General features: G+C 42.1%; 2 protein-coding genes across 5 annotated transcripts; both read right to left on the bottom strand.

Annotated features, from left to right (window-relative positions):
* Window positions 1–8655: 8655 nt before the first annotated feature.
* DCUN1D1 (defective in cullin neddylation 1 domain containing 1) lies at window positions 8656–45674 on the bottom strand. 2 transcript variants are annotated; one of them, XM_064279572.1, is made up of 7 exons: window positions 45582–45674; window positions 28506–28722; window positions 27087–27255; window positions 23227–23357; window positions 13040–13122; window positions 12711–12807; window positions 8656–11015 (listed from the first exon to the last, which is right to left on the bottom strand). In XM_064279572.1, exons 1-7 carry the CDS (start codon window positions 45582–45584, stop codon window positions 10936–10938), a joined length of 780 nt encoding a protein of 259 aa, XP_064135642.1. In that variant the 5' UTR covers window positions 45585–45674; the 3' UTR covers window positions 8656–10935. The 2 variants fall into 2 exon arrangements, with proteins under 2 accessions (XP_064135642.1, XP_064135649.1); XM_064279579.1 differs by lacking the exon at window positions 45582–45674 and adding an exon at window positions 31113–31134.
* Window positions 45675–82139: 36465 nt separating this feature from the next.
* MCCC1 (methylcrotonyl-CoA carboxylase subunit 1) lies at window positions 82140–143156 on the bottom strand. Of its 3 annotated transcripts, XM_003412877.4 has the most exons (19): window positions 142996–143155; window positions 137456–137502; window positions 135606–135742; window positions 131452–131547; window positions 124506–124627; window positions 123919–124066; window positions 123708–123829; window positions 115312–115423; window positions 110789–110870; window positions 108659–108786; window positions 101629–101812; window positions 98737–98846; window positions 96944–97160; window positions 95090–95176; window positions 89825–89874; window positions 87573–87710; window positions 85790–85897; window positions 83904–83975; window positions 82140–82505 (listed from the first exon to the last, which is right to left on the bottom strand). In XM_003412877.4, the coding sequence occupies exons 1-19, from the start codon at window positions 143082–143084 to the stop codon at window positions 82377–82379; spliced, it is 2178 nt and encodes a 725-aa protein (XP_003412925.1). In that variant the 5' UTR covers window positions 143085–143155; the 3' UTR covers window positions 82140–82376. The 3 variants fall into 3 exon arrangements, with proteins under 3 accessions (XP_003412925.1, XP_010591105.1, XP_064135616.1); XM_010592803.3 differs by lacking the exons at window positions 124506–124627; window positions 137456–137502; window positions 142996–143155 and having other exon boundaries at window positions 135606–135719; XM_064279546.1 differs by lacking the exons at window positions 82140–82505; window positions 83904–83975; window positions 85790–85897; window positions 87573–87710; window positions 89825–89874 and adding an exon at window positions 89882–92705 and having other exon boundaries at window positions 142996–143156.
* Between the last annotated feature and the right edge of the window lie 1023 nt (window positions 143157–144179).

The following is a 144179-nucleotide window of genomic DNA, read 5'->3' as shown; positions in this document are numbered from 1 at the left end:
AAGGAAACCCGCACCCATTAGCAGTCACTCCTCATTTCCCCTTCCCCATCCCCCAGCCTGTAGCACCACTAATCTACTTTCTGTCTCTATGGTCTTGCCTATTCTGGACATTTCTTAAAAATGGCATCATACATTATGTGGCCTTTGGTGACCGGCTTCTTTCACTTAGGCTTTCATGATTCAGTCCTGTTGCTGTAGCAGATAAAAAAAAAAAAAAAATAGCACTTTATTCCCTTTTTACTGCTGAATGATACTCCATCGTTTGGATACACATTTTATCTACTCATCAGGTGATGGGCATGTTGGTTGTTTACATTTTTGACCGTTATGGATAATGGGGCTATGAACATTTTTGTAAGGTTTTAGTGTGAATTCTCTTAGATCCATACTGAGGAGTTGAATTTCTAGGTCATATGGTAACTTTGTTAAACTTTTTGAGGAAGTATCAAACTACACTGAAACCTGTGGGAGCCAGAACTCAACAGCCCTGCCTTGGTTTTCTGGATCTTGCAAGTTTTCCGCCTTTAACAGAGTGCAGTCTTACTACTTCTCTCTATTAGTGGAAAATATTTGAGTTTTTCCTTTTCTGACAGGTTTCCATCTTATACAGGCTCTGGCTTTCATACGTTTTACTGTACCAGCAGGGTCACCCATGGAGGACAGGTTTCAGCACAGTTTCTAGACTAAGACGGACTAGGAAGAAATGCCTGGCAATCTACTTCTGAAAGCCAGCCAATGAAAACTTCCTGAATAACCACAGAACACTGTCTGATACTGTGCTGGAAGATAAGCCCCTCAGATCAAAAGGCACTCAAAATACAACTGGGAAAGAGCTGCCTCCTCAAAGTAGAGTTGACTTTAATAACTTTATTCTTCAAAGTAGAGTCAGGTGGAGTAAAGCCTTTGAGACCTTCATTTGCTGATGTGGCACAACTCAAAATGAGATGTAACAGCTACGAACAAACACTAGTAATCAGACTGTGGAATATGTGGGATGTAAATCAAGGAAAATTGGAAGTCATCAAAAATGAAATGGGGTGGTATTGGCCATTTTGAATACAACAATCATACGGTCTACCATGCTGGGAACAAATTGAAGAGGTTGCATTCATCATTAAAAAGAACATTTTGAGATCTATCATGAAGTACAATGTGGTTCCAAACATGGTGATAGGTTAATAACCATACACCTACAAGGAAGACCATTTAATACAACTATTATTTAAATTTACGTACCAACCACAAATGCCAAAGATAAAGAAATTGAAGATTTTTACAACCTGCTGCAGTTTGAAACTGATCAAATGTGTAATCAAGATGCATTGATAATCACTGGTGATTAAAATGCAAACATTAGAAACAAAGGGGAATCAGTAGTAGGAAAATACGACCCTGGTGATAGAAATGACACTGGAGATCGCATAATCGAATTCTACAAGACCAGCAACGTATTCATTGGAAATACATTTTTTTCAACAATATGTGGACCTCATCAGATGGATTACACAGGAATCAAATTGATTACACCTGTAGAAAGAGATGATGGAGAAACTCATTATCGTCAATGAAAAGTCAGGGGCACACTGCCGAAAGACCATCAATTGCTCATGTGCAAGTTCAAGTTAAAGCTGAGCCAAATCAAAGCAAGTCTACGAGAGCCAAACTAAGGCCTTGAATACATCCCACCTAGATTTAAAGGCCATTTCAAGAGCAGATTTGACGCACTGAACACTAATGACCAAAGACAAGAAGAGCTGGGGAAGACGTGAAAGACATCATACATAAAGTGAAAGGTCATTAAAGAGACAAGAAGGAAGAGACCAAAATGGATGTCAGAAGAAACTCTGAAACTTGCTCTTAAGCCAGAGTAGGTAAAGCAAATGAAAGAAAAAGAAATGATAAAGTAAAAGAACAGAAGATTTCTAAGGGTGTCTCAAGAAGACACGGTAAAGTATTATGAAAAAACGTGGAAAGACTTGGAGTTAAAAACCAAAAGGGAAGAACATGATCACCATTTTTTAAAATAATTTTTATTGTGCTTTAAGTGAAAGTTTACAAATCAAGTCAGTCTCTCACACAAAAACCCATATACACCTTCCTACATTTTTTTTTTTACATACTCCCAATTACTCTCCCCCTAATGAGACAGCCCGCTCTCTCCCTCCACTCTCTCTTTTCGTGTCCATTTTGCCAGCTTGTAAGCCCCTCCGATCACCATTTCTTACACTGAAAGAACTGAAGGGAAATTTGAAACCACGAGTTGCATTACTCAAGAATTTTATGGGCAAAAAATTGAATGACACAGAAGCATCAAAAGAAGATGGAAAGAATACACAGTCACTGTACCAAAAGAATTGATCGATGTTCAACCATTTCAGGAGGTAGCATATGACCATATGACCAAGAACCGATAGTACTGAAGAGGAAGAAGTCCAAGTTGCACAGAAGGCACTGGTGAAAAACAAGTCTCCAGGAGTTGATGGCATACCAACCGAGATGTTTCAACAGACGCAACGCTGGAAGCACGTACTCAGCTATCTCAAGAAATTTGGAAGACAGCTACCTGGCCAACAGACTGGAAAAGACCCATATCCATGCTCATTCCAAAAAAGGTGATCAAACCAAATGTGGAAATTATCGAATAAAAGGTTGGCAGCTTGGATCCACCAGGTGCTCTTTGGAAAACCTTTGGGGCAGTTCCACTCTGTTCTATAGAGTTGCTATGAGTCGGAAGGAATTGACTCAACAGCAACAGGTTTATCATTAATATCACTTGATGGCAAATTTTGCTGAAAATAATTTTAAAAGTACTACAGCGGTACATCAACAGTATTGCCAGAAGTTCAAGCCCAATTCAGAAGAGGACGTGGAATGAGGAATATCATTGCTGTTGTCAGATGGATCTCGGCTGAAACTAGAGAATACCAGAAAGATGTTTACCTGTGTTTTATCGATTATGTGAAGTCATCAGACTGTGTGGATCATAAGAAATTATGGATTACATTATGAAGCCTGGGAACTCCAAAAAACTCAGTTGTGCTCGTGAAGAACCTGTTCGCAGACCAGGAAACAATAATTCAAACATAACAAGGGGATACTGCATGAGTCAGACAGACAAAGGTGTGTGGCAGGGCCATATCCTTTCACTTACTCTGTATGATGAACAAATAATCTGAAAAGCTGGACTATATGAAGGCCGCAGCATCAGGATTGGAGGAAGACACATTAACAACCTGCAATATGCAAATGACACAACCTTGCTTGCCAAAAATGAAGACAAACTCGAGCACTTACTTTTGAAGGACAAAGGCTGCAGCCTTCAGTACCAATTACACCTGAATGTGAAGAAAACGAAAATCCTGACAACTGGACCAAAAACATCATCATGATAAATGAAGAAATTGTTGTCAATTATTTCATTCTACTTGTATCAACAATCAACCTTCATGGAAGCAGCAAAGAAATCAAACACACTGGGAAAATCGGCTGCAAAAGACCTCTTTAAAGTCTTAGAAACCAAAGATGTCACTTTGATGACTAAGATGTGACTGACCCAAGCCATGTTCTTTTCAATTGCCTCATATGCATTCAAAAGCTGGACAATGAAACAGGTACACAGAATTGCACATTCCAATTGTGGTGCTGGCAAAGAATTTTGAATATACCGTAGACTGCCAGAAGAACCAGTCAGTCTTAGAAGACATACAACCAGAATGCTCCTCAGAAGTGACAATGGTGAGACTTCGGCTCACTTACATCATCGGGAAAGGCCAATCACGAGAGAAGGACTCCATGTTTGCTAAAGTAGAGGGTCAGCAACAATGAGGGAAACCCTCAGTGAGATGGACTGACACAACAGCTGCAACAATGGACTCAAACATACCAGTGAACATGAAGATGGTACAGGACTGGGTAACATTTCGTTCTTTTATACGTTAATGGCGTCACTAGTCAGAGATGACTGAGGGGCAGCTAATGACAGTGAAAATGTGGAGCATCTTCCTGTGTGCTTCTTACCATTTGTACATCTTCTTTGGAAATGTCTATTCAAGTTCTTTACTCATTTCTTCGTCGGGTTGTTTTTTTCTTAAGTTTTAAGAGTTCTTTATTCTGGATACAAGTCCCACTGTATTTTTAAATTAAAGGTAAGTCAGTTGATGTAATTATTATAGGTTTTTATTATCTCGCTTCATTAACTTTCAAAGGATTTTCAAGTTTTTACTAATTACATCAAAATCTCACTTTAAATCTAAAATTATGGAGAAGTAAAGCATTTTAAAGCAATCACTGCTTTTTCAAAAAAATTCCAAGCCAGGAGTGAGGCACGTGGGGATGCATAAATTAAGGAAGACTTAAGGAGACAGATGCAATGTATGGGGTCTATTTGAATCCTGGATTAAACAAACTGTTAAAAAAAAATTGAGACAATTTTCAAAGACAGTCACTGACAAAGCGTCAACATTTTTAAGTGTGATAATAGGACTGCGGTAAGATTTAAGAGTTCTTATCTTTTGGAAACCCTATAGGGCAGTTCTACTCTGTCTTATAGGGTTGCTGTGAGTTGACTGCACTGGGTTTGGTTGGTATCAATTATGATATACACGTAACAGGATCAAAGCTCCAGCCTTCACCTTCTCACAAGAAATCACTGAGGGAATGGAGTCCCCATTGGAAGGACAGAATACCACCCCCCGCCCCCTGCCACTGGCTACAGAAAATACTTCCAGGTAAGTACACGTCTACAGGAACTAATTTTATGGCGATCCTTCAGGCCACCCTATACTCAAATTTCATGCCCAACAGACACACACATAATGATTTAGGATAGCTAAGTATAACTTGTACATGTAAAATGCATCCCCAGTGGAATGGCTACACTCAAAAAAGCAAATTACGGCAAGGATGTGGAAGAAACTGGCACAATCGTGCACTGTGGTGGGAATATCTTTAAATGGTACAACCACTTTGGAAAAGTTTGGCAGTTTCTTAAAAAGCTAAATTTACCATACAACCCAACAATTCTACCCCCAGAATCTACCCAAGAGAAATGAAAACATATATCCACACAAAGACATGCATGTCAATGTTCACAAAAGCATTACTTATAATTACCAAAAAATGTAGACAATCTACATGCCCATAAACTGGTGAATGAATAAACAAAATGTGCTATATCCGTATGATGGAATGCCATCCAGCAATGACAGGAATTCTCTACAGGGGCATGCTACAACACAGATGAACCTCAGGGACACGCCAAGTGCAAGAAACAGATGCAAGGAAAAAAATTATACGCCATCTCTAGAAGTGAGAATTTTATAGACAGGGAACACATCAGTGGTTGCCTAAGCCTGGGAGTAGATGCGGGAACTAGTCACAAATGGGGATGAGGGAACTTTTGGGGTTGACTGAAATGTTCTAGAACTGGATTGTAGTGATGGTTTCTATAAATCATTGAATTAAAACAGGTGAATTTTATGGTATGTAAATTATACCTCAATAGCTTTTTTAAAAAAAAATACTACAACAGAATGACTATTTTGAAGCTCTGGGTGACAACCTCTTCATTTAATTCTAATTCGATTAGAACTAAAAATACTAGCAGTTGCTTGAAAACACAGTACTCTCAAAGAGTTCCAAGGACACACATCTCTAAACCTTACTGATCAAATATTATTCTTTTAGCCATCTGCCATGTAATCACACTGCAAAACCTACTACCGCTTATGTTAGCACCGGCCCCCAGCCATTTTATTAACTTGTTTCCCCCTAACCTTCAAAAAACCAAACTCACTGCCATCGAGTCCACTCCAACTCATAGCGACCCTATAGGAGAGAGTAGAACTGCCCCGCAGGGTTTCCAAGGAGCAGCTGGTGGATTCAAACTGGCAGCCTTTTGGTTAGCAGCAGAGCTCTTAACCACTGTGCCACCAGGGCTCCCCCCCTAACTTTAGGCCCTATGTACACTGTTTTTGTAAAAATCTCGTCTGGTATCGTCCACGTTTTCCATTAGATAGGTTTCTCATAATACTTCATAACTGAAAATAAAACTATAAATATTTATATTGAACATGCATTTATACATACATAAATACAATCTGAATATAATGTTCTGCTTTCTTCTTCTGTTTGGTCACTCACATGTGGCTCTGATAACTTCTGAACTTTTCATTGTTTCAAAGCAAGCTTTGCTTTCACTGTTTTGGTTCAAATTTTTCTCTGGTTTGAACTTATTTGATGAATTCTTCTTTTCAAAGCAGGGCTGTCTTCTATGCTCAGGCAGGCTTTAATCCTGGTGACATTCCATCCCTGTCCAGTCCACTGAAAGACTTGCCAATAGGTAATGCCCCCTCTAAACAGCCATTACAGAAGTTTTAATAGAGAATTTTCCCCAGAGCAAAACTTATACACTACACCAGTAGCCCACACCAGGTAAACACACCACGTAAACGTAGAAGTCTACAGGTGAAGTGGAAGAGGCGCCTGCCAACCGGGGCCTACCCTCATGAAATAGAGCAGCTCCCAAGTCATAGCTTGAAAACCAATCCTCTAAGCTATAATTTGCTTTGTGATTTCTGCATAGCACACAAAAAAAAATTACACTGAAAATATTTAATCAAGCAACACTCATAAGGAGGAGAAACTGGGAAATACTTAATTTTAGAAAAACATTTAAAAAAATTGTTTGATTTAAAAAATGAATAATTACAAAACAATCCATTAAATAACTCCTCTTTAAAACATAACTCCATAAATAAAGATCTTACCTTTAAGGAATGCCATCTACTACAAAGGCTGTGCACCTATTAGCCAAATTTCCTTACTTATAACATTAAAAAAAAAAAAAAAAATCAACCAAGAAGTCAAAACCACATTACAGCAAAGGAGAGAGCCTGGTGGAAAGTTTTCAAATAAATGCACTGGCTAGCGGGAAATGCCACTTACCCCCCAGGCATAAAGAAAATAAGCCAGCAAGAAGCCTCTGGTGAAACCATCCATGTAACTGTATTAGGAGTTAAAAATAAGTAAAGCAGCACTATCTGCCTCAGGAATCAGGTATAAATCAAGTAAATATTCAGCCAAAATGACACGAAATAGTAAGGATAAACCTGGCAAAGAGAATCTGTAGTAGTAGGAAATTTCAAATTTATCTTAACTACAAAATATACTACACCGTTTCCCACCAGAAATCAAAGGTAAGAGTGTCAGGGTGTGTAAGGTCACATTTCTATGAAACAGAAGTCAGTGCTGTCAGAGTGTAAAAATGGAGGCCATAAAGACTTTAGAAACAAACTCAAGTTTATAGTCAACTAAATGATGAACCATAATTTCAACCCTAGTCATCACATTAGGTAAAAATCATAATTCAGGTATTGTGCCCTGAGTTATGAAGATATAAGTTATATAAGTTCACATTTTAGAAACAATTCATCGTTACATTATCAAATTTGATAAAATTTTATCAAAACATCTAAGTCTTCAATATAAATCACACTGTTAAAAGTGTAAGATAACATTTAAAGAAACCTGCTGAGGTGCCAGGGAAGTGTTTTCTGTTAAATACACACAATGTAACATTTAACTACATAACTTAATTCTCACCAAATTGGATCCATTGCTATACAGGCACACTTTGAGGGGCAGAATAAAATCTCCCACCACTTCTCTTAGTCCCAAATGCTCTCATTATTAGGTTGAACTTTCTTCCATCATCCGCACGTGAAGGTTACAAAAGTTTTACAATACGTAGTCTAACAGTAATGTGTTTGAAACTCTAAGCAAAGTGCATATTACATTACTCAAACTTCTTGATTATGATCAAATAAAAAATAAATGAACACTTCATTTGCTTAATCTGAGGGGGGAAAAAAATAGTACACCTTGCTTTTAAATAAGGATTCTCTAGTAGGATAATATATAAAAGATTTTTCCATGTTATTTTATTAAGTTTACTTTCTCTCATTAAAACTTTTTAAAAGTCTAATGATGGGCACGTAAGTACAATGTCATATTACACAACTACAATATTGTTAATTAAATAGAGCAGCCCGGTAAGTTGTAAACATTTTAAATGCAGTAAACAAGGCTTGGCATGTCTTTTCTCCCCCAAAACCTGCCATTACAATGCTCTTTCTATGAATAATTTTTCTCCCTGGAAAATCTTCCAGGTATATTTTAGTCTTTTAAAAACAGTACGCTGAAATGATAGGTGAAAAGATTTAGTCATGGCAATTTCACTGAAGCTTTTATTGCCTCTGTTGGTAATAGGACAGGGGTTGTAAGAAACACAATTGAACTTACAGAAAGAATTCAGATGATATTCAGTAGGCTTGATCTCAAGTATTTTTATATGTGGGGACTTCTAATTTTATACATTTTACTATTAAAAAAGCACTACATTTTAAAATGTGTACCTGTTTTGACATTTGGCAAAAAGGAAACGGTACCTGTGGTTCAGTTTAAACAAAGGGTCAGCACAGGGGGGTTACCAATGAAGGCTGAGCACTTACCAATTAAAGCAATTCAAGTCGTGTGTCTCTTTCACACCCTCTGATGAGCACGTGCGCACGCACACACGCACACACACATGTGCACACACACACACGGCCATGTGTGTAAGCATTTTTAGTACAAAATATTCCCTGTAAGCAGGCATTTCCTTTATGCTCAGAATAATCACATCATGTTAAATCAGTCTCCTCTCTTCAGCCCTGGTAATCGTTTTGTGTAATTCTAAGATGCCATCAGAGTGAACAACCTCAACTTTTATGCTACATAATTATATTCAAAAGCTTTATGAATTTCTGTTTATAATTACACAGTAATTATAAATGTTTAGTACCAAACTGATGACAAACACTATTTTGTTGAAAAGGTCTTCCACTTAAAAAGAAAAATCTTTCAAAACTCCAAGGCACTGGGCCATGAATCAATATCAAACTTTTATGAAAAACAATTTATAGTGGGGGAAAAAAAAAAGCTAATGGGATGTCATTCAAAAACATAGCATACTTGAATTAATCAAAAAAAAAAAAAATACTATAACTCAAAATCTTCAAGACAGGAAATAATACAGTCCATACATATATATACCTTTTAAAATTTTTCATAATTGAAGTTCCTCTTTTTGTGTACACAAATGAACTCAGGAAATACTGAAAGCAGCAGGATTCTCCTTTTTCCTTCCTTTTTTTTTTAAAGAAAGAAACAAAAACCAATTCCAGTAACCTGAAAAGAAATTTTCAAATTTTCCTTTTGGTAGAATTGTATTATTGAATTAAAGGTATGATTGGGATATTAATATAGTATCTCTGGGGAAAGCTTTCTAGTCCGTTTCAAAATCAGTTTCAGTATGTCACTGTTTCTTAAAACTGCTTCCACATTTGCATAAAATCTACTGTTATTCTCAAGCGTACTCCTTTGCTAATTTAAACACAAGACCTCCGAGAGGGCCTGGATATACCAAGCAAAATCTATTCCTATTACAGACCACCATCATCCAGCGCTTGAATTTTAACATTTTTAACTTGCTTTACGGAAATGCTTAAGAAAGCCGTAACATTTCTTCACACGTCAGTCAGTGGGCAGAGAAAAGAACGTTTTCAGCATGAAAGCAGCTGATGGGTCTTGTAGTAAAAAAAAAAATACAACATTCTGCTTTGATGTGAAAGACTGAGCTAATTCGAGTAAAACAAAAACAATTCTGAGAGGTTGAATAATTTACGAAAATAGAAGCCAGATTGGTGTTTTTGTATCAAGCATGTGCCTGCTTGAAGATCTTTGCTCCTGAAGTACATATTTGGCAACCACAGTGATTAGCAGTTAAAGCAATTTCAACAAAATAAGAAGTCATCAAAAATGGACTATCTGTCTGAAACAGCAGTACCTGTATTATAAAGATTGAACCTCATGGCTCATCGCGACCATTTTCAAAATCTAATTCCTACTGTATTCTCATAAATTAAGGGAATCTCATTTGTGTTCCATAGTGCGATGACCACAAACAAAAAGCGAAACAAAAAACAAACCCTCACACCTAAATTTTAGAATATTGTATGTGTAGCAATCTAAAATGTTCCAAACAAATTAAATAGTTTAACTTATTTGACAGGCGTATAAGCATTTTGCAACCATAATGAAATCCAATCCTGTCATGCCTAACGTAGAGACGGGTGGCATCTGACGTCACGCGGACATTTTCTAAATAAACGCTCTCCGTGGAACAGCTACGTCTCAACAGGGTGAGGGCAGACTGCTCTCTGGAACCTCTGTGGGTCTGTAGCACAATCAACTTTTCAGGTGGGCACCAAATTATCCTAAAAAATTTTCACGTCGGTTATTTTTGACATTTTTTCCATCGGATACTCTATTCACTTCAATTATACATGTGATTTGCAAAAAAAAAAAAAAAAACTCCCCCAAACCAAAACACCATTTCAGATCCCGTACACTTAAATATATCACTCTCAACTGGAAGTGCTATCAGCGTAGTCTTTGCAACTAGCCCAAAGCATGTATTTCAGAAGTTTTTATAAATCGTTTGTGATGTTCATATGTTTAATTCTTATGCCAGACTGTTTTCTGATGAAGACAGCATTGTGCTTTATGCGAGAATGGAAACCTCAAAAGAATCACCATAAAGCTTCTAAGACTTATGGGAGAATAAACTAGGATGGTCCACAGATATAAGATGAACTCCGCAATGTTGGAATTATAAATGTTTAGAGTGGCCCAGACTAGAAGACAAGCCCAAACCACCATTAGAAGAATGAAATACGGTATGGTCCAAGATGTATCCTTAAAGTTTTGTCTCAACCCTCAGGCTGCCTTGTGAGGATTGGTCTTCAGTTCAGTCCAGCCAGCAGAAATTGACTGTGCAATTTTCCGTTGTATTTATTGTACAGACTATGTACATTCTAGAAGGTTCCTTTAGTGCTACACTGTTGTACTTTTTGTCCCAGCAATTTGAGGGCGTGCAAATTCCACAAAGTCATCAATAAGAACTGGCCATGCTCCTAGAAAAAAGAAAAAATACGGGAGAAAAGGAAGAAAGAAAAAGCAGAAATGAAGCTAACATTTTAATAGAATGCTTAGTTTTTTAATATTTTCCCCAAAACAGAGTATCATTCCTACTGAAAGAGTTCCAAAATTCTAGCTTTTCAGTTTCTACCCAAAATATCCCTTGTATCCTTTCTACTATACGAAGCCAACATCAGGTCTTTTCTTGAGTGATTAAAAACTTTTTTGGCAATCAACCGACAATCATTAAGCTTTTCTAACAGGCCACTGAAGGAACTTCAACAAAAGGTCAAAATCGTGGCCTAAGGAATGGCCGTGATATGATGGCAATGCTGTCAGGCTGAAAGCATACTGGGCGGAAACAGGTTTTCAGGCATTTTGTGGCAATTTTACAAAGAAAACCAACAGCGAGTATCAAAGTTCATCCATCTTCACAATAAATTACTAAAAGATTTTAAAGTACATATACCTACTCCTCACTCATCGACTACCTCATTATCGGATATTTCACATTTATGACAAAAGTAAAAAATCTACTACCCGAGTATTATGCACATTAACGACGTACGTCTGGCAGTAACACAAGCCGAGGTGCAAGGCGAGAGTAGCGCTGGCTGTGATGCTTAAGGTTTTGTGTCAACCTGGCTGCACAACGATTCTCAGTGGTTTGGCAGTTACGTAATGATGTAATTTGGCCGTTATGTAATTATGTAGTCATCCTCCATTTTGTGACCTGATGTAGACATCCTCCGTTTTCACACAACTTTGGTCTTTGGAACCTAACCACGCTGATAAGTGAGGAGTGGGTGTATATGCATGCCCCCACACATCCACACGCCAACCTCCAAGTCAGGACAGTTTCCCAGTTTTTTGAAAAGCCTATGAGGAGGCACCGCTGTCAGTCATATACAAGAGTAAACATCTCTAATTTTTTAGTGTAGGCTATAAATGACAATGAAAAAAGGGAGGAGAAACAACATCACTCTTGGTTAACTTACAGGACTCCAGGATACTTTCTGGGAGGCCAAGGTCACCAGGGATTTTTCAAAGAATACCTCTCTCTATTCAACAATTTCAAAAATCCATCCTGCTGGTACTCAAGGGGAACCAGGGAAGTGTGTGTGAATATACTGATGTAAATCATTGTCACTTTTGGAAACACAAAAGTGCATGTCCTGATAGTGGGCAATGGCATCATCTTCATACATACATGAAGGCATAGCAGAAAAGTATTCAATCAGTGAATAATTAGTGAATGCCTACAGTGCTACGCTAGACAGCTATATATATTACACACTCCAAATTTCACAAGGTCACTGAACTCAAGGAGTTTGTAATCAAGCTTATACACAAGAAAAACAAGTCACACAAAATACACACAAACAAGAACAAAAGTGCATCAAGAAGAGAGCAGGTTCCTAAAGTGAACGGAAAATCTAGAATACGGCTGAACATTACTCAGGCCTTTCTGGTAGACATGAATACGGAGCTGGAATTTAAATAAAGAAACAGAAAATATAGATTGACACAGAGGATGAATGGCATTTCATACATTCAGAACAGCACAACTAAAAGCTCAGAAGAGGAAAATCCAACTCCAAGGAAAACAGAAGTTGACAAGAAGTTCATGAATGTGTGATAATAGGAGATAAGGAAAGGGAAAAAGCTGGTAGGGCAAACATTTCCATTACCTTCTTCGTCATAATTAGACATGTCATCTGCAATCATTGAACTGAAGTCTAAGAGGAGATTCCAGGTATCTTTGGGTATTGATCGTTTATGATGTTCCTATTAAAAACACACGTTCACATCACTAAAAATAGTAGGGAAAAAAACAGTCTAGATAATGCCAAATAAAAGAATGCAAAACAACTTATGTAATAAAATTCTAGTAACAATTTTTCACTCTATGTTCATTACATGTTCTGAAATAACTCACTCATGCTTTACAATGTGTTCACTGATTTTCAGACAAAGCCAAAAGAGAAAACACACAGAACTGCAGAAAACATGAACTTACCAACAAAAATTTATTCCATAAGTCTAAGAATTTAAATCTTCCATTAAGCACTAAATTCCAGTAGGCAATGGCCATTTCTAGATCTGTAATATTAAAAACAAATTATGTATTTCCACGCCATAAATATTTGCCCCTACCAATGATCTTACAAAAAACAGGTGAGACAAAAAAGCCTAAAAGTTTATACCCTGACTCTTACGTATTAAAAACTTCCTAGAGAAAGAAGCCCAAGGTTTGTATCCTGCCCTGTCGTAAGAAGACAGCACTTAACCTCGCATGGGTGTTGTGAAGTTTAACTTGGAGGATGTAAATAAACTTGTCTGACTAGCTCATAAGCATTCACGTATTAATGTACACCAGGATTTCTCAACCTTGGCCTTTTTTACATTTTGGGCCAGGTAATTAATTCTTTGTTATGGGTGCTGTCCCGTACACTACAGGACATTCAGCAGCATCCCTGGTCTTCATCTAATAGATGCCAGTATCATACCACTCCCCCCCATGCTGACAAACAAAAATGTCCCCAGATATTTGTGGAAGGTCCCCTGGGAGGTAAAATCACCCCAGTTGGGCATCACTGATGTACACTTATAGGTTGGGATGGAAAGGACTGCTACTCACAATCCTACAGAGCCCTACACTTCAAGTTGCTGGCTGACTGGTCCTGATCTCAAGAGGTAACCATTAAGAATATTAATTACAAATTAGAACTAATAATAAACTAAGATTTGCTCTTTTTAAAAGCTTACTGAAGACAATACAAATGGCTTTTAATAGGGTTTGGAGCAGAGTAAGGAAACAAAATTGCCACATGACAAAGACAAAGAACTACACCTACCGTATGACAGAGAGAAAGAACTGATTTTTTTTCAAGGCACTAAGGTAATTAAGAAAGTACCTAGCCTTTGTTAGTGAATTTACATCTCCAGAACAGGAAAAATCACATCCCAAGTAACTTAAAAGTCCTTTTAGATGTGACCTCCAAGTCACTCTTGATCATCTGTGAAATCATGAGATATAGGGAGACTCCAAAGGGTAGGAGGCGGGCCAAGTACTGTCCTGATTTTTAGAAACACTAAGAAAGGGTGATTTTGATGGTGATCCACTGATAAAAGCAGGTGATCTGTAGGAAATCCACTGGAAGCCACAACTGTGAGAAATTGCAGGGTTCACTAAGTCACAAAGAATCCCTGCTCCTGTTCTTTTTTAGAGAATTCTTAGAGTGGTAGAAGAGGGAGGTATTAAACCCTTACAATGACATAGGCACGGCTCTCTCATATTGAGATAACTTGAAACTAGGATAATGAATCGTCATCTGAATAAACAACCATTTCCCCAGCGTTATTAATAAAGTCAATCCATAGGACGGTCCCTCACCTCTGGAACAATTCTGTTGATAATCCTGGTCTAGTCAACGATTTCATCAATAACCACAGCAAAGACATGGTAGGCAAGTGTCGGGTAAAGAATTTAACTTTACCCAAAGAAACCGGTCTTTGTCCTTAGTTCCTGAGAGAGAGCCTCTCCCCAGTGACTGAATTTTTTTGATGAGGCTCCAGGCCACACCTTAGGGTTTATGCTAATGAGGTACATGAGGTACATGTTGGGGTTGGGGGTGGGGAGAAAGGTACCGGGCCAGGCAAAAAAGGACCCGCTACCTGATACCAGCTCAATCTCAGAGGATTGGGGGGGCCGGCTGATTCAATCAATCTTGCCTAGTACTGAGATCCCAATAAAGATTCTGGACACTGAAGCTCCATGGAATTCCTGGGTGGTGAAAGCCATGGATGCAGGTAGGATGGCAATGCGTCCCTTCTGGGACGTGGACGTTCTGCATTGGAACCCTCCCAGGCCTCGCGCTATGCATCTATTCATCTGGTGCCATAATAAAAGTTATAATCATCAGCACAGCACTTTTTACGGGTTCTGCAAGTTGTTCTAGAAAATCATTAAACCTGAGGGAGCCGTGGGCACCAGCTGGTCAAAATGTAGGGAAGCCCTGGGGAGCCCTGAGCTTGTGGCCGGGTTCCTGAAGGGGTAGTGGGAAAACCCCAAATCTGTAGCCAGCAGGTCAGAACTGAGGGTGCAGTGGGGACTCCCAAGCTTGCAGCTGGCGTCTGAGGTCTTGGGCAGACTTGGTGGTCTGGTGGACTGTGTCCTTGAACCTATGACCTCTGACCTGGCTCTGGGTGGTTAGGGACAGAGGAAGCAGTACTGCAGGTACAGGTGGTGTCACAACAGAAGTGATAATAAATTGATTTGGATTGATCAATACAGCATGTTACCATATCTACAGAGAAAAGGAAGAGGGACGGCCAGCACAACAGATTACTAATACCAATAATGCAGTCTCATTGTCTCCGCTGTCTCCCTCCTGAGCGGTGCTGTCTTCACAGAAACCCAATCAGGAAGGGACTGAAACAATTTTTTATCAAAATTCCGCTTGGAATTTAACCAGTTAGCCCCATCTCTACCTGTCCTATAGGGATGCTGAGTCGTAATCAACTTGACAGCACACGACGATAACCCCATCTGTTATCCCTAACTACTGCCAAAAATGGAAAAGCCCTGATTATCTCTTTGCTACTCTCATCCCAATCTCCAAAACTGTGCCTTCCTTCCTGACCCTTTCCACTGTGCCCTCTGGAATGCCCACTACAACACAACCAGCCTCTCCCAGACCTTCAACATTTTCAGAGAGTGGTCCCTCAACCTTCTTGTCCTACCTGAAAGCTTGGGTGGAACCAAGAGACACGGGTCTCTGGCACTGCTCTCAAGTGGTAATTGATGATTATCCCTCCCACAAGAGCACAGGCATCACTTAGATCACCACTGCCACCGCCAGTGAATAACCCACCTTCATGGAAACCACCCATCCTGCTCCACAAACATGTCCTGCTTCATCTCTATCATCTACCAGGCTCCTGCTATAACCCTCACATTCTGAGGTCTTTGGCATTGGTTCACAGTCCTTGATCCCAAGCTCTGCCATCATCCTGAAGTTCTTCAGTGTCCATGTGAGAAGTCATACCAATACTGTAGCCTATTAGAATTGTACTCACCTCTGTTGTTTGCTGTTAGGTACTGTCAAGTTAGTTCTGACTCATAGCAACCCCATGTACAACAGAACGAAACACTGCCCGATACTAAGCCATCCTCACAATCGTTGCTATGTTTGAGCCCATTGTTGCAGCCACTGCGTCAATTCATCTCATTGAGGGTCTTCCTCTTTTTTGCTGACCCTCTACCTTACCAAGCATGACGTCCTTCTCCAAGGACTGAGCCCTCCTGATTAACACAACCAAAGTACGTGAGATGAAGTCTCGCCAACCTTGTTTCTAAGGAACACTCTGGCTGTGCTTCCTCCAAGACAGATTTGTTCGTTCTTCTGCCAGTCCATGGTATAGTCAATATTCTTCACCAATACCATAATTCACTCTAAAACTCACTCCCCAAGACCATATCCTGAGCCTTAACATTTTTATCACTCCGAACTGTTCTGATACAATTTTAAACTCCAACATCTCAGATATATCCTTTATCAGTGCAGCTGTCTCTCTTTCTCCTCTTCACACTCTATCTGTTTTTCACTCCCACCAAGGTCTGGGTTCCCTCCATTCCCATTCCAGGATGTGTTACTTCAACCACACCCTTGCTACATTGCCATTACCTCCTTTGCCTCCTTTCTCATACAACTGTTTTTGCAAAGTTCTAATCATAGCAAGTATATGTAACCTTCAGTCCGTATCAACATTAATACCCCAAATTAGTAACCTTGAAATTTTGCAATTGCTCTCCACTACTTTACCTGTTAAAAATAGCCACCTCTCCAGTCTCTCCCAACTTCTTCAATTTTCTCAACTCCCTACCCTGCTCTCTAAGCAGATAACCTCACCTCCTACCTCAAAGAAAAATATACAGGCCATAAGGCAGAAAACCTAAGCCATATTTATTGGACTTAAACCTCTTCAAGGATAGAGACTACATATCCCCAAACCATAGGAGGCACTCAAACTGCTGAATGAATTTCTATGGCTCCACAAAAACATTCAAACTCACCGTAATCGTCTTCCCTCATATTCAACAGAAAAGGTGCCTCTTCTTTCTCCTATCCAAGAATAAGCCCCTTCTACCTCTATTCTGGATCTGATACTGTCCTGCCTCTTCAAAGAAAGACCGTGTCTATTGATTAGCTTTCTTCTTCCTTTCTTCTATACTGTCTTCTGGTTTTTCCCCTCCACAAAGAAACATCTCAGGTTATCACCTATCTTTTCAAAGTCTTTCTGAGATCTCTCATTCCCTTATTAGCGCCCCTCTTTCTCCTGTCCTTCACAAATCATCTTGAAGCAAAACATAGAATCCTCTACTTTTAGACATAATTTGCTACTGAAAACATGATTTAAGAGAACTAAAAAAACTTGACACAACACCTAATCACACTTCTTTTTAGACACAATCTTTAAATCTGTTATAGCCAATATTCCTTCCAGGTTCTTTAATTTTGTTCTTTTTTTTAGCAATTAAACATACGATGGCTTGGCTTAAGTGCAGTAAATGTTCAGTTGAGACTAAAGATCTGCTGTTATCAGCATGCCCAACTGTTTCCTTCTTCACTTCAAATGCATTAAATTTATGAGAACTAAGCTTATTACTAGTGTTACCATTATTTCCTTTTCAACTAATTTTTTACAAAATAAGGATAAGAAGCAAATGAAATACTCAAATAACTACATACCAAGAGACACCTACGAATGCACTTTGTCAGCTGATACACGAAAGTAAGAACTGACAAGAGCAGAAGTAAACCTGTACAGTGTTTCAAAGCTCAGGCTGTACATGTTTGTGCCGTCCAGACACATTCAGTGCCTGTTCCCTCACCTCCCACTCGATCCTCAATCCACCATAAATTAGTGCACACCATCATCACTCATCCCACTCAAATTAATCTCCGGAGGGCTGCCACTGACACGGTGGCCAAACAAACACTCTTCTCCCTTTATTTTACTTGGCTCTCTGCCGATATTTGAAGAACTGAGCTCACCTCCTGGATGGAATGGTCTCTTCTCTCAGTTTGAGCCACAGCACTCTTGGTTTTCCTGTCCTCTCTGTCCTTCTCATTCTCCTTTCCTGGCTCTTCTTCTTCCACACACCCACTAAATCTTGGTGTTCTTCAACACTGTGTATCAACGAAAACCACCTCTCCTACTTCCCTCAGAACATTTTCCAAACCCTTATCTTTTTTCACATTACACTCTCAACACCTCTAACAACTCTAAATGTGAAACCTATCTCTTACGACAGGATCCTGTTCTGATGTAAGCCAAATACCGCTTTTTTTTTTTTTTTTTAAAGGTTTTCATTATTATTGCCTTTTATTATCAGTATCTTTATAAAACTGATCTTTGTCTTTGGGGGTTGGAAACATTACATATAAAGTTACAGCTTCTACATCGGCACTTCCTGCTTCTCCAGTTACACACAGGTTATATAGGCCAAAAAAAAAAAACGGATAGCTCTTCCTAACTCAATTACTTTGTCAGAGACTACCTGGATTCTAGGCTCATATTCCTAACCACCTAAAGACTCTTTGACTCGTAGGGTCACTATGAGTTGGAATAGACTTGAGGGCAACGGTTTTTTTTTTAAGGACTCTTCAACTGGATAGCCACAAACAACTCAAACTCAACAGGGCTCCAAGTAAACTCCTTATCTTACCTCCATGGATCTGCTATTCTGTGACAATCGTAGGGGAAGACTGCCTCTCTCCCTCATCACACACATCCAGTCGAAGCTCTCATTCTGCCTTCTAAATACCTTTGAAATCTATACCTTCCCTATCTCCCATGGCAGGGGGTCTATGTTAAGGACCTCTTCATTTCTAGCTAAATCACTGTAACAGCACTTCATAAACAATCCTGCTTTCTCTAGTCCTGCCTCCATTCTTTTTAAAGGGTCATTTTGCTTTCTGGCATATACGTCTGGTATCGCTCCCACGTTAAAACTCACTGTGATTTATTACTGCCTTCAGATGAAATCTACGCTTCTAGTCAAGACAAATCAGCTGCTATTCCTCAGAGGTGTGACGTATGTTCTCTCACCTCTGAGCAACTGAACATGTTAATCCCTCCACCTGTAACAGCTTCTTTTTCTTCTGGCCTTGAAAACTTGTATTCACTCTCCAAGGCTCAGACATTACAACCTTTGTGAAAGCTTCACAACCCCCCACCCCCCGGCCTCATGCTATCAGAGTATATAGTAAAATAAGCAGTCAACAAATGTTTTTGAAAGAAAAATGAAGGCCTAAAAAGATTAAGTTATGATCAAGAGTTGAAAAAAGATTAAATTCTAAGACGATAAAATGTAAGGTATCCGAGGTACAGGAAAAGTTGCCCTTAAGACTGAAATGTCTGAGTGACAGAACAAGTTGGCTAGAGAGAGGTGGTTTAACAGTAGTTTAGAGAATGAGTTTTAGGACCCTAAACCCCAGCTCTACCACTTACTAGCTATGTGACCTTGTGATTCACTTTAAAATGAAAATAACAACAGTGTCAACCCTCCAAGGCTGCTGTGAGGATTAAACGAGTTAATACACACACAGCACTTAGAACAGTGCCTGGTAAGTAATAATATAGGAGTACTTACTATTATTTACTTTCAACAGTTGAAAAAATTATCATTACAGATTCTGAAGCAGTATTAGAAAAGAGTGGAAATTCAGTGATAAAAAGAAGCAACAACATCAGAATAAATAAAACGAAAATGCAAAGAAAAAGAGCTAAGGTTCATGCCATGGACAGCAAGTGCTAACAACAGTACGGCCTGGGATGGAAATGCCTGCAGAATGAACCCTTAAGCTCTTATAGTAAAGAAGAAACGCAAACAGAGATGCTCCGATGCCGTTCTTCTGAGCAGAATCAAGGAGGGCAATGTGGGAGTCATGAACGAGGAATAGTTAAGTGGAGGATGAACACGGACATGCGATAAGACTAGACCCAAACACAGCTCCTAAGGAGACAAACGCAGCCAGCTCACCAGGGAGAACGGAGTGGTGATTCAATTCCATTCCCAATGCCTTAATTTACTTAGAAATATCTTAACTTACTTAGAAATAAGGTACTTAGTATAACACACTATATTAAAAATACAGAACGTGGCGTCAAGAGACCTGAGGGCTAGTCCCGGTTTCACAACTCTAAGTATGTGTGTGATCTTAAGTGGGCCTTGCTGACTCTGAGTTTTCTCATCTCTGCAATGGGAGGATAAGCTGTTTTTCACTGAACTCAAAGGGTTAAGAGAACCAAATGGGGTTATATCAGTGAAAGTACCCTTTAAAAGATTTAATACTCTATATATTAATGTTAAAATCTTCTAAACCAGCGGCACAGCTTGACTGGACAGCCAGATGAACTACAGTTCACATGAAAATGACCTGCAAACCTTAGTCTAATAAAAGTTTAAGATGGTCCTAAAAATGCCATGGCTGCTAAAGGACAGACGCAGTCCCTCCAAAAACAGCAGACTCATTGTGTTCAGCATTAAGGACTCTATTTTCAGAGATACAGAGAAACTGGAAATGTGTTTAGGGAGGACAGTAACAGGGACCACAAAGGTCTCCTCAAGTGAAGACAGTAACAGGGACCAAAAAGGTCTCCTCAAGTGAAGACTAGGGAAAAGAACTGGAATGCTGGCCTGGAAAAGAGAGGACAAGGGGTAAGCGATCGTGCTCTGCAAGTGGCTGAACGATGACATCCTCTGTGTTGTACTAGAGGACAAAACTGAGAATGGTGGTGAGAGCTATTGACAGAGATATCAGTTCATTAAGGAAGAACTCCGTAATAACAAGCAAAACTATTCTGTGAGAGGACTGGGCCACTTTCTGAAGCAATGGTTGCCCAGTCCCTGGTGTCCACAAGTAGAAGCTGTCCACAAGTGCATCAGGCAAGGACAATACTTTGGGTATATTTGGGTTCCATTTAATAGAAGACTCATGAAATCCTTTCCAAAGTTGAGATTTAGAAGACTACCGGAAACGGCAGATGACTTCAAAGCAGACGGGACAGAGAAAACACCCTATCCTGTGCCACAAGAAAGATTATGAAAACTGAAACGAGTATGGAGAACACCAGCTCTCCCCACGGCTAGCACAGCAGAAAACTGCTGTGCCGTCTCCGTCAGTGCTGGCCAACTTGTCTTGGGCCTCTACGCCCTCTGATCTTCTAGCTCCTCTCTGCCAAATCTCGTAATTCAGCCCTGTGGACCCCTTTCTAAAACCGTTTTCTTTTTAATTAAGCTCTTCAACTAAGCAAGCCGATACATTTTCTGACACTCTATACCAATACAAAGCCAAAAGACATAGAAAGTGTCATTTGTCTTAATACATTTTTCATAACGCTCAATACACATAATTTTTCCTATAATCTAAAATGCCAATTTACTGTCCTATCAATACATCCAAAAGCAACAGAAACTTAATAAAATAAATTCTTTTAATGCATAAATGTAAATTCAAAGACTTCAAGTGCTTTTCATCTGTGGGAAGGAGACAGAAAACTAAAACAAAGAGGCCAGCTGACTGGTGGCCACAGACAGAGAAGACACAGAAACCGATCCTTCGCATCCCAGCCTATGCGTTGTGAAATGAGCATCTTTCCCATAGGAATAAAATCCAACCTAGCTGCAGAATCAGCTGGAAAAGAGGCTTCATTACTTGGAGTTTGGCGTTACAGATATATTGCAAATCTTTAACCAATTCAGCCATGCCTGGTCACTCTTCAGGCCAATTATTCATTACAAATGTTTTATGTTCATCCCTTTCTCTCTAGTTTTCAATTACATCCTTGGTCTAATCTCTGTTCACATAACCCTTTCCTTGATATTTTTCTCTGTAATCTAACGTATAAAGAAGGGTTAACACGTGACTTCCCTATCAGCCTCTCCAACCACAGCATCTTCAACACAATAACAAACACAACACCTCACTGCCATCATCCAGAAAGTTATTTACCCGTCCTGTTCCTCAATCTTCTCATCTGCAAACTAAGCACAATAGCAACTAAAACGCTTACCATACACATGGCACGCGGCAGGTGCTGAAGCATCCAGTCGAGGAGTGCCTAAGTCACACAGCTGTAACACGTTAAACAAGGCAGCGTATGTGCAGAGCATGTGGCTAGGCACGCGGAAAGCTCACGTTAAATGGGAGCTACCGCCATCGTCAAAGTCTTCCACGGGTCCCCATTTCCCACAAATTCCAACTTAAACCTTTCTGCCCTGTTTTCAAAAGAAACCTGTGGTCATCTGCCTTATTTCATCTCTCCGATTTAATCTCCAAACAGGTGTTCCCACTAAAAATAAACCGTCTTCGCTCTTCCACTAAGAAATCTAGCTTATTTCTGAGGTTTCAGGGCTTCATTCTTGACAATCCCCTCACTGACCAGCTTTTATCTTCCCTTGTCCAGCCAAGAACCAAATCCTTCCTCAGTTCCTATCCCATACCTCACCCTCCAATAGCCCGCTGACAACTTCTGCTTTTAACCATTTCTCCTTTTCTGCAAAGCCCTCACACATATTATTTTGTTACCATATTATCTGCTACCATCTCATCTCTCTGGGTAAACTGTAAGTTCTTAAGGATAATGCTGATACCGTATCTTTTACTTCTATATCCCTTTGCCACCGTCCCCCCAAAAGTATGGACATTATATACAGTAAATTGACCTAAACTGTGCAGAGTGGTTATCTCTGGATGGTAAGATTATGAATGATAACCATGTCCTTCTTCTTTTCTTAGTTTCTGGCTCGATCATAACAACAACAAAATTACCTGGCACCTTATGAATCAGAAGTTTTAAAATGATATTTCTATACATCTGTAGTGAAATGACTTCTGACCCTAAGATCCTAAAATATCTTCTGGATCATAAACAAATAAATAATGGTTAATGGAGTTTTAACAACTATTTTCTGTACTGTAATTACAAAAAATCAATGGTCACACACATGGTACCCAGGGTAACTCTATTATCTGACATGTATTTTCTGATGAAATGTTCACTGCTTCTCAGTGCTGTCCGGTCATCAGTATTTTCAAGATGACTTTACTCAAAACAAATAGCTTTCTATTCAAAAGAAAAGTGACACCGTCAATGTATTCGAAACACCAAATATAATTTTTAAAAAATGCTTACCTAATCCTTTTTGTCCTGGATTCTTTGCAAAATTAAAAGTAAACTGGTAAAAATCCTTAAATCGTCCTGGTTCTTTCAATTCTTGCTCCATCTTGGGTATCTGGGCCTTTAGTTTTTCTATGCTGTCACATCTACATTGTAAAATTAAGTTTATGAAAGATGAACTTCTCACTATAAATGAAGAACTTAACGTATTTTTTCCTAGACGGGCTTATCTTTATTTCATAGAATTTCTTTTAAAAAAAATCAGATAGTTGGAGAATTTCATCTCTTCACATGACATAAATACATACAAAAAAAAAAAAAAACACACATACAGGCATGGGTTAAATGGGGAGGAAAAGGTCTGGAGTGGTTAATGTTTGAAATAATTACTATTGTTAAAAGAGATGAGCTATCACGTTTCATTACGTAAGTCACTGGATTATCAACTCCTCGACCTGCAGAAGTTGGCTGCAGTGTATAGACAAAAATGTGTTGTAATCAGCAAATCACCAGTTTATAGTGTATTACCAGTTGCCATCCAGTCATCTCCAACTCATGGCAACTCCATGTGTGTCAGAGTAGAACTGTGCTCCATAGGGTTTTCGGTGGCTGATTTTTCAGAAGCAGATCACCAGGCCTTTCATCCAAGGAACCTCTGGGTGGACTCGAACCTCTAGCCTTTCAATTAGCAGCCAAGCACAACAGTTTGCACTGCCCAGGGACTCTACACAATCCTTGTTGTTGTTGTGTGCCGTCAAGGCTATTCCGGCTCACAGCAACCCTATAGGATAGAACTGCCCCCAGAGGACCTCTAGGCTGCGATCATTATGGGAGCAGACTACCAGGTCTTTTCTCCTGAAGAGCAGAGGGTAACCTTTCGGTTGGCAGCTGAGCACTTAACCACTGCACCACAGGGCTCCCAGACAGTACTTACAAAGTCACAGATCGCATGTCTAGCTTTCAAACTGTGAAAACCCAGACTCCTGCTTAGGCAAGGAAGCTTTCCCTTTGAAAACTCACTTCTTGTTACATACAGAGTACTATAACAATGGTCAGCTCAGGCCTCCTAACACCTCCAATTCAACATTAACAAACTCTTTCTCCACCTGTAAAGTATCCAACTTCCAAGGAGTTGAAAGGGTCCAAGTCCAAGCCTTACTTTCCTCCTAACAGCCTTCAGAAGATGAGGTAAAAATACACCACTGTAATTCTTCCAGATTCCACAAACCAAATTCCACTTGTTTTCCTCTAAAGAATTTTGCTTTCATTTTCCTTCTATATTCTTAATAACATCTTTCAGAACTTCAGTCTGTAAATTAAAATTCTGATTTCAAAGATCACTACATTTTATTTGAATTGTTTCAAATTTTTTAAAAAAGTAAAACACCGTTTCCTTTGAGTTGTAATGAAACCTGTCCTAAAAAAAAAAAAAAAAAAAATTCCAGCAAGCTCAGGATTGGGCTGGCACTGGCTGTACAGCAGAGTGTGAGCCAGTTACTGACTTAGTGTATCTCAGCTTTAACAGTTGCTAACTTACTGTATCTCAGCTTTAAACTGTTACTAACTCACTGCACCTCAGCTTTAAAAGGTCACTAACCTACTGTATCTCAGCTGTAACAGTTATTAACTTACTGTATCTCAGCCATAAGTTACTAACTTACAGTGTTTCAGCTTTAAACAGTTACTTTATCTCTGCTTTAAACTGTTACTAACTTACTGTACCTCAGCTTTAAAAGCTAACTTACTGTATCTCAGCTGTAACAGCTACTAACTTACTGTACCTCTGCTTTAAACAGTTACTAACTTCCTGTATCTCAGCTTTAAGTTACTAACTTACTGTGTGTATCTCAGCTATAACAGTTACTAACTTACTGTATCCCAGCTGTAACAGTTGTTAATTTACTGTATTCATCTCAGCTGTAACAGTTACTAACTTACTGTACCGCAGCTTTAAATGGTTACTAACTTACTGTATTTCAGCTTTAAATCATTACTTACTGTATTTAAGCTTTAAATGGTTACTTACTGTATCTCAGCTTTAAGTTACTTTCTGTATGTATCTCTGCTTTAAACAGTTACTAACTTACTGTATCTCAGCTTTAAACAGTTACTAACTTACTGAATCTCAGCTGTAAACGGTTACTAACTTACTGTATCGCAGCTTTAAATGGTTACTAACTTACTGTATTTCAGCTTTAAATGGTTACTAACTTACTGTATTTCAGCTATAACAGTTACTTAGTGTACCTCAGCTGTAACAGTTACTAACTTAGTGTATGTATCCCAGCTGTAACAGTTACTAACTTACTGTATCTCTGCTTTAAACGGTTACTAACTTACTGTATCTCAGCTGTAACAGTTACTAACATACTGTATCTCAGCTTTTAACCCACTCTCCTTTGCCCTACTCTGGCTAATAGACTACAAACTACGAGACTACATCTTTCTTACCAGCTAAGGCTGAGGGGAAAAAGGAGCTTTCCCTATCCTGGCCTGTTTTCTGCACTGGGGCGAGGGTTTTCATGTGCTGGGAGGTGCCTGCAGTGTTCACCACAGCGGCAGCAGCTCTCCCAGCTCCTCCGCAAGCGGCGGTGAGCAAGCTTCCTCTGCACCAGAGTGGCAGTAGGCATCGGGGCATGTGTTCCCCCGGCAGTCACGCCCTTTCCTCCCAGGTCTGAATCTCAGTCTCGTGGGGACCTCAGAAGTTTCTAAGTTCCTTCCTTGTTCACTTCCCTCAGCCCAGGGTGGTAGCTGCTTCCTGCAGTTGCTACTTGTTGGACACTAGTTTTATTTTACCCCTTTTAGTGGTTAACCAAGGAGCCCTGGTGGCGCAATAGTTAAGCATTTGACAGACAGCCAAAAGGTTGGCAGTTCACACCCACCCAGTGGCTCTGCAGAAGAAAGACCTGGCCATCTGCTTTGTAAAGACTACAGCCTAGAAAACCCTATGGGCAGTGCTGCTGTGTCACATGGGATCACTATGAGTCAAAATCAACCCCAAAGCACCCAACAACAACAGTAGTTAACTACTTTTTACTTAGTAAACAATTTTTTATATTAAAATTTCCCTTTTCAAATTACTGGTGCAGTTTTTTGTCTTATAACTGAACCCTGGCTGATTACAACGTCCCTCAGGCTCAAGAATCAGAACACCTGGGTTCAAAACTTAGCTCTAATACTTCCTAATTCTATCATTCTCCACATCTCTAAAATGGGGATATAAACACTACTTCCCTCACAGAGTTGTTCTGAAGAAGTAGGTGAAGTATTTAGTACTGTTTTTGAAATAATGTAAATGCTCAATAAATATTAACTATTATTATTCAAAACGGCCTGCTGAAAACAGAAAGAGCAGCCTGTCACCTACACACAGGCTGAATGCTTCTGCAGTCTCGTTAAAGAGAAATCATAGGTCATTAGTAAAACCTACTCACTCGTAACTTTTTCGGTCTACTTATCCAAAGACATTTAGCTAATCAGTTGTCAAGGCAGAGGTGGGGGAAAGTGATTAGTACCTTAAGGTACCTTCCAGTTTAAAATTAGAGGATTTTATATAAGTTCAAATTTCACGGCCTCCCACTAGGAAATAACTTACAAACTTGTTCATTTCACTTATCCACGTGGAATAGTACAGCGTAGTAATTTTAACGTTAATGAATAAAGTATAACACGAATGGCACAGGCCTTGCCACACAGTGCCTGGCAATGCCCGTGACCGTGCACTGCGGGAACCTGGCAGGCTGGCCCATCTCTACCTCTACCGATGTCTGTGGGCCAGTGATCACTCTACTTACATTCTGCAGTTCAAGACAATGCAGTTCTACAGTGACCCTGACTGTAAGGTGCCCAGTCTCCTGGGGCCACCCCGGACTCACCCTAACTCCGTCATGCCGTCCATGAACTCCTGTCTGGAGAACTCACACTGGGTGGCTGCTCTGAACTTCCATGCGATGATCAAGACACTAATGCTGGCCGGGTCCAGGGCCAGGTCATCACAGAACTGCTGGATACCATCTATTCCAATTTTATTTTCATCTTGAGGATCTTAAAAATAGCAGCACAATATGAAATTAGTGCCACAATGTACTGTGCTACCTCCCCCAAAACTGAAAAAGGTAACACTTTATGTCCCATTGAAAAATGATCTCAGATGCCAAAACCATGAAGCAATAGTACTGCCAGAAATTTTTCCCATTTAACATGTAAGGCCACTCTGCACCCTAAACAGCATCTTAAGATGGTCAGCAGGGTGAATGTGCAGATGGACACTTAACAATAATATAAAAAGTCTCATATGTCCATGTGAAAAATGTCCCACAGTCAAAAATACCCAACATTTCTATATAGGGATAAGGGATTCTAACTGAAAATACCCAGATTTTCTTTAAGGGGGCATTCTAAGGAAACAGTATCACATTAAAAGAAAGTACACCTTAACCACAGTTCACTTCTTGAGAGAATATCAGGGAGACTATCTAATTCAATCCCCACCTCAACAATGTAAACTATTGTTTAATAAGGAGAACTACCAATATTTACTAATAAAAAAAAAAAATTTTTTTTTTTATTTACTAATAAGACAGGCAAAAATTAAAAACACCGACAAATACTAGGAGCACGAGGCACGCACATACACTGCCGCTGTGACCCCCCAAGCACCTTTCCACAAGTCATCTGGCAATATCTCTAAGCAAAAAAAAAAAAAATTCAAATAATCTTTGACTTGTAAGCATGAGCTATATATACAATATACATCCATTTTTTGCAGAATCTGTGAGGAAACACTGTATGCGTATTTCTACATAAACGTAACAGAAAAGGATGGAAGGATCCAACCCAGCTATTAAATACTGGCTAACCTGGGTGGATAAATAAGGGCAAGATGGAGAAATGACTATGCTTTTCTTTATTCATTATGTATTATGAAAGTATGCATTACTTTAATCAATTCTTTTTAAAAAACTAGTGAAATTGTCCAGCTTTTCTTAAAATCTGGTTCAGCTACATTTTATAAAAATGAGAAAAAAACACATCCCTCCCTCCGCCTTCTCAAACTAGATACCTAATGGGAGAAAAACAAAAAGAAAAGAAAGAATCTAAGAAGAAATTCTAGTGAAAAGGGGAAAATAATTTCTCCTCTCAGACCTCTTGAACTAGTTCCAAGATCTACAGAGTTCTTGGGATACACCAAACCAATCTGTTTACGTTCTGTGTATTCTTTGCGTTCTTAGAACAAGCACATTAACGCTGGACAACCAGATTCAAAATATTGAAGGCCATGAGCAAACACTTACCTTTGTATCTATTGTACAGTTGTTCTAACTTCTTCCTATCCAGTGATCCTTTCACACTCTCTCGTATATAAAGTTCAGGATTTTGGAAAAAATTGTCTGTTGCAACATCTAACTTCCAGTCATTTTGAGACAGACAACTTACTGCTGTTTTTTCGCTAGATTGTGTGAAGATCATAAACTGACGAACTTTATCCTTCTGCGATGATTTCAACTTGTTCTATTGAAACCAGAAAATAAACTGAGACTGTGCGTGAAATTATAAGACTAATCACTCTTAGCAACGCTTTTTCTTCATAAAACACTAACATCTTTAAATTTGACTTATTTTTTATCTACTATTAATGAGAAAGAAAGATTAAAAAAAAAAAAAACCTGAAACATAAAATTCGTTAATAGTTTTGAAAAAGAAACCAGGACAGAGGCAAAAAAAGGCTCAACCACCCTGCATTTTCCTAAAGGTGGAGCCCGAGAGCGTGCATGAAGGCTCTGGAAGAGAAGTGCAGATGCTCACAAAACCCTGACCAAGCACAAAGCTCCAAAAGAGATGTATAAAAGGGGTGGAGAGAAGGTGACCTTATCTCACCAGCCAGGAGAGCCAAATGGCCCTGGGGAACCATGAAATTAACAGGTGTGGAAACCCTGGTGGCGAAGCGGTTAAGTGCTACAGCTGCTAACCAAAGGGTAGGCAGTTTCAATCTGCCAGGCACTCCTTGGAAACCCTATGGGGCAGTTCTAGTCTATCCTATAGGCTGGCTATAAGTCGGAATCGACTCGACGGCACTAGGTTTGGTTTAAACTGAAACCAAACTTGTGATAACCTCTTCTCGTGGCCCCACATCCATGGACATTCATTTCTTAATCTGGCCTGAACCCAAAGCGAAATGAGGCAGGGCAAACAGGCCCTCCCCTCTTCCAGTATCAAGGGCCATGTTCTTCCTTTTCCCTCCCAGTATCAAGGGCCACGTTCTCCCCCCACTCTCTCAGTATCAAGAGCCATGTTCTCCCCTCTCCCCCAGTATCAAGGGCAACATTATCCCCCCACTCTCCAAGTATCAAGGACCACGTTCTCCCCCACTCTCCCAGTATCAAGGGCCACGTTCTCCCCCCACTCTCCCGCTATCAAGGACCATGTTCTCCCCCCACTCTCCCGCTATCAAGGGCCACGTTCTCCCCCCACTCTCCCAGTATCAAGGGCCACGTTCTCCCCCCACTCTCCTGGTATCAAGGGCCACGTTCTCCCCCCACTCTCCCAGTATCAAGGGCCACGTTCTCCCCCTACTCTCCCGGTATCAGGGGCCACGGTCTCCCCTTCCAGCCCAGCCCTCCCCCATGCTGGCCTCCCATGCAATCTCAACCTCCCACTGTGACTCTCCCCCTCCCAAAACCCAACACCTCTCTCAGCAAAACACGTGGATTCCTCCTGAGCTGCCATACAGGAGCAGGGCACACAGCAGAGCCCTGGTGGCACAGTGTTTAAGAGCTCAGCTGCTAACCAAAAGGTTGGCAGTTCAAATCCACCAGCTGTTCCTTGTAAACCCTATGGGGCAGTTCTACCCTGTCCTATAGGGTTGCTATGAATCAGAATCAATTCAACAGCAACGGGTTTTTTTTGGCTTTAGGGCATACATTAATAGATATACTGTGATCTAAGCAACACATCTGAGAACCCCAGAATCTTTGATCTGGGTCCAAAGCAACAGATCACAAACCCCAATCCCCCCGCTGTTCAGATGAAGGAACAGACCCAGAAGGTTGAGAAGTCTGTCTAAAAACCACCCAGGTTGTTATTAGTAGAAATGGAGCAAGAACAGAGAGTCCTCATGAATCCAAGTCTTAGTGATCATTCCATAAATCACACTGCTGCTTGTAGCTCTTTATAAAGCTTTTCAACTTTTCAGGAAAAAACCCCATCTCAGAGTACAAACGAGCCTATGCAAAATCAAGTATGAAAACTAACCCTATTCTCCTGCAATATGAAAAACACGTTTATGCCCCAGAGTCTGATCTGTCAGCCACATGTCTCTCTCTGTGTTACTGCTTAGGGTCACAGATTAAAATGTCAACCTCTCTGCCCCAGTAAAGCCAGGACACTACCGATTCACTAACCTCCTGCGGCTTCACTGATAACTCTGCCACCTGGACACCAGGGAACCCATTCCCAGGAGACCACACAACCTCTCAAATCTCCAGAGTTCTTCCCCCTTTGAAAAAACACCTCCTTCTCAAGATTTACTATTTAATTACAACTAACCTATACTGAAACTGAATGCCAAAGATGACAAAACCAAAAACCAAACCCACTGCTGTCGAGTCAATTCCAACTCATAGCGACCCTATAGGAGAGAGGAGAACTGCCCTGTAGAGTTTCCAAGGAGCGCCTGGCGGACTCGAACTGCCAACCTCTTGGTTAGCAACCGTAGCACTTAACCACTACGCAACCAGGGTTTCCTCCAAAGAAGATAACTACCCTAATTTAACTTTCTCTTTAACTGAAAATTAACAAGAAAGCCATTTTGATTTCAACTTTTGTTATGAAAAACTGGTTTCATGCTTGCTAGTGTTATCTTTCTCCCCAAATAAATACAGTATACAGATGTAGATACTCACATAGCTACATGAAGAACAGGGAAGTACCGGATGGCCACTGTGATCATCGGTGACCACTGTACAGTGCTGCAGATTAACCTGGAAGTGGACCCACCCCAGGCCCACCCTGATAATTACATTTTAATTAAATGTGATATAACTTCTTTGCCTGACTTTTTCCCCATTCTCCTAAAAGCTAAATGCAGAAAAATCATCAAAATTATACGGTATCAAATCCACCATTCTGCTCCTTGAAACTTCCACCACCTCTGTTGAAGAGAGGAAGGAAAACACAACTTTGGTCGCCTCTGCAAGCCAAAAAGAGCAGCTCACCCTTTCAGTGATCTCCTGCCTCTGAGCAAGATGTTAGAGACTTAGGGGAGCAAAGAGATGAAAAATTATCTTACCCACACGAACTAATAACAAAACCATACGAGTGATTTAATTCCATGTCACAGTACCTGGGGAAAAAAAATGTATGCAACGGTAAACTAACTGGTTTAAGTAAGAATTTGTTAGGTGGGGCCATGTCAGTATATTTTAAGAAAAATGAGCGACACCTGGCAGGGAACTCATAGCCTGGGCTCCCGCCAAACCCAACACAAGGCCAGGTCCTAATTCCCTTCCTGCAGGGTCTGATGAGTGCCCGCCCCTTCTTGCACTTACAATGCACTCTCACCATTTCTCCATGGGCTCCCGGCATCCAGAATAAATGTTAACACTCGTTCTCCTAAACCTGCTGCCATCGAGCTAATTCCCACTCATGGCGACCCTACAGAACAGAGTAAAACTGCCATCTGGGGTTTTCAAGGCTGTAATCTTTATGGAAGCAGACTACTACATCTTTCTCTCTGAGAGTAGCTGGTGGGTTCAAACTGCGGGCTTTTTGATTAGCACCTGAGCACCTAAGCCCTGCGCCACAGGGCTCCTCCTCGTTACCTACTAGGAGTGTAGTAGTTCCATATTCTCAAGGGCCATCCAGGAGTAGAGTCGGGGGAGCACAGCTAGAAGACTCCCAACCCTGTTCCCAGCCATGTGGGAGCACCAGGCAAAGTGCTCTGATTTGGAATATGGCCTCAAAGGTTTAAATTTCTAAGATGACTCACCAGAGAAGAGTATTAAAATGTAACATATAAATGTATAATATATAAAGTATAATACATAAAATAGTACATAAATAGGGGATGAGGGTGGAGAGAAAACGGGTACAGGAAGAAACAGACGGATTTTCTTTCTTTCTACTACAAACCCAGTGGGGATCTTCTTAAAAGCAAAAACACATGATAGCTATAATGATTCAGCACGCAAAGGCAGTACATGCCACTTACTTTAAGACTTATTTAAAAGGAGCAAACCAGAGCGGCCAGTAAGATTAGGCAATACAGTCTTGAGTGGCAAACGTTAAAACCATCCAAAAAACCAAACCAAACCCACTGCCATCGAGTTGATTCCAACTCACAGCGATCCTACAGAACAGAGTAGAACTGCCCCACAGAGTTTCCAAGGAGCGACTGGTGGATTTGAACTGCTGAACTCTTGGTTAGCAGCCATAGTACTTAACCACTACGCCACCACGGTTTCCTAAAACCATCCAGATATTATTAAATTTTCAAGAATATTCAGTACTGTTCAGTATAAAAATGTATAAAACAAAGGATGTGCTCTGATTATTTTTAATACTAGCAGAAAGAAAGAAGAGGGGAGGGAGAAAAAGAGAAATCCTGCCTCTCGTAATAGAAAGCTAATTACAACTGTCTCAAAGATTACCCACGTTAGAAATACGATCGTATTCTAAACAGTAAGAACCACTTGCTCATCTTTCCAAAATAAAAAAAGGGCAGGTTGTTAAACCATATTGTTTAAAGCTTAAATCTAGCCCATGTTCAGATTGTTTTTCAATCAAGGAATTTAAGATTTACATTTAAAATAGCAGCTTATCTAAAAAATACACAATTGTGGCAAAACCTTTGGCCGCAGCCAAGTGTCAAACAGTGGAGGACCTTTATCCACTGAACCTATCAAATCCACTGCCAACAGAAGGGGCTCAGAAAGGCTCTATAGTAAAAAATAACAAGAATGATAATAAAGTTAAATTCTTCCTGTATTTCCTCCATGAAAAACAATGAACATGGAAAATGACTTTCCAATCAGCTAAATCTTAACAATTTCAGAGTAGAAATAATTTTTATGGATAAGCAATATTTTTAAAAGCAAAAAAAATTAAGACGTATTTTCTTTTATTTTTGTCTTCCACTTCTATTTATTTTTTATTGTGCTTTAAGTGAAAGTTTACAATTCATGTCAGTTTCTCATACAAAAGCTTACACACACAGTTGTGACCTGAGTTGCTCTCCCTACAATGTGACAGCACACTCCTTCTCTCCACCCTGTATTCCCCGTGTCCATTCAACCAGCTCCTGTCCCCGCCTGCCTTCTCATCTCGCTTCCAGACAGGCGCTGGCCGCATAGTCTCAAGCGTCTACTTAAGCTCAGAAGCATGCTTCTCATCTGTATCATTTTATGTCTTATAGTCCAGTCTAATCTTTGTCTGAAGAGTTGGCTTCAGGAATGGTTTTAGTTTTGGGCTAACAGAGAGTCCAGGGGCCATGACCTCTGGGGTTCCTCCAGTCTCACTCAGACCATTGTTTTTTTTTTTCTTAACTAGAGTTTGAGGTCTGCATCCCACTTTTCTCCTGCTCCATCAAGGATTCTGTATTTTCTTTACTAATTCTATAATTCTGAGTTTTTCATCGTTTTGCTCTTAAGTTACTACTTCAGTCTGAATTCCAGAATGAAACAGACATCTAGGCTTTTATATTTTTTAAAGAACTAATTTTCTAACTCAATTCTAGTTATCTCCAGATTCAATGAATCCAGCTTACAAAAGGCAAAATATTTCAATAATCACTCATAAACCCTTTGCTCTTGAGTCAATTCAGAGTCATAGTGACCTTACAGGACCGAGCAGAAATGCCCCTTAGGGTTTCCAAGGAGTGCCTGGTGGATCTGAACTGGTGACCTTCTGGTTAGCAGCTGTAGCTCTTAACCGCTATATCACCAGGGCTCCAATCACTCATAATTCTCACTAAAAACTCTGTATGTTGATTCTCATGTGATTGGTACTGTTGTATGCTGTCAAGTCAATTCCAACTCATGACCCTAAAGGACAGGGTAGAACTGTCCCATAGGGTTTCCTATGCTATAATCTTTACAGGAGTAGATCCCCAGCTCTTTTCTCCCAGAGATGCTGGTGGGTTCCAACCACCAGCCTTCTGATAAGCAGCTGAGGGCTTTAACCATTGCTCCACCAGGGCTCTTTCTCATGTGATTACCATATGGTTTACAGTTTAACTTCATCTGAAATGTAGAAGAGCTAGTTTTAGTCTGGAGTCCCTGGTTGGCACAAACAATTAATACACTCCCTACTACCAGAAACGCTGGAGGCTTGAACCCACCTGGAGGCTCCCTGGAAGAAAGGTCTGGGATCTACTTCCAAAAAATAGCCACTGAAAACCCTATGGGGCACAGAAGCACTTTGACATGTACGGGGTTGCCACGAGTGGGAGTTCACCTGACAGCAACTGGTAGTCTTAGCCCAGGTAACCATACTTTCTATATATGAAACACAGTATTCTGCACATGTAGGCAAATGTTACCAATATCCTACACCACTCTCTAAAAAGTCTTCATAGATTCTAGTCTGAAATCTAAAGTGCAGGAAAAATCAGTTCCACAGAGCAGACGAGTTCCCAGGAATTTCACCTAGGGGCAAAGTTCTACTACAGGAAAGTCAGGCTAAGAATCTCAGCAGGACTGGCTGGCAACTCTCTTCTGCCTGCACAGAGAACAGTATAATATGACCATTAGTTAAGAGAGCCAACTCCTGAGCCAGATCGGCAGGATTTTAATCCTCACTGTACCGCTTAATTGCTGTGAAACTTTGGGAAAATTATTTAATACTGCTTCAATTTCTTCATCTGTAAAAAGGGTGTGAAGGTTTACAAAAATTAATTCAGATTAAACTCCAAGAACTATAAGTAGCACCCAGCAGGGGCCCCTTCCATGTCTATGAAGGAAAGAAGAATGCTCCAGAGAAAAAAGCAAAAGAAAATGTATGTTCATAAACCACCACAACCACAACACCGGCAGCTAGCATTCCTCGGATCCTACTGTGTGCCAGGCACCGTGTTAGGTATTTAATTTTTAACAATCCAGCGAGGTGGTTATAGATGGGAAAACCAAGCCTCCAAGCGTTACTCATCTAGAGACAGACTTCAGAAAAAGCAGCAGGGCCACGAAGGAAAACCCTGGTACCCAGCTTCAGGTTGTCTTTCCATTTATTCTACATTGTCCCCAAGTGAAAGAGAAAGCAAACAGGATAAAGTGCAACCACTCAGGGTGCTGGGGAAGGGGAGAGGAACTGAAAACATTTCTTCACCTATTTTATGGAAAAGTCAAATAAGTAATTGACCTTTCTCCTTTCAAATGTAAACAACTTGCATTCTGATTAAACGTTCCCTATTAAGCATTCCTTCCACCCAATTAAAAAGCTAGTACAGGGAAGAAACTTCTCTTCAGCGTTTTTTTTTGGGTGGTGGGGAGGTCGAGAGAGGGTAATAGGGTATTTTTAAGACAAGTAATACAACTTTTTTTTAATACAACAGGGAGAAAAATATGTTAGTCCTGCCACAGTCTATTCTAGCTGACAAAACCAAGCGGCTCCAATCTATAGCTCTGAATGCAGAGGTAGAAAAACAGGACACTGGAAGTAAAGGTTTCCTTACCGAGGAGAAAGCATGAAACCCTGAGGGGGAAGGACGCTACACACACAGGTTATGGTCAGAAAACATAAGGAAATGCGTACAATTTCAAATATTAAGCAAACAACCTTCAAATAGCAATCTTTGAAATTATAATCTGCAGTTTAGAATAATGACATATGTTTAAGTCCGTGCCTAAAAGAACAGCGGAACATTGTCTGATATAATGCTGGAAGATGAGCCCACCAGGTTGGAAGGCACTCAAAAGACAACTGGAGAAGAGCTGCCTCCTCAAAGTAGGGTCAACCTTAATGACATGGATGGAGTCAAGCTTTCAGGACCTTCATTTGCTGATGTGGCACAACTCAAAATGAGAACAAACAGCTGCAAACATCCATTAATAATCAGAACCTGAAATGTACAAAGAATGAATCTAGGAAAACTGGAAGTTGTCAAAAATGAAATGGAACACTTCCTAGGCATTAGTGAGCTGAAACGGACTGGCATTGGCCATTCTGAATCGGACAATCAGATGGTCTACTATGACAACTTGAAGAGGAATGGCATCACATTCACTGTCAAAAAGAACATTTCAAGATCTATCCTGAAGTACAATGCTGTCAGTGATAGCATAATATCCATACGCTTACAAGGAAGACCAGTTAATACAGCTGTTGCTCAAATTTACCTATCAAATACTAATGCCAAGGATAAAGCAATTGAAGATTTTTACCAACTTCTGCAGTCTGAAATTGATCAAACATGCAATCAAGAAGCATTGATAATTACTGGTGACTGGAATTCAAAAGCTGGAAACAAAGAAAGATCTGTAGCTGGGAAATATGGGCTTGGTAATAGAAACGATGGCAGAGATCACATGATAGAATTCTGCAAGACCAATGACTTCTTCATTGCAAATACCTTTTTTCACGACAAACGGTGACTATACACATGGACCTCACCAGGTGGAATACACAGGAATCAACTACACCTGCAGAAAGAGATGATAGAAAACCTCCACATCATCAGAACAAGGCCAGGGGCCAACTATGGAACAGACCATCAATTGCTCATACGCAAACTCAAGTTGAAGCTGAAGAAAATTAAAACAAGCCCATGAGAGCCAAAGTACAACCTTGAGTATATCCCACCTGAATTTACGGATCACAAGAATAGATTTGACTCACTGAACACTAACAATCAAAGGCCAGACTAGTTGTGGGATGACATCAAGGACATCACACATGAAGAAAGAGGTCATTAAAAAGACAGGAAAGAAAGAAAAGACCAAAATGGATGTCAGAAGAGACCCTAAAAGTTGCTCTTGAAAGTAGAGTAGCTAAAGCGAAAGGAAGAAATGATGATGTAAAAGAGCTGAACAGCAGATTTTAAAGGCCGGTTCAAGAAGACAAAGCATTATAATGAAATGTGCAAAGGCCTGGAGTTAGAAAACCAAAAGGGAAGAACATGGTTGGCCTTTCTCAAACTGAAAGAACTGAAGAAAAAATTCAAACCCCAAGTTGCAATACTGAAGGATTCTACAGGGAAAATACTGGGTGGCACAGGAAGCATCAAAAGAAAACGGAAGGAATAGAGTCACTGTACCAAAAAGATATGGTCATCATGATATTGAAGAAGTGCAAGCTTCACTGAAGGCACTGGCAAAAAACCAGGCTCCAGGAATTGAGATGTTTCAACAAGGGGCTGCAATGCTGGAAGCACGCACTCATCTATGCCAAGAAATCTGAAAGACAGCTACCGGGCTGACTGACTGAAAGACATCCATACTTGTGACCATTCCAAAAAAAGGAATGCAGAAATTATTGACCAATATTATTGTCATGGGTGGAACTGTGTACCCCCAAAATGTCTGTCAACTTGGCTAGGTCATAATTCCCAGTATTTTGTGATTGTCTACCATTTTGTCAGCTGATGTGATTTCCCCAAGTGTTGTCAATCCTAACACTATGATGTAATGAGATGGATTAGTGGCAGTTATATTGATGAGATCTACGAGATTAGATATTGTCTTAAGCCAATCTCTTTTTTTTTTTATTAACTTTTATTGAGCTTCAAGTGAATGTTTAAAATCAAGTCAGTCTGTCACATATAAGTTAATATACATCTTACTCCTTACTCCCACTTGCTTTCCCCCTAATGAGTCAGCCCTTCCAGTCTCTCCTTTCGTGAAAACTTTAAGCCAATCTCTTTTGAGATATAAAAGAGAGAAGCAAGCGGAAAGACATGGGGGACCTCATACCACCAAGAAAGCAGTGCCAGGACAGTGTGTGTCCTTTGTACCCGAGGTTCCTGTGCAGAGAACATCCTAGGCCAAGGAAGAGCGATGAAACAGCCCTTCCTCCAGAGCCAACAGAGAAAGCCTTCCCCTGGAGCTAACACCCTGAATTTGGACTTGTAGCCTACTAGACTATGAGAGAATAAATCTCTCTTTGTTAAAGCCATCTGCTTGTGGTATTTCTGTTATAGCAGCACTAGATGACTAACATAATCATTAACATCACACAAAAGTAAATTTTGCTGAAGATCTCTGAAAAACAGTTGCAGCAACGAATGGACAAAGAACTGTCAGAAATCCAAGCCAGATTCAGAACATGACATGGAATGAGGGATATCACTGCTGATGGCAGATAGATCTTGGCTGAAAGCAAAGAACACCAGAAAGACATTACCTGTGTTTTACTGACTATGCAAAGGCATTTGATTGTGTAGATCATAACAAATTATGGACAACATTGCGAAGAATAGGAATTCCAGAACACTTCACTGTGCTCACATAGATCAAGAGGCAGTCATTTAAACAGAACAAGGGGATGCTGCATGGTTTAAAATCGGGAAAGGTGTGCATCAGGGTTTCATCCTTTCATCATACCTATTCAATCTGTATGCTGAGCAAATAATCCGAGAAGCTGGACTATAACAAGAAGAATGTGGCATCAAGATTGGAAGAAGACTCACTGACATCCTGCAACATGCCAATGACACAACCTTGCTGCTGAAAGTGAGGAGGACTTGAAGCACTTACTGATGAAGATGAAAGACCACAGCCTTCAGTATGGATTACACCTCAACATAAAGAAAACAAAAACCCTCACAACTGGGCCAGTAAGCAACATCACAATAAACAGAGAAAAGACTGAAGTTGTCAAGGATTTCATTTTACTTGGATACACAATCAACAGCCATGGAAGCAGCAGCAGGCATTACATTAGGCAAATCTGTTGCAAAAGACCTTTTTAAAGTGTTATTAAAAAGCAAAAATGTCACTTTGAGGACTAAGGTGCCTACCCAAGCCATGGTACTTTCAATTACATCATATGCATGCAAAAGCAAGACAATGAATAAGGAAGACCAAAGAAGAATTGATGCCTTTGAATTACAGTGTTGGCAAAGAGTACTGAATATATCATGGACTACCAGAAGAATGAACAAATCTGTCTTGGAAGTACAGCCAGAATGCTTCTTAGAAGAAAGAATGGTGAGACTTCGTCCCAAGTCTTTTGGACATGTTATCAGGAGGTACCAGTCCCTGCAAAATGACATCATGCTTGGTAAAGTAGAGGGTGAGCGAAAAAGAGGAAGACCCTCAATGAGATGGATTGACACGGTGCCTGCAACAATGGGCTCAAGCATAACGATTGTGAGGATGGCACAGGGCTGGGCAGTGTTTCATTCTGTTGTACATGGGGGGTCGCTATGAGTCGGAACCAGCTTGATGGCACCTAACAACAACAAGGTCTGTGCCTGTTTCTCTAACACTGATTCATAAATTTCCTGCACTTTGACTGAATGACAGTTAAAATTAATCTTTAAGAAGTACTGCACTACTAATAAATGTGGAGTAACAGATTATACAAAGTAATTATTATACACAATGGTATAGCGCACAGTGGTCAGCCTCCTGAAAAAAAAAAATATCCCGCTAAGGTATCTCTAAAAGATTCAAACTGGTTCTGTAGGTGTTTGTAGACTTTTCCTCAGTTTTTTTTTTTTTAATTCCATTAATGGAAATACAAAGGATTTTCTCCTCCCCAACCCCATAATTATTAGATTATTCAAATGATGACTACTTCTGTAAATGGAATAAATGTTTTGATTCTGGTTTGGAGAAAACTGCACTGACTATTAAAAATAATTTTTTCTGGCTAATTCATGATTACCTATGATAATGGGATAGAAATAACCCATTCAAATACTGTGTTACCAAAAACAAACCCAAATCCACTGCCATCAAGTCAATTCTGACTCATAGTGGCCCCACAGGACACAGCAGAACTGCCCCATAGGGTTTCCAAGGAGTGCCTGGTGGATTCGAACTGCCGACCTTTTGGTTAGCAGATGAGCTCTTAACCACTGCACCACCAGGGCTCCTAAATACTGTTAGCCATTCACATTTCACATGATTCTCCCAAACTTATTTCCTGAACATCTAACAAGCAGTCAAGGCAACTGATTTAAATTGGCTTTCTCCTGACCATAGACTACATATTTAAAGAAATTTCAAATAAATGATCTTTGAAAAATGACATATCCTGATGCTAAGATTTGCTATCTACTCAGTTCCCAAATTCAGAAATGCTGGAATCCTATGGATAGTAAGCACTTTAGATGTCCGCTGAAATGACGTAAACATACCCTGTATATGAAGGGGAATGGGCCATGGATTTCAACAACTTACCTCTGCACTCAGTACTGCGAGGTTCGAAAGTAAAATGCAACAGAATTCTTTAGAAAATAACTCCTTAAAAGTATATCTCTCAGGAGGGTAGAGAGGGTTAGAAACTGGCAAAATTGTCACGATAGGAGAGACTGGAAGGGCTGACTCATTAGGTGGAGAGTAAGTGGGAGTATGGAGTGAGGTGTATATAAGTTTATATGTGACAGACTGACTTGATTTGTAAACGTTCACTTAAGCGCAATAAAAATTATTAAAAAAAAAGTGTATCTCAAAATTCTATGACACTGACAACAAAACAGCCTAGTTACATTCAGTGATCAGATACTAATTATACAACGGGAATTCAACAAAGTGACAAAAGTGTTTTGATAGCTTTTTTTCCCTTTGTTTTTGCCTTTTCTTGAGTGGGGGATATCCACCTAAAGTGGCCAGGTAAACTGGATAGCCAGCTGCTTATTCAAGAGCTTGTTTGTGTCCACAAAGCAACTAGATCCTGCGTGGAACTATCTCGCATCACCCAATGTCACGGCTGATACTATCGCAAGCTGAACACCGCACACTGGTGTTTCAAAGGGAACCTTCTCCCAGATTTGCATTATGCTTAGCCCAATATGTGAGACGCAGTCAAAACAGCCACTTGACTCAAGTGAGATCTGCTCAATTAAAATGGAAAAAAAAAAAAAGACTATCACCACACTGAGTTAATTTTACTTTCCTTTTTTTCTTTTTTACCACATGCACCAAAATAGTTTTTTCAATCGCTTGAATGTTTACATCAGATCATTTGATTTCATGTGGAAACATAACTAGGCCTCAATTTGGTTTGGCCAGAAAATATAAGAAAATGTTTACAATTTCAAATATTAAGGCAAAAAAGGAGGGGGGGGTACTAGGTTATTTTTAAGGCAAGTAATGAAACAGGAAGAAAACTATGATAGTCTTACCACAGTCTTTCGTAAAAAGATCGCTGACAAAACCAAGTGGCTCCAATCAATAGCTCTAAATGCAGAGAGGCAGAAAAACGGAGCACTGGAAGTAAAGGTTTCCTTACCCACAAGAAAGCATGAAACCCTGGGGAAGAGGGGGGAGTAGGCCGTGATGACACACATTAGCTCTCTACCTTGGTGAAACCATTCAGAAGGGCTAAACTTGCATTTCCACATATGTTAAACCAAACCCACTGCCGTCCACATATGTTAAACCAAACCCACTGCCCTCGACTCATAGCGACCCTATAGGTCAGAGTAGAACTGCCCCATGGAGTTTCCATGGAGCGCCTGGTGGATTAGAACTGCCGACCTTTTGGTTAGCAGCCGTAACTCTTAACCACTAGGCCACCAGGGTTTCCCCACATGTTAAAAGGAGGTAGTAACACCTACCTCCCAAGTTGGAGTGGAGACTAAAGATAACGGTTGTCCCTTGTTAGACTAGCTGACAGTATGCTCTCAATAAATGCTAATTTCCTTTCTTTCTCCCTAAAGGCTCAATTTTCCGCATACAGCCATTAAACTACAGGCAAACTACCAGAATCATTCAAAAGCAACCTATGAAAGAGGTTTTGCTGGCTGGTTTTTATTACCCTTATCGTGGCTAGGTAAACTGGATGGTCCGTTAGTTACTTTTTGGTTGTTTTTTTGGCAACAAGTTTTTATTGAACACTGAACAGTTATCAGGAGCCCTGGTGGTACAGTGGTTAAGCACTCAGCTGCTTACTGAAAGGTCTGTGGTTCAAACTCAGCAGCAGCTCCACGGGAGAAAGATGTGGCAGTCTGCTCCAGGAAAGATTTCAGTCTTGGAAACCCTGTGGGACAGCTCTACCTGTCCTATAGGATGACTATGAGTTGGCATCAACTCGACGGCAACAAGTTTAGGTTTGGTTTTGGACGGTCACCTTAAACAGAATCTATGCAACGAAGCTGCTTGCTGGAGAGTAAAGAAGACTGCACCAAAGCTTTTTCTTATCTTAAAAAACGATGTATAATGTAATAGGGCACTATGGGATAACAGAAACAGCGGATCTATCAGACCACTCGGAATATGTCACTGGCTTCCCATTTCTCTCAGGATAAAAACCAAAACCCATACATTGCTCACGGTGCCCTCCTCACCTGTCAGGTCTCACCTACCCCCAGCACTCACACCCAGGGCTGCTCACTCTTCCTCAAACTCTCTCTTCACTATCCTGATGAGCTTACTCCTTGGTCTCCTAGTCTGCCCAAAGTTCACCTCTTCATAGTAAGGCTTACCGTTCTACAGCCTCACCCCCCACCCCCAGCACTCCCAATCTCCTTCCCGGTAACACTTTCACCTTCTAATACACTAAGACAGAAAATGATACACTATGGCTATTATGTGTCCACCTAGAAAAACACACCCCTTACCAGAGCAGGATTTCTGTCTGCTCAGGGACACGCCTAACCCCCCAGTGCCTAGGAACAGTGCCTGGCACACAGCAGGTGCTCAAAGTTGTAAAGTGAGTTCAGACTCCCCTGGAGGGTATGCAAAAGAACAATCCGAAGTGACAGCCTGTCCAGGCTCACAATCACTTGGACTTCTAAGCCCTGGTAGTTTTGAGAATGAAATCTTAAATTTCAAAGTCCAAATATTTTTTTAAAAAGCCATAAAAAACAGCAATTAGCATCATTGATTATCCATTACTTTGAGTTTTACTATTTATTCATTAATAACATTTGGTTTTTCCTCTGTCTAAATGAGTACTATAAATTTCAAATCCGATTTTCAACCATTTCTCTAGATTTGACGTGAGTTAAGAGATTTGCATGACTACAAACACTGGGGGAAATGACAGACCCAGGAATATCATTTCAGTTCTGCCATAATCTCACAATCTCGAATCTCAAAACCTCGGTTTCTACTTTTGTAAAGAAGGGAAGGGGGGTTAGATAATCTGAGACCACGTCAGCTCTCAAAATTCTATGCTGCCGTAAGTCTATAAAAACCAGTCTACAGGCTTCTCTCAACATTTAATAAAAATCATCAGAATCAGAACATTTTTAAATTGGATGGAATTGTAGAAATCATCAAATCCAATTCTGTCATCTTACAAATAAAAAAACAACCAGAGACTTTGAACATTTAAAAAAAAAATTTCCAAAGTAACTTAACATTGCCTAGTTTTGGAGTATTTTGTTGTTCTTTCTGTGGGGGGGGGGGGGTGGTGACAGGCAGAGTGAGAGAGGTTAATTGAACACTTTTCCTTATACAAAGTATTTCCCATCATTTAAGTCTCTCCTAGAATTGACAATAACATGCGCTCAAGAAATAGGCTGTGTGGACACACCAAAAAACTAACACAAGCCCAAAAGTTTTATCAAGAAACAGTTATCTCTCTATTGGAGATACTTAAATGCACAGTTTCTAAACTAACAAGAGCCTACCAAGACAATTCTAGCCACATGAACTGTGACCAACCACAGAAAGAGTTTTAATTAGTGCTATCTTGTCACCATATGTTATGGCTAAGTTCCAAAACTACCAAATTTAACCAAAAAGACAGAAGGTTCCAAGCCTCCACCAAACCTGACGTCTCACATGAACCACATAAGGTCTGGATTCCGGAACAGCTGATGGGCATTACCAAGGCCCCAGATGCCAGGGGATGGATGCTGCTCATCTGGAGACTACCGCTCACAGCACACACCCGCTCACAGCACACACCCGCTCACAGCACACACCCGACGCTCTCACTACTCCTCTACAGCCAAGGTTCCAGAAACTTTAGGAGTAAGGTCTATTACTGCTAATTATTTAAGACATCAGAAACTTTACAGACTCCCTGGTGTATATTTTAACACCATAATATCAATTCAAACATTAACCTGTACTCCACAGCAAAGTTTTCTTACAAATCAGGCTTAGGCCCAGTTTGAACCCCTGCTGAGAATTTGTACTTCTAACAAGTTCCCAGGAAGTGACACATGAGAATCACCTTGAGATCTTGTTAAAATGTAGATTCTGATTCAGTATATCTGGGGTGGAAATGCAAATTCTCAGCAGGCCCGCTAAGTGTCATTCGGCAGAGATAGGCCCAACGAAAAACAAAGACAAAGACGCTGGGGCACCCCTTCCACACATACACAGGGACACCCTCCTCAGGGACCCCCTCATGTTCCCCACCAGCAGGAAGGGAAGAATCATTTTCAGTGTCCACTCCGCACTGTAACCTGCATGGAGTCAAGCTCAGCCTGTGCAACCCCAAACGCCTCTTATGAAAAACACAAGGAGTCCAGTACAGAGCCAGACACACAATTACAGATGGAAACAGCAATCTTGCCAACAAGGGTCTCCAAGCTCGTAAAATGATTTCTTTCAGACAAAAGAGGGGAGAAGTAACTTGACAAACTGTTTGGAAAAAAAAAAATCACAAATGGCCTTTAACTGCTATTATGAAGCACTTACTCCTCAGACTCCCAGCAAATATGTGGCCTTTTGGTCCTAAGTACATTTTCCCCTGCTTTTGGGAACAAGAACAGGTTGCACTTCCCTAGTCCCGCCGAGCCCCCTGCCCCCCTTCCCCAAGCTCCGCAGCTCCCCAGTTCTCGGCAGAGGGTGGATGTAACCCCAGCGACCGGCCGCTCAAACTCCCACTTCCCACAGGCGAGGGGCGCACGGCGAGGTGATGGAGAGGGAAGGAAGAGGCGACAGCCGCCCCCAGCACAACTGCCGGCACACTGGAAGAGCGTCGGGCCGGGGCGAGGGGCGAGGGGCGAGGGGCGAGGGCACCGGCCAAGTCCGAGCTCCCGGGCCGGCCAAGTCCGACCTCCCCGGGCCCCGGGCCCGGGCCGTCCCGGCGGACACAATGGGCCGCCAGGGCCGCTGCCCCCTCCCCGCCCGGCGCCCCCCACCGGCCCGGCGGTGCCGACTAGGCCCGGCCGCTCCGCCTCCCCGGCCCTCGCGTAGCGGCGCGCCGGGCGGGGGGCGCAGTGCGGCGGCGACGGCGGCAGGCGGCGGCGGCAGGCGGGCGGAGGCCGCGGGCCGAAGCGGCGGCGGCGGCGGCGGCGGCTCGGCCCTCACCATGTTGGTGTCCTCCAGGCCGCTCCCCTCCTCCTCCGGCTCCGCAGCGAATGGACGGCGGCGGCGGCGGCGGCGGCTCCTCGCACGGGCTCGCCGGGCTCCCGCTCATGCGCAGTGCGGCCGCCGGGGCCCGAGCAGGCAGCCCGGCCGCGGGGAGGCGCAGGCCCGGCGGCCCACGCGGGCTCCGGACGCGGGGTCCCCGGCGGCCGCCCGCCACCTGCCCCGGCGCGGGCCGCGTGCGGGCCGGACGCCCCTCCGCGCGGCTTCTTCCGCGGGGCCCCCGGTGTCTACGGCTGGTGTCAACGCAGACTCGGCGCGGCGGCCGGAACCGGCCGGCCGGCGGCCACAGAGTGGCTGAGGCGCCGATTCCGGACTCGCTCCCCAAAACAAACCCACTGCCGTCCAGTCCATTCTGACTCCTAGGACCCTATGGGACAGAGTAGAACCGCCCCATAGAGTTTCCAAGGCTGCAGCCTTTACGGAAGCTGACAGCACCTTTCCCAGAGAGCACGGTGGGTTCCAACCACTGACCTCTCAGTTAGCAGCTCAGAGCTTAACCACTGCACCACCAGGGCTCCCTAGAATAAAACCAAACCAACTGGGGTCTAGTCCAGTCCAACTCATAGCGACCCGGTAGGACAGAGTAGAACGGCCCCATAGGGTTTCCAAGGCTGTAAAGCAGACTACCACATCTTTCTCCTGGGAGTGTCTGGTGGGTTCCAACCACTTACCTTTTGGTTAGCAGCCGAGTGCTTAACCATTGCACCACCAGGGCTCTTTAAAATAATAAAACCAAACCCATTGCCATAGAGTCAATTCTGACTCATAGCAACCTTATAAAACAGAGTAGAACCCCCACCCTGTAGGGTTTCCAAGGCTGTAAATGATTACAGAAGCAAACTGCCAAGCCTTTTCTCCTGCAGAGCAGCTGGTGGATTTGAACTGCTGACCTTTTAATTAGCAGCTAAGCTCTTAACCACTGTGCTATCAGGGCTCCTCTGTACTAGTCTTAGACAAACAAAATCTCTACCATTCAGCTTATGAAGAAATGATATGCTTTTAGCATTGGCTAACCAAATCCAAACCCACTGCAGTGGGGTTGATTCTGACTCACACCGACCCTATAGAACAGAGTAGAACTGCCCCATTGAGTTTCCAAGGCTGTAATCTTTACAGGAGCAGATCACCTGTTCTTTTCTCCTGCAGAGCCATTTGGTGGGTTCTGCTGAACTTTGGGTTACCAAACCCACTGCCACCCAGGCTCTTCTCCATCGGTACAAAAAAAAAAAAAGAAGAAAATAGTGATAACACTTCCAACCCCACATTTTCTCTTTTCCCGCCTTTTTTGCAATATCTGGACTACATCATTTTCCCCACCCAGATAGGCGTTGGTCTAGCTATGTTGGAGCCATAATGCCCTTTAGTTTAATAATGCCCATAATGTCTGGTTTCCAGACTTAATTGTCCCCAGGATGGATGACCAGTAGATAGGTCCTAGACTAGGGTTCCCAGGGAAGAGGACTGAAGGCTACATGGACACATACCATAGGAATCAGATGTCACAGAATCAGCATCAGCTATGCTTGTTGTTGTTGTTAGGTGCCGTCGAGTCAGTTCCAACTCATAGCGACCCTGTGTACCACAGAACAAAACACTGCCCAGTCCTGCGCCGTGCTCACAATCATTATGCTTGAGCCCACTGCTTCAGCCACTGTGTCAATCCACCTCATTGAGGGTCTTCCTCTTTTCTGCTGACCCTCTACTCTGCCAGGCATGATGTCCTTCTTCAGGGACTGATCCCTCCTGACAACATGTCCAAAGTATGTAGGACGCAGTCTCGCCAACCTTGCTTCTAAGGAGCATTCTGGTTGTACTTCTTCCAAGACAGATTTGTTCGTTCTTTTGGCCGTCCATGGTATATTCAATATTCTTTGCCAACACCACAATTCAGAGGTGTCAATTCTTCTCTCTTCCTTATTCATCCTCCAGCTTTCACATGCATATGATGTGATTGAAAATACCATCGCTTGGGTCAGGTGCACCTTAGTCTTCAAGGTGACATCTTTGCTTTTCAACACTTTAAAGAGGTCTTTTGCAGCAGGTTTGCCCAATACTTAATGCCCTTTAATTCATTCTTCAAAGTGTAAGTTTGGGAAAGTAACTATAGAACATTTTAGCTAGGATTAACATCATGTAGGGGGCATAGTCCAGGCTTGGCCTACCTACCCTTGGCTCTGTCTGGTGAGGCTGAGAAGTACCAGGATTCTGAGCTTGGGATCAAGCGGACAAGTATGTGCTACAAAGCTTAGGAAAGACTTATTTGGTGTTTTCCCTGCCCTTAATAAATTTACTATCTGATTGTAGAGGAAGAAAGGAAGGAAAGAAATAAGAAATCAGGTAATAATGCAAACCTAAGTCAGAAAATCACGTCTAAGGCTGAGCCAACAGTTTATATGGTTTCACAACAGAACTGACCTGAGTAGACCTGCTATCGTCACCAAGGCCCTCCTCTTTCCAACACAGGCAGTAATCTTCCAGATCAACCTAAAGCACGCCACAGCTTTGAAGTTCTCATAGAAGCAACAGAAGTTCTCTGGCAACTCCTGAGGGCCTCCTGACACTTCCTGAAGGCAGGCATATAATGGAGCTCTGACACTTCCTGAAGGTAGGCATATAATGGAGCTCTGACACTTCCTGAAAGCAGGCATATAATGGAGCTCTGACACTTCCTGAAGGTAGGCATATAATGGAGCTCTGACACTTCCTGAAGGTAGGCATATAATGGAGCTCTAGGGTCCTACCAAGGCAACTTCCTGGCCACCAAGGACCATTGCTTCATTCTTTCCACCAAAATTGAGTGTGTGCGTACACACAAGGGCCAAGCTTCTTGCTAGGCTTTTGGGGAAACGGATCTATAAGGACAGACTAGCTCTGTCTCACGAAGCAAGAATAAAGCTAGACCACATCCCTTTGACCTGAAATATTGACTAACATTTAGGTACTTAATGAAGATTATTCACTGTACGTCTCACTCTACTGTCTTATACTTCATTGAAGTAATGGCTCATGGCTTTTCTTAAGCTCTTTTTCCTAATTGCCAACTCCCAGGGACAGTTCTTAGTTCTCACTCTCCTTGACCTCTCCTGCATTTGAACTTTTCCTCTTTGAATTTCTTCTCCATCATTGTCCATGACACCACTTTCTTCTACATCTCCCCCTTCCTCTGAGACCAGTCTCTTTTGCTGACTTGGCTCTTTGGCTTTCAAATGTTGGGCTCTCCAGGAGAACCATCCTTGAATGTCTTTCCTGTGTACCACCTGTGTCATGATCTTATTCACATTCCCACGGTGCCAACTACTATCTCTATCCCAAGGAGTTCTGAATCTTCATTTCCAGCTCCCAAGTGGCAGACCTAAATACAAATTCTGGGCATTTCCCGGACCCATCAAGATCAACAAATTCAAAACATTGTCCTAAAACCCGTTTCTTCACTAGATCATCCAAACTAGAAATCCACAACTCCTTCTACCTCATCCTCTTTAACCTAAGCTACAAGTCTCATCAATTTTACCTCTTAAGTATCTTTTTTCATAAGGTTTTCACTGGCTAATGCTTTTCAGAAGTAGACTGCCGGGTCCTTCTTCCTAGTCTGTCTTAGTCTGGAAGCTCAGCTGAAACCTGTCCTCCATGGGTGACCCTGCTGGTATCTGAATACTGGTGGCATAGCTTCCAGCATCACAGCAACACACAAGCCCCCACAGTACAACAAACTGACAGACACTTGGGGGACTATATGAAGAAGAACGGGGCATCAGGATTGCAGGAAGACTCATTAACAACCTGAGTTATGCAGATGATACAACCTTGCTTGCTGAAAGTGAAGAGGACTTAAAGCACTTACCAATGAAGATCAAAGACCACAGCCTTCAGTATGGACTGCACCTCAATATAAAGAAAACAAAAATCCTCACAACTGGACCAATGAGCAACATCATGATAAACGGCGAAAAGATTGAAGTTGTCAAGGATTTCATTTTCCTTGGATCCACAATCAACAGCCATGGAAGCAGCAGTCAAGAAATCAAAAGATGCATTGCATTGGGCAAATCTGCTGCAAAGGACCTCTTCAAAGTGTTGAAGAACAAAGATGTCACCCTGAAGACTAAGGGGCTCCTGACCCAAGCCATGGTATTTTCAATCGCATAATACGCATGTGAAAGCTGGACAATGAATAAGGAAGACGGAAGAAGAGTTGACGCCTTTGAATTGTGGTGCTGGCGAAGAATATTGAACATACCATGGACTGCCAAAAGAACGAACAGATCTGTCTTGGAAGAAGTGAGGCCAGAATGCTCCTCAGAGGCAAGAGTGGCGAGACTGCGTCTTACATACTTTGGACATGTTGTCAGGAAGGATCAGTCCCCGGAGAAGGACATCATGCTTGGCACAGTACAGGGTCAGCGGAAAAGAGCAAGACCCTCAATGAGGTAGATTGACACAGTGGCTGCAAGAATGAGCTCAAGCATAACAACGATTGTAAGGATGGCGCAGGACCGGGCACTGTTTCGTTCTGTTGTGCATAGGGTCGCTATGAGTCAGAACCAACTCGATGGAACCTAACAACAAGTATCTTTTGAATCTGCATTCTACCCTTCCTCCCTCAGCCAAGACTTTATCATATCTACTGGCCTTTCCCTGATGCTCCAGAGCTACCTTTCTAAAATCTAAATCTGAATGTGTTCCTTAAAATTATCCCAGGGCACCATAAACATGAGCCTCTTTGGTGTGGTGAACCTTGTAAGGTTCTCTCCCCATAACCTGTCTACTCACCTTCCGTTTCCCACCACCCTCCACACAAAGGCACCTCATGTTTCAGTTTTAACAAGGCAACCCCGCTGTTCTCGTTCATGTCTCCTTGCTTTTTCTCATTCTGCTGTCCCTGGCATACTAATTAACACTGACTGAAGGCTTTTCAGGAGCCAGGGTGGTGCTGTGGCTAAAGCACTCTGCTGCTAACCAAAGGGCCGATGGTTCAAACCCACCAGCAGCTCCATAGAAGAAAGATGTGGCAGTCTGCTTCCGTAAAGATTACAACCTTAGAATCCCCATGGGGCAGTTCTACTGTGCCCAATGGGTATGTTTTGTTTTGGTTTTTTTGGGGGGGGATTTGAGGGCTTTCCATTACCAGGCACTGTTCTAAGCTCATGGCACATACAACTCACATAATCCTCACTTCAACCCTATGAACCATGTCTGTTGATTATGCCCGTTCTACAGACGAGGAAACTGAAGCACAGAGGTTAAAAAGCATGCCCAAGCTTTCACAGCTGGTAAGAGGCAGAGCTGGGATTTAAACCCAGTCTGGCTACAGAGTCTGTTCTCTTGACCACCATGTTGTATTTCCTACCCAAACCTCAGGATTCAACTCAAAGACCATCTTCTCTGGGACTATCTCCTGATGGCCTCCCTGGATTCTAGCAGTTGGGTATGGTTATTCTTCTGTCCTCCTATGATACTTTGTATATACTTTGATTACTTGTGACATCCTATGGCTATGATTTGCCTGTGTGACCACCTCCCCTGCCAGCGCCTGTGTTCCTCCAGGCCAGACATCCAGATGCACGCCTTTGAGTGTTCAGTGTCAAAGCAAGGGCCTGACATACGTCAGCTATACAGAAAAAGTTAATTGAATAAATACATTAAAAGAAAGAAGATACCTAACTGATGGCTGTTTGTCCATCTTAAGACCGCACCTGTATTGTTTGTGATTGTAGTGGAATGCCTGCCCTCCTTGGGAGATGCACGTTATACCAAATGGTCAGATGAAAACGTGGTAGTAACCGGACCTGTTACTGTTCTTCCAACTACAGTACTGAAGGCGAAGTGGAGAGTTATAACTCAGTTGTCATTATTGAGAGAGAGAAATGTATTTGTTAAAATTGTCCAGATTATTGTTAAAATGGAAGCGAATCCTGAGATATAGTATAAGTTACAATATTTGATTACAAAAAAAAAATCCACTATCAGTCATGTTACTTGGTTGTCATGAGGTTTCAAGTATTTAAGTTACATCTTTGAGTTTTTTTTCTAAGTACACAGTTTCTAAAGATTATTTTCTATTGTGACAATCAGTACAATAATAATAAGATGGAAACATCTAGCTGAAGTCCACTATTTATACCCATGCATATATTCACTGCACTCCTACAGCTACATAGACAAATTAATATGGAATGTTTGTAGATGGTGCAATTTTTCAAGGTATATAACCCAATTATTTGAAAATAATTACTACCACCAATACTTAAAAATTCATGCTACGATAAATACCATTCACTGGTAAAACAGCCGTCGTTTTGTTTAAAGAAACATATAAAACTAAGGAATGTGTACTTTAAAATCTGTCTTTTAGCAAAGAGCAAAATTAATCTGAAAAGACAGATCACTAGCCTTTTTCTGGTAAGTCATCTAGCTAAAATTAAACTTGCAGGGTAACAAAGTACACGTAGTGACAGTTCAAAGGCACTAGTCGGGAACATACAGGCACCACCACCCTCCCACACCTAACTTGCCCTGGACTTGATTACGCTGAGCATTTACATAAATGTGTCTAGTGGGTTTGAGCTTGCCTATTCATAAATATGTAAGATTAAATGGGACTGACCGATAACAACATATTTAGGTTTGACTAAAACATGGCAGTTAGGTCTTATCAATTCGGAATTGTAATTTTTTAAAGGGTGTTCCTGAGTTCACGCCACACTCCCGGGTGGGAGTGAGGGAAGAAGCTGAAGACCTCTTCCCCCGCTGTTGAGGGTTATTGGTGAAGCAGATGGAATGACTAACTGCCTGGGACTCTTTCCCCCACATACCAAACTGTTCCAGGAGGAACTGTTACTCAGGGACGAAGGCATAAACTTCAGAGAACGTCTCTAGGAAATTGGCCCCCGTTGTCCCCTTCATACAGAAGAGCCAGTAAAAGTGAAGTGGGCCACCTTCTAAATAGGAAAATGGGGATATTCACCAGAGCCAGTCTGTCGCCTCAAGGTACATGTGGGTCTGTCGATTTTAGCTGCTCCACACTCATGGTAGAGGAACGGGTTCACAGTGAGAACTGGGGCTGGAGGGCTGGCAGTGGGAAATCATCTCAGATCATCACTGATGATGTCACAATGATCCACTGTGCCTGGCCCACTGTGTCTGTCCTGGACCCCTCTGCCCAGCCCAGCCTGGTCTCTTACATGAGACTGTGAGACCACAGCTGTGCCCAGGGTGTCCATTCTGGATGGCTCCGGTCAGTTGCAAAGAGTGAATTTACTGAAACCATAATGGCTGAATACACAGGTAGCAGGTTAGATGATCCTGTAGAATCCTGGGTGTTTATATCTAGATGCATCTGGTAACCTCACCAAGGGTTTTACCACTGATGATAACAGGAAATACTGGCACTGATTCACCACCTTGCTTTTCTGTAGTTTATTCACTGGGTAGTACACAAGGCAGGCAAAATTTTCTGAGACTCAGTGTTCTCAACTACAAAATGAGAAAACTGGATAGAACTGTGACAGCTCGCTGCCGTCAAGTTGATTTTGACTTGTAGCGACCCTATAGAACTGCCCCATAGGGCTTCCTAGGCTGTAATCTTTACCAAAGCAGTCTGCCACATCTTTCTCCCTCAGAGTGGCTGGTGGGTTTGAACCGCTGACCTTTTGGTTAGCAGCCAAGTGCTTAACCACTGTACCACTGGGGCTCCTTTTGAATTGTGATAAGTTTCCATCAAACACTGAATGTGTTTGATTGCTTCCTGTAGCTGTCCTCATTCCTCACTCATTCTTCCGTTTCTTCCTAAGTGTATGAAATGCTAGCACTGTCTAACAAATATAATGCGAGCCACAAATGTGAGCCACCTGAGCAATTTTAAATTTTCTAGAAGCAACATTTAAAAGCATAAGAAACAAGCTTCATCTGTTTTATTTTGAATAATTTTACTTAACCCAAGACATCCAAAATACCAGAATTTCAACATGTACTCAATATAAAAAAATTATTGAAATCATTTACATTCTTTTTTTTTTCATAGTATGTTTTTGAAATCTGATATGCACTTTGTACTTACAGTACCTCTGAACTCAGACTGGCTACATGTCAAGTGCTCAATAACCATGTGTGGCCAGCGGCTACCATATTGGCCAGCAGGGACCTAGGCAGTGGTTGGCCTGGAGTAGATGCTCAACAAATTGGAGTAATAAGTATTATTACTTCCAAGAAATAAAAGAAAGCCAAAGTAAACCTGAAACATTTCTGTATTACCAAATATTTAGCATTTGGGGAGTCAGCATAGTTCAATTAGAGAAAAAATTACGTAAGATGGCAATAAAAATAGTTCTTAAAATATTAAAGTGCCTCTGGGGTGATTTCAGTGTGTCTAGTAAACTAGGAAAAAAACACTGTACAAATTCACAAATGTCGACCAAGTGCCAATAATTTTCCTGACCCTAAACATGTCATCCTAATAAATGTGATTTCTGTACACGGATTTTTCAATTAAAAAAAAAAAAAGACATATGAAACACATTTTACAAGCACTTCAGAATTTGGAGGGTTTTTTTTTCCAGGGCTCTAGAATGAATAAATAAATGCTATTTCCTCCATTTCCTTCAAGATATGTCACCCTCTTCAAAGAAATTATTTGAGGTGGGAAAAAAGAGAAGAGTTAGGAGAAAGAGGTTTCTGTGCAAAGATGAAACTATCAAAGAAGTTAATATCAGGCACAGGTTAGCACATAGAACTGTGAAAGAAAAAAACAACAAAAATAGAGAAGTGGTAACATTGTGAGATAATTTTGAGGATAAATATACAGAAGGAAAACCAAGGAAAGGATCTAAAGATGAAGCCCAAACAGGTTAATCTGTTGTGGGAGACCAGTGAGGACCTGTTAAGGCATTTGGGCAAGGAGATGATTTGGCAAAGTTTTTCGAAAGATAAATTGTGACATGGTAGTCGTTAAGTGACCAAAGGTGAAAGAATGGAAAATATCATGGTCACAGATCACCTTTCTGATACTAAATAATGAATTCCAGAGAATGTGGTTCTGAGGAAGGTGTAGGGGCGGGGAGCTGGGCAGAGGAGAAGGAAGTGCCAAGGTCCATGGTCAAGCTGGACAGACGGCTGAGCTCCAGGGAGGCGTTGGTGTCAGCACAATTGGCAGATCCGGTCTGTCTGGAAAGAACAGCCAGCGGGAGGGGTTCAGGGGAGGAAGAGATTATTGTCATTCCTGATCAATAATCTACAGCTTTTCTACAAGTGACCTCACAGCTGTGAAATGTATAAGACAACACCTCTGTCAGCCTGTGCAGAAAGTAACAGGGCTGCATACCTTGGATGACGTCTGTGGCACAGAGCCACTGACCCAGGTGTTTCATTTGGTTGGCTGATTTTGTGGCTGAAAGGGGTCTAAGATTTTATTCCAATCTTATGTGGTTGTGGTTGCTGCTAGGTACCGTCGATTTGGTTCCTACTCACAGCGACCCTATGCAAAACAGAACGACACACTGCCTGGTCCTGCGCCATCCTCACAGTCATTATTATGCTTGAGCCCATCATTGTAGCCACTGTGTCAATCCATTTTGTTGAGGGTCTTCCTCTTTTTCACTGACCCTCTACCAAGCATGATGTCCTTCTCCAGGGACTCGTGCCTCCTGATAACAATCTTATAAACCCATTACTGTCGAGCTGATTCCAACTCATAGCGACCCTACTGGACAGAGTAGAACTGCCCCACAGTTTCCAAGGAGCATTTGGTGGATTTGAACTGCTGACCTTTTGGTTAGCAGCCGTAGCTCTTAACCACTATGCCACCAGAGTTTCCAATCTTATAGAGGGATGATTTTTCAAAAGAAGTAATTCATAGTGTTTTTTAAACAGTTATGAAGTCAGTGCATGGCCCCTAGTTGGTGCAAACAGTTCGTACACAATTACTAACCTAAGGGCTGGCAGTTCAACTCTCCCCTACCCCCAGCAGCACCATGAAAAAAGTCCTGGCAATCTGCTTCCATAAAGATGACAGCCAAGAAGACCCCATAGAGCAGTTCTACTCTGTAACACGTGGGGTTGCCATGAGTCAGAATCAGCTTGACAGCAATGGGTTTTTTTTGGGGGGGAGGGGGTATGAAGTCACTGTGGTTGAAATTTCTTTCCTATAGTGTTATTTATAAATTATTTGGAAGTCCAATCCCTTGTCCCTTGGGTATTTTTTATTACATTTTTTATTATTTTATATAAATTACAAGCTGAAGAGTGGCATCATGTTTTGAAACTTCTGAAACAGGCCTATGGGTTTATCAAAAGTCATGAACCAAAACAACTGTGCTCTAGTTGTCTATTGCTATACCACTAGGAAGATCATACCTGTTTTCTTTGAGCCTCAATCCCTCTGACTGGCAGTACTAAGAAGAGTTTGGATTAAATAAACTCTTCGTTTCCTTCTAACTCCAAATCCAAGCTTTCCTCATTTTCCAAGAAGTGTAATTGTTCTCATTCAGTCATCTGTATCGACATTCACTGAAAACCTACATGTCAGCCACAGTACAAAGTGCTGAGAATGCAAAGGAAGAACAACACAGTCCCCTCTTTTCCCTGTGCCCAACCACTCACCCAGGAGCTCGGGATCAAGCCAAGTGAAGAGGATAGGAGATAGGAAAGGATCTCTGAGGAGGCTGTACAAGTACTAGATTCTGGGGCACCAAGGAGGGCCGCAGTCTGAGCAGAGGCTGTTTGTAGAAGGACAGCATGGGCTTTGTGCTTGAATGAGACTCTACCGTTTATTAGGAGGGTGATGCTGGCATGTTTCTTAACCTCTCTGAGCCCCAGTTTCTTCATCTGTAAGATGGAGGTGGTAGCACCTACCTCCGAGTATTGTTGCAGAGATGAACAAGACAGCACGTGTACTGCACATGGTAGGACTTGTCAGGTAGTAGCTGTTTATCCTAAAGGACGTGATGTATGAACTGATTTCTGATGAATAAGTAGCAGTGTGTCTCAAGCTAAGGTGACTTGGTTTGTTTTCAGAAGAGGAAAGTAAAGTGAGGTTTGGAGAGTAGCAATTTTTCCTTGTTGAGTTTGGATGTCTCTTTAATCAAAAGGCACCATCAAGTGAAACACTGCCGTTTTCTTTCCATTTCATAGACCAAGAATAACCCAAATCAATCATGGTCATAACAAGGGTCATATGTTAACAGAAACACTGCCAGACCATCAGTTTCCTGCTTTTTGGCAAACACCATGTGGACACACAGATACTTCTGACAGTTGATGTGGCTCTGTATTTGGAAACATTTTGACCAGTAGATCCAGCTTATATCTGCATGTCATGATCACATTTCTTCCCCAAATCTCAAGGGGCTACGATAAGAAGTTAAGATGACTACTCGGGAAAGATTTTTCAACCCCTCTAGCCTGCTGAAGAGAAGCAGAAGGTGGCAACTTCCTCCTCTCCTGTCTGTGGTCAGTGGGACAGCTTGACTTTGAGGCCACTTAGGTCTTGTCACGCCATCCGTCTCTGTTCATGTCTTTAGTAGACAGACAGTGTGAATAGAGGAAAAGTCCCCAGATGAAACACTGATTATATTTTACTGGTCAAACTGGCAGACAAAATCTGGTTTCCACTTTAAAAATGAAAAGGAAACATTTGAACTAAATATATAAATTATAATTCAAAGTCCACCTGTACATGTCTATAAAACCAAGTCAAGCAGATATTGTCCATTCCACATGGCCAGTATTTTCCTGATTCCAAAGCCAGAAAAAGGTATCGAAGAAAATAAAACTACAGACAAATATCCCTCATAAATGTAGATGCAAAACTCCTTAACAAAATATTAGCAAACTGAACCCATTAATGTATAAAAAGGATAATACGCCATGACCAACTGCCTAGGAATTCAAGGTTGGTTTAACAGTCGAATCAATTACTGTAATACATCATGTTACTATAACCAACCATATTAATATAACACACCATATTAATAGAAGACAAAAACCACACAGTTGACTCAAGAGATGCAGAAAAAGCATTTAATCAGGTCCAATATCCATTACAAAAAAATTATGAAAATTTTCAAAAAAAACTAAGACTAGAAGGGAAGTTCCTTACCTGATAAAGGGCACATACAAAAAACCTAGCACTTAAAAAAGGCAAAAATGTCTGTTCTAGTCACTTCTACTCAACATTACACTGAAGTTCTAGCCAGTTCAATGATGTCTTAGTTATTTAGTCCTGCTATAACAGAAATATCACAAGCGGACGGCTTCTCTCTTTTATATCTCGAAAGAGATTGACTTAAGACACAACCTAATCTTGTAGACTGAGTCCTGCCTCATTAACATAATTGCCTGTGATCCTGCCTCATTAACATCATAGAGGTAGGATCCACAACACATAGGAAAATCCCATCAGATGACAAAATGGTGGACAATCACACAATACTGAGAATCATGGCCTAACCAAGTTGACACATGTTTTGGGGGGTTATAATTCAATACATGACAAAGGAGGAAAAAATTTTAAGTCTTTCTTCACAGACGGCTTTATCCTGTATGTAGAAGTTCCTAAAGTGCTTCCCTCACAAAAGACTAGTGGAATAAAAAAAAAAAAAAAAAAAATCCAGTAAGGCCACTGGAAATAAGATCAATATACAAAACTCAATTGTATTTCTCTATACACTGTTGTCGTTGTTAGGTGCCCTCAAGTCGGTTCCAACTCGTAGCCACCCTATGAACGCTATGCCCGGAACGAAACACTGCCTGGTCCTGAACCATCCTTACAATCGTTGTTATGCTTGAGCTCATTCTTGCAGCCACTGTGTCAATCCACCTCGTTGAGGGTCTTGCTCTTTTCTGCTGACCCTGTACTCTGCCAAGCATGATGTCCTTCTCCGGGGACTGATCCCTCCTGACAATGTGTCCAAAGTATGTAAGACGCAGTCTCGCCACCCTTGCCTCTTAGGAGCATTCTGGCCGTACTTCTTCCAAGACAGATTTGTTTGTTCTTTTGGCAGTCCATGGTATGTTCAATATTCTTCGCCAGCACCACAGTTCAAAGGCGTCAACTCTTCTCCGGTCTTCCTTATTCATTGTCCAGCTTTCACATGCACATGATACGATCGAAAATACCATGGCTTGGGTCAGGCGCACCTTAGTCTTCAGGGTGACATCTTTGTTCTTCAACACTTTGAAGAGGTCCTTTGCAGCAGATTTGCCCAATGCAATGCGTCTTTTGATTTCTTGACTGCTGCTTCCATGGCTGTTGATTGTGGATCCAAGGAAAGTGAAATCCTTGACAACTTCAATCTTTTCGCCGTTTATCATGATGTTGCTCATTGGTCCAGTTGTGAGGATTTTTGTTTTCTTTATGTTGAGGTGCAGTCCATACTGAAGGCTGTGGTCTTTGATCTTCATTAGTAAGTGCTTCAAGTCCTCTTCACTTTCAGCAAGCAAGGTTGTATCATCGGCATAACGCAGGTTGTTAATAAGTCTTCATCCAATCCTGATGCCCCGTTCTTCTTCATATAGTCCAGCTTCTCGTATTATTTGTTCAGCATACAGATTAAACAGGTATGGTGAAAGAATACAACCCTGACGCACACCTTTCCTGACTTTAAACCAATCAGTAGCCCCTTGTTCTGTCCAAACAACTGCCTCTTGATCTGTGTAAAAGTTCCTCATGTGCACAATTAAGTGTTCTGGAATTCCCATTCCTTGCAATGTTATCCATAGTTTGTTATGATCCACACAGTCGAATGCCTTTGCATAGTCAATAAAACACAGTAAAACATCCTTCTGGTATTCTCTGCTTTCACGTCCTCTTCTGAAACCGACCTGAATTTCTGGCAGTTCCCTGTCGATATACTGCTGCAGCCGTGTTTGAATGATCTTCAGAAAAATTTTGATTGCATGTGATATTAATGATATTGTTCTATAATTTCCACGTTGAGTTGGATCACCTTTCTTGGGACTAGGCATAAATATGGATCTCTTCCAGTCAGTTGGCCAGGAAGCTGTCTTCCATATTTCTTGGCATAGACGAGTGAGCACCTCCACTGCTGCATCTGTTTGTTGAAACATCTCAATTCCTGGAGCCTTGTTTTTGGCCAATGCCTTCAGAGAAGCTTGGACTTCTTCCTTCAGTACCATCGGTTCCTGATCATACGTCACCTCTTGAAATGGTTGAATATCGACTAATTCTTTTTGGTATAATGACTCTGTGTATTTCTTCCATCTTCTTTTGATGCTCCCTGTGTCGTTTAATACACTCTCTGTACACCGTACACTAGTAATGGACAATTCAAAAATGAAATTAAAATAATTTCATTCCCCATAGCATCAAAAATAATAAAATACTATTGGAAACAAATTTAACAAAAGAAATGCAAGATTTGCTGAGAGAAATGTCCATCAACAGATGAATTGATAAAATGCAGTATATAATACAATGGAATATTACTTATCCATAAAGATAAATGAAGTTCTGATACTTGCTACAACATGTATGAACCTTGAGAACATTCCGCTGACCTAAATACCAGAGGTTCAAACTGGATTCAGAAGAGAATATGCAACAAGGGATATCACTGCTGATGTCAGGTGGATCTTGGTCAAAAGCAGAGAATCCCAGAAGGATGTTTACCTGTCTCTTATTGACTATGCAAAGGCATTCAACTGTGTGGATCATAACTAATTATGAATAACATCATAAAGAATGAACTTTCAGAACACTTAATTGTATTCATGTGGATACTGTACGTAGATCAAGAGGCAGTCATTTGAACACAAGAAAGGGACACTGCACGGTTTAAATCTGGAAAAGATGTGTGGCAGGGTTGTATCCTTTCACCATATTTATTCAATCTGTATGCTGAACAATGAATCCAAGACGGTAGACTATATAAATTTTTTAAATATTAAATAAATATTTAAAAATAAATTTACCACCTTAAATTTTTAAAAATATTTTAAAAAGTAAAAAGACAAGCCACAAACTGGGAGAAAATATTTGCAAATCATATGCAGTCCTGATAAAGGACTTTTATCCAGAACTTATAAAGAATTCTTACAACTCAGTAACAAGAAGACAAGAAAACCAATTTAAAAAATGGGTAAAAGATTTGAATAGATATTTCACCAAAGAAGATATACGAATGTCTAATAAGCACATAAAAACTTGCTCAGCATCATTAGTCATTCCAAACCCCAAACCAAACCCATTGACATTAAGTCGATTTCGTACTCATAGTGACCCTATAGGTCAGAGTAGAACCGCCCATAGGGTTTCCAGCACTGTAAATCTCTACGGAAGCAGACTGCCACATCTTTCTCCTATAGAGTGGCTGGTGGGTTCGAACCACTGACATTTTGGTTAGCAGCTGAGTGCTTTAACCACTGTGCCACTGGGGCTCCTTCATTAATCATTAATCTTTTGCCATCCAGTTGATTTTGTCTCATAGCAACCCTATAGGACAGAGTAGAACTGCCCCATAGTTTCCAAGGAGCACCTTTTAGTCAGCAGCCGCAGCTCTTAACCACTACTGCCACCAGGGTTTCTAGCTCATTAGTCATTAAAAAAGAAAAAATCAAACCCCTTGCTATTAAGTCAATTCTGACATGCGACCCTATATGACAGGGTAAACTGCCCCACAGAGTGTCTAAGCAGTGCCTGGTGGATTCGAACTGCCGAACTTTTGGTTAGCAGCTATAGCACTTGACCACTATTGCCACCCGGGTTTAGTCATTAGAGAAATGTAAATGAAAACCCAGTGAGATACCAAAACAACCCCATCAAAATTACTATAATAGAAAAGACTGATCTTACCGAGTGTTAGCAAACATGTGGAGAAACTGGGGCCCTCTTGTATTGCTGGTGGGAATGTAAAATAGTACAGACACTTTGGAAAGCTGTGTGGCAGTTTCTTAAAAACTTAATTAGAACTACCATATGATCCACTAGCAGTTCCACCACTTTCATTCCCAGAGAAAGAAAAGACATGTAGAAGAATGTACAAAATAGACAAAAACTGAAAACGATGCAAATGTTAACGATTGGTGAGTGGATAAAGAAAATGCGGTGTATCTGCTCCTTCCTGTTCTCTTCCAAACTGGCTTCTCCCTACGTTGAATGCAAGCTAGGAAAGTGAGCTACTGGCTTCTAGCTGGGATGGTAGAACTCTTAATGTGGAAAATAACACAGAATTTACAATTTCTATTGTCAGGTGTCACAAAGCATGACAAATATCCACAGGACCTTTCTACGGTCACACATTTGGGACTTCGGCCCAAGGCGGTGGAATTTTCCAGGCTAAAAAAAAGGATGGGACCAGTGTACCAAGGTCAAGGGCAGAGAATGCTGTGTGTGTAGACCCACTCCCTTCCGAAAAACAGCAGTAAAATTTCCAGTCATGGGTCTGCCACTTCCCTTTCCACTTCAGACTCCCAGGTACTAGCCTTTTACCACTCACCTGCGTTCTGTCCTGCTCATTCTCACAGTCTTATGGTCCTTAAGGTAAGCTTCACTTGCAGCAGAAAAATTCCAATGGCCACTCACTGTCTGCTGCTCTTGTTGGTTGCTGCTGAGTCAATTCAGACTCATGGTGACCCCATGTGTACAGAGTAGAACTGCTCCACAGGGTTTTGAAGGCTGTGACCTTTTGGAAGTGGATTGCCAGGTCTGTGTTCTGAGGTGCTCCGGGTGTGTTCGAACTGCCAACCTTTCGGTTAGTAGTCGAGTGCTTAACCGTTTGCCCTACCTTATATAGTCCAAACTCTTTAGCTTACATCTCTCCCTTCCCCTGAATCCTCCTCCAGATTCTTGACTTCTAGGCCAGGTGTATGTGTTCAGTGCTGTGACAAAGGGCCCAGCTTCAGCAGGATACCCTTGATACCAAGGTCAGAGGCAGCAAGGACTGACACGGCCATCAGTTCATTTTTGTGGCTTTCTGCCTCATGGGTAGGTTCTAGCCTGATCTTGATCTTTCTCGCTTTACATCATCTTCCCTTTCTGGTGGACGTCGAGCTTCAGCATCATATATGGACATAACAGCCTTACCAAAAAAACCAAGCCAAACCCAGTGCCGTCGACTCGATTCCGACTCATAGCAACCCTATAGGACAGAGTAGAACTGCCCCATAGAGTTTCCAAGGAGCGCCTGGTGGATTTGAACTGCCAAACCTTTGGTTAGCAGCCATAGCACTTAACCACTACACCACGAGGGTTTCCAACAGCCTTTCAGACACAGTTAATTGGTTCCTACAATGGCAATTCCCTGTAACAAATTCCTATAGATACATATATGTACGGACATACACATGTATAGGAGTCCTTGTGGTACAAACAGTTAATGCGCTCAGCTGCTTCAGAAGAAGGGCCTGGCCATCTACTTCTGGAAAATCAGCCATTGAAAACCCTATATACTCTACTCTGACACACATGGGGTCTCCATGAGTTGGAAGTGACTCATGGCAACTGATTTGGTTTTGTGTGTGTGTGTTTCCTATTGGTTCTGGTTCTCTTGCTGAACCTTGACTGATAGAGAACTCATTTTTTAAGGCTTACTTCCCTCTTCTATGGAGCCCTGGTGGTGCAGTGGTTAAGGCGCTCAGCTGCCAACCAAAAGGTAGGCAGTTCGAACCTACCAGCTGCTCTTCGGGAGACAGATGTGGCAGTCTGTTCCCGTGAAGATTACAGCCTTGGGAACCCTACAGGGCAGTTCTACTCTGTCCTACAGGGTCACTGCTTGACAGCAGTGAGTTTGAGTTGGTTCCCTCTTCCACTCAGAAAAAATTCTGATACCTCGTCCTCCAGCCAGATGCTGCTGTTCTCATTCTGGGCTGTCCTGCCTCAGGGTCCCACTGGCACCACTACCTCCGTCTGGAAGGCCCTTGTTCCCAACTCAACCACCCGCAGGCCCCCTCTTCTCTCAGCATCCAGCTCCTCCGTGAGGCTGCTCTCAGGCCCTAGGGTTGGAAGTGACTCCCTTCCCACAGCTGTGTAGCCCTGACAAGCTGTCTGGAATCCCTGGGGTGCTTCGCTCATTTCCCCTTCCGCCCATGTCGCTTTTCTTCTTTCAGCTACTAGGTTGTATGTTCTCCAAGAGCAGGACCATGGGTTGCACATCTTGTGGACACCCAGAGTATCTTCTATGGGGCTAGTACTCAGTGTGCAGTGAGCTGGATTGAACTGAAAGGAAGGAGCTGGGGTGGGCAAGGGGGTGCGGGGCCTTGCAACCAACCACCTGCTGCACCCACTTGTCCTCCCTGGAGAGCGTGGGTCCGAGAGCCAGCTCGGGATGCCTCTTGTTTCCAGCCACAGCTCTTTCTGGTTTTGTAGCCAGAGAACACAGAAAGAAAACAATGAAAGGAAAGACAGTAACCCCCCAAATTATTTTACTAGTCCATGCACTTCTATGTGCAATAATCCCCATCAGTTAAAAGGGAATAAATAATCTACAAGAATATCCATTAACTTTTTGCTACCAAGGCTCTCTTTTAGGGACCATAAATGATATAACTGAATGAGTAGAGTTATTTCGCCAACTAGCATTTGCAAAGGTGGATCACAGACAGGGATGGATTACCCAATAAGTAAGATATACACTGGCTTACTTGTGTTTATTTATTAACGTGCAGTCACAGTTTCAGCTATTTTTCACCACGCCAGAGATGTGGTGAAACCCACGTGAAACTGTGCACTACAGATTAGTAAGCAAACACTAGTAAGCCCATACATACCTTGCTTACTGGTTAATCCACCCCTGATCATAGACCATTTTCAATATGCAAAATAGCTAACACAAGTGGTTTATTTAGCTGGAAGAAAAAGCTTCCTACAGCTAACAGATTGAATTCTTTACTTTTAGCTGGGATTATTTCAGCTCAGGATGGTAATATCTGTTACTTCAAGCCCATTACGAACCATATGTGTCTTTGATTGATTAAAAAAAAAAAAAAGGGAGAAATGAATTGATGACTTCTTAATAAGTACATGTCATTTGCTAGTGGAGAAAATGCTTTTAACATCAGAAGTCCCTATTGATAGAAATAATTAAAAAGAACCTAAAAGAGGTTGGAAACCATTGAGGTAGACTTTAATATATATCTAATATATATATTACAAATTGAACTTTCAAAATATTAAAACTTACTCCATTCTCATTGATGGTATCATCATGCATAGTATGAACCTAAAATCAAATAATGGGGCATCAGATTTTCTATTTATTAAAAGTCAGTTGGGCAATCACACTAGATGTAATGCGATGAACTAAAAGGAACAGCTCAACAAATGCAGACTACAGCAAAGAAATAGTTTCTGAGAGTATTCCAGGATGTACTGTCAATTTCCATTCTAACTCAAACTCACTGAAATCAAAAGAAAAATACCGTAAATCACTTTCACCTTATTCAAACAACTGTAGACAATTAAAATTTTATTTTGTAATTTTCCATTGTTTCTGCTGGTAGATTTTTTATTTGGATTTTTTTGTGGTTGTTGTTATCTAGTCTATTGATTAATTCAATTCAGTGCTAAGGATGGCAGGAACTGGGATGCTGGCAGAGGCTGTTTCTGCTTCTGACAGAATATATAAGACAAGAGCCAGCTGGTTTCCATGTTGTTTCAATTGTTTCAATTAGAGCTTAGAATAAATAAACTCATTCAAGAGAATTCGGGAGTCCACTGGCCTTGAGGAAACTCATAACAGGAACCATTACCGCTTTTATTCCGAAATAAGCACAGATTGAAAAATTGAGGTAGGAATCAAGTAAGCACAGTTTCTCACTAACCAAACCTCTTTGTCAATACCTCCCATCTGGGTAGATGTTTCTAAGATTGGGCAGGTACTGGGGACCGACTTACTTGGGATTTTAAGGCTTATTGGGCATCAGATGGTGTGTGCAGGATTATCGTAATATTTGGTTTCTTGATTTTGCAACCGAAGGGAGATTAAACAAGGTATAATAATTTTATTATAGAAGTTTTCAAATATATACAAAAGTAGACCAAGTGGCATAAAAAACCCCTCACCCAACTTCTACAATCATCAACTCAAGGTCAATCTTTTTTTTTTTTTTTAATTGTGCTTTAGGTGAAAGTTTACAGCTTAAGTTAATTTCTCATTCAAAAATTTATATGAAATCATTCTCAAAGCCCACTTTTTAGACAAAGATTGGACAGGGCTATAAAACAAAAAATAACACACTCGAGGAACATTCTTCTTAGTTCAATCAAATATACGAGACCAAATGGACCACTCCTGCCCAAAAGCAGCACAAGAAGGCAGGAAGGGACAGGGAATGGTCAAGGCAAATCTTGATTCATCTACACTCCCCCTCATTCCATGGCTTTCATAAGTTTGATGAAAATCTCATAACATTTCATTTGTAAATATTTCAGTATATATTTCCAAGACCCTAAAATGGATGGATTTTTTTTTTTTTTTTAATATGAAATGAATAAGCCCATTCTATAGCTTAGAGGGATCAGTGGATCAGCTTGTCAGGGGCAATGTTCTAATATAACCCTCCAATCTGAATAGAATAGCGCAATGGTCCATTTTATATGTCAGCTTGGCCAGGCTATGGTGCCTGGTTGTTTGGTCGAACACTGGCCTAGGCTCTGTTAAAAACCCAAAACCCAGTGCATGATAGACTCTGTTAGGAAGGAGTTATACGGGATTAAATCAACTGCCCAAAAGTAAAGCAGACTCCCCCAAGTGTCTGTTAGTTTGTCGTACTGTAGGGGCTTGTGTGTTGCTGTGATGTTGGAAGCTATGCCACCGGTACTCAGATACCAGCAGGGTCACCCATGGAGGACAGGTTTCAGCTGAGCTTCCAGACTAAGACAGACTAGGAAGAAGGACCCGGCAGTCTACTTCTGAAAAGCATTAGCTAGTGAAAACCTTATGAATAGCAGCAGAACATTGTCTGATACAGTGCTGGAAGATGAGCCCCCCAGGTTGGAAGGCACTCAAAAGATGACTGGGGAAGAGCTGCCTTCTCAGAGTAGAGTCAACCTTAATGATGTGGATGGAGTAAAGCTTCCGGGACCTTCATTTGCTGATGTGGCATGACTCAAAATGAGAAGAAACAGCTGCAAACATCCATTAATAATCGGAACCTGGAATGTACGAAGTATGAATCTAGGAAAATTGGAAATTGTCAAAAATGAAATGGAACACATAAACATCGATATCCTAGGCATTAGGGAGCTGAAATGGACTGGTACTGTCCATTTTGAATCGGACAATCATATAGTCTACTATGCTGGGAATGACAACTCGAAGAGGAATGGTGTTGCATTCATCGTCAAAAAAGAACGTTTCAAGATCTATCCTGAAGTACAACGCTGTCAGTGATAGGACAATATCCATACGCCTACAAGGAAGACCAGTTAATACGACTATTATTCAAATTTACGCACCAACCACTAAGGCCAAAGATGAAGAAACAGAAGATTTTTATCAGCTGCTACAGTCTGAAATTGATCGAACATGCAATCAAGATGCATTGATAATTATGGCAATTGGAATGCAAAAGTTGGAAACAAAGAAGAAGGATCAGTAGTTGGAAAACATGGCCTTGATGATAGAAACAATGCTGGAGATCGAATGACAGAGTTTTGCAAGACCAACGACTTCTTCATTGCAAATACCTTCTTTCACCAACATAAACAGCGACTATATCCATGGACCTTGCCAGATGGAACACACAGAAATCAAATTGACTACATCTGTGGAAAGAGACAATGGAAAAGCTCAATATCATCAGTCAGAACAAGGCCAGGGGCCAACTGTGGAACAGACCATCAATTGCTCATATGCAAGTTCAAGTTGAAACTGAAGAAAATCAGAGCAAGTCCACGAGAGCCTAAATATGACCTTGAGTATATCCCACCTGAATTTAGAGACCATCTGAAGAATAGATTTGATGCATTGAACACTAGTGACCGCAGACCAGACGAGTTGTGGAATGATATCAAGGACATCATCCATGAAGAAAGCAAGAGGTCACTGAAAAGACAGGAAAGAAAGAAAAGACCAAGATGGATGTCAGAAGAGACTCTGAAACTTGCTCTTGAACATTGAGCAGCTAAAGCAAAAGAAAGAATTGATGAAGTAAAAGAACTGAACAGAAGATTTCAAAGGGCCTCTTGAGAAGACAAAGTAAAGTATTATAATGACATGCGCAAAGAGGTGGAGATGGAAAACCAAAAGGGAAGAACACGCTCGGCGTTTCTCAAGCTGAAAGAACTGAAGAAAAAATTCAAGCCTTGAGCTGCAATAGTGAAGGATTCCATGGGGAAAATATTAAATGACGCAGGAAGCATCAAAAGAAGATGGAAGGAATACACAGAGTCATTATACCAAAAAGAATTAGTCGATATTCAACCATTTCAAGAGGTGACATATGATCAGGAACCGATGATACTGAAGGAAGAAGTCCAAGCTTCTCTGAAGGCACTGGCGAAAAACAAGGCTCCAGGAATTGATGGAATATCAATTGAGATCTTTCAACAAACAGATGCAGGGCTGGAGGTGCTCACTCGTCTGTGCCAAGAAATATGGAAGACAGCTACCTGGCCATCTGACTGGAAGAGATCCATATTTATGCCTATTCCCAAGAAAGGTGATCCAACCGAATGTGGAAATTATAGGACAATATCATTAATATCACATGCAAGCAAAATTTTTCTGAAGATCATTCAAACGTGGCTGCAGCAGTATATCGACAGGGAACTGCCAGAAATTCAGGCTGGTTTCAGAAGAGGACGTGGAACCAGGGATATCATTGCTGACGTCATATGGATCCTGGCTGAAAGCAGAGAATACCAGAAGGATGTTTTCCTGTGTTTTATTGACTATGCAAAGGCATTCGACTGTGGGGATCATAACGAACTGTGGATAACATTGCGAAGAATGGGAATTCCAGAACACTTAATTGTGCTCATGAGGAACCTTTACATGGATCAAGAGGCAGTTGTTTGGACAGAACAGGGGCTACTGATTGGTTTAAAGTCAGGAAAGGTGTGCGTCAGGGTTGTATTCCTTCACCATACCTATTCAATCTGTATGCTGAACAAATAATATGAGAAGCTGGACTATATGAAGAAGAATGGGGCATCAGGATTGCAGGAAGACTCATTAACAATCTGCGTTATGCAGATGACACAACCTTGCTTGCTGAAAGTGAAGAGGACTTGAAGCACTTACCAATGAAGATCAAAGACCACAGCCTTCAGTATGGATTACACCTCAACATAAAGAAAACAAAAATCCTCACAACTGGACCAATGAGCAACATCATGATAAACGGCGAAAAGATTGAAGTTGTCAAGGATTTCATTTTACTTGGATCCACAATCAATAGCCATGGAAGCAGCAGTCAAGAAATCAAAAGGCGCATTGCACTGGGCAAATCTGCTGCAAAGGACCTCTTCAAAGTGTTGAAGAACAAAGACGTCACCCTGAAGACTAAGGGCTCCTGACCCAAGCCATGGTATTTTCAATCGCATCATATGCATGTGAAAGCTAGACAATGAATAAGGAGGACCGAAGAAGAGTTGACGCCTTTGAACTGTGGTGCTGGCGAAGAATATTGAACATACCACGGACTGCCAAAAGAACGAACAGATCTGTCTTGGAAGAAGTGTGGCCAGAATGCTCCTTAGAGGCAAGAGTGGCGAGACTGCGTCTTACATACTTTGGACATGTTGTCAGGAAGGATCAGTCCCCGGAGAAGGACATCATGCTTGGCAGAGTACAGGGTCAGTGGAAAAGAGCAAGACCCTCAGCGAGGTGGATTGCCACAGTGGCTGCAACAATGAGCTCAAGCATAACAACGATTGTAAAGATGGCTCAGTACCGGGCAGTGTTTCTTTCTGTTGTGCATAGGGTTGCTATGAGTCGGAACTGACTCGATGGCACCTAACAACAACAAAGCAGACTACCCTTCATAATGTAGGTGGGCCTCATTCAATCAGTAGAAGGCCTTAAGGGGAAAGAGGGAGTTTTCCCTACAGAGTATTCTGTCTTCAGACTATAAATAGACATTTTGCCATAACTTCTCCAGTCTTCCCCTCACCTGAGCTAGAGAGTATGGGACACTAGACTGTAGGACTCTCCAGCCTGTTTTCTGACGTACAGGCTTTGGGCTTGCCAGCCCCCCACAACTGTGAGCCATTCCTTAAAATTATCCATCCGTCCATCCGTCCATCTGTCCAATCCATCCAATCCATCCATCCATCCATCCATCCATCGTCATCTATCAATCTATCTAATCTATCATCCTATCTATCTCTCTATCATCTATTTATCTCTCGATATAAGTACAGATATAAATATATAGAGATAGATGCTTATCTATCTCTAGGCAGATAAATATATTTATCTATATATCTATCTCTAGATAAATACAGGTATTTATAAATCTATATCTATCTAGATATAGATGAGTATCTTTATCTATATATCTATCCCTGTCTTTATCTTATTGGCTCTGTGTCTCTAGAGAACCCTAAGACAAATGGTTTTTACTCCCAAGGTTACAATTTCATCTCAAGTTGTGCTGAGTTTCCAAAAGGCGACTGGTCTGGCAAATGGCAAGGTATGACACTGTAGTCAATGGAAGCCAAGGGCCACAGCCCCATTAAGTTGGAAGATTCTCGACCAAGAAGCAATGTTTTCAGAAAAATGGGTAAGAGGGAAACAAAAGCAGTGGATGAAAGAAATTGCCTTTTTCTCCCCTGCCTGGGTATTTCCTGAGGCAGCGTTGTATAGTCAGGAAGTGGAGAATTCTGGAATGAAAAGTCCCAGGTTGAGTTTTGGCCCCAACAACTATGAAGAATGTGATCCTGTGGAAGTTACTCTCTTCATCTCAGTTCCCTTAATTTTCTACAAGGAGGCTGTTGGTGATACTTGCTTGTTGATAAAATACCGTAACATTATAAAAAGCTTTTACCGAAGCTGTTACCGAAGGCATAGTAAGGATACTGTCAAACATAAGAGTCTTTAGCTTAATTTTTCAAAAATGCATTATTAGATCGTCTTGACCCAGCAATTAACTTCTAGGAATCTATCCTAACAGACATAATTGAGCACAAGCAAAACAAGGTATTGTAAGGATGTTCACTGGAGCGTTTTCTGTAACAGCGAAAATTTGAAAACAACCTAAATGTCCGCCGGTAAAAAAAAAAAAAAAAAAAGGGTGTGGTTAAATAAATCATATACACTCGGGGGAATAAATGAAATATTTTGCAGCTATCGAACAGAAGGAAACTCTCCATATATTGTTATGGAAGAGTCTCTAAGACACCTTGTTAAGTAAAAACAGCAAAGTGTAGAAAAATGGGTAGAAGAATGCTACCTTCTCTGTAAAAGGGAGGAAACTAGACGATAGACGGTATTTGCTTTTTAATGCATAGAGAAGCACGGAAGGATACAGAGGAAACAGGTTAACAGTGTTTACGTGCTGGCCAGAGTGGGAGGAGTGGCTGGTGGGAGGGAGATTTTCCACTGCAGACCTCTTAATATAGATTTTTAAATTTCTGAACCATGTGAATGTCTTTCCTATTCAAAAACTAACTTAGTATTTATTTGGGAACAGACAACATTTACATGGAAAAGGAACAAAATAATATTTACATGATAAAGAGACAAATAGTATTTACATGGCTTGTCTTACATAGGAAGCCCTTATGGCACAGTGGTTAAGAGCTTGGCTGCTAAGCAAAGGTTAGAAATTCAAATCCACCAGCTGCTCCTTGGAAATCCTATGGAGCACTTCTACCCTGTCCTATAGGGTTGCTATGAGTCGGAATCAACTCAATAGGAACGGGCTTGGTTTTTTTTTTTTTTTTTTTTGGTCTCACATATAATAGATCTTCAATAATTATTTGACTTATTGTATTAATGTGGAGTAACTCCAGGCTTAAGGTGTGTGATGGGTCAGGCTTACAAGAGGAGCAGGCAGGTTGGTGGCGCAAATGGCTTGCTCTCAGCTGCTAACCGCAATTCAAATCTACCCAGCAGTGGCAAGGAAGAAAAACCTGATGATCTGCTTCCATGAGATGACAGCAAAACGAAACAGAAAACCCTGTGGAGTGCAGTTCTACTTTGAACCACATGGGGTCACTATGAGTCAGAACAGACTCAACAGCAACAGGTTTTAGGAAAGGCTGAGGGTGAGTCCTGCCCACCATGGGTAAGACAGCCCGCTCTGATTGGCAAAGCCAAAGTGGAAGCTCCAAGTGGGGCCAGACGGGCAACAGGAGAACAAACTTAGGAGGGAAGCCAAGCTGAATTATAAGGAACTCGAAGCCTGCTTTGAGTAACGGAAAAAACCCACAATGCTTTTAAAATTTGGTTGGTAATGACAAAGGAATACTTGGGAAAAGAGAAGTCCTAAGTTATCTTTATTTTATTTTTTTGGGTGGTGGGTGAGATTTTAGAAGGAGAATCATTTCCAATCTAATCATAAGATTTAGGAAAATGACCTTGAGGGTGTATGCACAGAGAACTAAGTCAGTGGTCCTTGTGAGGAGGGGCGTTTCCATCAACTGTGGCTTGGAGGTCTAAGGAGTGTGCACTGTGCTCGGATCTCCCTGTGGGAGACCCAAGGCGTAGGGGCACCAAGGTGTTGCGATGCCCCAGGGATCCAGCAGGTGGGAGACAAATGTCAGGATGGTAGGGTGATCACAGGCATCAGGGCTATGATCTGGCAAGGCCCAGGCACCCCCTGGTCCAGAAGTAACTGTGTCCCCAGGGTTACTCACAGGGGGTAACGGGAGCCTGTGACTTTGAGAGCTGTGGGCAGGGCCTCCTGGGATGCCTGTACTCAGACTCTGGCTGAGAACTACTCATCCCAGGCTGTAGCTCCCTGGGGCCAGCGCTCAGGGAACAGTCCACTGAGCAGGTTCCCTGCTCTGGGTAGGCAGCAGGCATTTGTGGACAGCCACTTCCTCCTGTCTCACAATTTAAATCACATTTTCCTCTTCCCGGGCATTTTGAAGCTTAGTGTGAATATCTAGGAATGCTTTTTGAGATCCTTTGATGAAAGGTGCAATGGAAGTGCAAAGTATTACTACCAACACTGTAAATATTTTAACAACACAGCAGAAGCGCCATGGTTAGGCAGAACACAGACGCACATTCCAACCTCGAGGGTTCCCTAAGCAAACCATTTGAGGGTTAAGAACAGTGAGTGTGCAAAAGTGAAAAGAGAAGCCGACTAGTTCAGCTAAGAGACCTGCCCACTCTGCTGTCCAGTGGAAGTGGTGATGCCCGCACACACTCAGGCTGAAGCCGGACAGGAAGCTTCCCTCCAGCACCAGCTGCACAGGTGTGTGACACACGATGGGACAGGTGGAGAAAGTTCAGGCCTAGCCTGCGTCAAAAAGACAACGAGCTGCCCCTGGGTAAGCTGCTGTCCCTTCAGCACACGGGGTCCAGTGACAAGCTGACTGGGCAACCTCTGAGTGATGCAGAGGGAGGAGAGGATGGAGGTCCCTCTGAGAGCAATGCAATCCCCTGTGGTTGGCAGGTGCCCGGTGACACCTAAGCAGGCTGGGCTGGCGGGAGCCAGGAAAGCAAGAGGAGAGACTGGTGATGCATGTCCAAGCAGAGTTTTTCATCACCCTTGTGTGATGACCTGCAAGTTTTGCTGGCAAGATTAACCACCTAGGCCGAATTTAGAGCAGTGTCTCAATTGCTCCTGAGCAGTAACTGGAGTTAGAAGTTAATAACTACCCACTGAGTGGAAGCCTTGGTGGTTCAGGGGTAGAATTCTCACCTTCCATGTGGGAGGCCCAGGTTCAATTCCTGGCCAACGCACCTCATATGCAGCCACCACCCGTCTGTCAGCGGAGGCTTGAGTGTTGCTATGAAGCTGAGCAGATTTCAGTGGAGCTTCCAGACTAAATGAAGTAGGAAGAAGGTCTGGCGATGTACTTCCAAAAATGAATCCGTAAGAACCCCATGGATCACAATGGTCTGATCCACAACTGTCCATGGGGATGGTGTGGGGCCAGGATGCGTTTTGTTCTGCCGTGCGTGGGGTCCCCGTGAACTGGGGGCCGACTCAAGGGCAGCAGACAACAAAAGCTGAGTACAACGACAACAGGTGAGTATAAACGGTGTGCCGGGCACGTCACTAAAGTCAACTCTAGTTTCTCAGGTAATCCCCAGAACCCTGTGGGGCACTGCTACAAATCCCCACTTTACAGCAAGGTTAAATGACCGGCCCAAGGCAGCTAGTGAGGGGCAAAACTAGGATCTGAGTGCAAAAATTTTAATGCCAAAGCTGTGTTTTGAATGCAGTGCTATGTAGCGAGTAAAAAGCAACCACCAGGGCTCCTAACGTTTGCTGTGCTCCTGATTATTATACGCCTGAATGCCTGTATGCAGAACGCTACTGGCACAAGTAAGGAAACCAACTGTTTCCTTCCAACTATCATGACTCAGGTTTTGATGCCTACAAATGGAACGCGGTCAAATGAAGAGCTACTGATAAGTCAGTGAGATGTGGCCAGAGCTGTCTGCCCCGCCCACAGTCCAGGCGTCATAGTTGGTCCTCTTTTGGACTCAGTGTCTCCAGTCTCTCTCCACTTTCCAATCTGTACTCTAGACACTGGACAGAAATAACAGTGTGACATTCAATGGCTCTCCAAGGCCCCCAGAATATAGTCCTTTCTGGGACAGGCAGCTGCTTCCCCAGCCCCTCTCTGCCAAGGCCCCTGCAGCCCAGCCCGTGCTGGATCCCTCTGTGCCTGACCTCATGGTACACTCACATGCCTTACTGTTATTATTAGCCCTTGCCAGTCCCTCTACCCACAAGGAACAAGTCTTACCACTTCTTTCTCCATCTGGCAAATGGCTGTCCTTCAAAGCCCAGTTCAAATGCCATTGCCTCTCCCTCAGTCTCCTCTGACCCAAAGTACAATTTATTACTGCACTCACCTGGCCTCCCACGTCCCCTGCTGCACAGGCATATTACCCTACTTGTCATATGCTGTTGACTTGCTTTGGAACGAGATGCTGCCCGGTCCTGTGCCATCCCTGTGATGGGTTTTTGATTAGACTGTTGTGATCCATAGGGTTTCCACTGGCTGATTTTCAGAAGCAGACTGCCAGGCTTCTCTTCCTAGTCTGTCTTAGTCTGGAAGCTCTGCTGAAACTCATTCAGCATCATAGCAACACACAAGTTTCCACCCACAGGCAGGTGGTGGTGGTTATGCATAACATGCATTGGCTGGAATCAAACCTGGGTCTCCTGCATGGAAGGTAAGAATTCTACCGCTGGACCACTAAGGCCCCTATTACAGTAGTTGCTGCTGTTAGGTATCATCAAGTCGCTTCTGACTCACAGCGACCCTACGTTCCACAAAATGGAACACTGCCCAGTCCTCTACCATCCTCACAATCCTTGCTTGCTATGGTTGAGCCCATTGTTACAGCCACTGTGTCAATCCATCTCATTGAGGGTCTTCCTCTTTTTCATTGACCCTCTACTTTACCAAGCATGATGTCCTTCTCAAGGGACTGGTCCCTCCTGATAACATGTCCAAAGTACATGAGACCAAGTCTCGCCATCCTCGTTTCTAAGGAGCACCCTGGCTGTACTTCTTCCAAGACAGATTTGTTCATTCTTTTGACAGTCCATGGTATATTCTCTATTCTTCATCAACACCGTAATTCAAACGCATCAATTCTTTTTTCAGTCTTCCTTATTCATCGTCCAGCTTTCGCATGCATATGAGGTGACTGGAAATCATGGTTTGGGTTGTGTGTGCCTCAGTCCTCAAAGTGACATCTTTACTTTCTAACACTTCAAAAAGATCTTTTGCAACAGATTTGCCCAATGCAATACATTGTTTGACTTCCTGACTGCTGCACCCATGGTCGTTGATTGTAGATCCAAGTAAAATGAAATCCTTGACCACTTCAATATTTTCTCCATTTATCATAAAGTTGCTTATTGGTCCAGTTTTGAAAATTTTTGTTTTCTTTATGTTGAAGTGTAATCCATACTGAAGGCTGTAGTCTTTCATCTTCATGAGTGTTTCAAGTTCTTTCTACTTTCAGCAAGCAATGTTGTGTCATCTACATAATGCAGGTTGTTAATGAGTGTTCCTACAATCCTGATGCCCCATTCTTCTTCATACAATCCAGCTTCTTGGATTCTTTGCTCAACACAAAAAGAGTAAGTATGGTGAAAGGATGCAGCCCTGATGCACACCTTTCCTGACTTTAAACCACGCAGTATGCCCTTGTTCTGTTCGAACGACTGCCTCTTAGTCTATGTACATGTACGGGTTCCTCATGAGCACAATTAAGTTTTCTGGAATTCCCATTCTTTGCAGTGTTTTCCATAATTTGTTATGATCCACACAGTCGGATGCCTTTGCATAGTCAATAAAACACAAGTAAATATCTTTCTAGGATTCTCTACTTTCTGCCAAGATTCATCTGACATCAGCAATGATATTCCTCATTCCACATCCTCTTCTGAATCCAGCTTGAATTTGTGGCAGTTTCCTGTTGATGCAGTGCTGCAACTGTTTTTGAATGATCTTCAGCAAAATTTTACTTGTGTGTGTGATATTAATGATACTGTTCAATAATTTGTGTTCTATATATATATATATAAAATTAGATTGCCTCTTTGGAATGGGCACAAATATGGATCTCTTCCAGTCGGCTGGCCAGGTGGCATCTTCCAAATTTCTTGGCACAGATGAATGAGTGCTTCCAGTGCTGCATCTGTTTGTTGAAACATCTCAGTTGGTATTCCATCAATTCCTGGAGCCTTGTTTTTTTGCCAACGCCTTCAGTGCAGCTCGAATTTCTTCTTCAATATTGTTGGTTCTTGATCATCTGCTACCTCCTGAAATGGCTGAATGTTGACTAATTCTTTTTGGTATAGTGACTCTGTATTCCTTCCATCTTCTTTTGATGCTTCCTAGGTCATTCAATATTTTGCCCACTGAATCCTTCAATATTACAACTCAAGGCTTGAATTTTTTCTCTAGTTCTTTCAGCTTGAGAAATGCCAAGCATGTTCTTCCCTTCTGGTTTTCTATCTCCAGGTCTTTGCACATGTCATTAGAATAGTTTGTCTTCTAGAGCTGCCCTTCGAAGTCTTCTGTTCAGCTCTTTTACTTCATCATTTCTTTCATTTGCTTTAGCTACTCTACATGCAAAAGCAAGCTTCAAAGTCTCTTCTCACACCCATTTTGGTCTTTTCTTCTTTCCTGTCTTTTTAATGACCTCTTTCTTCACATATGATGTTCTTGATGTCATCCCACAACTAGTCTGGTCTTGGATCATTAGTGTTCAATGTGTCAAATCTATTCTTGACATGGTCTCTAAATTCAGGTGGGATACTCAAGTTTGTACGTTGGCTCTCGTGGACTTGTTTTAATTTTCTTCAGCTTCAACTTAAGCTTGTATGTGAGCAACAGATGGTCTGTTCAGTAAAACTGATCTTGTTCTAACTGGTGATATTGACCTTTTCCATCATCTCTTTCCACAGATGTAGTCGATTTGATTCCTGTGTATTCCATCTGGCGAGGTCTGCGTGTATAGTGGCCATTTGCGTTGTTGAAAAAAGGTACGTGCAACAAAGTCGCTGGTCTTGCAAAATTCTATCTCCAGCCCTGTTTCTATCACCAAGGCCATATTTTCCAACTACCGATCCTTCTTCTTCATTTCCAGCTTTCACATTTCAATCATCAGCAATTATCAGTGCATCTTGATTGTGTGCTTGATCAATTTCAGACTGCAGAAGTTGGTAAAAATCTTCAATTTCTTCATTTTTGGCATTAGTGATTGGTGCATAAATTTGAATAATAGTCATATTAAGTGGTCTTCTTTGTAGGTTTATGGATTTTATCCTATCACTGACAGGGTTGTACTTCAAGACTGATCTTGAAATGTTCTTTTTGACAATGAATGTCCACCATTTGTCTTCAATTTGTTATTCCTGGCATAGTAGACCACATGATTATCTGATTCAAAATGGCCAATACCAGCCCATTTCAGTTTACTAATGCCTAGGATACTGATCTTTATGTGTTCCATTTCATTTCTGATGACTTCCAATTTTCCTAAATTCATACTTTGTACATTCTACATTCCAATTATTAATGGATGTCTGCAGCTGCTGCTTCTCATTTTGAGTCCTGCCACATCAGTAAATGAAGGTCCTGAAAGGTTGACTCCATCCACATTATTAAGGTCAACTACTTTGGAGGCAACTCTTGCCCAGTCCTATTTTGAGCACCTTCCAACCTGAGGGGCTCATCTTCCAGCACTATATCGGACAATGTTCTGTTGCTATTCACAAGGTTTTCACTGGCCATTTTTTTTTTTTAATTTCCAGGTCCTTTTTCCTAGCCTGGAAGCTTTGCTGAAACCTGTTCACCACGGGGGACCCTGCTGGTATTTGAAATAATGGTGGCATAGCTTCCAGCATCACAGCAACATGCAAGTCCCCACAGTATGGCAGACCGACAGACAAGTGGTGGTTACACTAGTTACTACCAATTATATCACATTTTTCTATGCGGTGGATCCTGTCTCCCATTACGCAGGGCCAAGGCAGAAACTACTTCCTCCCATCGTTGTTTGCAGAGGCCCTGGTATACAGCAGAAGCACTCTGAGAGTGTCTGTGGGATGAACAGGTGCAGTCATGTGCAAAGGAATGCTGTGCACGTGGCTCCTCACTTGGCAACGATCTTTGCCCTGTTTTTTGTTGGTTTGACTTACGATGACCCCATGTGTAACAGAGATCTGCTCCATAGGGTTTTCTTGGCTGTAATCTTTTTTTTTTTTAATATTTCTTTCTTTTTCTGTTTTAATGTTCTAAAACATTACAAGGTTTACAGAACTAGCTTCTCATTAAACAATTACTACACATATGGTTTTATGACATTAGTTACCAACCCCACCACATGCCAACACTCTACCCTTCTCAACCTTGGGTTCCCTGTTATCAGCTTTCCTGTCCCCTCCTGCCTCTAGTCCTTGCCCCTGGGCTGGTGTGTCCCTTAAGTCTCATTTGGTTTTATGGGCCTGTCTAATCTTTGGCTGAAAGGTGAACCTCAGGAGTGACTTCACTATTGAGCTAAAAGGGTGTCCAGGGCCACACTCTAGGGGTTTCTCTAGTCTCTGTCATACCAGTAAGTTTGTTTTTTTTTTTTTCAGTTAGAATTTTGTTCTAGATTTTTCTCCAGCTCTGTCCGGGACCCTCTATTGTGATCTCTGTCAGAACAGTCAGTGGTGGTAGCCAGGCACCATCTATTTGTGCTGGACTCAGTCTGGTAGAAGCTGTAGTACTTGTGGTCCATCAGTCATTTGGACTAATCTTTTCCTTGTGTCTTTGGTTTTCTTCATTCTTCCTTGCTCCAGATGGGGTGAGACCAGTGGAGTATCTTAGATGGCTGCTCACAAGCTTTTAAGATCCCAGACACTACTCACCAAAGTAGAATGTAGAACAGTTTTATAAACTATGTTATGCCAATTTAGGTAGATGTTCCCCAAGACCTATGGTCCCTACAGCCCTCACTGGGGGCTTTATAGAAGCAGAACACCAGGCCTGTTTCTCCCCCAGTGCCACTGGGTGGGATCTAACTGCCAACCCTTTGATTACCAGCCAAGCGCAAACTGTATGCGCCACCCAGGGACCTTAGCTGACGATGATCTTAAAGAATTAAACCAATATGTGGCCAACTGAGCTAGAAAGCTTCAAAGTTCCTTCTGTATACACATCCCCATTGCGATCACTTATTGATGAAATAGGGAAGAACTCTACCAATTTCCACTGCAGGATATGGAAGGGGGTGAACACCAACCCAAAATCTCCCACAGAGGCCTTTGTTTTCCCTCTTTAAAATGGCGGAAATTTTGTTTGGAAAGGGAAAATGGTTCCGTTGCTAAGAATATAGTTTAAAGCCCACCGGTTTAGACGGTCCAGTCCATTATTAACTCGTGTCTAAATGTCTATGAGGTGCCCTGGTAATGCAATGGTTAAGTGCTCGGCTGCTAACCAAAAGGTCAGTGGTTTGAACCCACCATCCACTCTGCAGGAGAAAAGACCTGATGATCTGTTCCCACAGATTTCAACCTAGGAAACCCTGTGGGGCACTTCTATCCTATAGGATCGCTGTGATCAGAATCGACTCCACAGCATACAATAAATATCTGTTTAAGAATTTTTTCCTAAATTGTTTCCCAGTCTCTAGTCTTTTACTTCCTCCATTCACTCAATGTACCTCCAGCTGCCAGATGAAATTTTTTCCTTCATATTTTTAAAAACTTTACTTGAATCGTAAAAAGTTTATATGTAACATGTGAAGTACAATTGTATAATGAACACAACCACCCAGCTCAACATCTAGAACATTAACAGTAGCCTGTACCCACCTGTACAGATCTTATCCATCCCATCCGTTTGCCTAATCTCCAAAGCCAGTCAGTGTCTTTGACTTTGAGTTCTTTATTCCATTTTTAAGAAAATAGATTTATCGTAAATACGTACGTGCTTAAACAATATACTGCCAGGTTTGCTGATTTTGGAGGTCTGTAAAGTGGCACCACACTGTATGTAGTTGTCTGGGATGTGCGTACTTCATTTGGCATTGTTGCTGTGTACTGTCGAGATCGTATCTTTCTTCTGAGGTGAGTGGGCTTGAACTGTCAACCTTTCAGTTAGCAGCCAAGTGCTTAACCACTGTATACCAAGGCTCCCTCACTTAGCAGTGTGATTCCAGGATTCATCCCTGTTGATGTTCTGAAGTCTGTTTATTTGTTGTTACATAGTATTCTGTTGTGTGCCATACCAGTTAATCACCCCTTCTCCTGCCTAACAAGGTTGATTGTTTCCAATGCATTTCTATTGCAGGCAACCAGCCAGGAATGTTCTGGGCCAGGTGTCCACTTAGGGATTTCTAGGAGTGGGAGGTTAGGTCATGGGGTGAGCAAAAGGTCAACCTTGTAAAATGTTTCTCAAAGGGGCTCTAACAGCCAGATAAATTTTCCCAAATTATCACTGCTTTCCCTGCTAAAAACTAACTCAACGTAACCTCTACATGCAAGATAAAAACCCCAACCCTGGCGTTCAATACCAGCTATCATCTGACCCCAACCCAGATTCCACACCTTCTCTCTCATAACCCCCAGGAAGCTCCCGCTCCAATCGAGCAATCTGCTACCTGGCACAGAACACACCTTGCTCATTTTCAACAGTGAACCCACGCTCACACACCTTCCTCATTACCTGTCTGTAACTCCATCCCCAGCACCTGCCCCTGGTCCTATGAAACCTAGCCCAATCACACTGTCCACAGGACTCTCTCATTCGCCATGGCTGCTAAAACACCTGTTTTCTGCGCTAGTCACGTGACAGCAGTCTCCACCCCCACCCCCCACACACATCTTTTTAGACAGTGGAGTTTCAGGTTGCCTTGTTAGAAAAATGGACATTCTAACTAAGCTGTTCGATCAGACTTTTTGAGAACTCAGCATTCCCTGATTTAGGATTGGGTACCTTTCTTACCACTGTCTTGATGATGGACTTGGCAGCCAGAGATGAATTAATTGTGGATGTGATGTTTTCCCATATAATACAATTTCTGACATGAGTATGTCTTACCTGTCCAGTGAAACCACAGGCACCTTAATGTACACGAACCATGTTTTACATTTCTTTGTATTCTCTGTAATATTTAACACAGTCTCACATAGTCAGCAAGGACTCAATTCAACAAGTACTTAAACACTTCACTGAATACAGGAAAACACAGAGTGGCAAACAGAATCTCAACAAAAGTAAAGCAATAAAATCGAAAGGGTATCTTTCCTCATGAAAAGGGTGTTTTCCAGAAAATAATTTTAAGTAGATTCAAGCTTTCCATCCTTATCCACTCTTTTGGGAAATTGTTTTTTCAACTTTCCCCCAAATGAAATACACATAAATAATATGATGCATAGTATATAAATATATAATACATGACATACAATGTATTATAAATAACATAAATAGTGTATATAAAATATAGGTACTTATACATAAAAATCCTTGGAAACTCTATGGGACAGTTCTACTCTGTCCTATAGGGTTGCTATGAGTTGGAATCGACTTGACGGCACTAGGTTTTTTTTTTTTTTTTTTAATACATAAAAATGTGTCTATGTTTTTTATAAGCTTAGAAAATATCGTAGGAGCAGCAACAGTCTGGATAAAAACTTTCCAATCACAGAGACCAGAAACAAACAATATCTGTATCTTTAAACTGCCTACTAAGTTACTCCTTGGAAATAACAAAACCTTGGGTGAGTTCAGCAATATGGAATCTATCTCTGAAAAATGTTCCTGTCCATTTTCAGCATGATTGTAACTACGGACAAGTAATTCAATTCAGTTAAACAACTTTCTCTCTTCCAATCTTTTTTTTTTTTTTTGCACCTTCCCAAAGACACTACGTTGTCTAAAACCTGAGGCAGAAACAAACGTTAACGTCAAACAAAAAAGTAAATCCAATTTTATTCATATGAAATATTTTGAGATAATTCATCATATTTGTGTCCCACGTGCATGATTCTCAAGTATGGAAAGGTTTTAGCACAATCATTTAACATAATTGAACAATCACTTAGTAAAACCGATGTCTATTAGGCCCCAGCAGAGCCAGAAGGCACCTTCTCCTGTGATATGAAGGGAAGATACTGCTTCACTGGCTGTTTCTTTAATGGAGTTTACTCTGATTCCCTTTTGTCAGATTCTTCCTCCTCAAACTCGATTAAAGGAGCATGTCTGTTGGCCTGAGAACCTTCTTTGTAGAAAATTTTCTTTATGGTGCCATCCTTTGGGGCCTTTATGGTGTGCTGCACAGGCATAAGAAAGAAGCAATGGCGGCAATACTAACAAGGACTGAGTAGACACCATGCCAGAAAGTTAGGTGAAAAGTAAAGTGTGGTCAGTTGTTCAGATGCCGTGTAGTCCCCAGTGTCTGCCACCTCCTTTCATCCCAGCACACAAAGAAAATGAACACCTGTGGCATGCTGGGGGCCAAGAGGATGCCACGTGGCAGCACACTTGTAACCCATTCACAGCACACTGGGCGGGAAGCTCTGGTCTAGCTTGCAGCTTTCCAAACAAGCTTCACATTAAAATCTCACTTAGAGAGCTTTAAAAAACACTGATCTGTGGGTCCCACGGCCAGAGATTCCAATTCAGCTGGTCTGAGGGAGGTAGTTTTTTAAAGCTCCTCAGGTAACTGCAATATGCAGGCAGGGCTGAAAACCATGTCTACATAACCCAATCATCGAAAAACATAAACAGGTGGTTTTTTTTTACCGTCTGATAGAGGTGACAGTTTACAGAGCTAAGCAGCTTCCCATTCAGCAGTTTACACACAGCTTGTTTTGTGACATGGGCTGAAATCCCCTCAATGTGTCAGCACTCTCCTCTCTTCCTCCCTGGGTTCCCCATTTCCATTCGCCCAGCTTTCCTGCCCCTTCCTGCCTTCTGAGCTATGCTCCTGAGTGCATGGTTCATAAGTTCTGAGGTTCACCTTCCTCGCAAATGTTACTGTTCCCTTTATAGCCTGTCTATAGTTTTTTTTTTTTTATGGTTTGGCTGAGAGGTGATCTCTGGGAGTGGGTTCAGTTCCAGGTTTGAAAAGCAGCTAATTTAACTTGATTGAGGTTTTTCACTTTGCTTTTGATACCTAGTAGGAGCCCTGGTGACACAGCGGTAAAGCTCTCGGCTGCTAACTGAAAGGTCAGCAGTTCGAATCCACCAGCCACTTCTTGGAAACTGTATGGGGCAGTTCTACTCTGTCCTGTAGGGTTGCTATGAGTCAGAATCGACTCAATGGCAAGGGGTTTGGTTTGGGTTGATACCTGGCATTCTAAGCTCGGTCCTAGAAAATACCAAGAGTTAACCTTCAGCTGGGCGACTGTCTGATTCTAAGTTATTGAGCACTTCGTGAATTTCAGAGTCAGAAATAATAGATGCGATAACGGGATTTCACAAAATTAGAATAAAAATGTATAATTTCAGAATCAGAAATAATAGGTGCGATGGTGGGGTTTCATGAAATTAAAATAAAAATGTATTTACGAAAAGGAGGGGTTGGTTTTGTTTCCTGAAGGTTAGTGCTTAATCGATCCATGGCTCCTAATATTTAAAATGGTCTTAACTTATAGATCAGGGAGAAGAACACCTGCACCCAAAAGCTCCCAAGTTTACTCGGCAACTGAAGGTGCGATTTCGCTCACCTCCATCTTCATGGCGATCATAACCATTAAGGAATCTCCAGTGTTTACTCTGTCTCCAGCTTTCACGAACACCTAGAGATTCAGAGTAACATGTTGGTATTTAAAAACAGGTCCTTCGTGGTCCACAGAGCTAGTATATAAATGGATGTGGAAGTGTGGGAGCATGCCTGGTAACAACAAATGTACTGGTGCAAGATGGAGACCCGGAGATGAATCTGCTGGCATTGCTGGCACTGCTGTTGCTGGAGGGCACTGCTCCGCTCCCCATTCCCACCCCCAAAACCATCTACATTTGCTTGAATCAGATGAATATGGTTTATGTATCTTGGGATCCTTTTGATTTTTCACAAAAATACAGACAAGATACACCACCAACGCACTAAAAAAACCAAACCAAATCTGTTGCCATCGAGTTGATTCTAACTCATAGCTACCCTACAGGACAAAGGAGAACTGCCCTACAGGGTTTCCAAGGAGCGGCTGATGGATTCTAACTGCTGACCTTTTGGTTAGCAGCCGAGCTCTTAACCAGAGTGCCACCAGGTTCCTACCACCACCAGGAGAGGGTGTAATATGCTTAAATGTCTTCTATACAGGCAGGGACCCCAACGGGAACCCTGTGGGGCTTCGCTGTCCCATAGGGTTGCTGTGAGTCAAAGTCAACTCAACGGCAAGGGGTTTGGTTTTTTTTGTTGGTTTATAGGCAGTGTAGAGGGATGAGGACCGTGACTGGTTTTCTAGTTTGTGTCGTCTAGGATAGCATTCCAAGTCTTCAGGGTCCTGTGGAGTAAATGTGTAGACGACCTTCATGTGAGAGAATTAAATTTATCGGCAACCCCAGAAAAACGTCTCCGTTTTCCTTTTACACATATAAATGAGCTTACATTCAGATGGTCTCGCTGTCTCACTGGCTAACATGGTCACCAGGAGTTTCTGGAACCCTTAGGTCCTGTAGCAGAACCGGTTCTAAAGTCAGGGTGTGCAGCCAGGACCGTGATGAGTCAGAGACACCCTGGGAGCCCGTAAATCACCCAGTGCTGGGCGATGCTCTAGTAGAGTGAGATGTGAGCAATGGCCTGGGCTTGGGGGCCAGTTATAGGGAAGATGTCCCTCTTTCAACACATGAACAGAACCCCGTGCAGATGCCCATGCTAGGAGGGGCCTGTGGGGACTGAGATTAAGCGAGCTAAAAGCAGATCCAGGCCCTCCTACCCCATCCCCTCTAGGGCAAACATTCCCAGTGGGAAATCGTGGGTGATGCCTCCCACATTATTTAAATAGTCCCTTCCCATCCCCCTTTTTTGGGTGCCAAGAATATATAGTTGAATTGTTATGAATTAAATGCACTTGAGGGGATTCTACTGCATTCAGGTATATAAAAGGTGATGTATCACCATTTGAAATTACATCAGTGTAGATCTCAACTCTGAAAATACATGGTGTCCCAAACAAAGCATACTGTTCTTCACCAATACAGGCCTTTCTAATTTCATTTAACACAGATAAAATTATGAACATTAGAGAAAACATCATTATTTTATGATAAAATCATTTGCTGTTAAATTTAAAATTAAAAACCAGCCCTTTTGGATAATGGTAGGTGAATGCTACACTTTAAACATTAAGAAGATAATTTGGATTATTTGTCAACTTGATGGAAATTCCCACCTTCAAAAACAGCAGTCTATCATAAATTAGGTAAATAGGTATTTGCACTGAAGACTGTAATACAGAATTTGAATCTATAATAGATTTTGTTTTTTCTTGAAATGGATGCTTATCCATGAGCAAGATTTAGGGAGGAAAAAGGATATATATGACAAAGCTCAACAAAGACATTTATTAACACTTATTGGGTATCTTTCTACACACGTCACATAGTTTACCTTTTCAATGGTTCCAGTCATAGGAGCTATGGTGCCTCCCTGAGTTCCCTCAGAGCTCAGTGAGGACAAGTATTTGGGTACTGGAATGTCAACCTGAACACTTCCTTCCTGTAAACAGAAAACAAGCTTCAAATGGAATCAAGACCCTCTCACTGAATTTTTACTAATATGCCTGAGGAAATGATTGCCTTCAAACAATTTGTTAAATATTAAACAACAACAAAAACAGTTGTTGAGTTGATTCCAACTTATGGCGACCTCATGTCTGTCAGAGTAGAATTATGCTCCAAAGGGTTTTCAATGGTTGATTTTTTTGGAAGTAAATGGCCAGACTTTTCTTCAGAGGCACTGCTGGACAGACTTAAATCTCCAACCTTTTGGTTAGCAGCAGAGTGCATTAATTGTGTGTGCCACCAGGGTTCTTATCCAGCTTTGTGACCTTGAGCAGATTACTAGCCCTGTCTCAGTCTTGGTTTCCCACTGTAAAGGAGTAACGATGTACATGCCTCACAGGGAATTGGAATAACGTTACAGCCGTATGTAATGGACAGCCCGCTGCTAGAAGCCACGCTAGCAGCATCCTCACTATCATGATAATAATAACAACACTGTAGTCATCATTTACCAAGTGCTTAGTCTGTGCCAGGAGTTATTCTTGACACTTACAGAGACCGTGTCATTTAGTCATCACAACAAGCCTAGCAGAGAAGTACTGTCATTCTTTCAGTTTATTGACAGGGAAGCTGGAGCACAGAGTTTAACTTGCCCAAGACCACACAGCTAACAGACAGCAAGGCCTGGATTGTTCTAAAGCAGCTTCATTCCAGAACCCATACCCTTTACCACTCCACTATACTGCCTCTCAGGAGCCCTGGTGGCGGAGCAGCTAAGAGCTCGGCTGCTGACCAAAAGGTTGGCAGTTCAACTCCACCAGCTGCTCCTTAGAAACCCTATGAAGCAGTTCTACTCTGTCCTATAGCTTCGCTACGAGTCAGAATTGACTGGGTGGCAATGGGTTTGCATAGGTGACTATGGAAAGACATTCCTTATAAAGGCGGGGTCATCCTGGACTCCAACACAGTAGTTTAATTACTGAAACTAAAGGCATCTCATCGCAAAGCAGTCTGATCTGCGAGAGAGTTCTCAAATATGAGAAGACCCCCGAAGATGCCACAGTATACTTTACAGTCCACTCTTCTTCTGCCCAGGCAGAATGCCAGGACTTGTTGAGGAGCAGGGTCCTAACTGAGAGTAACGGTTAGGAAACAGTCTCCTAACCAAACCCACACAAAGCCTGCCTTGACGTTCTTCACGGGCAAGAGACTACCACCAACCCCGCCCGCCTTCCTACTGCCTGCCTTCCTCACAAGGAACACCTGCTTCAGGCTCCTCATCCAGAGGTCCCTCCTCCCAGGTCCCCAGGATTCCCTGTGTCAGGAGGGTAGGGGGTGCAGAAAGGTGGTCAGGCATCAGAACTCTCAGGGAGTGGCCCTCCACAGGGCAGGGGAGATGCTTGTCTGACAAAGGGGGTGGGGGTACATGTTTCAGAGCTGAAGGAGGAATATGGATGTATGTCTGTCAACGAGAACCTGTCTGAACAAAAGGGGCGAATGGAGAAACAGAGAAGGCAGGAATGTGGCAAAGAAACTCTTAGAGTGGAGAGAAAAATTGAGGAAGAAGTGGTCCCAGTAGTGGTCAGAGGAGGCTGGAGCCTTCTAATCTCCTTTAGTGGAAAGCTCTTCTTCCAAGCCCCAACAGTGATGCTATAGAGAAGAGACATCACCTTAGAAAATAGGTAAATTGTGTTTTCCAGGATAATTAGCTTCGCTTTAGTGGCAACTCCATTCACAGAACATTTCAGGTAAGTGCAGTCTCCTTCACTGCAAAGATCACCAAGGACTTGGAAAGTTTTATCGTCAATCTGAAAAAACAGAAAAATAAGATGCTTAAAATAAATGCACAACCCTACAGAATTAATAAGATCAGAATGAGTTCTTTACTATTAGCCGTTTCAAGAAATAACATGTAAAATATTAAAAATAAAAAGTCACAGAGAAACTTTCCCCAATGTTTCCTAAATGAAATAACTCTGCATAGAAATAACAGCAAGATAATTAAAAGGAAAAAAATTAGTTACCTAATATACCCATAGCACCATATTGTTATAGATAAAAGTTCATTTAAGAAATAGAATAGCAACAAAAACGTGAAATAAAAATACAAATGAAATTCGGCAAAATGATCAATACTCAGTTGAGTATATTACACATTAGCACTCATTTCTGAGTACCCAAAGTCCACTTCGGTTTCCCTGTGCCAAATTCAGAACTCCATAATTAGAGGGTATTTCTTTTCTCTCACCAACATGTAGATCCAATTTACTGGTTTTCAGTTAAGAAAATAAATTAGCTGGAGATTGACCAAATTTTTTCTCACTTTAGGAAAGAGAGTGCCATAGAACAGATTTCACACTGAACCTTTCAGAAAAGCTGACAAAAGAACACAAAATCTTTCCCTTTTAAAAGATGTTTACTTGCACACACACTCGACAAAAAAATTCTCTCACACACATCTCTCTATCTTTTTTCATTTTGATTCCCTTGATGTTAGTATAGAAGTGCTGTGGCCATTCTTTTCAATTACGTAGACTAAGGTGAAATAAGTCCCACACAGCAGTATTTATACATTGGTTCTTGTCTATTCTAGGTTAAACAGGACATTTTGCTCTTCTTTGTAACCTACTAATGCAGCCATCTGAATGTCCGTGGAATCCTCAGAACACAAAGGTTGGTATGGGCAGCTGTGTGCAGAGGTTTACAAAAGCATGTCCTACATGTGTGAACGTAGCTCCAGGCACAGATAGAACAGATCTGCGACTGGCTTTGCCATTCACCAGGGAACAAGAAGGGGATCCCCAGGCCAGAGGTACCAACACGGATTAAAACTCTCACATGCAAAAGGAGGCTGACTTCCCACTGGTTGTGCTGAAGACAAAGGAAACTAATGTGCCTCAAAGTGCTGGGTGGCCTAAAGCGTATCATTGATGAACTCATTTTGCAGGATTTGAACTCTCTCAGCTCTTACCAAATATGATTTATTCTAGTCCCTGAATTTGTGCCTCACTACAGGAATTTGGTTGAGTTCCCACACCGTGTTTTAACCATTTTAGGTTAACTTTTACCAGTGTAACAAACATCGTTTAATTGAATGAAGCACATCATAAAATTTAAACCACAAGTCCTCAAAGTGTAACCTGTGGGTCCTTTAGCGCTCCCAAGATCCTTCAGGGGTCTGTGAAGTCAAAAGTATTTCCATAATAATATTCAGACGTCATTTGCCCTTTCAACCTCCATTCTCTTATGCATGTACAATGGAATCTTCCAGAAGCTACAGGACACATGATGATGTTATCATTACGATGGCTAATAGAACACGTGCTTGTACAGTCTTACACTTTACAATTTCTTGAGTGTAATTTTCCAACATGGTGAATATTAACATTTCTAACTTGCATAAACAAAAACTCCTTGGGGCCTCAATGATTTTCAAGAGTGTGGTATAGTGGTTAAGTGCTATGGCTGCTAACTAAAGGGTCAGCAGTTCGAATCCACCAGGCGCTCCTTGGAAACTCTATGGGGCAGTTCTACCCTGTCCTATAGGGTCGCTATGAGTCGGAATTGACTCGATGGCACTGGGTTGGGTTAAAGGGGTCCTGAGACCAAAATGTTTGAGAACTGCTGCTTTAGATTTAAGTTCACACATGTACATCAGGGCCTGTTAGGTGTCTGGTTCAAGACTACCATTTTTGCCAAGTTTTTATTTTTAAGGGACTCACAGCCATATTGAGGGAGTCAAACTGAGTCAGAAACTGCAGATGAGGTAATTTCCCCAAACTGGCCTGAAAGAAAAGCACAAGACATTCTCCTAGCTACGGTCATAACAATCAGTGAGAAACCAGAAAGTGAAAAAAGATCCCACTCCATATGAGAGTGATCAGATTTGGCTCTGAACTGTATAATAAAACCAAGAGCTTACCTGCATGCTATATGACCCGTCGTGGCTATATGTTACAGCTATGGCTACATCTTTAAACAAAAAAAGGGGAAAAATTAAAGAACAATTACAAGACATTTATTGGTTCAATAACAGAGATTCCAAAAAGTCTCACTTTCAACCTAAATGAACCAGTTGTTCACAGGGAAGTCAACATCTCTTAGCTGCATGTGTCAAGCATGTTCCAGTAAGGATGAATTTCAAACTTTTCTTTTTTCATGATGGAGTTTTAGAACTTTTAAGTTTGTAGAATATTTTAGATTTTTTCCTCCAACAGAAAAACTGCATTGTTACAGTATCAAATGCAATGAACTGGTTAAAGAGAAGTTCCGGCTTAAGACACAATCTGCCATCTGTGGCATGATCGCTTCTGTGATCTTGACTAGTGTCTTTAATTCTCTGGGCCTTGATTTCCTGAGTCATTAAATGGATATAGGAATAGAACAATGATTAATGTGAAAGTGCTATATAAACAGAAACAGACTGTACAAATATAAGAAATTATTCATGTTACTCCCAGTGAATATGGTATAGGTTGCGTCACCCAGGGTCCCTTGAAGACTATTCTAGGAGACGGAAGTCAAAAGCTTTGTGGGATACAGGCCAGAGTCATTTCATCGACTCCTGACACTTCAGCCATGATTTTGATGATGTCAGCTCAAATCTGTTCATAACCCTGACCTTCCTTCTCCAGAACTCTGAGTCATTCCCAGCTGGATGCTCCACAGGCACCTTAAAATAAACGTGGTGGGTCCAACAAATCACCTTCCCCTCCAATCGCTTCCCCTCCTGACCTGGGAGCACCTTGACCAGCACAGAGTTCTCCGAGTCATCCAGTTTCAAGCCTGACTTCCTTGCCTCCTCCTTCTCCTTTGCTTTCACATCCAATAGTCACCAAAGAGCTGCCAAGTTCTCCCCTTTGACTGCCTGTCCTATGCATTGATTCCTTTCTATTCCCACTGCTCTACCCCGACTTAGCCCCACTGCCTGAGGAGGTCTTCCCAGTCCCTCCTGCTTCCTCTCTCAGCCCCTCCAGCTGAAGCTTTCTACCATGCTTGACCCACCTCCCCATCACACTCCAAATACTTGGCCTGGTACTGAAGGCCCCAACCTCTCAGTCTTACTTCTCACCATCTCCCTCTATGATCCTATGCTCCAACCAACTGAGAAAACATTCCAATGAATTTCTCCACATGTGGCTCTAGCTCTCCTTTCACTCTGCCGTTTACTCCTCTTCCTCCTTGGCTACGCTGCAGGTCCCCACCCACACCAACTGAACCCTCCTCCCGGCCATTCCATTCACAACCTGCTCACTGTTCTTAGGAAGAGTCTGCCTCAGCAGAGTGAATTCTCCCTCCTCTGAACTCTTAAACCTCTCCGTGTAAACCACCATTACAATTCTCCCCAACCCTGTTTTGCAATGAAGACTTCTTTATGTTTTTTTAAATTACAAAAATAAAAATGTGTACAAAAGGCAAACACTGAAGCATATAAAGTAAAAAATGAAAAACCCCCTTCTTGCTCAGGGGTAACTACAACTAGCACTTTAGTGTGTAAATCCTTTTTGACCTTTTTATTTTTTAATTGTGGTGAATATGTATGTAATAAAACAGGTGCCATTTTAATATATCTCACATGTACAATTCAGTGACATTAACTATGCTCATCACGTTGTTCAACTGTCACCATTATGTATTTCTGAGTTTTTCCATCACCCTCAATAAAAGCTATGTGTCCCCTACACAATGACTACCCGCCTCCTGCCTGCCCCTGGTAAGCACTAATAGACCTTGGTCTCTATACACTTGTCTATTCTAGATTTTTTACATAAACAGGGTAATATTTGTCCTTTTATGACTGACTTATTTCACTTGGCATGTTCTCAAGGTTCATCTGTGTTGTAGCATGTATCAGGACTTCATTTCTCTTTATGGCTGAGTAATACTCCACTGAATGTGTGTAGCATCTTTTGTTTATCCATTCCTCTGTTGATAGACATTTAGGCTGTTTCCATCTTTCAGCTATCGCAAATAGTGCTGAAATGAACACTGGTGTACAAGTACCTGTTTGCGTTCCTGCTTTCAGTTCTTTTGGTTATGTACCTAGGAGTGGAATTGCTGGATTATATGGTAGTTCCATGTCTAGCTTTTTGAGGAACTGCTAAACTGTTTTCTGCAGTGGATGTACCACTAGCAACGATGAGGGTTCCAATTTCTCCACAGCCTTGCCAAAACCTGTTGTTTTCCTTTCTTTTAATCACAGCTGTTTTAGTAGGCGTGAAATGACATCTCAATGTGGTTTTGATTTGCATGTCCCCAATGATTAACGATGCTGAGCATCTTTTCATGTGCTTAATGGCCATTTGTATTTCTTCTTTGATGAAATGCCTACGCGAGTCCTCTGCTATTTTTTGATTGGGCTGTTTGTCTTTCTGTTGTTTTCGGAGTTCTTACCCTTATTCAGATCCTTTTAAATGCACACTGAAGCAACTATTTTTCTTTTATAAAAATAGGATTATGTTATACATATTGTTCTGCAGCCAATTTTTTAAAATTAACATGTGACATACAGATCCACTATAAGGGGGTAGAGTTTAATAATAATGATGATGATAGCTAACATTTATTGACTGCTAACTACTTTACATCGTGAGCTAAATGTTTTCTACGTGTTGTCTCATTTAATACCTACAATAACCCCAGGCAGTAATTACCATACCACCCCCATTACTGTCAAGGACACTCGGTGCTTAGAGAGGAGAGTGACTTGCCCAAGAGTCACAGAGCAGAGGAGAGTCAGGATCTGAACCCACAGTCTCCATCTTCCCAACAGACACACTTCTCTTTGCCAAAACGGTACATTCCTTGAGAGAAAAAACAAGGACAAAGACATCCTTTTTTCTTTTCTCCACATCACTCGGCATATCTGTTTTTTCAAAAGCTTTCTACTGAATGTATGATGAACTTCTCCACCCTATACTGTCAACAGTCTTTAATCCTCCCAGGAGAAGATGCCTCCAATTACATCAAATTAGTTTTCTCTCAATGTATAAAAACATAAAAAGGATTCAACTGACATGAATGCCAATAGGATCATAGTAAAGACACAGCCAAGAAAATCTCTAAATTCTTTTTTGTACTGTAGGGTAACTGGACTTGTTTCTCTCCTCCCTACACATCTCTTGGCCCCCACAGGAGCACCTTCAACATCCTCTTATGTACTTTATGGAAGGCAGGATGGAAGTATGGCATGGCACAATGTCAGGTCAGCACATAACACCCTGGAGCATGGGTTCAAATCCTGACTCCACCAGTTATTTTCGGTATGACTTGGAAAATTACTCATCTCTCTGTGCCTTGGTTTACCCAGTTGTAATGCTGACTCTAAGATTAACATCTATCTCTTCAGTCTGTTCTGAAAACGCACAAGGCAGGGTGCTGTGAAACACGGCCACTAGTAACAAAGTAAGTACTTTTCACACCTTGAGTATTTAAAATACTTGGTCTTTCTCATTGAGATGATTAAAAGTTCATTCTATTTAGATTCACAGATGCTTCTGGGGCCCTGGGCTTCCTGTTTGGTGCATTCTCTTATTCCACTATGAGTCACTGTTGATCAGCATTTGTAAGACGCCACCAAACATTTCTGAAATGTATTCATAACTGGATTATTTCCATAGAATACTACCAAAAGGGTGCAGGGAACAGCAATTGGGTTAGCTTTATCAATTACGTCTTGATTTTTCCTTAATTAAAACTTACTTAAAAAAAAAAAAATGCAGCAGCACTCAAAACACTGCTCAGTGCCACAGTGAAGATCCGTGACAAATAATGCAGCTGGCTCATCTGAACTACAACCACACGTGTGGTTCTATTTAATTTAGACTGAAGAGGCCCCTGAAACTTCACTGCTCCTGACACTTGGATCCACCAAGTAGAATCTAAAGAAGATAACCCTAGATTTCAGAGGATGTTTTCCTAGGGATGAAATGAGTAAGCACTTATCAGCATAAAATGAATGGGTCAACCACTCGCAGAATGCTACTACAGAAGAGAAATTTGCCAACTCTCTTTACAAAGGCTTGGGAAGTACCAATGCACTTATGGTAATGGCCACCTGCTCAGGATGAAAAACAACCAGAGAGCTGTAACCTAATCAACTTCTACAAACAAAGAATGTGTTAACAAGTAAGTGGACGTCTACGCAGAACTGAGATAAAGAAAACCCTATTCTGTCCAGAGATAAGGGTGCCTAGATCAGTGGGCAGGAGAATTCTGCTCTCCCTGGTTGTCACATTTTTATGACGGAGCTATCAGAGTTTAATGACACCTCGCGTGCGGGGTTACCCAGCACTGCCAACTCTGACTCTGCCCACCCAGCCCCCCCACTCAAACTGTCCTGTAGAGGAAGGGACACGGTCACCAGGCCTCTCATGGGAGTCTAGTCCCTCTGGCACACTGGTCCAGCCATTAACGAGCTGCCTTCTGGGTCAGGTGGCAATCTCTTTGACTTTAGTTAAAATAAACCAGCCCCTACCCTGAGCCTACTCAAATTAGTCTGCAGTCAAGAATCAATTTTCCACCTGGAAAACTGGTGGAAAGAGCACGGACGTCAAGGCCAGAAAGAGTGGGTGTCAGCCCTGGTTCTGCCACTCCCTGGCCTTGGGGGACTCACTTCACCTCCTGCACCTCAGTTTCATCATCACAAGTGGGGAGAGCTGTGACTGCCCTTTGCTAAGCTGTTGTGAAGATAAAAATTTCCAGGTGACGAGGCACTTCGTGACCCACAAATCCACCTGAAGCACCACCTGAACAGGAGATTATCCTCCTTTCCTGACAGTTTTGGATTTTTTTCTTATTTAAAGTAATACAGTCTCATTGTAGAAAAACTGCAAAGCAAAGTAAAAAGAAACGGGAAAAAAGATGGCCTCAAAGCCCACCACCCAACAGTAAGCACGCTAACATTCTGGCATAGTTCATTTCAGTCTTATTTCTGTGGATGTTTTATGACTTATTTCTAAAATATTTACAAAATACAGAAAAAGTGTAAAGAAGAAAAAAAGGTAACATTAGCTCCACCACACAGAGCCAACTAATTCTGTTATTTTGGTGCATTTCCTCCAACTGTTTTGGCTAGATAGTTTTAAAAATGTAGCTGACTGATTATAATCAGGCTAAACCCTTTTTTTTAAGTAAATGTCATCTATTTCTGTGAATGACATTTCTCTGTACACAAAACATTACTTACCGTTTCCACCATCCCTAAGAGTCATGTTTCTGGTGTAACAGATATTCAGTCTTCTTCCACTGCTAGATGCAAATGGAGAGAATCGATCTAGAAAAATGCAAAATTCAACAACAAATTTACGTACATCGAGCCTACTAAATTTTTAGCTTAGTAAAGAAAACACACAGCACGGGTCCTCAACTGGCAGCTGAGATGTTCCCTTTGTTCTTTTCTGTGTTTTAAATTTAGATACTTTCACTTACACCTCAGGAAGTTCAGTATGAAAAATCCCTGCTTCTCTTGAAAAATCAGAATATTTGCAACCTCAGCTCTCATCCTCTGCTGGCAGGGACTGTCCAGCGGCCATCCCGTTTGAAGGGATAGGTGCAATCCCGGTCACCAAAATCTCTACCACTGGCTACTTTTCTTTCACCAGGCCTCTTTTACTGTTTCATGTTATGGTCAACCCCTGTAGGCTTCTGAGTGTACAGCCTCTCTTGGACCATATCTGGGAGCTACAGGAAAAGCTCTGTCCTATAGGGTCGCTATGAGCAGGAATTGACTTGAGGACAACAGGTCTTTTTTTTTTAAAGTGGAACTGAAGTAATTTATTCTGAAGCTCACATCGGTGCCAGTTATAAATTTAGAAAAAGGAAGGTGAGAGCAAGAGGACACTCCGTTGTAAAAACGGTAAGTTCAGGCTCTGGAATACCACACGGGGCACATTTAGAAACATTTCATTTAATGCAAGAGGGTAAAATGGGGAGTAAAGAGTGAATCTCCTACAAAATGTAGTTACACGTTTGAAGCTTTCAATAATGCTTTATTGGATGAATTTAGAAAATAAAGATCTTACATAATAAGGAGATAAATGAATTAGATTTTTTTTGTTTCCTGTTTGCTCCAAAGGTCAGAATTAGCCTGAGTAAATACACAAGTCCCTGGGTGGCACAATGGTTAAGTGCTCATCTACTACCTGAAAGGTTGGTGGTTCAAATCCACCCAGAGGCGCCTTGGAAGACAAGCCTGGTGATCTGCTTCCGAGAGGTCACAGCCTTGAAAACCCCAGGGAGTTCTACTCTGACACACGTGGAGTTACTATGAGTCAGAATCAATCACCGGCAACTAAGAAAAACAACAACAAAGATCATCATGGAGCAAGTGCAGGAGGGCTCAGGTTTTGGCACAATTTAGAGGGAGGAACCTTCCAACAGAGAGCAGACCAAAACTATAATAAGCTACTTCATAAAGCAAGAATTTTCATCTTTCTGAGGTGTTAGGAAGAGGCTGGGTACTGAAGGAGAGATGTGTGTATCTGGCAGCCAGGGTGAATCCCTGCCATGGTCCTTCCTATGCTCAGATTCCATGACACCAGGAAGTACCTAGGTCTCCAGGCAGAAGAGAATTCAATCATAGCACGGGGAGATGGGGTAGGGCATCTGAGTCTCCAGGGCTGGATCTCTAGTTCCCAAGACCAAAGATGTTGTGCAGGTACAGGGGGCTCCATAAAGCAGGCCATGAGGAGGAGCGAGCAAGGGCGCTGTGTGGGTACAGAGGGCTCCGTAAAGCAGGCCATGAGGAGGAACGAGCAAAACAAGTCAGAAGGGATCAGCAATGGAGGAAGAACCAGTATCTGGCTGAAAGGAGATCCATCTCTACAATGGTGACTTGTTAAGACATCTTCAATAGTAAGTGCTTATGAGGGCACCTGTAGTACGCGGAGGGTCTTCTTCACACTAAAAATCACATTAGCAGAGGATGGTCTCAACCACTGACAGAAAAAGGGGGACAAAGGTGGCATAAAGAAGGAAAAGAACGTTCAGTGAGAATTCACAAAAACTTGGCAAGCAGAGGAGAGAGAAATGTGCCCAGTACCTTGTGACTGAAGTCTGAAAGCATCGGTCACAGCCCTCTCCTTGAGGATGAGGCCCAGGGCTGCTTGGCACAAGAGCTCCTTGGCTGTGGCCCTCCGCATGGGAAACAGCTCTGCGTGGTGTTGAGGGATGAAGTTGGTGTGCACGTTCCCGGCTGCAAAGTCCGGATGACCAGACAGGCTGAGTAGGAAGTCAATGTTGGTGTGCAGTCCGACGATCTAGGAGGAGAATAACGCCCTCAGTCCCTCCTGAGTGGGGAAAACAACGTCTTCAGAAAAACGTTTGTATGGCATCTGCTCTTTCTACTAAGGGCCTTCCACAAAGAACAACTCCCAGGAAAAACACAAAAACTCCACTAAGGCACCATGTGGTGATAACAAAGCTTGTGAGAAAAACAAAACAGACATGAAAACATCTGGATTTGAAACCTCAACTATATTTTACCGTGATAAGGTGGACCCAGGAAATGGCATCAGGGCAGGTGGGGTGGAGACGTTTAACCGACTCAGGTTAGGAAAGCGCCAAAGGCTAAGAAACATGAATGAGATTCATTTGTAAGATACTGAAGACCTGTCACTCAGAACACACCCACAAAACAGGAAGACTGCAAACAGGAGGCCAGGCTGCTACAATGGGGAGAGAAGGGGGTTAAATGACATCAAAGGAAATGTCCTTCCACACTCAGATCCAAATTATACATATAAAAAGAAGAAAACAAAAAAGCCATAAACTAACCAAAGTCCATCCAATAAACAGGATCACAGGTAAAAGCAGCTGAGTGTCGGGCTCATTTATTCATTCATTTCATAGCCACTTACTCAGTACCTGTTAGGGGCCGGCCCTGATCCAGGCACTGGGGATACGGTGAAGGACACAACAGATGACGTCCCTGTCCTCCAGGGAGGGAAACCACACACAAGCAATAACCATCTAATGTAACATCAGGTGCTGGGAAGAAAATATGGCTGGCTGAGGGGCTAGACAACAGCAAAGGATCCTACTGTAAACGGGCAGGCTGGGAAGGGCTTTCTGAGGACAGTGAGGAGGGAACCCTGCAGTCACATGGGGACATGACAACAGGAGACACAGCTCCATGCTGGGTGGGTCTGAGAATGGCCAGCAGAGGCCCCCCCACAAAACAAAATCCATTGCCGGTGAGTCAATTCCAACTCATAGCAACCCTATAGGATGGGGTAGAACTGCCCCATAGGGTTCCCAAGGAGCGCCTGGTGGATTCAAACTGCTGACCTTTTGGTTAACAGCTGTAGCTCTTAACCACTATGCCACCAGGGTTTCCAGCAGAGGCCAATATGGGTGAAATCATACATCAGAGAATGATCGGATTAACAACATGTCACAATATCACGGATTAATAAGAAATGCTTTATGAAGCCGAATCAGTGTGGTAGGACTTTCTGCACCAAGGAGGTTAACATGCTACAGAAAAGCAACGAACTTTTAGTAAATGAATGACGCTGACCACGACCGCTTCCCTTATGGCGAACAAAAACTGGAGTGCAGGCCACACTTCTGTAGCTGGCCTTATTTACAGAACGAACGGGAATTTCACATTGGGTTTCACTGAAGTATAACACTGACCCTGACAGTTTTACTCCTGCAATATTTCCTTTTTAAGTGAAATCTCAAAGCCTTGAAATCCTATTCTGACCCACAGCAAATTCCCCGCATGTGTGCAATGACAAAGGGACAAAGACTGACCAATTGTAATGGACACACTTGGCTGGAGAAATACAGGGAGCCCTGGGATTACCGACATGACCCCAGACTACTCACGTTGTACTGCCGGAGGCTGTACCTCAGTTTCGTCAAGGCCGCCTGGCGGTCAGCAGCCCAGACGACCAGCTTTGCAATCATGGCGTCATAACACACCGAGACCACATCTCCTGAAGTTGAAAAACCACAGTAACCACACCGAGTCAGAACTGAAAGGGACACAGTGTGAACTGAGTATAGGCGACCAGAAACACACTCTGCTGGGGTCCTGTGTGTGTACCTGTTCCCACTCAATCTTAACAAACCCCTGCAAGACGGGTGTCATTACCACCATTTTATTCAGGAGGAAACTACGGCTCAGAGGGAATTTAAAAACTTGCCCACAGTGTACCGAGGGTGTGGCCACCTAAGAGACCCAGGCCCTAAGACGATGATTCAGCAACACACAGACTAGCTTCCCCTGTCCCAGCTGAACTGCCTTCCTGTCTCATTTAAGAAGCAGGTGCCAACTTGCTCCACCCTCTCACATGACACTCACTTCTGTCCTTTGCACTTCCCTCTCCACTCTGTCAGTTTCCTCATTGGTAAAATAAAAGTAGTGACTCTCTACCTTGTAGGGTTGCTGGGAGAACAGGCAACAAAGTGCCAGCTGTCATACCTGTAGTGCCACTAAACAAGTGGTAGCTATCATCGCTGTGATGGTTAACGTCCTAGGAACGAGAATCTGAACCAGGGCACGGCCCACTGGTTAGAAGTGGTTAAGTCGAAAGAATGTGGTAGACTACCCAAAAACCAAAAGACCCACTGCTGCCAAGTTGATCCTGAGTCATAGCGACCCACCAGTACAGAGTAGAACTGCCCCATAGGGTTTCTAAGAAGTGGGTAGTGGATTCCAACTGCTGACCTTTTGGTTAGCAGCCTAGTTCTTAACCACTGCACCACCAGGGATCCTGGTAGACTATAAAGAACACTATTCTAGGACCCTTTTGTGATTTGGGCAGGAGGCTTGACCTCTGAACCCTAGGGGTTCATTTATAAAATTAAGGGGTTGGGTCACACTTCCCTTCCTCCACTCACTCACTCACCAACACATACTGAATAGCTACTGGGCCTAAGCTTTGAGCAAGGCCTAGTCTCTCCCTTAAGAATCTGACAATCTAACGGGGCAACCTGACAAAGAGTAACAGACTCCTATAATATCCCCAAAACCAATGTAGGAAGGGTGAAGTCTGAGGAGACCAGGAGGTGCTATGGAACAGAGAAGAGGCTAGCTGGGTGTGTCTGGGACTACATTATCCCTCGCGGTGCAAGACGTGAGTCTGGGAGTCCTTCTCAGAGTTGCATCTCTGCTGTCCTTTGAGCACCACCATTAAATCACGCTGCAAACTCTGCTTGCCAGACAAGCCATCCTTTCCCGTTGCAAGTACTCTCTCTTCTCTCTGTTCTGCTGTTAATTAGAAAATGACCAACTACCAAATCTTGTTGTGGCTTAGACAGAGCTCCCAAAATGATACTGATTTAGCATCAAGAGGTCCTCATTTTAGCTTTCAAGACCCAATATGGTCTTCCCTAAATCAAGTCTCCAGCCGTATCTCCAGCTACTCACTTCCTAAGCCTTTTCTCAGCCACGCACATTTTCTTATAGTTCTGCAAACATACCTTTAACTTTCTCGTTTCTTCACTTTTTCTTAAGCTCTTACAGCTCCCGACTCAAACCTTACCCACCAATCAAGCCTCCCTCTCACAGGCTTTTCCTGATGATATCAGCCTGACATGGAACCTCTTAGTCCCAGGAACTGCTCTACCCCATCACATACCACCTATGTAACTCCACTGGGAACTGAAATTACGAGGGCAGTAGACAGCGGTGGCTCAGAGCACATAGTCTGGAGCCAGACTGCCTGGGTACACATCCTGGCTCCAAGGGTGACCTTGGGCAAGTCACTCAGCTTCCTTGTGCCTCAGTTTCTTCATCTCTACAGTGGGGATGATAATAATGCCTACCCATTTTTTTCATAGGGTAGTTCTGATGGTCAACCCAAACCCACCAAACAATGGTGGTCGAGTTGATTCCAACTCATAGTGATCCTACAGGACAGAGCAGAACTGCCCCATTGGGTTTCCAAGGCTATAAATCTTTACAGAAGCAGACTGCCACATCTTTCTCCTGAGGAACGGCTGGTGGGTTCGAACTGCTGACTTTTTGGTTGGCAGCTGAGCACTTTAACCACTGCACCAGGAGGCTCCTTCTGATGGTTAAAGGAACCCATATATAACAATCACTTAGAACACAGTAGGCGCTATATGACTGTTAGTTATGACCATTGCTGTTCATCATATAGCTTAACTGTGATCTTTTCTTAAGTGTTATTTCTTTTGTTATTTAGCCTATAGTAAGTTTACATCTTAATTCTCCAGTCTGACTTTCAGTCCCTTAAACGCAGAGTGCCCTTGAACATACTAGCTATCTGTCATCACAAATCATGCTCAGAACTAGGAAAAGTAAAAAAAAAAAACAAAACCAAAAAACTTTCTTGCTTTGCTTTGACCAAGTATCACTGTATTTCAAAACAATATTGCCCTGTTTATACATACTAGTTATTCTTTAAAAGTAACTATTCTAGAAGGAGAGCCCTGGCTGCACAGTGGTTAAGAGCTTGGCCGCTAACCAAAAGGTCTGCAGTTTGAATCCACTAGCTGTTCCTTGGAAACCTTATGGGCCAGTTTGACTCTGACCTACAGGGTCACTATGAGTTGGAATCGACTCAACGGCAACGGTTTTTTGGGTTTTATTCCAGAAGGAAAAACAAAGGTTAATGAGAAGTCAATTAAATTCTTTATTTTAAAGCATGTGGGACATTTCCACAAGGCCCAGAGGTAAAACTCTGCAGCAAAATAATAACGCATTAAAAAATCAGAGCGAGGGATATTTCTCGCTGTATCTTACTTTACCTTGTCGTACTCCAGTCTCAATTCTCGTGGAAAGGTCTGCTGGAGGGGTAGAGAGATGAACTAATGAACCATCCCCTGGCATGAAGTTATTGTTGGGATCTTCTGCATATATTCTAGCTTCAAAGGCATGGCCCTGCTGAGTGATTTCTTCCTGGCGCAAGGGAATCTTCTCTCCTGCTGCAATCTGGCAATAGAAGAGTACGTGCTTCTTATGAAAAACCACCTCAGAGCAGCTACGAGCCTTAGTAAATTGCTGAGCTTGCCTTTTTCTGCGTAAAATATACATTTGGGCTTTAAAATGGAGCCAAATGAGGTGTTCTCTTTTATTCACCTGCTGGAGTATTAGGCAAAAACAAAAATAGATTAAAAAACAGATGCAGCTTGGGAATAGCCTATTAATTACAATGGGTTTCTAGTTTTTAAATGGAGAAAGCAGGCAAACTGATGACTGAATCATAAATACAAAGATCTGTGTCTGCTGAATATAATCAACAACAAAATATTTCACTGGCAATAAAGTTTCAGTTTTCACTTAAAACGTTAACCTCAGTTCCCAAATCAACGTTTTGATAGGAAATTATTAGCTGATGTTTAGGACTGCGTTCCCAGCCACATGGTCGGTGTGGCTTCAGCCATCCTACACTGTAATCTTTTTTGATATGCTGTTGAATTCTATTGGCTAGAATTTTGTTGAGGAATTTTGCATCTATGTTCATGAGGGATATAGGTCTGTAATTTTCTTTTCTTCTGGTGTCTTTACCTGGTTTTGGTATCAGGGATATGGTGGCTTCATAGAATGAGTTAGGTAGTATTCCATCATTTTCTATGCTTTGAAATACCTTTAGTAGTAGTGGTGTTAACTCTTCTCTGAAAGTTTGGTAGAACTCTGCAGTGAAGCCGTCCGGGCCAGGGCTTTTTTTGTTGGGAGTTTTTTGATTACCTTTCCAATCTCTTTTTTTGTTATGGGTCTACTTAGTTGTTCTACTTCTGATTGTGTTAGATTAGGTAGGCAGTGTTTTTCTAGGAATTCATCCATTTCTTCTAGGTTTGCAAATTTGTTAGAGTACAATTTTTCGTAATAATCTGATATGATTCTTTTAATTCCAGTTGGGTCTGTTGTGATATGGCCCATCACGTTTCTTATTCGGGTTATTTGTTTCCTGTATTTCGTTAGTCAGTCTGGCCAATGGTTATCAATTTCGTTAATTTTTTCAAAGAACCAGCTTTTGGCTTTGTTAATTCTTTCAATTGTTTTTCTGTTCTCTAATTCATTTAGTTCAGCTCTAACTTTTATTTGTTTTCTTCTGGGGCCTGATGGATTCTTTTGTCGCTCGCCTTCTATTTGTTCAAGTTGTAGGGACAGTTCTCTGATTTTGGCTCTTTCTTCTTTTTGTATGTGTGCATTTATCGATATAAATTGACCTCTGAGCACTGCTTTTGCTGTGTCCCAGAGGTTTTGATAGGAAGTGTTTTCATTCTCGTTGCGTTCTATGAATTTCTTTATTCCCTCCTTAATGTCTTCTATAACCCAGTCTTTTTTCAGCAGGGTATTGTTCAGTTTCCAAGTATTTGATTTCTTTTCCCTGATTTTTCTGTTATTGATTTCTACTTTTATGGCCTTGTGGTCTGAGAAGATGCTTTGTAATATTTCGATGTTTTGGATTCTGCAAAGGTTTGTTTTATGACCTAATGTGTGGTCTATTCTAGAGAATGTTCCATGTGCGCTAGAAAAAAAAGTATACTTTGCAGCTGTTGGGTGCAGTGTTCTGTATAAGTCTATGAGGTCAAGTCGGTTGATTGCAGCCGTTAGGTCTTCTGTGTCTCTATTGAGCTTCTTACTGGAAGTTCTGTCCTTCTCCGAAAGTGGTGTGCTGAAGTCTCCTACTATAATTGTGGAGGTGTCTATCTCATTTTTCAGTTCGGTTAAAGTTTGTTTTATGTATCTTGCAGCCCTGTCACTGGGTGCATAAATATTTAATATGGTTATATCTTCCTGGTCAATTGTCCCTTTAATCATTATGTAGTGTCCTTCTTTATCCTTTGTGGTGGATTTAACTTTAAAGTCTATTTTGTCAGAAATTAATATTGCTACTCCTGCTCTTTTTTGCTTGTTGTTTGCTTGATATATTTTTTCCATCCTTTGAGTTTTAGTTTGTTTGTGTCTCTAAGTCTAAGGTGTGTCTCTTGTAGGCAGCATACAGACAGATTGTGTTTCTTTATCTAGTCTGAGACTCGCTGTCTCTTTATTGGTGCATTTAGTCCATTTACATTCAGCGTAATTATCAATAAGTATGTGTTTAGTGCTGTCATTTTGATGCCTTTTTATGTGTGTTGTTGACAATTTCATTTTTCCACTTACTTTTCTGTGCTGAGACGGTTTTCTTTGTAAATTGTGTGTTCCTCATTTTCATAGTAGTTGAATTTATGTTTGCTGAGTCATTACGTTTTTCTTGGTTTTTACTTTGAGTTATGGAATTGTTAGACCTCTTTGTGGTTACCTTAATATTTACCCCTATTTTTCTAAGTGAAAACCTACCTTGTATTGTCCTATATCGCCTTGTTTTCCTCTCCATATGGCAGTTCTATGCCTCCTGTATTTAGTCCCTCTTTTTGATTATTGTAATCTTTTACATATTGACTTCAATGATTCCCTGTTTTGAGCATTTTTTTCTTTTTAAAATTAATCTTAATTTGTTTTTGTGATTTCCCTATTTGAGTTGATATCAGGATGCTCTGTTCTGTGAGCTTGTGTTATGCTGGTATCTGATATTATTGGTTTTCTGACCAAACAATTTCCATTAGTATTTCTTGTAGCTTTGGTTTGGTTTTTGCAAATTCTCTAAGCTTGTATTTATCTGTAAATGTTTTAATTTTGCCTTCATATTTGAGAGAGAGTTTTGCTGCATATATGATCCTTGGCTGGCAGTTCTTCTCCTTCAGTGCTCTATATGTGTCATCCCATTGCCTTCTTGACTGCATGGTTTCTGCTGAGTAGTCTGAACTTATTCTTATTGATTCTCCTTTGTAGGAGACCTTTCTTTTATCCCTGGCTGCTTTTAAAATTTTCTCTTTATCTTTGGTTTTGGCAAGTTTGATGATAATATGTCTTGGTGATTTTCTTTTTGGATCAATCTTATATGGGGTTCCATGAGCATCTTGGATAGATATCCTTTCGTCTTTCATGATGTCAGGGAAGTTTTCTGCCAACAGATCTTCAACTGTTCTCTCTGTATTTTCTGTTATCCCTCCCTGTTCTGGAACTCCAATCGCACGCAAGTTATTCTTCTTGATAGAGTCCCACATGACTCTTAGGGTTTCATTTTTTTTTAATTATTTTATCTGATTTTTTTTCAGCTATATTGGTGTCAATTCCCTATCCTCCAGGTCCCCCACTCTGCATTCCAATTGCTCGATTCTGCTCCTCTGACTTCCTATTGAGTTGTCTAATTCTGTAATTTTACTGTTAACCTTTTGGATTTCTGAATGCCGTCTCTCTATGGATTCTTGCAGCTTATTAATTTTTCCACTATGTTCTTGAATAATCTTTTTGATTTCTTCAACTGCTTTATCAGTGTGTTCCTCGGCTTTTTCTGTAGATTGCCTTATTTCATTTCTGAGGTCACCCCTGATGTCTTGAAGCATTCTGTAAATTAGTTTTTTATATTCTGCATCTGGCAGTTCCAGGATTGTATCTTCATTTGGGAAAGATTTTGATTCTTTAATTTGGGGAGTTGTAGAAGCAATCATGGTCTGCTTCTTTACGTGGTTTGATGTCGACTGCTGTCTCCAAGCCATCTGTAAGATATTGTAATGATTTATTTTATATTTGCTCACTGAGTCTTATCTTGTTTTGTTTTCTTTCAATGTACGTACATGGGCTACTAGATTGCGCTGCCTTGATTGTTGTAGCCCTTGAATCACTTATGTCCTATTACCAGCTGGTTTGGGCTGTTACCAGATATATAAGCCTAAGAGTCCATTCACTATTCTTGCTACACTGTAATCTTTGTCAGCGAGTGAGAAAGCGACTCAGAAAGGGGAGCCTGTGGCTTTCCAAGGTGGTTATGTTTACACGGAGAGCGGAGAGCGTGACACCAGATAATAAAAAGGATAGTCGTTACTGTTTATCACTGTTACAATTAGCAGTATTAAAAAAAAAAAAAAACAACCCAGTATATTGGCTCTTAATTACCAACATAACAAACCTCTCCTTTCAACTACTACAGAGAGGGAAATGCAATCGGAGGATACACTGTCTCTCTCTCTCTCTCTTCACTCTCCCCTTCAAGTTTTTCTCCAAGATGAGAAAACGACAACCTGACGGCAATATGGATACAGGAAAAACAACAAACTCTGAGTAACTCAGCGTGACACTGTACTCAAAAGGGGGCATGAACGGAGTCAGGTCTCCCTCTCTTTGGATCTGTCACTGAGAAAGACCAGGAACCACAGCTGCTAAGAATGAATGGGACCAAAAAACCCAAAACCGTTGCCACTGAGTTGATTCCGACTCCTAGTGGCCCTATAGGACAGAGTAGAACTGTCCCATAGAGTTTCCAAGGAGCACCTGGTGGACTGGAACTGCCAACATTTTTGCTCTTAACCACTGCGCCACCAGGGCCCTGAATGAATGAAAAAGGGACTAAATTGAATGCCTTTATGGCACGGTCGCTCAAACCATAAACTCTGCTGCCACACTGCCTGGGTTCAAATTCTGTCCTTTACCTACTCTGTGACCTGGGTGAGTTTCTTTACCTCTCTCTGCCTCAGAGAAAAGTGCCTGGCATAGAGTAAGCACTATGGGAATGCTAGTATTGTTTCATTCTCATCTTTAAAATGAAATACTCTTTAATGTTTTCATAAAGAATTTCACTTGTTTTAATATAAAAGAGGGTATCCATATTTCAACATGTGATCTTATTTCTGACTACCTAGCCCCATTTCAAACTGGCTTATCTGTGCCTGTCTATTTTCCTCTGAAACTGCTTCTATCTGAGCCCAGAAAAGACTGGCCCCACCATGTCCCTGGGTATTCGGAAATTTGTGCCACCTGAGTTCTTCAAGGCTTAGACTCTCACTATCTGGAACCCACAGACCTTTCGATATTTTTACCAGCTTCACCAGGACGCTGCTAACCATCTGCATCTGCAGTCTGGATCCTGGATGCTCACATTCCTTGTTCCAGGAAGCCTCTGACTATGCAGACAGGTCCTGGAGCTTAATTCTTGGTTCATCAAATGGCAAATAGCCTTGTTTTACCTCAGCTGGGATGCCAGACTCGAAAATACCTTGATTCCATAAATCAGGTCCAGTAGTGTCCTCTGAGCTCTAGAATCCCTCCACGGATGACAAAAGCCTTCTTCTCTTTCTGGAAGGAGCCCTGGTGGTGCAATGATTAAGCGCTCGGCTGCTAACCAAAATGTTGGCAGTTAGAACCCTCCAGCAGCTCCACAGGAAAAAGATGCGGCGACCTGATTCCATAAAGATTACAGCCTTGGAAACCCTATGGGGCAGTTCTACTCTGTCCTATAGAGTCTCTAGGAGTCAGAATTGACTTGATGGCAATGGGTTTCTCTTTCTGGAGAGCCTTGCCAAGCTCTTATAATTTCGTGTACTTCAAAGATAAATATCCACTATTTCCCCTAATATCCAAAAGCTTTCTCTTTCCCTGGGCCCTTAGAAGTCTGTTATCTTCCTTAATTTCAAAATTCTAGACCCTTTTGATTACAAAAGAAAAAAAACCCCAAACCCACTGCTGGAGCGGTTGGTGGGTTCACACCGCCAACCTTCCAGTTAGCGGCTGAGCGCTTTAGCCACTGTGCCACCAGGGCTATTTGACTACAGCTTAAAAAAAATGTCCTTTTCCTTGAATTCTGGAAACAAGCACTCTTTTCAGAGCTCCCGAGGCTGCAGAGGCTCAGAAGAAGCTTCTGGCTCAGTTAGAACCACCAATCATCCCCAAGGGCCAAAGGAAGACCATACCACAGTCCACGTTAACTCTGGAAAGACAAAATTATCTAAATAATCAAGACTTCGGCATCGCAACATGAAAAAAAAAAAATAGATTTGGGATATATAAATAACGAAGAGTGCTACAGAGATCAAGAATAGACTGATAGTACTTTGAAAATGTTTTTTAAAATATTAAAACAAAAGAAGGTTGAGGTAAAATCTATCATTTTCAAAAAAGAGAATAAAAACAGATTGTTACAATTATTAATATCCGAAGGAGTAAGCTTTGTGGGCCTCTGATTTCGACCAGTGCTTCTCAAGCTGTCTAAGGGAACCGTCATGGACTTGTACTTTCATAAAACACAGTAAACACGTCATAGTAACATCAAGATGCCACAGAAGTTTCTAAGCACTTACTCTGAATGCCTGTACTTATCTGGCCACGGCAGCGACTGCCTGTGGATCAGTACCACTATGGGGACCACCTACTGGTCTAGACCACTCCCCTGGCTCTTCATTCCCAACTCTGCCTTAGCTCGTATCATCTTGGCTAGCATCTGTCCTGCCTCTAAAATCCATGAAGTCCTGGCCCAGAGTGATGCGGCCTCAAGCAGAACCTGAGGCTTTGGATTGAGGAGATGTCGTCACGAGCAAGCCTCACAACCTCCTGGTAGCACTCACCTCATGCCTAAGGGGAAACAATGTAAAGTGACAGATTCAGAAGCTCAGTCCATAAAGTCACAATGACGTCACAGTATGAAACGCAGCACCATATTTTATCTCCCATTTTCCTGTCCTCATCACAACCACCAAGAATTGAATCCTTGTCCAAAGTGATATCTTCTTTTAGGAGGCCATCCAGACCCACTGCCATCGAGTCGATTCCGACTCATAGTGACCCTATAGAACAGAGCAGAACTGACCTATCGGGTTTCCAAGGAGCACCTAGTGGATTCGAACTGCTGAACTTTCGGTTAGCAGCTGTAGCACTTAACCACTACACCACCAGGTTTCCTTTAGGAGGCCAGAGGGAACCTATTTTCAAGGTTGATCTATAATACAAAAAATATTCTCTTACTCTAAACTGCCACTCCACCAAGTCAGTTCCTGTGATCATCTCAGTAACAGGGTGTTCTACTTGCAGCCTCGTATTCATCTCCATGAAGTAGAAATTGTGCTTCAAGTCCATAATAAACTCCACAGTTCCTGCAAGATAAAATATAATGGCCACACATCAAGAGACTGTAATCAATGGCAAATCACAATCGTCCGGGGTGTACCACAGCAGGTTTTCCGGCTGCCTTCATTCAACGGTAAACATCCTGCACTTCAGAAACTCCTCACAGGTTGCAGCAAATGACTTTCAGTCAAAAATAGGTTGTTGCATGAAGTTTAGCCACAGAGACATCTGTTTGGGGTTTTGAGCAAATGGTGAGTCCAGGTTATGAACCGTCTCAGGTGCTGTAGCAGTGAGAACACAGTGGAACCACGTGTTACTGCTTCAGTGCACCAGACCCCCAGGAACCCCACATGTGGCATCCCAGCTCACTCCAACCCTGTGGAGAAAAAGATAAAACTTTTTTTCCCCCTGACCGTGGGCTCTCGGGAGTTTCGTTAAAAAGTCCTTTTGCTGCTACGAAGTAGCCATCTGAGATGCATCAATTGGTCTCAACCCACCTGGAGCAAAGGAGAATGAAGAACACCAAGGACACAAGGAAAATATGAGCCCAAGAGACAGAAAAGACCACATAAACCAAAGACTCCTTCGGCCTGAGACCAGGAGAACTAGATGGTGCCCAGCTACCATCAATCACTGCCCTGACAGGGAACACAACAGAGAATCCCTGATGGAGCAGGAGAACAGTGGGATGCAGATCTCAAATTCTAGTAAAAAAGACCAGACTTAATGGTCTGACTGAGACTGGAGGGACCCCAGAAGGCACGGCCCCCAGACTCTCTGCTAGCCTAAAACGAAAACCATTCCCAAAACCAACTCTTCAGACAAAGATTAGACTAGGCTCTAAGGCATAAAACAATACTGGTGAGGAGTGTGCTTCTTAGCTCAAGTAGACACAGGAGGCTGTGTGGGCAGCTCCTGTCTGGAGGCAAGATAAGCAGGCAGAGTGAGACACGGGAACATGGGAAATGCAGAGTGAAGAGGAGTGTGCTGTCACATTGTAGCGTGAGCAACTAAGGTCGCACAACAATGTGCGTTTAAGTTTTTGCATGAGAAACTGACTTGAATTGTGAACTTTCACTGAAAGCAGAATTAAAAAGAGAAAAAAAGAAAATCAGCCAATGGAAACCCCATGGATAAAAAAAAAAAAGTCCTTTTGCTGGTGACCCACTGAGCGATTTCTTAGTCACTAAACCTGATATTTAATGTCTTATCTAGCAGCATTCTATAAAGTACTAGAAAAAATTCTCCCAGCTTTATTAAGGTATAACTTCAGGCAATGAAATGTACCCATTTCAAGTGCACATGTGCTGAGTTTTGGCAACTGTGTATAGTCATGAGACTACCACCACAATGAAAATCCAGGATGCCTCCATCATGTGCTGAGCTTTGGCAATTGTATACAGTTGTGTGACTACCACCGCAATGAAAATCCAGGATGCCTCCACTGTCCAGAAAGTTCCCTCGTTCCGATGTACTCAGCCCTTTCCTCAGAGCCCTGGCCCCATGCTTCCTGCTTCTCCTGCTTTCTATCACGATAGCTTTGCCTTTTCTAGACTTTCTTATAAACCAAATCATAAATCATAGACTATGCAGTCTTCTGCATTTTTTCACTTAGCCTAAAGTCAGTTCCATGCATGTTTTTCAACGTGTTTTGCAAACTGTGTATCACAATCCATTAGTGGAGCATAAAAATCAATTTAGTGATTTCATTTTAACATAAAATAGAAATGGAAAATATCAAAAAGCATCACACATAACTAAAGTCCTGTTCAGTGAAAATTTTGTTTTAAATACATATGTACATAAACACACATACTTATGTGTATATACTAAACCAAGAAACCCCGAACCTGTTGCATTCGAGTCGATTCTGACTCACAGCGACCCTATACACTAGGTCTCAATAAAAAATGTATCCCTTACTGTGGATCTGATTAAAAGTTTGAAAGCCATCGATTTCAAGAGTTACAAGTTTCTCTGGCCTTCTGAGAAATAAAGAAAATCTACCAGAAGCAACTCTTCACACACCTGCTCCCACGTAATTTACAGCTTTAGCAGCTCTGACTGCAACTTCGCCAAGCTTTCTTCTTACTTCAGGCTTGATTCCAGGCTATGAAAAAAATATTTACAATAAATCTCCATTAGTACCTCAGCTTACTAGAAATCAAATCTATTTCTATACATCAAATATTGCATTGAGAAGATAATAAGGATAAAAAGCTAATGCTATACATTTCATCAACAAATATTGTCCTATACCACAGTTTAACCATCACTAAACCAAAGTTTAGGGAGCCCTGGTAGCACAATGGTTAAGTGCGTGGCTGCTAATTGGAAGGGTGGTGGTTCGAACCCACGCAGCGGCTCTACAGGAGAAAGCCCTGACGATCTGTTCCCATAAAAATTAGAGACTAGAGAACCCTATGGGGCAGTTCTACTCTGTCGCATGGGATCACTATGAGTCGAGACGGACTTGATGGCACCCAACAACAACATACCAAAGTTCAACGGTGGTTTGTAGTTTCCATGAATTGCAGATATTACTCAAGTTTTTATGTCTTGTACCTAACAACTTTCCTGACAGCTTTCCAGACTACATGTCTATTTGAAATTACATACATCAACATGAAACTTTCAATGATCCCCTTTGTTTCTTGAGGGCAAAGTGATCTGGGTCAATTGCCTAATGATTATCTTGGAATAGTGGGAACCTTGAGATTCCATGCCAATACTTTCATTAAAAAAATTTATGTTAATAAATAAGCAAATCTTTTAACATTTTCAAAACACAGTGTTCTACATAATATATATTTTTTGAGTTATCACTGCTTGAAAACGGGCATTACTGAACTTATTGTTGACATTTACTTCAAATGGTACTGTATATTCTGCAAGACAAATTAAATTTTGAATACAAAATGAGGATAACAACTGATTAACTTGAAACCTCAGATTCCTGACTTTTAAGAAAGACACATGGAAAAAAGCAGGTATACAGCCTGAGGCAAGAAGCTCACAGCTGTTATTGCTGTTGTTAGGTGCTGTCGAGTCAATTCGGATTCACAGCGATCCCTATGTATAACAGAATGAAACACTGCCTGGTTCTGTGCCATCCTCACAATCACTGCTATGCTTGAGCCCACTGTTGTAGTTACTGTGTCAGTCCATCTCGTTGAGGGTCTTCCCCTCTTTCCCTGACCCTCTACCAAGCATGATGCCCTTCTCCAGGGAGTGGTCTCTCCTGATAACACCTCCAAAGTACGTGAGACAAAGTTTCACTGTCCTTGTTTCTAAGGAGCATTTTGGTTGTACTCCTTCCAAGACAGATTTGTTTGTTCCTCTGACAGTCCATGGTATATTCAATATTCTTTGCCAACATGATAATTCGAAGGCATAAGTTCTTCTTCAGTCTTCCTTATTCATTGTCCAGCTTTCCAATGTATATGAAGCGATTGAAAATACCATGGTTTGGGTCAGGCACACCTTAGTTCTTAAAGTGACATCTTTACTTTTTAACACTTTAAAAGAGGTCTTTTGTAGCAGATATGTCCTTTGATTTTCTGACTGCTGCAACCATGGGCATTGACTGTGGATAAAAGTAAAATGAAATTCTTGACAACTTCAATTTTTTCTCTGTTTATCATGATGTTGCTCACTGGTCCAGTTGTGAGGATTTTTGTTTTCTTTATGTTGACGCATAATCCATACTGAAGACCGAAGTCTTTGATTTTCACCAGTAAGTGCTTCAAGTCCTCTTCATGTTCAGCAAGTAAGGTTGTGTCATCTGCATAATGCAGGTTGTTAATGACTCTTCCTACAATTCTGATGCCTTGTTCTTCATATAGTCCAGTGTCTTAGTCATCTAGTGCTGCCATAACAGAAATATCACAAATGGATGGCTTTAACAAAGAGAAATTTATTTTCTCACAGTCTAGTAGGTTACAAGTCCAAATTCAGCGCATCCACTCCAGGGGAAGGCTTTCTCTCTGTCGGCCTTCTCAGCAATGTTCCCCCTAGATAAGGCGCTTCTTCACGCAGGACCCCAGGTCTAAAGAACACGCTCTGCTCCTGGTGCTTCTCTCCTGGTGATATGAGGTCCCCAGCTCTCTACTTGCTTCTCTTTCCTTTTATCTCTTCAGAGAGAAAAGGTGGTGCAGGCCACACCCCAGGGAAACTCCCTTTTGGATCAGGGAGGGGACCTGAGTAATCGTTTTAACCACAGGCAGAGATGATGATTTGTAACACGCAGGAAAATCACAAAATGGAGGACAACTACAAATGGCCTAACCAAGTCGACACACAGATTTTTGGGGGACATAATTCAATCCATGACACCCAGCTTCTTAGATTATCTGCTTAGCACACAGATTGAATAGTTATGGTGAAAGGATACAACCCTGACGTACACCTTTCCTGATTGTAAACCACGCTGTATCCCCTTGTTTTGTTTGAATGACTGCCTCTTGGTCTATGTACAGGTTCTTCATGAGCACAATTAAGTGTTCTGGAATTCCCATTCTTTGTAATGTTATCCATAATTTGTTATGATCTGACAGTTGAATGCCTTTGCATAGTCAAGAAAACACAAACATCTTTCTGGTATTCTCCGCTTTCAGCCAGGATCCATCTGACATCAACAGTGATATCCCTTATTCCACGTCCCCTTCTCAATCTGGCCTGAATTCCCGGCAGTTCCCTGTCAATGTACTGCTGCAACTGTTTTTGAATTATCTTCAGCAAAACTTTACTTGTGTGTAATATTAATGATATTGTTCAATAATTTCTGCATTCTGTTGGATTACTTTTCTTTGGAATGGGCACAAATATGGATCTCTTCCAGTTGGTTGGACAGGTAGCTGTCTTCCAAATTTCTTGGCATAGAGAAGCAAGCACCTCTAGCGCTGCATCTGCTTGTTGAAACATCTCAATTGGTATTCCATCAATTCCTGGAGCCTGGTTTTTTGCCAATGCTTTCAGAGTTTGGACTTCTTTCTTCAGTACTATCGGTTCTTGATCATATGCTACCTCCTGAAATGGCTGAACATCGACCAATTCTTTTTGGTACAGTGACTCTACGTATTCCTTCCATGTTCTCTGGATGCTTCCTGCATCCTTCAGTAGCAGGCTCCAAAGACAGGTAAGTGCAAAAATAGGTCATCCTAAGAACAGACCTCGACCCAGATACCCACCTGAGCTGATCAAGGAGGCAGCTCAAAGAGATGTAAACAATTACAGTAAAACCTGCAAAACTGGAACCCATGTAAGGTGAAACCTGTCAGAGAAAGAAAACTCAAATATTTTCCACTAATAGAGAGCGATAGAAAAGCGGTAAGACTGCACCCTGTCAAAGGCAGAAAACTTTCAAGATATGGAAAAACAAGGCAGTCCTGGTGAGTTCTGGCTCTCACAGGCTTAACAGTAACACTAAGGAGGCAAAAGTTGCCAAGGAGCAACCCTGCCTCCTGCACAATAGAACCTGTAAGGCAGGAAGATGACCAATACATGAAACATCTGAAACAGTAGTTAAGACAAAATAGTTTCATTCATAAAAAAGTACACTTAGTTAACCAGACCATTCCATTCCTCAAACACTCCAGTTAGTTACAATTTAAAATCTGTGCTCAAATCTCTACAGCCTGCTCAAAGTCAGACACCTGGATCAAAGCAGGTTTTCCTAGATCTCACCCAGAAGGAGCATGGCCCTGCTGTGGCCTCTGTAAGGCGGCCCAGAGCATGCGTCCCTCCTCATCCCAACACTGCCACGAGCCCTTATCATCACATTCCACCCCATTACAGCTGGGAAGTAGCTATCTACTAGGACGTTGGTGGGGTGGGAAATACTAACTCCACGGATTTATTTATTATTTTATTGTGCTTTAAGGGAAAGTTTTCAGAGCAAATCAGTTTCTCATTAAACAATTAATACAGAAGTGGTTTCATGACATTGGTTGCCAGCCCTGCGATGTGTCAGCACTCTCCCCTTCTCAAGTTTCCCAGTTCGTTGGGTCCCCCATTTCCATTCGTCTAGTTTTCTTGTCCTTTCCTGCATTCTCGTCTTTGCTTTTGGGCTGGTGTGCCCATTTAGTCCTGTATATGTTGTTGAACTACGTGTGTTATTGTTTGTTTTATAAAAATCTGTTGCCATGGAGTCGATTCTGACTCATAGTGACCCTGTAGGACAGAGTAGGGTTTCCACAGGATTTCTAAGGGGCAGCTTGGTGGATTTGAACTGCCAACCTTTTGACGGCCTAACCACGGTGCCACCGGGGCTCTTATTTGTTTTATAGGCCTGTCTAATCTTTGGCTAAAGGGTGAATCTCAGAAGTGACTTCAGTACTGAGTTAAAAGGGTGTCCAGGGGCCATACTCTTGAGTTTCTCTAGTCTCTGTCAGGCCAGTAAATGTGGTATTTTCTTGAGTTAAAATTTTGTCCTACATTTTTCTCCAGCTCTGTCAGGGACTCTCTAGTTTCATAGACTTCTGATATGAAAATCAGAGTGAATGAGGTTTCCATTACAGAGAAGCTAACGCATTTCTTTATAAGGCCCTTACCGCTGGGGCCTCCTCGATGATCTTCTGGTGTCTCCTCTGCACACTGCAGTCCCTTTCAAACAAGTACACAGCATTGCCATGGTGGTCAGCAAACACCTGGACTTCTACATGCCTAGTTCAAAGCAAACACACATGTTCACATACTTGGTTAAGGGTGGCACAGAGCATGGAGCCAATTCTTGGCCAAGGTGACCAAGACTGCTCCACTGTTACTGCTTTTTTTAAAGTAAGATGAAATATTTTTACCACAAAATAGAAGTTATAGATTTAGAAACAGAGCTATAGTTACTGTTGTAAAAACTCAATGAAAAAATTTTCCATTTGGGGAATAAACTTTAAAGAAAGACAGGAAAATTACTTTCCTACCTAGATTAAAAACTCCTTTTAAGGGGGAGGGGAGAAGGGAAAAGGAAACTATTTAATAAAGCAGCGAAGACAATGATTAAAATCGCCTATGTTTCCATTACCCAAAGTTAATTCCTGTTTACACTTTTGTGTATCCTTTTACTTCTTTTCTATGCATACACATAGAGTGTATGTGTTAAAAACAGAGCATCAGGCCACACTTTGTAAAAGTTTTGCAACTTGCTCTTTATTACTTATGTCTTCCATGTCAATAATTTGGCTCCAACTTTTTACTATTAATCGGCTCAATTTCTTTCCTTAGGAAAAATTCCTTAAGGTGCAGTTGCCAGGTCAAAGAGTTCGCATATTTTTTGGGTCTTTTAGACTTGCCCTACAAAATGTTTTGCTATTTAAGCTCTCACCTATAGAGAGTTTGAAAAAGTACCTGTTTCACAAAACTCTTGACAGCACTGGGTATTATATTTAAAAAAAAAAAAAAAACTTCACTTATTTTATGTGCTAAAAGATTGTATCACTTGCCTTCACCATTTCCTTGGTTTCCCTTCAGTGTGACGGCCGGCTACACACACTTCTTTTATAAACTGTTAACTCACGCCCTTGTCCACTTCCTGTCAGGCTACTTTTTGGTGGTTTCTTACTAGTCTGGAACAGCTTTTTTGCTAATGAAGAGGCTAACTCTTTGCTTCTGAAATACATTTCTTCATTTTGTCATCTGCTGTCCTTTAAGGTGTTTTTGATCTATAGGAATTTTAAAATTTTTATGAAGAAAAATGATAAAATTGATCATTTACTGTTTTTTGTTTCTGGCTACTTGTTTAAAAGACCTTTGCCATCCTGAAATCAAATAAGCACTCGCCTAAGCTGCCTTTTAGTTCCTTTATGTTTTCAATTTTTACACTTAACTCGAATAAATCTGATGATTAGGGTGAGGATCAAACTTAAGTTTTTTATCCCAGTTCCATCTAATCCCTTACTTTTTGTTACACCACCTGTCTGGTTACCTACTGTTAGTAACAGACTGTCTAAAACTTAGTGGCTTAAAACAAGTAAATATTATCCTCGTGGTTCTGTGGGTTGACTGGGCACTGCTGGGTAATTCCTGCATGGGCTCTTATTTTTTGCAGATAGTGGCTGGCATTGGCGTCATCTGAAGGGTTCAGGGACTTGGACATTCAGGTGACTTCGTAACTTACCTGGGCTCCTCCTCTGACAGAGTAACCTGTACCTCCTACATGGTGGCCCAGGGCTCCAAGAGGCAGAAAGCAGAAGCTGCTGCCAGTTAAGGGCTCCTTCAAGAACTAGAATTCTCACTTCCAAATACCCTCCTGATCAAAGCAGTCAGGTAAAGGCCTCTGTTTCCGTATCAATTTAAAAATCAATTGATAAAATAAAAAAACATTTTTTCACGATAATTATTGGACTTACGAGGATCCTTCTCAGATATTTACTACACATTTTAGGTCTCTGCGTCTGTAAACTGACCATTCAGTTCCTTAAGCCTGTTTTCCTATTGTGTTCACTGCTTTTCTCTTGCTGATTTACTGAAGTTCTTTTTACATTCTGAATACTAACTCTTTGATATAAATCTTGTCAGTATTCTCTTCCAGGCTGTCTCTTTTCTCTTAATTTGCAATTTTGATGGAGTCAAATTTATTAGTCTTTCCTTGACAGCTGGTACTTTTTGTGACTTGCCTCTACTCTAAGGTCATAACTACAGTCTCCTATGTTTTGTCGTCTTTTTTTTTTTTTAATTCACCAGTTGTAGTACTTTATAGTCTCATTTCATATACCTTCAAAAGGCCAATGAAAACTTTTGTATGGCCAGAAGATTTTTTAAAAACAACTCTTCCAAGTCAGACTTTACAAAATACGGCACACTGAAAGTTAAAATGGCTTATCCATAAAAGGGTTCCCCCATGCGTCTGTCAGTTTACCGTACAGTGGGGGCTTGTGAGTTGCTGTGCTGCTGAAAGCTATCCCACTGGTATTCAAATACCATCAGGGTCACCCATGGCAGACAGGTTTCAGCTGAGCTTCCAGCCTAAGACAGAGTAGGAAGAGGGACCCGGCGGTCTACTCCTGAAAAGAATTGACCAGTGAAAATCTTATTAGTAGCAGCGGAACATTTTCTGATATAGTGCCGGAAGATGAGCCCCTCAGGTTGGAAGGCACTCAAAAGACAACTGGGGAAGAGCTGTCCCCTCAAAGCAGAGTCAACTTTAATGACGTGGATGGAGTTAAGCTTTCGGAACCTTTATTTGCTGATGTGGCACGACTCAAAATGAGAAGAAACAGCTGCAAACATCCATTGGTAATCGGAACCTGGAATGTACAAAGTATGAATCCAGGAAAATTGGAAATCATCAAAAATGAAATGGAACACATAAAGATCGATATCCTAGGCGTTAATGAGCTGAAATGGACTGGTATTGGCCATTTTGAATTGGACAATCATACAGTCTACCATGCCGGGAATGACAACTCAACAAGGAATGGCGTTGCATTCATCGTCAAAGAAGAGCATTTCAAGATCTATCTTGAAGTACAACACTGTCAGTGACAGGATAACATCCATACGCCTACAAAGGAAGACCAGTTAATATGACTATTATTCAAATTTAAGCACCAACTACTAAGGCCAAAGACGAAGAAATTGAAGATTTTTACCAGCTTCTGCAGTCTGAAATTCATCGAACATGCAATCAGGATGCACTGATAATTACTGGTGCTTGGAATGCAAACGCTGGAAACAAAGAAGCAGGTTGGTACTTGGAAAATATGGCCCCGGTGACAGAAATGATGCCAGAGATCGAATGACTGAATTTTGCAAGACCAACAACTTCATTACAAATCCCTTTCTGCACCAACAAAAACAGAGACTATACACATGGACCTTGCCATATGGAATACTCAGGAATCAAATCAAGTACATCTGTGGAAAGAGACAATGGAAAAGCTCAATACCATCAGCCAGAACAAGGCCAGGGGCCGACTGCAGATCAGATCATCAATTACTCATATGCAAGTTCAAGTTGAAACTGACGAAAATCAGAACAAGTTCACAAAAGCCAAAGTACGACCTTAAGTATATCCCACCTGAATTTAGAGACCATCTCAAGAATAGATTTAACGCGTTGAACGCTAATGACAAAAGACCTGACGAGTTGTGGAATGACATCAAGGACATCATACATGAAGAAAGCAAGAGGTCATTAAAAAGACAGAAGAAAAAGAAAAGACCTAAATGGATGTTCTGAAACTTGCTTTTGAATACTGGGTAGCTAAAGCAAAAGGAAAAAATGATGAAGTAAAAGAGCTGAACAGAAGATTTCAAAGGGCGGCTCGAGAAGACAAAGTAAAGTATTATGATGACATGTTCAAAGACCTGGAGATAGAAAGCCAAAAGGGAAGAACACGTTTAGCATTCCTCAAGGTGAAAGAACTGAAGAAAAAATTCAAGCATCAAGTTGTAATACTGAAGGATTTTATGGGGAAAATATTAAATGACACAAGAAGCATCAAAAGAAGATGGAAAGAATACACAGGGTCACTATAGCAAAAAGAATTGGTCAATGTTCAACCATTTCAGGAGGTAACATATGATCAGGAACCCATGGTAGTGAAGGAAGAAGTCCAAGCTGCACTGAAAGCATTGGCGAAAAGCAAGGCTCCGGGAATTGACGAATACCAATTGAGATGTTTCAACAAATGGATGTAGCACTGGAAATGCTCATCCATCTATGCCAAAAAATTTGGAAGACAGCTACCTGCCCAACTGACTAGAAGAGATTCATATTTTATGCCTATTCCCAAGAAAGGTCATCCAACCGAATGCAGAAATTATAGAACAATATCATTAGTGTCACATGCCAGCAAAATTTTGCTAAAGATCATTCAACAGTGCTGTAGCAGTATATTGACAGGGAACTGCTAGAAATTCAAGCTGGATTTAGACGAGGACATGGAACCAGGGATATCACTGCTGATGTCAGATGGATCCTGGCTGAAAGCAGAAAATACCAGAAAGATGTTTATCTGTGTTTTATTGACTAAGCTAAGGTATTCGATTGTATGGATCATAACGAATTACGGATAACATTGGAGAGAATGGGAATTTCAGAATTCTTATCCGTGCTCATGAGGAATCTGTACATGGATCAAGAGGCAGCTGGCAGCTGTTCCAACAGAACAAGGGGATACTGCATGGTTTAAGGTCAGGAAAGGTGTGCGTCAGGGTTGTATCCTTTCACCATACCTATTCAATCTGCACACTGAGCAAATAATCCGAGAAGCTGGACTATATGAAGAACAGCACATCAGGATTGGAAGAAGACTAACAACCTGCATTATGCAGATGACACAATTTCACTTGCTGAAAGTGAAGAGGACTTGAAACACTGATGAAGATCAAAGACCACAGCCTTCAACATGAATTACATTTCAACATAAAGAAAACAAAAATTTTCACGACTAGACCAATAAGCAACATCCTGATAAACGGAGAAAAGATTGAAGTTGTCAAGGATTTCATTTTACTTGGATCCACAATCAACATCCATGGAAGCAGTAGTCAAGAAATCAAAAGACGCATTGCATTGGGCAAGTCTACTGCAAAAGACCTCTTTAAAGTGTTGAAAAGCAAAGATGCCACCTTGAGGACTAAGGTGCGCTTGACCCAAGCCAAGGTGTTTTCAGTAACTTCATATGTATGCGAAAGAATAAAGGAAGACCGAAGAAGAATTGATACCTTTGAATTATGGTGCTGGCGAAGAATATTGGATATACATACCACGGACTGCCAAAATAATGAACAAATCTGTCTTGGAAGAAGGACAACCAGAATGTTTCTTAGAAACAAGGATGGTGAGACTACATCTCACAAACTTTGGACATGTTATCAGAAGGGATCAGTTCCTGGAGAAGGACATCATGCTTGGTAAAGTAGAAAAAAACCCAGATCCTCAATGAGATGGACTGACACAGTGGCTGCAACAGCAGTAGACTCAAGCATAACAACAACTGTGAGGATTGCTCAGGATTGAGCAGTGTTTTGTTCTGTTATGCATGACAGAACCAACTCAACAGCACCAAACGACAACCTATCACTGTAGTGGAACCATTAAGACATCAATATGAAGACTGAGGTACAGAACAGAATTTCAAATTCTCATGGAATCCAGAATTTCTGGAGCCATGGAGGCTCAATGGATCCCTGAAACTACTGCCCTAAGATAATTTTTCAATCTTAAACCAAAAAAATCCCCTGAAATCTTCTTAAAACCAAACAATATGCAGTGTGATGGCCTGATTTTGTATGTTTTCTCCCCATAGTCTTATAACTCCCACCAAGTGACTGGGTAGGATTATGCAAATAAATTGATTATCACCCACCAAGGGGGTTGGACAGCTTGCTAATAATGCAAATAAGGTGTATGGCAACTTTGTGGGGGTGGGACCACGCAAATCAGGTGTATGGAACCGTAATGAGGGGTTTGGTCAGTTTTGCCATCCCTTTAGGCTTAAAATGAGCCATCACAGAGGTAGAAAGGGGATACCTTACTACCACCAAAAAACAACAGTCTGGAGTGGAGCACATCCTTTGGGCTCACGGTCCCTGCACTGAGAACTTCACAGAGCCAGGAGACAGAGAGCTGTTACATCGGAGGAGGCACGAGATGGCAAGAAGCCGCGGCAAGTGCCGCAGAGAAACAGCAGCAACAGAGACAGCAGAACCAGGAGGCTGGTGCAAGAAGGCGTGGTGGTCTTCCCGGCCCAGGAAGCAAGTCAGCTATGGTGGGCATGCTGACCCCCTGGAGCAAGAGAGCTAAGCGCCTTCAGGCCAAGGCCTGCCTGCAGGCCCTGCTGAGAAGAGCCTGTCCTGACTGAAGAACTTTATCCTGAGTGTTCCTAATCCTGAGTTATAACCTGGTACTGAAACCCTCCAAAAATTTGCTTGCATGTGATATTAATGATACAGTTCTATAATTTCCACATTCGATTGGATCACCTTTCTTGGGAATAGGCTTAAATATGGATCTCTCCCAGTCAGTTGGCCAGGAAGCTGTCTTCCATATTTCTTGGCGTAGACGAGTGAGCACCTCCAGCGCTGCATCTGTTTGTTGAAACATCTCAATTGATATTCCATCAATTCCTGGAGCCTTGTTTTTCGCCAATGCCTTCAGAGCAGCTTGGACTTCTTCCTTCAGTACCATCGGTTCCTGATCATGTGCCACCTCTTGAAATAGTTGAATATTGACTAATTCTTTTTGGTAAAAATGACTCTGTGTAGAAGTGCGGCCAGAACGCTCCTTAGAGGGAAGGATGGCAAGACTGCGCCTTATATACTTTGGACATGTTGTCAGGAGGGATCAGTCCCTGGAGGACAGCATGCTTGGCAGAGTACAGGGTCAGCGGAAAAGAGGAAGACCCTCAACAAGGTGGATCAACACAGTGGCTGCAACAATGAGCTCAAGCATAACAACAATTGTAAGGATGGCGCAGGACCAGGCAGTGTTTCGTTCTGTTGTGCATAGGGTTGCTATGAGTTGGAACCGACTCGACAGCACCTAACAACAACAACACTGAAACCCCGCTCTGCTGCAGCTTCCCCTACTCTGCTGTGGCATCGTCCCCTTTTGTTCACCACAATCTCTAACCGCGGTTTGCTCCAAGCCCGCAGCCCTTGCAAACCGTAGCCTCTAACTGCAGTTTGTATTTGGCGACAGATCTTTGCACATGCACCAGCCAGGATCGTAGCGCATGCAAAGATCCAGAGAATCCTGTCCTTATCTAACCCCAGACCTGAGCACCGCTGGAGAGGAAGGTATTCTCCAGCACACAGCACCACCTGAGCCCCTCTACAAAGCAAGAGGTCCCACAGAGTGGACTTCCTATGCAGCATGACTCAGCATTTGGATCTCCAAATTCGGGCATGGGCAGGCTCGGGGTATAGGGTTTCAGGCGCCAATCCCTGCTCCCTGAGGACGTAAGGATATAAAAGTTCCCTGCTCCCCTTGGGTGGGGAGCATGTGGTCTTCTGGCTGCTAGGCCCCACAGTGCTCCTTGTCTGCAGACAATAAATTGCCACTTTCTGTTTCCCTTGCAACTAGCGTCCGTCTTACTTCGATTGGCTAATAGGACAGGACAGGAACCTGAGGAATTCGGTTACAGTACCTCCCTAATAAACCCCACAACTGTAAGTATGGTCTGTGACTTCTGTGTGGCCACTGCAAGGAATTATCAAACCCAGCAGAGAAGCAGAGAGTGCCACGGGAGGGACGGCTGGTGTCAGAATTGGTAAAGATTGGAGAGGAGGTATGTCTGACCTCTGCCTCACAGGAATCAGCCTTGGGCTGATGCTGCTCTTGATTCTCCCCCTTCATGAAGTTAAATGAGGAGGTCTGACGCCCCAACACTGTCATTTTTCCATAAGAGTTTAGCTTAACTAGTAAAGAATGTCTGATTTGAGCATTATGCTCTTTTAAGATCCATCTATATGGGATCAAACTGACGATTTTTGATTTTTTTATATGGGATCAAACTGACGACAGCAACTCAAAAGATTAGATAGGAACCTTAGGGGGCAGTGAGTTTACATTAATGGGGGAAGAACAACTCAGAAAAGGAGGGTGAGAATGGTTGCACAACTCGAAGAATATGATCGATGTCACTGAATTGTACATGTAGAAAGTTGAACTGGTGTATGCCTTTGCTGTGTATATTCTCAACAATACAATAAAATAAATTATTGAAAAAAAAAGACTGAGGTAAATGTATATTTACTGACATGGAAAAATGTCTATGATATAAGGTTCTATTCACTGTTGTACTGTGTGTTAATGTATACAGGTTTCTATGTACCCAGAACATGTCTGAAAGAAGGCTTACCACGCCGTAATCAGTGGTTAAGTCAGGGGATAGGACTGAGGAACTATAATGCTGTGTACTATTAGAATTCTATGTATTAGCATGCATTACTTTTATATTTAAAAAATTCTGAATCACCAAAAAAAAAAAAAATCTCGTCCCACCTTGGCGTGTCCACAAACTTCTCGATCAGCACAGCATCATCACTGAAAGACTTCTTAGCTTCTCTCCGCGCACTCTCTAACTGTTCTTGGAATTCTTTTTCTGATCTAACGATCTTCATGCCCTAAGACAGAAAAGGTGGTTATGGCTACGACATAAATAAGACAAAAAAGGCCAGCCTGAAATGGAAAACATGAGCACACATAATCTTACTTTTCCTCCTCCACCACGGACGGCTTTGACCATGACAGGATAACCGATCCTCCCAGCGTGGCCTTTCAGGCACTGGTCAGACTGGTCCTCACCGTGATAACCTTCTATCACAGGTACTCCAGCAGCTGCCATTATGGATTTGGACATGCTTTAGAATTAAAAAAATAAAATTAAAAAGAGCGAGAGAGAGAGGTACTTTAATTCTACAAATTACTTCATACAAGAGAAACACAAATACAGCATTTCTATATAGCCCAGTCTATAACATACAATGGAACTTTTTAAAGAAAATATTCCATAAAGAAAGGACTACAGTCTGAGATAACAAATATAAAAATATACACTAGTTAGTTTTCCTCAAACCAGTTTTTCACGTGGTGGTTCATCTCACCTGTTTTTATCCCAAAAAACTAATTAATATACTGATTAGGAATGCTAATTAGTCAACTATTTTCTGTAGCCCACTGGCATTTCCCTATGTGGGAGATAAATAACTTATGCTTATGTCAACAAAAAGGTAGAATGAAAACACCTATTAAAGCTAAAACAATTTCAATTGACCTTCATAAAAAGGTACAAACTCATACCTCTTTACTCCCATGTCTCTAATTGCAGATGAAGGAGGGCCTACAAAAATAATTCCCTCTTGCTTACACAGTTCAGCAAACTCTGCGTTTTCTGAAAGAAAACCGTAACCTGGGTGGATAGCCTAAAAGTGAGAAATAAAAGGACAACTCACTAGAGCTAAATTGGCAAAGCTGTGTCGTCTTCTGGGGAGCCCTATGCTGGTGACAGATACGCGTGGTCTCTATCAAAATCTGTCTTCAAAGAAATGTCTGAAATGTATTTACACTAAAGTTCTGAAGCCTTACCTTTACCAGACAATCCATATTTCAATTTAAAATAATATTGCTATTAGGGTAGATGGAGCCCTGGTGGCATAGTGGTTAAGAGCTTGGCGGCTAACCAAAAGTTCGGCAGCTCGAATCCATGAGCCACTCCTAGGAAACCCTACAGGGCAGTTCTACTCTGTCCTACAGGGTCGTTATGAGTTGGAATGGACTCGACAGCAATGGGTTTTTTATTAGGACGGATGTCAAAGAATGTTTGCAAGAAGGAGTGAAGGGTTTCAGAGTGGTAAGGGGGTTTGTTTAATCTGTCTCCACGCAAAGCTGGCCTAGTTGAGACCATGGTACCCAAAAGCTGAAATGAACACACTAGCACAACGATGCCTCACTTATTGTTAGGTTACTATCTGCCAACCTCATCTTTCCACAATAAGGCTGAGAAGGAAGCACAAAGGCACGTGAACAGCGAAGAGTGAACCATAAGGACCATGGATTAAAGTCTACGCATACTTCAGTGAAAGGGGAAGCCTCAGACTTCACTCCAGTCATTCTTAATTTACTCAGAGTTTTAACAAACGTTACTTACTGGCTTTCTTGTCCACAGAAGAGAGAAATCAGCTACACTGAAGGACAGTAAGCTAGCTAAGAGTAACACACTGACAGCAAGATGTGAGGAAAAAGAGACCCCACAGCAAACAGAAGACAGCAAAAGGCAGAGTAGGGGTGGATGATTTAGTTACAGGTAAAGCTACTCTCTCAACTTCAGTAGCCCTGAGGGCATTTTTGTTCTTTTAAAATCACAATTACGTATGTATTACAATTCTAACTAAAAGAATATAAAAAGAAAAAAGTTCAGTCAACCCTATTTCAAGACAGTTTGTCTTCTTAGAGTTATGAGTTCCTTATATATTCAATATACAAGTTTTTTTTAATCAAATATATGTTTTGCATATATTTCCTCACAGTCTGCTCCTTGTCTTTTCGTGTTCTTAATGATTTCTTTCGAAGAGCATAAGTTTTAATTTTGATGAAGTCCAATTTATCAATTCTTTCTTTTATGGATCTTGCTTATGGTGTCACATTTAAAAAATCATTGCCGAACCCAAGGTCACAAAAATTTTCTCCTAGAAATTTTACAGTTTTAGATCTTCCATTTAGGTCTATGATACTTCTTGACTTAGTCTTTGTGTGTGTGAGGTGTGAGGGAGAAGGGGCCCTGGTGGCATGGTGATTAAAGCACTTGGCTACAAACTGAAAGGTTGGCAGTTCGGACCCACCAGCCGCTCTGTGGGAGAAAGATGTAGCAGTCTGCTCCCATGAAGATTACAGCCTTGGTGACCCGATGGGACAGTTATTCTCTGTCCTATAGGGTCACTATGAGTTAGAATCGACTCAATGACAATGGGATTCATTTTTGTTTTTAAAATGGGAGGTTAAGGCTTCATCTTTTTGTATACAGATATCCACCTGTACCAGGATTTGTTCTCCCTTTATTCAAAAATCAATTAACTGCATATGTGTGAGTTTATTTTCAGTCTCTCTAGTATGTTCCATGGATCAGGATATTTATCTTTATACCAATACTACACTTCCTTGGTTAGTGTAACTTTACAATGAGTTTTGAAATCAGTAGTGTAAATTCTACAAGTTTACTAGTCCTTTCCAAAATTGTTTTAGCTATATACTAGGTCTTTTGGCTATTTAAATATCAGCTTGTCAATTTCTACAAAGAAACCTGCTGGGATTTTGATAAAGACTGCATTAAATCTATGGTTCAATTTGGAGAGAACTGCCATCTTAACAAAACTGAACCTTCAGTTCACGAACATAATACATCTATCCATTTACTGAGGACTCTAATTTCTCTCAGCAGTGATTTGTAATTCTCACTTACACAGGTCTTCAACTTCTTTGGCTGACTCTACTCCTGAGGTTTTGACTCTTATTGATGTTATTGCGCATGTACTCCTTTTCCTAATTTCATTTTCAGACTGTTTTTTCTAGTCTCCCTTCTTTTTAACAGATACTTAATTTGACGGAACTCTTAGATGAACTAGACACACATTCTCTTTTCATAACTAAAAAGAAAATCAACTATGTCCTTGCAAAAATAAAATTCAGCTGCACAATCTGGGAACAGCTGCAAGAAAGTTAACGAATTTCTCTCAGGAAGAACAATTTAATATACCCAAACCAAGGCATTCCCTAGTACTCGGGTGGATTAGAAGGAAGAAACAACACTACGGCCACCCTAAGTCGCGGGTCGTCGGGCAGGTACCCATTCACCCTGATAAGTAACAGGGTAGCAACTCTGTAGAGTGTCCATTTCACAGCATCACCATGTCTTTAAGGGTAAATGCAGAAACCTGTTATCCGCTACCCTTAGATCTCTGCCAAAAGGATTTCTTCCGCATTTGTAGTTTTCGACTATTCTACTCTGTACTTGTTCAAGTGCATGCACAGATCCAAGGTGGTGGTTGTTTTAAGACAAAAGCTGGCTTTGCCTTCAAGTAGAAATGAGACACACCCTTTCCACAGTGGAGCCAATAAGCCATACTATTTAAATTCTTATTACAAGGAAACTCCTACCCATACCTGTTACACTTAAAGCACATGAATTTCCTTCTGGTCAACAACATAGATGGCCGGTATTTAGTTAAATAACTCGCTGCATGGGTTAAGTTACTCATCACTGATTTTGAAACATCTGAAATAAAAAGTGTCTCATTCCTGGAGGCAAAAAGAAAAACCCGCGGCCATCCAGTTGATTCCAACTCATAGCGACCCCATAGGGCTTCCAAGGCTGTAAATCTCTACAGAAGCAGACGGCCACATCTTCCTCCTTCGGAGCCCCCGGTGGTTTCGAACTGCTGACCTTTCGGTTAGCAATTGATCGCTTTAACCACTGTGCCACCAGGGCTCCTTACATTGCTATAGCCTAGTACTTGACTCCTAATTATCCTGCCGACTTTCATCGTTATCACCCCTACCTTTTCCCCCAAAAAGTCCAAACTCATTGCCATTGAGTCGATTCCAGCTTATATTTTTTTTTTTTTTATAGGACAGAGTAGAACTACCCCACAGAGTTTCCTTGGCTATAATCATTACGGAACAGACTGCCACATCGTTCTCCTGCAGAGTGGCTGGTGAGTCTGAACCGCTGACCTTTCTGTTAGCAACCAAGGGCTTTAACCACTGTGCCCCCAGGGCTCCTTCACAGCCCCACTCCCAGTGTTCGTTCGCCACAAGGCAGGCAAGAGAACTTATTAAAACGTAAATTAGATCACTTCATCCCACTGCTTGAAATCCTTCAGTGGCTTCCTTCTACTGAGAATGAAACAGTCTTTATCAAGGCCTATTAAAAAATGCCCTGGAAACCCTGATGGTATAGTGGTTAAGAGTTGGGCTGCTGACAAAAAGGCTGGCAGTACAAATTCACTAGCCATTCCTTGGAAACCCTATGGGGCAGTTCTACCCTGTTCTATAGGGTTGCTATGAGTTGTAATCTGCTCAACAGCAATGGGTTTGGGTTTTTTTCTTTTTAAGGTCCCTGGGTGGTGCCAGTAGTTTGTGATAGGCTGCTCACCTAAAGGTTGGTGGTTCAAACCCTCCCAGTGGCACCAGAGAAAAAAGACCTGGCTTATTATAGTCAAGGAAACCCTATGGAGCAGTTCTATTCTGCCAAAGATGGATTCATGGAACTGCCATGAGCTGGAATCAACCTGACGGCAATGGGTTTGGATTTTCTTTGTATTTTATAATACTCTAAGTCATCCTGCCTCAACCTCTCTCTGCTTCACCATTAACTCCCACTCGCTTCCTGTATGGATTCTCTCAGCTACAAATCTAACCATCCATGTTGTGCTTTGTGATTAAAAAAAAAAAAAGTTGTCACTGGGTCAATTCTGACTTATGGTGACCCCATGTGTTTCAGAGTAGAACTGCACCCACCAGGCACTCAAGATTGTGACCTTTTGGAAGGAGATCCCCAGGCTTTTCTTCTGAGGCATCTCTGGCTGGGTTTGAACTGCTAACGTTTCAAAGAGTAGTCAAGCACTTAACTATTGGCACCATTCCTGGACTTTGTGAAAGGTCCAGTGGTTAAGTGCTCAGTTGCTGACTGAAAGGTTGATGGCTGGAACCCACCAGCTGCTCTGCAGGAGAAAAACATGGCAGCCTGTTCTGCAAAGATTCCAGCCTTGGGAACCCCGTGGGGCAGGTCGTGATGGGGCATTGCCAGCTGGCTTCCTGGTAGGTTCTGGCACAGGGGCTGCTGTAGGAAAGCCAGGACCAGCAGCTCCCCTATGCCTTTACCCTGGAAGCAGCAGTTGGTTCTCGTCTCAGCTTCTCTGGAGGCTCCCAGAACTGGTGGCCTCCAAGCACCAGCAACAGCTAGGCAGGGCCCCTCCACAGAGCTGAGCCATAGCTCAGAAGGCCCTTCCTCTAAGCTGAGAGACTGGTAACCCCAACCTCATCCCCATCCAGAGGGGTGGTTGTCCTCTCTGTAGTTACTATTGCTGGATAATTTCAATATACCCTTTTTGCTCTTTAGCCCTCTGACATTGAGATAACTGATTCCTATTTTAAAAGCCCTCTGTTGAAATACTTTTCTAGTTAAATTTCAGTTTTACTAAATTTCAGGTGCCTGGATGACACAGCCCTTAAATGCCCTCACTCCCGCCACATTGAACGCTTTCGTCCCTCGAACACACCAAGAGTTTTCATCTCAGAGCTCCGGCAGTTCCATCGGCCTGAGCGCTCCTCCCTCAGGCTTTCGCATGGCTGGCTCCTTCTCATCATTTAGGTGGTTCTTCAATTGTCACCCCCCAAACAGGCCTCCCCTGACTACCCTACTTAAAGGCATCTCCCAACCAGTCACTCTTTATCCTCTTATCCTCCTTTATTTTCTTCAAACCACTTATCACTCCCTTAGTTGTATTATTTATTGTTTAAATATTTATTTTCTGCCTCAGCTGCCAGTGTAGCTTCTTGAGTGGGAGAACTGTGTCTGTCTTATGTACTGCTGGGCCCACGCATAGAAGCTTGTACAAAGCAGGAGACCCATTAATGTTTGTTGAGAGGATGAATGCATGAATGTTTGGGGAGTGGTATGCCTCTACACCTCCCATCCAGGCTGCCTAAGTAAAGGCCTTGGGCCCAGAACATTCTCTGATAAGGAGGCTGGGAATTGGGTTGCCTTCCCCCTCCCAGTTCCTTCTCCTTCTCAGAGAAGGCTTCCTCCTGTTCTGGGCACATGGTAACTTTCTCTGTCTCCTGCACATACGTTGGCACCATACCCCACTTTTGTATCTGTTTCCAGGGTCTCTCGTACTACGGCACAAGAGGAGGGATGTGCCAGATTATAAGAGATGGCCTCAGGGGGTGGACTGAAAGGGTAACAGGCTTTGTGAGGCCAAACTTGGGCCCCCCATGTGGCCCGCCAATTCCTTACAGTTTGCTGAGTCATTCTTACGTAACTCCCTGGCATGTAGCCGCTATTGTCTGCTACCCCTATAAAACCTCTGCCCTCCCACTGTGGGGTGTGGAGATCTGCTTTGGTCCTGAAGCCGCCCAGGACTCATCTCATCTATGAGTCTCCTAATAAGCTCTTTTCCTGCCACCCTGGAGTTGCCCACCTCTTCCTCTGGTCTCTTGGTGTTCTCCATTTCTGGAGGCAAATTTCAAGTTACTGGTCCATGCCTGGACAGTGAATGATAAGAGAAGGAGGAAGACAGCGTTTCAGGCAGGTGGAACAATATGAACAAGTGCTCAGAAGAAGGACTCGGTATGATGTGTAAGGCAGATGGAGAAATGTTCACTGTAGCTATAAGGAAGAACTAGCAATAAGACATAAGCTTTGACAAATATGTGGGACCATATTGCAAGCTCTTGCACACTGGGCTAAAGGGTTTGGACTTTATCTTGTAACCTCTGAAGATTTGCTAACTGGGGGCTAGGGTAGAGAAATGGTGAGGGATTAAATAAATAAAAAGCAGGGGATAATAATGAAACTACTGTTTAAGAAACACTCATCTAGTAGCATATAGTACTGATCAGATGGGTAAGAGATTTAGAAGTAGGAAAACCAGCTAAGAATCTGAAATCCACATAAAAGATCCTAAAGGTCTGGCTGTGTGATTAAAAAACAAACAAAAAAACACTTCTGGAGATATTTCAAAGAAAGATTCAACACAAGTTGGCTCTTATTTTGAAGGATCAAGGAAAGGTGTAATAATATCAAAACTCCAAGGCTGGGCTATTGGAAAAACAGGTAGTGGGGCACTTTGAGAGAGACTAGGAGGTCGGAGAGAGGGATTTCTCTCTTGATTTTATTTTACCTTATAATTTAGATCACTATCTATTTTCCCAAAGCATGTGATGTTCCTAGGATCTGCCTTTGAAGGTGGAAAGGCTGAGCTCTCTCTTAATTTTAACTTCTAATTTAGACCCTCCCCACCTATAGCCCACAAGATCTAAAGTGCAGAGGATTCAGTAGGAAGGTAAAGTGGCTCAAGAATGAGAAGTGTCAAATCTACTTTCAAATGACAGCCTAGCAAGCAAATAAAATGTCAATGTCTTGGGAGTGGCCAAAAATAGAAGGTAATTTCTAGAAACAATTAGTAATTCTATATGAAGTGTACAAAGCCCACCCCTTTTGCACTGTAAACATCTTCACGATTCTTACCTGGGCAGCAGAGATCTTGGCCACCTGAATGATCTTCTCCATAGAAAGGTAGCTCTGCTGTGAGGGAGCAGGGCCGATGCAATAGGCTTCATCTGCCTGTTAAAGAAATACTACATGCTTACAAGGCGGCACAGCTAATACACTACAGCACTGCTTCAGGATCATTTTATTATTATTTTAAAAAATATTGGGCTCCTAAAAACAAAGCAAGAATTGAGAAACAGAAGTACTAGCTCATGTCTGTTATAAAAATGAACCCATCTTGGAATCAGCTGTGTGAAGAGTCAAAACTCAATTTTCACGTATAAACTACACGCTAGAGTGAAATTAAAGCACCACAGGATTCGAAGCCACAGGCATTAGTCATGCTACTACTTTTTGCAACAAAAATAGCCTTAGACGTATTTAATGCCAAAAACTTACAATTTGACAAAGTGGCAAAAGTTCTAACAGGAGTATACAGAGAGAAATAAAATTACAAAATTTTCTGAAGTTTACGTAATTATTAGGGTATGCTAATAACGTTCCTGCTATACATCTGGCACACATTTTACACCGTCCCTTCAAACTTTCGCATAATCATAACATCCTTTGAAGCAGACCAGACAGAAAGCATCCTTTGTTCATTCAAAGACTTACTGAATGCCTACTCTGTGCCACACCTGAGGTATGAGCTGCCTGAACAGCAGTACACAGGGCAAACGTCCCTGTCTAGGGGGAGAGACGGACATTAACTAACGTTCACACACTTAATGACAACTGTGATTACTGCATGAAGGAAAACCAAAGGACATCATGTGAGTAAGAGAAGATCCAATCTGGTCAGAGGGTGGTCAGGGAAGGCTCCTGGTCATGGTCATGGTCAGGACTCTGCCAGGCAGTTGGGTGGAGGGAGTGGAGCTGGGAACAGAGACAGAGAAAACAATGTACATGAGAGCCCTGAGGTGGGAAGGTACCTGGCCCACCTGAGGGATGCAAGGAGGCTGGTGTGGCTGGAGCAGTGAACAAGGGCACTGAGTGGTCAGGGACGAGGCTGGATAGACAGGAGGGGGCAGGTTTCATCGGAGCCCTGGTGGCTCTATGTTTAAGTGCTTGGCTGCTAACCGAAAGCTTGGTGGTTCAAACCCACCCAGCTTCTCTGCTGGAGAAACACCTGGCAGTTTGCTCCTATAAAGATTACAGCCAAGAAAATCCTATGCAGCAGTTCTACTCTGTGACATGGGGTCAGAATAAATATGAGTTGACTCAACAGCACCTAATGACGAACAACGTGGAAAGTTAAAGGCTTTGCATCTTCTTCTAAGGGAAAACATAGAGATTTTTTTTAAGTTTTTTTTTTTAAACTTCTAATTCCACAAAATACAAATCCGTCCTCATTCTAGAGAACGTAAACAACACAAAGGCAAAGTGGCCCTTTGCCCCACCCTCCTTTCCAATCTCCCTCTGGACGTAACTACTGCAATCAATTTGGAATGTATTTTTCCATACACACATTCCCTATTTATTCATACATACACTTATATAAGCAGATAATTTTACTTTCTGTTTTTATATAAATAAGACCAAACTACATCATTATCTTCTGCAATTCAGCTTTTCCATTAATAATGATGTCTCGGGAGGCCTTTCCTTCCTGGTACGTATATGTCCACCTCATTTTTTTTGAATAACTGTTGCACTGCATTCCACAGCATGGAGGCCGTAGTTCATGAGTCACGCACCTCTTAATGGACATTCAGGCTGTACTGACACTTAGGCAAGGCCACAGCAGACACTGGTCTATCTGCTCTGCTTGCACGTATATGTGAACACTTCTCTGGGCAGGACTGGGCTGAAGGACGTGCACACTTTAATAGCTCCTGGTTAGTCGTCCTTCGAAATGGCTTTACCAATGTATAAACACACCAACTTCTACCCACCTTCGCCAAACACTAAATACTATCAATGTTGTAGGCTATTACTAACTTGATAGATCATGAAAAGGTTTAAAGCAGGGGTATAATATGATCCAATTCTGATTTTAAACCATGACTCTAGTTGAGGTGTAGGAAACAGATTATGGGGAGGGGATCAAACGTGGAAGCAGTGAGACTACCAGGGAGGCTACAGCATTTGACCAGGCAACAGGTGACGGTGGCTTTCCTTAAGGTGCAGGTGGTGGAGGAACAGGAAGTGGGAAGAAACACTCGGGAAGTGGAATTAACAGCACTTGGTAACTGACTAGGTGTGGAGGGTGGGGGAAAGGAGGACACATAGCAGGAAAAAAAAAGGGAAAGATCTTCAAGAGAGACTCGGATTTCTGGCTGTATTATGATTGTTATGAGCAATGAACTGCCATCTACTGGAGTAGGGAAGTCGGCAAGAAAACTAGGCTCAGTACAGAAGAAAGATCATGCGTGCAAGTCAGACATTTTAAGTTTGGAGATGTTTAGTAGGCAGTGGGATACATATGCATTATGCACAAAAGAAAGCCTGGGCTAGAAAGAGAAATCTGGGAGTGTTTAGCGAAGCCCTAGGAGTAGATGCAACAATATACATCAAGAGCATATAGCGAGAAAAGATGAAAGTCAAGAACCAAGTCCTGAGGAATATCAACAGAGAAAGGACACAGAAAGAGAATCCAGAAGGGTCAGAGGCCATGAAGAATTTGTTTCTAAAAGGAAGGAACGGTCTGCTGTGGTGCTGAGAGATCAAGTTGGCTGAGGGCTGAAAAGACCCCATTGGACGTAGGAACATGGGCATAATTGGTGACTTAGCAGAAAGTTTCAGGGGAAGGGTGAGGACAGAAGCTTGACAGGAGTTTGCTGCAAAGAGAGTAGGCGGTAAGGAAGAAGAGACAGCAGGGCAAATGATTCTTAAACTGGCTATAAATGGGAGACGAAAGAGAGTGGGGGTGGCAAAAGGGGAAGGAACGTGGGGCTAGCGGTAGTTATGAACTTGGGAGAGACTACGGAAGCATACCTAAATGATTTCAGGAGGGACCTGGTGGAAGAGTGACTGAAGACGCGTCACTTAAGAGGAAGAGTCTTAAGAAGGTGGGAGGAGGAATCCAGAGCACAGACAGACGACTGTCCTTGGACGGGAAGAGGGTGGATACAAAGACAGGTAGGTCAGCAGATTCTGCTGCAGGAAGCTCATATGGTTTTATTTTCTCCATGAATTCAAGATTATCTACTGAGAATAAGATCCGCAGAGGGGGAGTCAGAGGTCCAAATGCAGCAAAACAGGTTTGAAATAGTCATTGCACAGACCAAGAAAGAAGTTGCTAGACAGCCAGATGGGCCAAAAGCCCAGGGAAAGTTGGTCCCCACAAATTTACACTGGTGCTTGCAGTCTTGTTGCAGGCACAGAGAAGGTCAATAGCTGCATTCATCCATGACTGGGGTTCTGTCTGCTGGATAACAGCTACACCTACTCCTCACTTACTGACTAGCTTGTTATCCGACATTTTGCATTTACGATGATGGTAAAAAATCTACTGACTATTCTGCACATTAACGATGTATGTCTGGCAGTGGGACATAACCGCCTGCCCACATTTTCCACTTCTCGGGTCCAGAGGGACACATGTGTCCCACATGGTATTTTGTGATCTGATGTGGTCATCCTCCATTTTTGTGAAACACCGATTTTCGCGAAACACCGATTTTCGCATATCCACCTGGTCTTTGGAGCCTAACTATGTCAATAAGAGAGGAGGGGCCTCAGGGGAGTAGGGTTTTTAAAGTCACAATTTTACAGATAAAGCAAGGCTCAGAAAGTTAAGCTACTTGCCTAAGACCACTTGGCCAGTAAGTGGTAGCTGCTAAGACTGCAACCTTGATCTCTTTCCTTGCATAGCAGGGATCTGGATGTGTGCCAGTTAGAGTGAGGTCTGTGGATCAGCCACATTCTGTGAACAGCTTTAACTAATCCTTAATGACATAAAGGCTTTGCCCGTAGATCAACTATGCTACTAAGTTCACTGTTAGTTCAACAGCTATTATAACTGGAAAATCTGCCAAGAGGAATGATCACTAAGTAGTTTTAATTTACCTACTTAAACAATGCTAATACGAACAAACCTAAACTGTGTCAATCTAAAGAACTAAAATATTAACAAAATAAACAAAACAATCACTTGCAAAGTTTGACTTCTATTTTTAACAACATACCATATCTACATGCATTGATTTCCTGTCAGCTTCACTGTAAACAGCCACTGACTGTATACCCATTTTTCTGGCTGTTCGCATCACTCTGCAGGCAATCTCGCCTCTGTTGGCAATAAGAACCTTGGTAATGTTTCTTCCTGTTTAAAACATCATGAAAATCATACACAGATGTTACTGGGAGCAATGGATGAGATTGAGAAATAGTCTAGGATATTAACCAGTTTATAAACATTTGTTTTGGCAAACTGCCACAATGGAGCCTAAAATTACTATTCTAATTAATATTAAACAGTACATTTAATTTCTCTTCACTGAAATTCAACATACCTTATTAACATAACTTCTTATATTACTCAGGATTTTCCACTTAAAATAAAAAAGCCCATCAAAACCCCATTAAAACAGGCTTTGTTATGCCAAAGGTTCACGCTTGCCAAAGATCAAATTTATAATAAAACCCCAAATCAAACCCAGTGCCGTTGAGTTGATTCTGACTCATAGCTAAAGAAAAAACACAGTTAAATAGTTAAATAACTAATATGCTATTTAATAGGTACTTTCTATGCCCCAAAAGAAACTGGTGGTGCTGCGGTTAAATCACTTGGCTGCTAACCAAAAGGTCACTGGTTCAAACCCACCAGCTGCTCCAAGGGAAAAAGATGTGGCAGTCTGCTTCCGTAAAGATTTATAGCCTTGGAAACCTTATGAGGCAGTTCTACCCTGACCTACAGAGGGTCGCTTTGAGCTGGAATCAACTCAATGGCAAGGTTTTTTTTTTTTTTTCCTATGTCCCAGGTCCTGTTCAAAAGACTCAACATGAACTTAAATCTTCACAGTAGTCCTATGGAGTAGATACTACTACTACTACCTAATTTTAAAGATAGAGAAACTAAGGCTGAAATTATACAGCCAACAGTGGTGGGTCCAGGGCTTGACCCTGGTCAGCCTCATGAGGGACTGGAGCTCTTACTCATGTGTACGCCGCCTCTAGCCCCTCTAGCACCACAGGCGTGTGTGCTTGTCTTGCCAAATAATTGATGTCTGGTGACATGATGCCATAGTGATACACTGCTGCACTAATATACAAAACGCACGGGATCACCACATACTTAATATTCTCTGGCAGACTATAACAAAGTTATCTTTTCTCAGAAACGTAAGGTTTCGTATAATTGAAAAGACTGTTTTTCAGTGGGGATCTAGAGAGACCATGAGTTGCTACAGGGCTGCTGGGATGAGCTTTGTGTGTCAGGTGAGAGAGGGGCTATACCCAATCAACCAGGAGTCACACATTTACATCCTTTATATAATTGGGACTCCCACATGAAATTTTATTAGAAAAAAAGATTCTGCTACTTAAAAGAACGATTTTAAAAGCATTGACTTAGACCATCAGTTATTTTTCCAAGGAGCCCTGGTGGCGCAACAGTTAAGCACTCAGCTGCTAACCAAAAAGCTGGCAATTCGAACCCCCCCATCAGCATCGTGGGTGATCTGCTCCTATAAAGATTACAGCCTAGAAAACCGTATGGGGCAGTTTTACTGTTATACGGGGTCACTATGAGTCAAAAACTAACTTGTGGTACCTAATAACTACAGTTATTTTTCCAAATTGATAATACTAAAGATGGTCAGACACGTAGAAACAACATAAATATAAAATGTTTTCAATTATTATTCTATAAGGAGTGGAAGCCATGACTCATTCCTTACTAAGATATTATCATGAAAATTCAAAATGTCAAAGCTGAGAATAAATCCTATTATACACAAATTAAGGGATTAAACATTCTCTTTCTTAGCTCACAATCTGAATCAAAGTGACATGATCCAACAAAGACCATCAGTACCTGTGGCTGTCGCATACTTCGTGCTTCTTTGCTTCCAAGTCCATCTCCTATAACATAAATCCAGACGGAATCATAATAAAGCAAGATGAGAAAGAACGGTCATCTTTCTTTCAGAAGAAATCTGAATTGTTAGAAAATTGAAACTAAATTCAGGCACGACCTCAGCTAAGCCTTGAGTCAACTAACAAAGTAATTTAGTAAGTGGAAAGAAAACTCATCTAGAAATCAGTAGTTACAACTCTGGTTTTTCTCCCCTTGCGCTGTGTCCTTGAACAAGACACTTAACCTCCAGAAGCCTCTGGACCATCCTTGCTTTTGAGGCTGGCATATGACCACAGATTCAGAGGCAATAGTAAATATTTAAAAAATTCAGTTCAAATTAAAGTTTGAAAACATACCAATCTAATTCGACCCTCTGATAAGACAGAATTGAACAGTTAAGCCCCGAGAGGTAACGGGAAGGAAGCTGAAGGGGGCCGCAGAAACAACACTGGCTGAAGGGAGAGAAGAGCTGAGTTCTCATCCACGCCCACGACTGACCAGCTGCCTGTGACCCTGGGCAAGTCATGTTACAGCAATGGATCTTAATTTTTTTTCTTTCATTATCACCCCCAATAAGAAAACAACATCCCTGAGTGGCGTAAACGGTTTGTAGTCAACTTACTAACCAAAAGGTTGGTGATTCACACAGTAGGATCACAGAAGAAAGGCCTGGCAATCTACTTTCATAAGATCACAGCCATTGAAAACACTAGGGAGCACAGTTCTACTCTGAAACACCCAGGGTTACCATGAGTCAGAACTGACTCAACAGAGTTTTGTTTTTTTTTTTTTTTGGAGAAAACGTAAATACTAAGGAATGAGATTTTGTTGGGTAAGGTTAGACTTTAAAGGACCACAAATGATGGCTTTCACACTCCCAGGAACTGATTTCCTCCCCCTTAGGGACAATATGGAGGGAAAGGGCAGCGGTGGTTCAGTGGTAGAATTCTCAGCTTCCATGTGGGAGACCTGGGTTTGATTCCCAGCCAGTGCGCCTCCTGAGCTGTCCCACCCAACAATCAGCAGAGGCCTGTGCGTTGCTATGATGCTGAACAGGTTCCAGTGGAGCTTCCGGACTAGATGGACAAGGAAGAAAGGCCTGGTGATCTGCTTCTGAAAATCTACCAATGAAAATCCTATGGCGATCACAAGGGTCCCGTCTCCAGCCAACCACGTGGATGGCACAGGAGGACAGCATTTTGTTCTGCTGTGCACGGAGTCACCGTGGGTCGGGGGCAGGCTCCATGGCAGCTAACAACAGGGGCGATATCACCCTTGTTGAGAGTGCATGATTGACAGCTTGGGCTTCAGTGCCCTCATGCAAGGAGAGCGGAGCCTAGAAGAGGCTATCTGGAAGCTACCTCTCACTTTTAACAGTATGCAATTTTTTATAAAGTCTATGATTTGACTCCAACTCCTTGTATTAGCAGAAACTGGAGAAACAAGGAGGTAAATGACTTTTTTGAGGTGTCTCAGCTAGGCAGAAGTACAGTAAAGTCTAAGACAATTTTTAAGTTCTGTGACACCCACTGATAGAATAAGTGAATGCCGAACTTTAACCATGAGCTGATAAAAAGCAGGCCAGATTCACTTTGGGATGTAAGTAAAGGCAAATGTCTATTAGGCTTCAGCTAAGAGGAATATGCTGGGAAACCAACAAATAGCAGAAGCAATTCAACCTTGGTCTCTTCCATCCACATCTGGAAGGTGCGACACAACCATGATTAGAAAGGACTAACCATTTAAAATCTTTCAGGAAAAAAAAAAAAGGACACGAAAAAGCAAGCCTAAGAAAGGTTTACATTAGATACTATCTAACTGTGTATGACTGTGTAACTGAACAGGACTGTTTCTCCAGTTTCTACTAACACCAGGAGTTGGAGTCAAATCATAGACTTTATAAAAAATTGCATACTGTTAAAAGTGAGAGGTAGCTTCCAGATAGCCTCTTCTAGGCTCCGCTCTCCTTGCATGAGGGCACTGAAGCCCAAGCTGTCAATCATGCACTCTCAACAAGGGTGATATCGCCCCTGTTGTTAGCTGCCATGGAGCCTGCCCCCGACCCACGGTGACTCCGTGCACAGCAGAACAAAATGCTGTCCTCCTGTGCCATCCACGTGGTTGGCTGGAGACGGGACCCTTGTGATCGCCATAGGATTTTCATTGGTAGATTTTCAGAAGCAGATCACCAGGCCTTTCTTCCTTGTCCATCTAGTCCGGAAGCTCCACTGGAACCTGTTCAGCATCATAGCAACGCACAGGCCTCTGCTGATTGTTGGGTGGGACAGCTCAGGAGGCGCACTGGCTGGGAATCAAACCCAGGTCTCCCACATGGAAGCTGAGAATTCTACCACTGAACCACCGCTGCCCTTTCCCTCCATATTGTCCCTAAGGGGGAGGAAATCAGTTCCTGGGAGTGTGAAAGCCATCATTTGTGGTCCTTTAAAGTCTAACCTTACCCAACAAAATCTCATTCCTTAGTATTTACGTTTTCTCAAAAAAAAAAAAAACAAAACTCTGTTGAGTCAGTTCTGACTCATGGTAACCCTGGGTGTTTCAGAGTAGAACTGTGCTCCCTAGTGTTTTCAATGGCTGTGATCTTATGAAAGTAGATTGCCAGGCCTTTCTTCTGTGATCCTACTGTGTGAATCACCAACCTTTTGGTTAGTAAGTTGACTACAAACCGTTTACGCCACTCAGGGATGTTGTTTTCTTATTGGGGGTGATAATGAAAGAAAAAAAATTAAGATCCATTGCTGTAACATGACTTGCCCAGGGTCACAGGCAGCTGGTCAGTCGTGGGCGTGGATGAGAACTCAGCTCTTCTCTCCCTTCAGCCAGTGTTGTTTCTGCGGCCCCCTTCAGCTTCCTTCCTGTTACCTCTCTGAGCTTAGCTGTTTTAGTTCTTTCAAAGGGCGTAAGGGCTGTTATGGATTGAATTATGTCTCCCAAAAATATGTGTTGTAAACCCTAACTTCTATGTCCATGGTTATATCTCAAGTGGGAATGGGTTTTCTTTGTTATGTTAATGAGACAGGATTAGTGTAGGGTGTGTCTTAAATCAGTTTTGAGACACAAAAGAGATTAAACAAGTGAGCAGAGGAGAGATGGGGTAAGATAGATGCCAAGACACAGGGAGATCAGCAAGGAACCAGGAAGCAGAAGCTGAAGAGACAAGGACCTTCCCCAAGGGCAGATGAAGAGACAGGCTTCCCCCAGAGCCCGCACTCTGAATTAGGGCTTTCGGCCTTCCAAGCTGTGAGAAAATAAATGTTTGTTAAAGCCACCCACCTGTGGTATTTCTGTTACAGCAGCACTAAATAACTAAACCTGTTGCTGTCGATTCCGACTCATAGCAACCCTAAAGGACAGAGTAGAACTGCCCCATAGCTTCCAAGGAGCAACTGGTGGATTTGAAACGGTGACCTTCTGGTTAGCAGTTGTAGCTCTTAGCCACTGTAGCACCAGGGTTTCCACATAACTAAGATGGGCCTTTCTTTTTTGTTGTGATTGGTGCTACCATCCTCTAGCCCCCTTTCTAATAGTTTATAGAGTACTGAGCAGGAAGCTTTGAAATCCTGTAAGTTTTAAACAGCTGTTTGTCTAGACAGCAGCAAAAAACTGCCCAACATGTACATGGTTACTGTACATGACCACACAAACACACACCATTCCTGAGTCATTCTCAATGGTTGGGTACGCAAAGCCCATTTCTCTGAATTGACTCCTATGTATCAGGTTCTGTTTAAACTCTTTCCATGTATTAATTCATTCAATTCTCATAACCCAAGTTTAGCTCAGTTTTAAAGGTGAGGAAACTAAGGCACAAAGATAATAAAGCTTTTAGCACTAAGCTATACCGCCTTTCTAGAATGATGACGATGATAATGATGCAGCAAAGGAAGATAAAGAAACTGGCTACCTGAAAGCAGGAAGGTGCCTTCCCCTGCCAAAGTTGTCATTGAAAAAGAAAGACCAGAGTTGATGGCCTGACAGAGACTGGAGAAACCCTGAGAGTATGGACCTTTCAGCTCACTAATGAGGTCACTCCTGAGGTTCACCCTTCAGCCAAAGGCTGAAGAGGCCCATGGAACAAAACAAGCCTAAAAGGCCATACCAGCCCTGGGGTAGGGACTGGAAGGCTGGAGGGAATAGGAAAGTTGGCAATAGGGAACCGAGGGTTGAGAAGGGAGAGGGTTGACATGTCCTGGGGTTGTTAACCAGTGTCACAGAACAACATGTGCACTCCTGATGAGAGACTAGCCTGTTCTGTTAACCTTCATCTAAAGTTCAAAAAAAAGTCACTGAAGCTTATAACTCAAAATTTGAAACCAATCTGGAGTGGAGTTAGCTGGTGAATCACCTGTAAGTTTTGCTCAACCTTGAGTACAGAAGCTTTTTCAAAGTAACTTTCCAGCTCTCTGGAAGTTAAATTAGTTTTTGTTAGCTTGATTCATTCCAACAAAGAGGAAGAACTCCAGGAGGCTTTCTTTGAACTGGACACCTTAAGTGAGATGGGGATAGCTGCACTGCAATGGGCTTGGAGCACATCCTGGCCCCCCTTCTCACTACCTGTGCAACCTTGGGCAAGTCGTTCAGTCCCTTTGGGCTTCATAAGAACGTCACACAACGCCCCCCAAGCAGGAATGCTGTGAAAGGCCTCCTACTCGGTCAGGAGTCTTAGAAACGCAATTCTGGCCGCCATGGGAGGTGAGCACCAAGGTCGCAGGCCCAGCTCCACTCCTTTCCCCACAACCAACTGCAGTCGAGTGGATTCTGACTCATGGCGACCCTGTAGGACTGAGCAGAACTGCCCCGTAGGGTTTCCAAGGCTGCAGTTTTTACGGGGAGCCTGATGGTGCAGCGGTTAAGCGCTCGGCTACTCACCAAAAGGTCAGCAGTTCGAATCCACCAGCCGCTCCCTGGAAACCCCAAGAGGCCGTCCTACTGTGTCCTATAGGGTCGCTATGAATCAGAATCGACCGGAGTACACAGCTTTCTCCCTCGGAGGGGCTGGTGGTTTCGAACGGCCGGCCTTTGGGTTAGCAGCCGAGCGCTTTACCCCCTGGGCCAGCAGCTCCCCGCCCCCCCCCCCCCCACCGACACCCAGCGTGCTAAGAAAACAACAACGTTTAGGAGCTTCTGACGTTGCATTGTGAGTGACAGAATAAGCTTCCAGTAAATGGCAACTCCAAAAAACCAGAACCAGAGCCGCTGTCGACTGGATTCAGACTCGCAGCGACCCCACGGCGTATTCACGGAGCGGCGGAAGGATTCGAACCGCCGACCTCCGGGCCAGCAGCCGAGCTGTCAGCCTCCAGGCTCCCCGGCTCCTCCACGGAGAGCGGGCAAGCGGCGAGCTGCAGCAGAGCAGACAGAGGGCAGCGCCCGAGCCGCCCCGGGGCCGCGGCTTCCCCCTCCGGCCCCTCCGCCCCGACCTGGCTTCTCCGCACCTCCCAGCCCGGGCCCTGACCCGCTGCCCCTCCACCCGTCGTGACCTCGGCGGAAGCAGCAGGCTCGGGAGACGCTGCCACCGTGCCCTCTCCGCAGCTACCAGCAGCGCCGACACCGCAGAGGCCGCCGCCATGTCTCCGCAGACCCGCCGCCCTTCCACCCCTAGGCCACAGACAGCTGCGTCCCACGACGCAAACACCTTCGCTCTCTGCAAGGGCTTGTCCTTCGCCGGCCACCGTCGAGGGCAGAGTCAAGCAATAGGCCAATCCACACGACGCATTCGAGCGGGGGCGGGCCCGCCTCGCTATAACCAATCAAAAGAGAGGAACCGTGCTCCCGTGGAGGCGTTTGGCCAATCAGGCCGCGTACCCGCGGGGGTGTGTTCCCCGCCTCTTAGGCCCCGGGGTAGTGTTGGACCCTCAGCTACCCTAGGCGCGTTGTGCCTTCCCGGCTGTTTTCCCCCGGGCGGCGCGGTTCCTTCATTCTGTTCCGGTTCTAGGAGAGAATCCTGCTCGTGACCTTCAGCGTTAAAGCCGCCGGCAACAGGGAGCGGCGGGGTCATGGGAAAAAAGTCACATGGGGATGCAGACCGAGATGTGAAATTCTCCAGTGTTTTCAAAAACAGAAAAACAAAAAAACTTCAATTGGAATAAAAAAAAACTTTCAATCACCTGAACTAAAAAAAAAGTGGCTTAATTGGTTCTTGGGAAAAAGAGGAAATCCAAACCGAAATTGCAGAATATCTAAAAAATAAAGCCAATAAAAGCACTACACGGAGATGCTTATTTGGTGTAACTAAAGCAGGACTCATAAGAAAACCCGTAGTGAAAGTAAATTAAACATGCACTTCAGAGGGTTAGAAAAAGAATTCAAAAGAAAGATAAGGAAAGAGGAAGAAAGAAATAATAAAGAAGAAATTAGTGTTTGAAGAAAACATATCAAATGACTAATAAATCCAAGGATTCGGAAAGAAAAAACAAGCGAACAAAATAGACAATCTAGCCAGAAATAAAGGGTGGTGGGTGGGGCCGGGGGAGAGGACACTTGCCATGATTAAAAAAAAAAAAAATTGTAAAGTGGGAGAAAAATTCAGAGCTATGAGAAAAAATGTAGATTTGTAAGACACCATTTTTACTCAACTCAAAGCAAAACGTGGTTGAAAAGAATGACGTTACAAGAAAACATCCCTCCAAAAGGTAGAAAATCTAAGTAAACCATTACCATAGAA

Source organism: Loxodonta africana, chromosome 1 (assembly GCF_030014295.1).
Source record: "Loxodonta africana isolate mLoxAfr1 chromosome 1, mLoxAfr1.hap2, whole genome shotgun sequence".
In the NCBI taxonomy this organism is placed as follows: Eukaryota; Metazoa; Chordata; class Mammalia; order Proboscidea; family Elephantidae; genus Loxodonta; species Loxodonta africana.
Note: the sequence above shows the minus strand (reverse complement) of the source record. Positions and strands in the feature narration are given on the sequence as shown.

Excerpts from the sequence above, each read along its gene's own strand:
- DCUN1D1 (XM_064279572.1), bottom strand. Across the intron at positions 27,256-28,505 it reads ACTGTACAATAGATACAAAG|ATCCTCAAGATGAAAATAAA; the intron begins GTAAGTGTTTGC and ends GCTATTTTTAAG. Across the intron at positions 13,123-23,226 it reads TCCAGGACAAAAAGGATTAG|ATCTAGAAATGGCCATTGCC; the intron begins GTAAGCATTTTT and ends TTAATATTACAG.
- MCCC1 (XM_003412877.4), bottom strand. The coding sequence starts at position 143,084 with ATGGCGGCGGCCTCTGCGGTGTCGGCGCTGCTGGTAGCTGCGGAGAGG. Across the intron at positions 131,548-135,605 it reads AATCAATGCATGTAGATATG|GCAGATGAAGCCTATTGCAT; the intron begins GTATGTTGTTAA and ends TTTCTTTAACAG. Across the intron at positions 124,067-124,505 it reads AGAGACATGGGAGTAAAGAG|CATGTCCAAATCCATAATGG; the intron begins GTATGAGTTTGT and ends TTAATTCTAAAG.